Consider the following 144,179-nt stretch of genomic DNA (forward strand, 5'->3'; position numbering starts at 1 on the left):
GAGGTGAAGTTTTTGAAGTAAAAAGATCAAATACGAGTAAAAGCTTGGAAAACAGAGAGTGAGTGGTTGGTGATTATAACCACAATGGGTTATAATTTTTAACCAGAAAGTGACAAATTGTGCGTATAAATGTGTTGGTAATATAAGAAGAATAGTCTCGTAGTAGATAATTTGTGAGGCGGAGACATGCCGTTAAAATGCCCAGCAGTGTCATTGAGGGCAGGCGTGCGCTTGTCAGAATTACGCCGTGGTGAGAAAGCCGAGAATGATAACTTCCCAAGGTCCCTATCTAATTCCTTTGGGTGCCCTTGTTGTTTTTTCACATTGAATAAGAAGCAAGCAAAGGAGATTGACAAGAAAGCCAATGAATTGAATTGTATTGCATTGTAATTGCATTGATATGGTGCTTACTACAATTGACGAGGAGTCAAAGCGCTTTTTCGGCGAGTAGAACGCTACTCCGGAACCCATAAAGAATTAGTGGTGAATTAGTATAGTGATAAATGAAAGTAATTTGAGCGGTGGATTAGTTAGCCTGTTATTTGGATTGAGAAGGATAGAGGAGGGATAGAAGAGGGAAAAGGTTTGCATTTATATAGCACTTGCTACCCCTGATGAGGTGTTGAAGTGTTTTTCGGTGAGTAGCACGCTAGTCTGTACCCAGGATTAGTGGGGCGTTAGTATAGGGAAATTTGAAATTAATTTGAGTAGTGGACATGTTAGTCCTTTTTTAAGCAGCTATCTTCCCATTTTACCTGCCCAAGATCTCATCGCAAGAAGACACCAGCCAACTCGCAGCACTCCTGGTTCAATCAAAAATGCAAGGAAGCATGGTCATATCTGGGAGCTGAGATTAAAGCCAAGAACACGACTAACATAAGATTAGCTAGGAGATTGTACAAAAATGCTCAGAGTGAAGCAAAAAAGGAGTGGGTCGAGGATCGATGGGTGCAGATCAATGACGCCTGTAAACGGAAAGACTCAAAGCAATTCTGGTTGCTTGTAAAAGGGGAGATGCTGAAAGACCTAGATCACCCACCAACAATATCACAGAGACTGCCTGGTTTGATAATTTCTCCGACATTTATTCAGGACCAGGTGTGACATACATTGAAGGCCCTTTCCAAGAGTACATCAATAAGCAGCCAAATAATTACCTATTCTCCTCAACCAATATCATCGAAAGTATCAACTCTATACTTAAAAACAAAGCTTCAGGTCCAGCTGGCAAACCCGGAGATGTCTTTCTAGCTGACATTCCCAATTGGTCCATTTACATGTGGTCTTTAGCAAATGGTATAGCTGTCAGGGCCCCCATACCTCCTTCATGGCAAGGAGCAGAGGTCATTCCAGTTCATAAGAAGGGGGACCGCTCGCTGCCTTCAAATTACAGGCCGATCAGCTTATTAGATGGAGCGCAGAAGGTTTTCTCCCGTGCCCTGCTTACCAAAATTACTGATTGGATGGAGGAGAACAACATACTATCCCCCTTCCAAGCAGGGTTCAGGAGAAAATCAGTACCATCGACCAAGTCTTCCGCTTCACTCTATTGACCTGGAAGACTGTGACACTAGAGCAGGGCAGTCTTTATACTGCTTTCATTGATCTGAAGTCAGCTTTCGATCTTATTCCTAGGGCCACACTTTGGCAAGTCCTACAAGATCTGGGGCTCCCACTGGACATTCTGGCACTCCTAGTACGATTGCATGAGGGAAACTATGCAAAAGTACGATGGGACGATCAAGGGCAATTGAAGGACCCAATAAAGGTTGCAAGAGGAGTGAGGCAGGGCTACAGTGTAGCACCCACTTTATTCTCACTTTTCATGAATGGGGTGGTGAAACATCTAGCGGAAGTCCACACAGATGCTCCCTCATTGGGGAGTGTTATAATAACAACTTTGTTGTTTGCGGATGATATGCTATTAGTCTCTAAAACCCCCAGTGGCCTTCAATTGTTACTTGATCGCTTCATGTCTTTCTGTGAGATGAGAGGATTGGAATTCAACACCTCAAAGACAAAACTCTTGCTAATGAATTCTCACAAATCATTCAGAGGGAAACTATTATTGGGTGGGATTCCATTGGAAAGAGTGGATTCTATAGTTTATCTTGGTGTAACCCTCACAGAGAAAATAGCAAGGAAACAGCATATCTCTAAGCAAATCCTCTAGCAGAGGAAGACTACCGGGGCATTAATTTTAGAACACAGGGCATCACAAACTAGACCGATCGCAGCCCCACTCCAGATATACCATCAAAAGGTGGTAGGTCCGGCCCTGTACGGGGCTGAAATCTGGGGTGTTGACTACCTGGAGGGCCTGCTTCTCACTGAAAACAAATTCCTAAGATCACTCTGCTCCCTTCCCCAGAGTACCCCGCTCACTCCACTAAGGTTAGATTTGGGCAGAACTACAAAAGTGGATATGGCGAGGCTGCGCCCACTTCTTTCTGGCTCCGCCTATAAACAACGCCTAAGCTTATCCACCTTACAACTGCCCTTGAAGAAGTCCTTAAGCTTGATCACTTCAAAAAAATTGGCTGGTTCAGTAACATTCAGACATCGCTCTCTGCAATAGGTCTGGGGAACTCGTGGGAAGTGACAGATACCAGCTTACTGCCTAGTAGAGAGTGGGTTAAGTCTTATTACTGGAATTGGGTGGTGGAGAGAGCCATCACACACGCAATAGGAGGCCGCCTCACGATAGCATTTATGGAGTTCAAGCTACATGGTGTGTTTGAACCTTACATGGAGTTCATCACTATCCCTCAAGAGAGAAAATTATATATCCAATTCAGGTTTGGATGCCTCCCCCTTTAATTGTTCACAGCGTCCTGAAACAGGGGATCTGCAGCCACACTACGTCACTGTCTATGCTGCTCTGAGATTGAGGAGACGACCAAGCATATTCTCTTTACATGTCCATTATACAAAAACCCAAGATCTAAATGGCTAGCCCCAGCCTCTAGACAACCCAATGTCATTTAGAAGCATTGCGTATCCTCAGAACAGACACAAGGCCATTAGTAGTTTGTGCAGTGGCTACATTTCTGAGGAGGTTTATTAGGAGACAGGTGCAAAAAAAAACGATCTAAGTACACCCTCAGATTAAATTCTAATCTAAACTCCAATAACCAATAGTCTAAATTTGACATCTTCGGTATAAATAAATATAGGACTTATGCCTAAATTACTGAGCACTTGTGAAATATTGTATTTTTGTACGTTATGCATTAGTACTTTATGTACATTTTTATGGCTCTAGTTCTCCTCTTTGCACTAAAACTGAGTCCCCCTTTGATGCTATTTTCTCACCAAGGTCCCATTCCTATATGTCTCATGACTTCAGTAAAGTAGTACTTAAATATGAATTGTTGCTCTAGATCCGAGATTTTATTTGATAAATGCATCTCAAAGATAAAGCAGTTTTGTACCTTTATCCTTTAAAACATTTTTACATGTATTTTTAGATTTTTAAACTATAGGCATGGACGTTTGTATGTATTGCCTTTCCGATGCTACCTTGTGAGAAAACTTTTATCAACCCGTTTTCTGTTTTTTACTCAGGTTTTATCAAGTAAGCTGTTGCTATTTATTGTCATCTATTTTGGCTTAAAATACGTAACATGACAATTTTGTATTACTGAACATACTGTATTATACGCCTATACACTTTAATGGTTGTACCGACCGAATAAAGTTTGATGATGATGTTAGTCTGTTATTTGGATTGAAAAGGAATAGTGGAGGGATAGAAGAAGGAAGGGTCTTAAATGTTATATATATCTGGACGGTGCGTAACTCCAGAGCACGAGCTTGCCTCTGATTGGCTGCTAACACTTCAAACCAGGAAGTGTTAGCAGCCATCTTGTGCCTCGCATCGAGTGAAAATATAAAAGAAAGGTCTCTGGGGCAATCTAATATACCAGAGCTCTGTCTGTGCGAGATACCTCTTTCACGCTGCGTCTCCCTACATCAGCAGGCAATGCACCCTTTTCCCCCATCAACAGCATACCTCTAACAACATTCTTGGGCCCACAAGTCTCCCTCTGCGAACCACTTGTCGGCTCACAGCTCTTTGGGTGCGAATTCTCGGGCCCACAGTTGGATCTGTGAAGCCAAGACTGGAAATATACCGCAGGTCTCTCTCTGCGAGATACCCCACTCACGCTCCCTCTCCCTTCATCACTGTTCCTCATCTATCCCTTTGGAAGCCGACAGCCTGCACCTTTCCCTATACCAGTCGGCCCTCAGGTGTTCCTCTGCGAGCTGGCCCGCAGCTCTCCCTCTGCGAACTGACGGGCCACGGTTCTCCCTCTACGAGCCTGCCAGTCGGCTCGCAGCTCTTCAATCTACGAGCCAGCCCACCGGCTCGTAAGTCTCTGAGAACAGATGCAATGGAGGCAACGATCATGCAGGTGTAAAGGGCTTACTTCATTGTATTAGTCTGTTTTCACTGTTGTTCATTTTTTAACATTCTGTATTCTGTATCTATGACCATGTGTTCTTTGTCACTAGCGTGCGCACCTCCAAACATGTTTATGTTTGAAGGTGCATCGCTCGTGGTACTGCCTTCGTTGAAGCACCCAGCAGTTGAATTCACCATTCAACTGTTATGCTTCTTTGAAGAAGGACGTACTCCCGGCACACTTTACAGCAGGTCGGACACCCAACACTGCTCCGACATCCCCTAGCAGGAACTCCTTGTCCGCCTTCCCCCCTCACCCTCACCCCCCACAAACAAATGTGACAGTATTGTTAGGTTGGACAAATAAGAATCTTAGTCATGTATGGATTTACATATACAACTTTTTATTAAAACAAAACAACAACAAATAAAACTATGTACAGCCATGTCGTGTAATCGCTGGACCATTTGTGAATCACAGCCTGCAAGACAAAAAGAAAGATAAGATGATGCGTCATGCGTCCAGCAAAGGAGAAAGAGAAAGAGAGAAAGAGTGAGGGAGAGAGAGAGAGAAACAAAGAAAGAGTGAGAGGAAGACAAAGAAAGAGAGAAAGAGTGAGAGAGAGAGAGAAAGAGTGAGATACAAGGAAGAGAGAAAGAGAGAAACATTGTGAGAGAGAGGAAGAGAGAGCGAGAAATGAGAGAGAGGAAGAGAGACAGAAAGAGTGAGAGAGAGGAGAGAAAGAGTGAGAGAGAGGAAGACAGAGAACGAGTGAGAGAGAGAGGAAGACAGAGAAAGAGTGAGAGAGAGAAAGAGTAAGATACAAGGAAAAGAGAGAGAGAGAAACAGTGTGAGAGAGAGGAAGAGAGAGAGAGAAAGAGTGAGAGAGAGGAAGAGAGAGAAAGAAAGAATGAGAGAGAGGAAGAGACAGAGAAAGAGAGAAAGGAAGAGATGGAGAGAGAGAAGGAGTGTTGACACTGGAGAAAATCTTCGCAGATCACCTTTGTGCCACCGGTGTGTCTCCAACCACGTCCTTGGACATAGTGCACCCTCAAGTTTAGTCATCTGAAAGATAGTAAAGAATTAGTAATTGCAGAGTACATACAACTGCATACGCCTAATTCTCTATTTCAGCAATGTGCACTCAGGCTGCTGCAGCCCATCCACTCCCACTGCTCGGAGGTGTCTGTGCGCTCTTGTGCGCCCGGGCTGCTGCACACTATCCACTCCCACCGCCCAGAGGTGACTGCCCGCTGCTGCGGAAAGAAGCCTCTCTGCTCACCTTCCGCCACCGGCATGTGTGTAAGAGGGTGCACCACGTGTCGGAGCAACTTTCTGAGGCGTTGTCAGGATGGCCACGCATCATCGCAAGTTGTACACGCGTTCAGCTGTGGTGGTGTTGGGGTGGGGAACGTCGGTTCGTGAATCATAGCCTGTTAGATAAAAAGCAAGATATGATTGTGCGTCATCCATCCAGCAAAGGAGAGAGAGAGAGAGAGAAAGAAATAGTGAGAGGAAGACAGAGAGAAAAAGAAAGAAAGAGTGAGAAGAAGACAGAGAAAGAGAGAAACAGTGGGAGTGAGAGGAAGAGAGAGAGAAAAAGAAAGAAAGAGTGAGAGGAAGACAGAGTAAGAGTGAGAGAGACAAAGAGAGAGAAAGCGTGAGAGAGAGGAAGAGAGAGAGAGAAAGAGTGAGAGAGAGGAAGAGAGAGAGAGAAAGAGCAACAGCAAGGAAGAGAGAAAGAGAAAGAGTGAGAGTGAGGAAGAGAGAGAGAAAGAGTGAGAGAGGAAGACAGAGAAAGAGAGAAAGAGTGAGATACAAGGAAGAGAGAGAGAGAAAGAGCAACAGAAAGGAAGAGAGAAAGAGAAAGAGTGAGAGTGAGGAAGAGAGAGAGAAAGAGTGAGAGAGGAAGACAGAGAAAGAAAGAAAGAGTGAGATACAAGGAAGAGAGAAACAGTGTAATAGAGGAAGAGAGAGAGAAACAGTGTGAGAGAGCGGAATAGAGGGAAAGAGTGAGAGAGAGGAAGAGAGAGAAAGAAAGAATGAGAGAGAGAGCAAGAGACAGAGAAAGAGAGAAAGAGTGTGAGAGAGAGAAAGGAAGAGATAGAGAGTGAGAGAGAGAGAAAGAGTGTGAGTGACAGAAAGGAAGAGATGGAGAGGGAGAGTGAGTGTTGACACTGTGGAGAAAATCCTCACAGCTCACCTTTCTGCCACCGGTGTGTGTCGAAGAGAGTCCACCATGTGCTGAAGAAACCTCCTCACCCAATGTGTACCCGCAGCGGAGCTCACAATTCAGTTTGAGTGTTGATTGCAGGTTGGCCACGCATCATCTCAGGCCTGCTAGAAAAAAAGCAAGATAAGATTGTGCGTCATGCGTTCATCAAAGGAGAGAGAAAGGGAGATAGAGAGAGAGAGAAAGAGTGAGAGGAAGACAGAGAGAAAAAGAAAGAAAGAGTGAGAGGAATACAGAGAGAAACAGTGAGAGTGAGAGGAAGAGAGAGAGAAAAAGAAAGAAAGAGTGAGAGGAGGACAGGGAGAAAGAGAGGAAAAGTGAGAGAGACGAAGAGAGAGAAAAACAGTGTAAGAGGAAGAGAGAAAGAGTGTGAAGGAGCGAAGGGAAGAGATGAAGAGGGACAGTGAGTGCCCATACTGTGGACAAAACCCTCACAGCTCACCTTTACACCACCGCTGTGTCTCCAACCACATGCCGGGACCTAGTGGATCCCTCAAGCTCCCACATCTGAAACATAGTACAGAATTAGTAATGGCAGAGTATATACGACTGCGTATGTCTAAATTGATGTGCCACCGCTGCGCACCCAGGCTGCTGCACCCCATCCACTCCCGCTGCCCAGATGTATTTGCCCACCGCTGCGCACCCAGGCCTCACTGCTCACCTTTTCGCGGACAGGGCACCCTCCACATCATGCAGCCACACTCTGCACACCTACAAGACTTACATTTGGAGCTGTGTCTTGATTTTTCCATGGTAGAGGACATACTAGTGCACCTATCATCATCGCTGGTTGCACACCCGCTCAGTCCTTGTGGTGCCACTAACTCAGTGACCAGTGAGGCCACGCACGTGGCGGTAGGCCCCCCTGTTCGATGGCTCAGACCTACATGAGGTGTCCGAACCACCGGGACGGGCCATCACAGTGCATGCTGTGGGAGCAACTCTAAAATGGCGTAGAGCATGTGCGCTCGCTCTTATTTATTGGTAGGGTCACGTGTCCTCTGACGCCTATGCTGGATAGGGGTGGTGTGGGTGTATACCAGCCGTGAGGGAGTGGCTGTGGCATAATGACAACTAGACCTGTGACCAGAAGATCACTACAATGAAAATCTGTAGCGTTGTTGTCCTTTCCTGAAAGCGTAAGCAGAGTGGGCTGGCCTGGCATATGCCAGTCCTGCGTGAGGCTGTGAAGAATGACTCCGGAGTTATGGGCGTGGCTCCATCGTGAGCTGTATGAGGAATCAACTGATGCAGCACTGTTGCCAGATTGGGCTAGATCACGCACAATTGGGCTATATTTTTCCTGGTTGTGCGGTAACATTTTGGTTTGTGCCAGTTGCCAGATTATAAACATACATACAGCGCTCCTGCAAACTAGTATGTTAATGCGCTTTATTAGACAAACATTTACTTGGCGGCCTGCTGCAAAATCAATTCCAATGCATTCACCACCTGCTTGACGATGTCCCTGCCCCTCCTTCCTTAAAGTAGCAATATTGGGCTACTTTGGGCAACTTTTTGGTTGGCTTTGGGCTAGAGAATGCTGAACAAATCTGGCAACACTGCCACGCGGGTGTTCTTGTTTTAGTGCTGCTGTCACCCGGGTCGCAAGCGCCAATGTGTCACTCTGTGAGCCAAGTCCCACAACATGGCCAACATGGAAGGTACGGGGAATCACTGACCCTACATTGATCCATAGTTCCACACAAGAAAGATGGTGGACATGACACATCTGTGTGGATGTGAATGTTTATTGCACATTCAGTGGAGTATTGCAGCTGTAGCAATACAGGGCCATGCAAAGTCCAAATTTCAGTTTTTGGGACATGGAGGGCAGCCAATTAGAGACAAGCTCGTTGTCGGAGTTAGGCTGCGCCAACATATGTACTTATACCCCCACGCACTTATAAATTCACTATACACTCTCCTTGCAGTACTCTAATCAGCCAGTCTCTATGTACATACTTGTACAATGACCGAGACAAAGTTACATAACCAAAGTTTTCTCCCACTGTCAAATGTAAGTTGGTTGCATACGCTGTCCAGAGCACAATGTAATGTGGTAGGGCCCAGGGGCAACATGTTGCATACATAATGAACACACGTACACAGATAGATAGTAGAACTGGGTATGTGCACATGCGCTCGTCTCCTTTTTATTACCAGGGTCACATGTCCAGTGATGTCTGTGCTGGATACGTGTGGTGTGAGTGTAAGCCAACCAAACCAAGAATGATTGGTGCTGGCCACAAGTACAACAGTAATCATTGGATCAGACACATAGATTCAATCATAAAGGGTCAATGATTTGTGCTGCACTAAGGTAGGGGCACCAGATGTGAAATAATACACAAAAGATTCTATCGTAAAGGGTCCATGACTTGTGGTACACTGAGGTAGGGGCACCAGATGTGAAATTATACACAAAATATTGTATCATAAAGGGTCCATGAGTTGTGCTGCATTGAGATAGGGGCATTAGAAGCATTCAGCGTGTGCGCAGCCAGCGATGATGCATGGTCCGGGCGGGCCGCACTGGGAGCAATGTCTCTTACCTACTAGACTGCATCATCTGCAATTGCGACTCGATCTGAATTGTGATCCCTGCAGTCCGCAATGTAGATGGAAGGCAGTAATCAGCACAGACATCGAGGAATGCTTTTTGTCACTTCCTCTTGACAAAATCCGAGGACATAGAGTACAATTCTGTCTGCAATTAATAAATCATGTCTCAATTTAAATTGTGAGCTCGGCTGACCGCAGTGTAGGTAACAAAAGATGAAATATGTATGGAATACATTGTCGAAATGTGTAGGTTTCGGGGACGTTATAGTTAGTTGCCTACTGGACTCTGAAATTAATGAATCAAGACTGAATTGGAACTGTGAGCTCTGCTGGCCGCAGTGTAGACTGCCATTCAGTGTTCCTTTGGACTTGCAAGATGAATTTGATGATTGTACTAAAGCTATAATTGATATCAAAAAAGTTCTTGAAGCAAGGATACTAAAAGGATATTATTTAGGTTTCGAAGACGTTGTAGTTAGTTGTCTACTGGACTCTGTAATTAATGAATATAGACTCAATTTTAATTGTGAGCCCTGCTGACCACAGTGTAGGCCAGAGGCAGGGGTCAGCAAGGGCCCACAGCCACGTGGTGTTCAGTTGAGCTGCACAGTTATTGGCAATTCAGCGTGTGTGCAGCCAGCGATGATAAGTGGTCCACTGAGTTAGTGGCACTTGAAGCAACCAGCATGTGCGGAGCCTGCGATGATGCGTGGTCCGGACAGGCCGCACTGGTAGCAATGTCTTTTGTCCAATGAATTCTGCCTTAATAAGGCTATGTGGCGATGACTTGTGGTGCAGAGAGTTAGTGGCACCTGAAGCACTCAGCGTATGCGCACCCTGTGATGATGCGTGGTCCGGGCGGGCTGCACTGGTAGCAATGTCTTTTGTCTAATGAATTCTACCTCAGTAAGGCCACGTGGCGATGACTTGTGGTGTACTGAGTTAGTGGTACCTCTGGCGCTCAGCGTGTACGCAGCCTGTGATGATGCGTGGTCTGGGCGGCTGCTCTGGGAGCAATGTGTCTTGCCTACTGGACTGCGTCATCTGCAATCGCGACTCCATCTGAATTGTGAGTCCTGGTGTCCGCCATGTAGATCGAAGGCAGTAGTGTGTACAGACGTAAGTCTGCGGTGCTGTGCCGCTGTGTTCGCAGGGGACTTGTGTCGAGGAGGCCTGCGGTCATGGCGGCAGCCACCTGGCAGGGTGAGGGCCGCCGCTCTGGCAGACGCGTTGGCCTGTCATTTGAGATATCATCAGTGATGTCATCAGTGATGTCACTGACCATGTCATGAATGATGTAATATGTGACGTCATCAGCAGTGCATTACGGGGGCGTGAGTTATAGTTAGCTCAACTAACTATAACAGCCGAATTTCTATGGTTTTGTACGAGTAAAATGTGCAACTAACTATAACGTCCCTGAAACCTATTGTTTTTTCTGTGAATTTATAAGGTTTTTCAAATGCTAATTTGTAACTATAACGTCCCTGAAACCTATGTTTTTTTCAGTGAATATATATATATATATATATATATATACACTACAAATCCCATGATGCCGCAAAGACTCTGCACCAAGCTAAGCCCACTGGGGGCGTTTCACCAATTTGGAAATTACCAAAGGAATTGAACAAATCAATGCAAATCTTGACTCAACAGCCCATGAAGAAGAGGCGTGTCAGCCTCGAAATGCGTCGGCATTAAACCAATGCTGGCAACACAAGGCAAGCTGCAGCGAGGCGTACAGATCAGATGGTCGGGAGCACCGTCAAGTGCCCTCTCATTGCTTTCGGGCTATTGGTTAAAAAAAAAAAACATATATATATATATATTCACTGAAAAAACCATAGGTTTCACACACGTTATAGTTAGGAATTAGCATTTAAAAAACCTTGCAAATTCAGTGAAAAAACCATAGGTTTCACACATGTTATGGTTAGCTGGACATTTTACTGATAAAAAACCAATGAAATTCCCCCGTTATAGTTAGTGCAGGCAACTATAACTCACGCGACCGCAATCCTCTGCTGATGCTAATACTGTATTTAGACACTTATTTGCCCATGTCTTCTTCCATTAAATTTTAGCTATACATATATTACAATTATTTTTTTTTCATAAAGACACATATGTCATCAGCAGAGGATTGCGGTCGCGTGAGTTATAGTTTTTTTTTTTTTTTTTAAATATTTTTATTGTGCAGATAAAAAGGGTACAAGCACGGGCCTACAACCACCTAGGCCGGCCGCTAGTATGCAGAAATGATCAAGCAGTTCAAAAACAATGACTGGCCCGCGGGGGCTCCGCTAAATAACAGGAGATCAGGCTGCACATAAGGAAAGTCAGGATACACCCTTTTTACATAAATATCAACGAAAGTAAAGAAAAACAAAAAGCAAGGCGAGAAACATTGAAAGGGCGTCTAACCACAGCGGAGGAACTCCACACAGGACCACCCTAGGGTGGTCGATAAAAAGGGGGGTCTGAGAGGGAGGGGGGGGCCACGGGCAAACCAACTCTATACTCAGATGAACTAATTAAGCAAGGAACCGTCAAGGATCAGGGGGACAAGGCAACATCAGACGTATCCACCAGGGGGGAGAACAGATAGTCCCTCGATACACATTCCACTGACCCCAGATTCTACCCCACGCCCCGGGTTTACCACGGGCCACATACACCGTCTTCTCCCTGAACATGCACCAGTCCATGTTCTCCTTCCATACGGGCGTGAGTTATAGTTGCCTGCACTAACTATAACGGGGGAATTTCATTGGTTTTTTTATCAGTAAAATGTCCAGCTAACTATAACATGTGTGAAACCTATGGTTTTTTCACTGAATTTGCAAGGTTTTTTAAATGCTAATTCCTAACTATTAGGTGTGTGAAACCTATGGTTTTTTCAGTGAATTTGTACGGTTTTTTAAATGCTAAGTTACTTTACGCCATTCGTGGCGTGCGCGCCCACTTAACGCAGTTCGTTCCATGCGCGCACGGTGCGCTTCGCGCACCGTGCGCGCACAGGGAGCACGCGGTGCGCTTCGCGCACCGCGCGCCCACTTTACGCAGTTAGTGCCGTGCACGCACGGTGGGCACGCGGTGCGCTATGCGCACCGCGTGCCCACGTTACGCTAGATGGGCCATGTACGCACGATGCGCTTCGCGCACCGTGCGCACATGGAGGACATATGATGCGCTTCGTTGGGAAAGGTAATATTTTATTTTTTTAACATAACTGATAATCCATGCACGAATGGTGCCCTTCGGGCACAATTTGCACATGGGGTGGGGAGAGTATGGATATTTTTTTTTTTGTTATAATTTGTACCGTACGCGTACGGTAAGCGTAATCGCCGAAATTATCGAAAAATTAAAAATTCCGTTTTTTGCCTTAGGGGATCTTTGGGGACTCCCTGAACATGGTTAGGTGCTTAGGAACTGTCTAAACAGCCCCTTTACATGTTTATGCCCTTTGTTTTTAAACCCCCTCTCAGAGTGCGAGAGAGAAAATCGCGGCCGCCACTTCCTGGTTTCGACCGATTCAAATGTTTACTAAGATCTAACAGCCAATCAGATTCGCGCTCGCGCACGTCACCGTACGCGTACGGTAAGCGCACCGTAAGCGCACCGTAAGCTGGCTCAGATATATATATTGATTTAAAGGCTATTTTCTCAGGAACTACTGAACAGATTTACACCAGTAACTCTGTTCAGCCGTTCGGGCTGTAGCTGTGTCTAAAGGTCCTATGGAAAAATGCATGGGAAAAACGCGTTTTGGGACCCCCCTTTTATCTCAGCCCCCGCTTGACGAATCCCCCCGTGACTTTCAGGGTAGGAGCGGAGCGGAGCGTAGCGCCCCACCTATTTTGAAAATTTCGCGAGGATTCGTCGACCGGCGCCAAAGTTATTCAAAATAGAATGTTGCGGTTTTCCTATGGAAACAGGGTCCTAACTATAACTACCTACTGGCGACCGCCAGTAGGTAATATATATATATATATATACAGTTTCATGGCCCGGTTTGACTTTGATGTTGGGGCTGGAACGTTGGGGACCCGAAAGAATGCTTGTCTGTTATTTACGGGATTTCTTCACATCTACAATATCCCCAGGATTTACAGCTCTCAATTTGAGATCAAACACTATGGCTCCACATACGGTACTCACCAGAACACTGCATCATGGGAACTGTAGTTCTCCAACATCGAACTGCAGCTGAGAATGATCAGTAGGAGGAGCCAGCTGACCTCCCCTGATTGGGAGGGCCTGAGAATATCAAGGGTGTGAGGAGGAGTGTTCCCGGTCAAGCTAGCGGCATCTGAAGAAGGCAAACGCCGAAATGCATCATGACATACCAAGCTGTCATTAAAGCATTCTCGAAAGCTCCCCACTGTGTCCTCTGGCTTTCTTCACGAAGGGCTCTTTTGTTGGATACATATATATATATACATATAGGACGCCTTTTCTGGTGCACTCACGGATGGGTGCTTTGATAGCGGCGGTGCCCCACAAAATATCAGCACTTCCTTTTCCCCTTTCTCCTATTCCAAAGGAAAGAGCACTCATGGGGGTGATGTCAAATCTGTTTATTCGGAGCAAAACAGATGCGTTTTGGCTGGTGCCTTTTTTCGATGTTTTGTTTACGGATGCCAAACGAAAATGCTTTTTTATAAAATAAACATTATCACGTGGTATAGTCAAACATAGACGATGGACTTGTCACTACAACAATTGCAGTCGCCATATTGGAACAGTGTTGAATTAACATTTCTATGCGGTGTTTATTTTATAAAAAAGCATTTGACATCACCCCGTGAGTGCTCTTTCCTTTGGAATAGGAGAAAGGGGAAAAGAAAGCGCTGATATTATATATATGTGATCAAGGTCGCGGATGCGAGCGAAACTCGTCATGGCGGACACTATGTCCGATGAATATTTTGGATATATTTCATGCCGAATAAACTAATTTTTGCACTGAATCCGGATTCCTGTTGGTTCCTGATAGCCTGAGCGTATTGAAGAGGTCGTTGCCAGTTTTTCCCCGCCTGTGCTTGCTAGTGGCAAATGAAGAAAATATCATCGATATACCTTAACCAAAGTGTAACCTTGGTCAAGGTATCTCGAAGATTAGAACTCTTGTGGATGTCCTCCTCCCATGCTCCCATGAAAAGGTTGGCCAATATCGATGATATTTTCTTCATTTGGCAGGGAGATGTCAATGAATTAAGTCTCTTCATTGAGACTTTAAATCAAAACAACAATCATCTCACGTTCACGAGCACTATTAGCCATGAAGAAGTTAACTACCTGGACACTAAGGTAAGAGTGGTGAATAATAAGTTACAGACCACACTATACCGAAAAAGCACAGCAGGGAACACTTTGCTCCATGCAATGAGTAGTCACCCAGACAATTTGAAATGGAGCATAACGTATGGGGAACTACTCAGGGCAAAAAGAAATTGTAGCAATCTGAACGATTACCAAAAGGAAGAAAAAACAATGATTAAAAGATTCAGAGAAAGGGGATACCCACAGTGGGTACTCAAAAGGGCTATGAATAAAATATCTAACATTGAGAGGAGCACACTTTTAGAGGACAAATTCAAAGACCATAGGAGTGATGACGATGATACCTGTATTACACACATGATTCTAACATTCAATGGCAACTCCGATCCTATAAAGAAAATCTTGGCACAGAATTGGAAAATTCTAAAAAGCGACCCCATTATAGGAGTTAGTATACCAGACAGACCCAAGATAACTTATAGGAGGGGCCGTACACTCCGAGATTTGCTGATACACAGTGACTTAAAAACGAACACAGATGTGAGAAGCATTAGTCTACAAGGCTTCTTTCCTTGTGGCCACTGTAAGGCCTGTGCTAACAGTCGCATGGTTAAAGAATTCTGGAACACCAGTACCAACACAATGGTTAGCATCAAACAGTTCCTTACATGTAATAGCACATTCATCATATATGTGTTGGAATGCCCATGCAAATTGAGATATGTGGGCAGTACAACTCACATGGCGAAAAAACGGATTTTGGAACATATGAGGGCGATCACAAATAAAGATAAACAATACCCTATAGCACGCCACTTTGAAAGGTTCCATTTCTCAGACAGCAAGAAATTGTCCTACTATGGGATAGAACAAATCCTACCGAGTACACGAGGTGGTAATCGCACTTTGAGACTGAGACAGAGAGAATCGAGGCACATCATTGGGATGTGTACTAAGTTCCCTAATGGGCATAACATGGATGAAGAAATGTCGATTCATCTACAGTCTGAATGATTTGATAAGAAGTTTTTATTGATAATCATATGACAAAGTTTGTGAATTTTGTGTCTTTCCTAACTTGATTTTTTGACAAATTTCTGTTAAGGCTCCTTTTTTATCAAATCTTTTATATGAGCAAACAACTTTATTGCAATTCTGAGTAACATTTATTTGCAGATCTAGATATTGATGTGCAGAAAATTGTAGATTAAATGTACATAAGTCATTTTTTATAACATTCCAACCTTATCAACTGTTTAGCAAGTGAGAATTGATATCTTTCTTCCTTTGTCTCATGTTATTCTCTCTGATCTTTTCTTTTGCAGGAGGAAAGGAAGGGACCAAGTATTACACAATATAAAGGGTCATGGGGGTCCCTACCCTTTTCTTCATCATATCCAGCAGTTATTTGATCTTGACAACTATCAAGCAATCCATTTCAAGTTTGTTTTTGTCATAGACTATATATTTGTAACCTTGGGCAACATACTAGATGATAGTCAGTCAGTTATGATAATTGACTTCTAAGATTACAGCAGCTAACTTGGTTGTATTTGATCCTCTCTTTCCGTCTATGATAAGAGTTCCTTTTAAAAAAAAATTATTGTCACTATTGGGTGCTATATAGGGAGCTATATTTAATAGGGTAAGCACAATAGGCCACCTAACAAGTTTCGATTGGGACTTTGAACATCAACTGAGTAACTCAGCAATTTGGAAAATAACCTTTTAACATTTTCGAGTTCTCGTTTGAAGCTCCTCACACAATGTGTTGTATTGTCATTATTTTCATTGACATAGTGCTGTCTGCCACTATTAGGCAAGATCCTGTTTTTTGCAATTTGTCACTTGTTCTGTATATGTTTTTGCAATCTTACTTAATATTGTATGGCAAGGAGCTTTTCATGGTTCTAAAGCAGAATCGAACACGCTATATTGTGGTCTGACGAGACACTGTTCTAATGTTTTGACAAATGCAGAATCTTCTGTTCATCGCCACTATGAGGCGCAGGCAGTCTAGCTTCGTGTGTTTAAATCCTGCACGGTCGCATAAAGTTTTTATTCAAAAGGTATATCTTAATAATAAATAGACCGAACAAACAGTGGCAATTCTGCGTACACAGGCTATGCTTAACGTGTGCTAACGATTTTGTTAGAAGGAATGCCATATATTTGTTACGATTTCTGGCACAGTGATGCTTGAATCATGGTTAAATGCAATTTGTCCTCTGAATTTCAAAGTGAGGACGTAATTCTCACAAACCAATGGGTAAATTATTGGGACTATTATTGGGTTACTACGGTTTAAGACAATGTACAAATCACAAGAACTACAGAATGTAACCATACAATTCTGTATTAGCAAAGCTTATTACAAAATGGCACCCGTTTTAACGTAGCGATCTAGAGCCATGCTAGTAAGTCCTATGTTGATGTCATTTTCTCCGTTATCGAAATGTATGTAATGTGGCAAGTTTGTCAGATACGCTGTGTGACCAAGCCCGTCCGCGGGTGAAACGCGTTACAGCTGGTTTATGAAGCTAATAAACCTACTTTTGCCGCTTTGACCCCTGTTTCCCTGGTATTTGTGAACTGCTCCACGAGCGCATATGGGACTCCGTTCGCGATTATATTGTTGCCGGTTTTCTCCGCCGGTCCACGCCACCCCTCCTTGTGGGCTTGAACTTCAGAAGGAGTAACTTCGTTGAAAATATATATATATATATATATATATATATATATATATATATATATTCACTTAAAAAACCATAGGTTTCACACATGTTATAGTTAGGTGGATATTTCACTCGTAAAAAACCAATGAAATTCCCCCGTTATAGTTAGTTCAGAGAACTATAACTCGCGCGCCCGCAATCCTGCTCATGACGTCACATATTACATCACTCATGACATGGTCAGTGGCATCACTCATGACATCACTGATGACATCATCCTTGTGATAGAGTGGCGGTCGCGCGAGTTATAGTTATCTGAACTAACTATAACGGGAGAATTTCATTGGTTTTTTACGAGTGAAATATCCACCTAACTATAACATGTGTGAAACCTATGGTGTTTTAAGTGAATTTGCAAGGTTTTTTAAATGCTAATTCCTAACTATAACGTGTGTGAAACCTATGGTTTTTTCAGTGAATTTGTACGTTTTTTTAAATGCTAAGTTATGTATGTATTATAATTTTTTTTATATATTTATTTTACAATAATTTTTGGTTTTTCACCGTGCGCGCACGGTGCGCGCACCCCCGCGGTTTTTTTTGAAAAAAATGTAAATGTTTTTTCTGCCTTCGGGGTCCTTCAGGGACCCCCTGACAAAGGCTAGGGGGTCAGGAACTCTCTACCCTGCCCCCTTTTCATGTTCGCCACCTTCCTTTTTCACTCTCGCACTGAAAACAAACAAAATGGCAGCCGACACTTCCTGATTTCGACCGATTCGAATGTTGACTAACATGTAACCACCAATCAGAATTACGCTCGTGCACGTTAGGGTGCTCGCACGGTGCGCGCACGGTGCGTGGCTATAGATATGTATTTTCTCAGAAACTACTGAACAGATTCACTCCATATATGCAAAAGGCGCATCCCTGACCTGAGGACTACTTCTCTGCCAAATTTCAAGTAATTCTGTTCAGCCGTTCGGGCTGTACCTTCGACTAAAGGTCCTATGGGAAAATGCATATGAAAATCGCGTTTTGGGACCCCCCTTTTTTCTCAGCCCCCGCTTGACGAATACCCCCGAGACGTTCAGGGTAGGAGCTGAGCGGAGCGCCCCATTAGTTTTGAAAATTTCGCGAAGAGTCGTCAACCGGCGCCAAAGTTATTCAAAATAGAATTTTCAGATTTCCTATGGAAACACGGTCCTAACTATAACTATCTACTGGCGACCGCCAGTAGATAATATATATATATATATATATATATATATATATATATATATATATATATATATATATATATATATATATATATATATGTATGTATGTATATATATATATCAATCCAAATCCTTGTGATTCTTTTTATCAAAGAAACCGAGCCCAAATCCATAAGCGTGGTTCAAAAAAGAATTTATTTGTTACATGGCAAAACCCCCGACGTGTTTCGGAGCAGCCGCTCCTTTGTCACGGGTCATTGAACGTTTGTTTCCTCAAAGTATAAATAAAGTGTTTCACATCACATAATAGAAAACATAAGAGTAGGACTACTACACCACATCAGGGTCCCAGCGAAAATAGTAGCCATTTTGGAGTGGTACTATAACTCATCATATACGTTAAGTCGCGCTGTTTTACTTTTGAACATCACACAATACTACACCAAAACATTTCGTTTGGACAATAAAGTTCACATAATTTAACATTATTCTCAACATTATTCGTGAGACATTTTCAAAAATTAACGCCCCAGTGGGCTGACATTCAATATCCCAGCGCTTATATCATTTCAACATACTAGTTATGTAATTTTCTTTTACTCCATATAAAAGATAAACCATTGTAAATTCTGCCCCAGTGGGCCTATATGTCATAGATATCTTTGGCTTTTTTGCTTTCCTCCTCATCTTGTGATGATGGTGTCTTCGTCTCCTACAATATAAAAACACAAATATATGATCAATGATCACTTACACACATTAAAATACAAACTTATTCAGGGTTACACGGATCATTTAACAGTATCAACACATTGCATTTAAAATTTCCATTTTATGTTAAGTTTTTATCCTAGGTGGACAGACAACTCCTCATCCTTGTTCAATCCTAACGGGTGCATAGTTTCGTATCTAATGATCATTTTTTATTCTAACCGTCTAAGTTCTTTAAGTCTATTTCCCCGTCTTTCTGAGATTGGAATTCTCTCTAATGCACAATATTTCAATAGATTCACATTTTTATTGTGTTTCTCTTTAAAGTGTCGTTCTACCGGGTATTGCTTGTCCTCATTAATAATAGCCCTTCTATGCTCCAGAATACGCTTTTTAACTTGGTGAATAGTACTCCCAATATAAATTAATGGGCATGGACACATGAGGGCATATACACAGTAATCCGATTTGCAGGTTAAATGTTTATTTATGATAAACGGTTTTAGATTTTTGGATGACTCAATTTGTTTGACATTAGTGCTGTATTTACATGCTTTGCATGATCTGCAGGTAAAAAATCCCTTTATCTGTTGGCCCTTAGTCATTGTTTGTGTGGAACTGCTACATAGCATATCACCTAACGATGTGCATTTCCTAAATGTAATTTTAGGACAGTCTCCCACATGTTTTTTCAAAGTTTTATCTGTGCTGAGAACATTCCAAAATTTCTTAAGGCATCGTTTAACTTCCCAATGTTGATTATTGTATGTGGTTATAAACCGTATAGGTAAATCTTTATCATCATCTTTACTTTTATTTTTCAATAGATCCGTTCTGTTTATCAACTGGATTCTGTTGCATGCTTGATTTATTATCTTATTCGAGGCTCCTCTTTCTCTAAACCGAGATATCATGTTTTCTTTCTCTTCCTTAAAATCAATATCCAAACTACAATTTCTTCTGGCTCTCAATAGTTCACCGTACGGGATACTATTGATCACATTTTTTGGGTGGCAACTACCTGCATGTAGTAGACTGTTACCAGAGGTTCTCTTTCTAAACAGTCTACTCTCTAATTTGTTGTCCTCGACTCTTAATTCAACATCTAGAAATTCAATCTTCCTATCATTGATTATACTTGTGAACTTCAGATTAAAGTCATTATCATTTAAAGATTCTACAAACTTTACAGCTTCCGTTTCCGAACCCCTCCAGATACAAAAAACATCATCGATGTCTCTTGCCCAGAGAATGACGTGTTGGGTAAAGGCGTTAATCTTACTCGCCACCTGCTCCTCCCACCAGCCAAGGTACAAACCCGCATAGCTCGGGGCGAAGCAGGTTCCCATCGCCATTCCCTGGGTTTGGCGGAAGATAACATGATTAAATAGAAAAAAATTATTCATTAAACATGCTTTCATCATACAAAGCAACATTTCAGTATGTTTATAGTATAGTAACTCGCGTGATTTCAAGAAATGCCGACTAGCCTCTAAACCCAATTCATGCGGGATGCACGTATAGAGGCTGTTCACATCCAATGTCATTAATAGCATGTCCTGTTCCCATACAATATTCTCAATCAGCCTGAGAAAATCACCTGTATCACGTACATATGCAGGTAAAGATTGAACATAAGATCTTAAAAAGAAATCTATGTATTTGGAAGTGTTTTCATATAAACTTCCCATAGAGGAAACAATAGGTCTTCCAGGAGGTTTTTTATCATCCTTATGAAGCTTAGGTAAAAGATACATTACTGGCAGTTTCGGATGTTCACAGTATAGAAATCTAAATTCATCCTTGGTTAAAAGTTGTTCTTCCTTCCACTTAACCAAATTATTTCTATATTGTTCATTGCTCTCTTCATAGCACATCCTATTAGATCTTACATAATTATTCACATCATTCAACTGCCTATTCCCCTCATCTAAATACATTTGTAAGGGCCACACCACAATATTTCCGCCTTTGTCTGATTTCTTTATTACAATCGATTTATTCTCTTGTAATTCTTGTAGTGCCACATACTGTTCAGGGGTAAGATTACATCTTATATTGTTTTTACTTTTGCCCAGCGTTTTCAATCCATCCTTCACTCCCTTCTCAAATATTTCAATGGCATCACAGTGTATTTGCGGTAAAAAAATAGATTTAGGTTTAAAGCCGCTATCACTGCTGCGATCCAAGGTTAATTGTTCGGTAATCATAATGTTCTGTACATTCACATTACATTCATCACTGCCCCCTAGTTCTTGCAAGGTTTGTAAAGTTTCCCAATCAGCAATTGTTAAGTTAGAAACTTCATTTGTTGCTGCACATTGTAAACTTTTTTTATGTTCATACCATTTTTTAAGTCTCAACTTTCTAGTAAAATGGAACAGATCTATTCTTCCTTGTGTGTAGTCAAATCTCTTAGTGGGACAGAATGTTAAGCCAAGGGATAAAACATTAATTTGATCAATAGTAAGTGAATAATCTCATCAATTTACCACAGTCAATTGATCCGCTACTTGCCGGTTGATTTTCCTCGTGTTGTCATCCCTTCGGAAATATCCACTTTCCCTGGCTTTCTTGCGCCTTGCCTTCTTCCTCCTCTGGCGCCTCGACCACGACCTTTGTTCTCTTGTGGTCCCGGACTTCCTAGTCCTTGACGCGCAATGGCCTTTAGGTCGAATTCCTTTAAAATTTTGGATTTTACTCCACTCTGTTCTTCATGTTCCACTTGAGCATTCTCAGATGCTACAACCACAATTTCACTGTCTGGGGTTCCATTTATTTCATTAGTTGATTCTATTGGGTCCACTATTATGACTGGTTTAAATGTTGCCGCAATCTGAACTTCCTTATGACTATTTTCCCTTAGGTAATCAAATCGCCCCCCAAAAGTGAAGATTTGTCCTAAGTCATAGTCTTGTTGGTCTCTATGGAATTTCCGTTGTTTTTTAAGTTTAATCTCTTCTTCAGCTTTCTCCAATCTGTGATTAAGCTTTTTCATTTCCGTTTCAAATTTGTTTTCAGTGCATTTTTGTTTGAGTAGAGACGTTATTTTATCAATTTCTATTGCCAGTCTCTGTGTTTCCTTATTGGCATATTTAATTAACAACCTTAGCATCACTGTAGAGCAAGTGTGATTATTCAGGGCTCATTCCTCTATTAACTCAGGGTCAGGATCATTAAAAGTCGGCGTTATAAAGATTCTTAAGCCTCTTGGGACCATTTCCACATCTACATATTTCTGGAGTGCAGTTGCCTCCCACCATTTTACTTGCTCGAGTTTTGCCGATTTCCATAGCTTGTCCCAAAGAACTTTCTTACTTTGGGATTCATTTGCAATGTTATTGCTTTTTCCATCTTCCGCTACTGCATTAATAGCTTTGGGGATGAATAGCAGCTCCGCTGCTTGCCTCCATGTAGCTTCCCTGTTTGCCGATAACATTATGCAAATTTCAGAAGTCTCCCGATTACCGGTCAAACTTTGTGCGCCAATACTATATTAGCGCTAACCACGATTTCCTCGGCTATGACTCCAACTTGAGTCACACCCGGTTCCGCCTACACACCGCTATCCGTGTTACTCACAATTCCGACTTGGGACTTCAAACAGGCTCCCGGAGCGGCGGTTACTCGTTGCAGGTCCTCCGACTGCACCAGCTTTCACCTCCCCGTACGGCGCCGCTTGATTCCCGAGTAGTGTCACCGCTGTTAGTTATCGGATCTCGGTTGCGGGCAGAGCTTTTTAAATAATATCCAAAGTTCACTCGCGATTTCTCTGCCTCTTTTGCTGGCGGCGGGCTCCGGTGAGGTAGCGAACCTCGTTATATCAATCAAGAAAATTGACAATGGTTTATCTTTTATATGGAGTAAAAGAAAATTACATAACTAGTATGTTGAAATGATATAAGCGCTGGGATATTGAATGTCAGCCCACTGGGGCGTTAATTTTTGAAAATGTCTCACGAATAATGTTGAGAATAATGTTAAATTATGTGAACTTTATTGTCCAACGAAATGTTTTGGTGTAGTATTGTGTGATGTTCAAAAGTAAAACAGCGCGACTTGACTTAATGTATATGATGAGTTATAGTACCACTCCAAAATGGCTGCTATTTTCGCTGGGACCCTGATGTGGTGTAGTAGTCCTACTCTTATGTTTTCTATTATGTGATGTGAAACACTTTATTTATACTTTGAGGAAACAAACGTTCAATGACCCATGACAAAGGAGCGGCTGCTCCGAAACGCGCCGGGCGTTTTGCCATGTAACAAATAAATTCTTTTTTAAACCACGCTTATGGATTTGGGCTCGGTTTCTTTGATAAAAAGAATCACAAGGATTTGGATTGATATAACGAGGTTCGCTACCTCACCGGAGCCCGCCGCCAGCAAAAGAGGCAGAGAAATCGCGAGTGAACTTTGGATATATATATATATATATGTATGTATGTATGTATGTATGTGTATATATATATTACCTACTGGCGGTCGCCAGTAGTTAGTTAAAGTTAGGACCCTGTTTCCATAGGAAATCCGCAACATTCTATTTGGAATAACTTTGGCGCCGGTTGACGAATCCTCGCGAAATTTTCAAAACTAATGGGGCGCTACGCTCCGCTCCTACCCTGAAAGTCTCGGGGGGATTCGTCAAGCGGGGGCTGAGATAAAAGGGGGGTCCCAAAACGCATTTTTCCCATGCATTTTTCCATAGGACCTTTAGACACAGCTACAGACCGAACGGCTGAACAGAGTTACTTGAAATTTGGCAGAGAGGTAGTCTACAGGTCATGGAAGTGCCTTTTGTAGGTTTTGTGTAAATCTGTTCAGTAGATCCTGAGAAAATAGCCTTTAAACCAATATATATATCTGTGGCAGCTTACAGTGCGCTTACCGTGCGCTTACCGTACGCGTACGGTGACGTGCGCGAGCACGATTCTGATTGGCTGTTAGATCTTAGTAAACATTCGAATCGGTCGAAACCAGGAAGCGGCGGCCGCCATTTTCTATCTCGCACTCTGAGGGGGTGGAAGAAAAACAAAGGCAAAAAACATATAAAGTGGCTGTTTAGACTGCTCCCAACCACCTAGCCTTGAAGAAGGTGTCCTCAAAGAACCCCCAAGGGCAAAAAAGCATTTTTAATTTTTTTCGTAAAATCGCGGATTACGCTTACCGTACGCGTACGGTAAAAAAACTGCAAAAAAAAAAAATATCCATATTCTCCACACCCCGTGTGCAAAAGGTGCCCGAAGGGCCACCATTTGTGCATGGCAAATATATTGTCCATTGCACAACAAAAAAGCAAACATTACCTTTCACAACGAAGCGCATAATATGTCCTCCATGTGCGCACGGTGCGTGAAGCGCACCGTGCGTACATGGCCCATCCAGCGTAACGTGGGCACGCGGTGCGCGTAGCGCACCGCGTGCCCACCCTGCGTGCACGGCACTAACTGCGTAAAGTGGGCGCGCGGTGCGCGAAGCGCACCGCGTGCTCACTGTGCGCGCACGGAACGAACTGCGTTAAGTGGGCGCGCACGCCACGAATGGCGTAAAGTAACTTAGCATTTAAAAAACCGTACAAATTCACTGAAAAAACCATAGGTTTCACACACGTTATAGTTAGGAATTAGCATTTAAAAAACCTTGCAAATTCACTGAAAAAACCATAGGTTTCACACATGTTATAGTTAGCTGGACATTTTACTGATAAAAAACCAATGAAATTCCCCCGTTATAGTTAGTGCAGGCAACTATAACTCACGCGACCGCAATCCTCTGCTGATGACATATGTGTCTTTATGAAAAAAAAATATTTGTAATATATGTATAGCTAAAATTTAATGGAAGAAGACATGGGCAAATAATTGTCTAAATACAGTATTAGCATCAGCAGAGGATTGCGGTCGCGTGAGTTATAGTTGCCTGCACTAACTATAACGGGGGAATTTCATTGGTTTTTTATCAGTAAAATGTCCAGCTAACTATAACATGTGTGAAACCTATGGTTTTTTCAGTGAATTTGCAAGGTTTTTTAAATGCTAATTCCTAACTATAACGTGTGTGAAACCTATGGTTTTTTCAGTGAATATATATATGTATGTATGTATGTATGTATGGATGTGTATATATATATATATATATGTATGTATGTATGTATGTATGCATGTATGTATGTGTGTATATATATATATATATACCAGGAAAGACCACTCAGGAAAAGTGACCCAAGGACACAGCGAGGATTATTGAAGAAGCCCTTTATTCACCATATGTTGTGCAGCATAATGCATTTCGGCTATGACAGCCTTCCTCAGACGCTGCTTGAACTGGGTGATGCTGTTTTCCTCCTTGATATTCCTACGGTGTTCAGCTGCTCCTGCTTGATTGGCAGCAGCTGCAGTCATATCTGAGAATACAGCTCCCAAGGTGCAACATCCAGGTAAGTGCCGAAGCAGGATGAATCCAACTCGAATGAGTGCTGGAAATACCGTGTCCAGGGGGGGCCTTGTAGTGGCAGGCATCATCCACACAATGTCCGTGTTCAGGGATCCATCAAGTCCCCTACGCCCATGCCAAAAGAACAGAACATCTTGGGCTGTGGAAAACGCTACAATGAGCCCTCTCCCCTGTATATATACTTACACGTTGGAGGCCGATGAAGCACCTTTGTAACGTCAACCATGTTGACTATCACTGTTTATTAATCCATTTCCTTTGCCCTCGACCATAGCAATCAGACATAATGTCAAGAAGTAATTTGCTTTAGGGGTCAGAAATATCATCAAGGTGAAGTTTCAGGTCACTGAGGACTGTAAAGTTAGAGAATTTCAGGACGCCTGAATCCTCAATGTCTTTGTAACATGGCGTTCAGGAATTAGACGGTCCCGGTGGGGCCAGGCCCTGAAGCAGTAGGGTAGAGGAGACTTTCCTAGACCGGCAAGACTGTAGCGATCACTCGGAGGGCCACAGTTAGACAGGCACTAGTTATACACCCTTCAGGCAGCCGGTGGAGAAAGAGTCCGGGACACTACATGTCCCAGCATGCCTGGGACCGCCTCCAAGGGAAGCAGGGAACACCTATATAAGCACCTCCTCCTCCTGAGGAAAGTGCTTGACAATCGAGAACCGAGAGGAGTTGGCGGAAGGTATTCCCCGCCGGATTCCAGCGAGAAGAATTGCTGCGTCGTTCCTGTCGTCGAAGCCAGCCAAGTCCGAGGAACCGCGAAGCTGCCCGAAGCGAAGCCAAGACCGAGGTATTTGAGGGACGGGCTGAGAGCGCGCTGCTTGCTCTGTTTCCCGGCTAAACGTTCCGATAGCCGTGCCTGCCGTCTCTCTCCAGAACGCTCCAAATAGGCGTCCTCACGTTGTGTTCCGCTCTAGAAACCCTCCGATACCCTTGCCATTACCGGGACTGTATTCACGGGCGAAATTAGCTGAAGCGGTGACTGTAACTGCTTCGTTGATTCCTGACGCCTGGTTCCTTCCTATGCCTAGCGGGTCTTAAAGGGACCATTACCCGTTGTATAGGAAACTTTACTTGGTGTAATTACGAGACTTTCTGTAGGAGCTTTTCGACCCTGAGGAGGGCTACTGCAGACATCGTCCATTTTCATTTGTTACGAGACACTCACAGGTGCTATCAGACCCCGGCCTCCTAGGCGCTTGTCGTAGAACCTAGACCTTGTGTCCTGGGTGCAGGGGAATTCCGGTGAGTAGGGTGAACCACTTAGGGTGAGAGCACAAGGGGGCATTAGCGTTCCGAACAGTAGGAGAATTAGTAATCCTTGTTGTTTTGTTCCCACTCCAGAGAACTCCATTCACAGGACATCAGGTCCTTGCGACAGCTCAGGGGGACGCTTCACCTGTCAGACCTACCCTTGTTTTTCCTTATTTTCCCCGTTTCCCCTGGGGGTCTCCTCATGCAGTCGAGTGTAATGTCGCTGTGAGAGGGGGCGCCTTTTGGGAGACGGGGAGCACACGACTGCCTTCGTTCCTGCTGAGTTCCGCAATCAAGGTTAGTGACTGTACTTCCTTCAGGTCACTGACCTTGTACCTGACAGACTGTTGGAGCGGATTCACCAGAAGTGACCTAAACTACTGCAGGACCAACATAAATCACGAGCAGTGGCACTGGTGAGACCAGAATGTGGTTAGGGGGTGGGAGGGCAAGAGCAAAGAAAGCAAAGGTGAAGTACCTGACTCTGGCGTATAACTTCTCCCACCCGGAAGCAATCACCGCCCTGGGCAAAGAAGGAGGGCCTTCAGTCAGTTTGCGGCCCAGACTGGGGTGCGGTGGAGGGGTGGGGCCACACAAACAGGCCTGTTCCCCAAAGCCCATTTCTCACACTTCCTGGTTTCCTGAAAAGATCAGCACGGCAAAGGGGGACCCTGTCCAGGAGCAAGACAAGAGCAACAGACTGGAGACGCACAGAGCTTATTCCATAGTGGCTGAGGAAAGACCCTGCCAAAGATGCCAAGATGGAGCTGTAAAAATACTGGAAGAAAGGTCTCCCAACATAGAGACGTTTCTCTGTACCCAGACCCCCAAGATGTTCCAGGAGAAGGAAGGCAAAATAGCACAGTCACACTAGCTAGAAAAATATCCTTTGTGGTGGGATGAGGCTGGCAAAAGGTAGACCATGCTCACCTTCAGAACATGATCATAGAGGCGGGCAAGATCAAGTAGAAACAGAGCCATCTATGGGGGAAGTACTCATGGTGGTCAAAGAGTCCAGAAATGTCCTGGAGCAGAAAACTGACACAATCGCATTGAGCGCCAATTTCAGACAATGGACTTCAGAAAATCGACAATAGACAAATACATAGTGGAGGACCACTCTGGATCAATCAAAGAACTAAAGTCTGAAGTTAACTACCTTGGACAAGCCAACCAACTAACAACTGCACATTAGGGCTGAAGTGGGGAGGTCCGGGGTAAAAAAATTTTGTCTGGAGGGAATCCATAAACAAGAAGAGGGCCTCGTGGCAGAACGGTTCTCATAAGGAACATGGTAAAGCCGGAAGACATCCCCCCGGCTTTCCATCGAATGTGTCAATTATAAACCGGAGATGCTGCCGAAGCCCGGAGTGAGGTCACAGCCCATAGTTACCAGAGTCCTTAAGGGATCACTATATGATCTTAATAGTAGCCATACAAGGTGGACCTATCCTGTTTGAGAAAACAAAACAATCATGATATTCCCAAACTACACCCAAGAAGTGCAAGCAAAACAGCAGTCCTTTGACACGGTGAAAGCAAAACTACGCCTGTTTGATATAATATATATGATACTCTTTCCTACTAAGTTTGGAATCCTGGGGAGTGGTAATCCTGGTATTTTTAAAGACCAGAGGATATGAGCCCAAGAAAACAAGGTGAGCTAGACAGTGTGCCCACATAAGGAATGGCGGAAGGCTGGTAACAAGAATCAGTGTACACTACAAGAGTCAGAATGAGAGGGCACCTAGAATGAAACCTGGAACAGCATGATGCCGGCTGACAGAGAGGACACTGTTGAAGCGAAGCCAAACCAGTGTAAAGAACTCAGATGCATCAAGAATAGAAGTAGTCCTGCATGATGCTAAGTTGATGCTGTGGGAGGCTGGAGACTTCAGGACACCACTATGCCACATCCAAGGGTGGTTTCCTTCTCCAGCGATAAGAGATGAGAAGGCTGTAGACAATTCTGTTGTAGACGTATAAAGGTTTGAGTTAGTCATAGGGGGCAACAGGCCCCTCAGGCATTGGGGAAGTGGATAGAATTAGATTTGCAGTAGGAGTCAGTGGAATATGGAGTGGGTTGGGTTTAAGTAGACAAGATTGAAGTTCTAGGTACACAGGGGAGGAGAGGCAAGTGATCTACACTGTCTGAAGGAGTACAAAGACGCTACAAACAGTGGCCATACCACTAGGGTCAGAGGCCCAAACAGGAGACATTAAATTAGATCATGGAATGTAAATGGGATCGGTCACAAGGTGAAGACAATGGTAGTGATTACATTCTTGAACATGGTAAGCAACGGGCTGACCAAAGCCAACTGTAAGTACTGTTGTTGTCCACAATGGTTCTTCAACAATAGACTGCTAAGAGAGTTCTAAAAATCACTGTTAACATTTACACAAACAAGGTTTCCAAGAGGTTTGTTCACACATTGGATAGAGAGGAACTTCACTGGAAGCATAATTGTTTCGAATATGTGTGAGTTGTGGTCCCTAGGCCCAGTGGTTCAACATCATTTGTTATGCTTCATGGAAATCAGTGTCATGCAATGCATCATGAGTCTTTCAACATCAGCGTTTGTGCGATGGACCAGTGTGGTCATAGTCAGGTGATCAAAACATAGAAGCAAGCAATACCAGTACTTGTTGTTCTGTATTGCTCTGGCCCTTAAATGCTTTTTGTATGCTTGGAAAATTGAGGAGTCATCATTTAAGTTTCAATGCGGACTGCAAGATCCCCTTCAGGGATATCTGCTCATGGCTGAACTTGTGAGGCTACCAATAACTTTTCTAAATAATTCAGTGCACTAGAAATATTGCTTCTGAGCTTTCTACCAAAGAACCAGATTACAGGATTCCTAGATCCACCTGCTATACTCACTATGGAATTGAGCTTAAAAGGTTAAAAAGGCCATTGGGTGAATGAAGTCACTATTTTTTTTTATTTTTTTTTGAAGAAACCTTTATTACACATTAAAAAGATATAAACAAGGGCCTACAACCACACGGGCCGGCCGCTAGAAAGCTCGGGAGCCAGCAAGGCAACTCCATACATTCAAATAAGTCAGAAGCAAGAGCTCCCGAAAGTTCAAAAGCACATATAACAGACCGCGGCCATAGTCCAAAGGCAATCGAAAAGAACGGTTTCATATTTTCTAAAAAAGAAAAAGAAAAGGAAGACCCACAATAACACACAAACAAGGCAATGAGAGTCCGAAATAGCATCGTGCGCTCCCCAGGACGGGGGAAGATCCATATTATCTAGAATAACTCTTGACAGGAGGTGGTAGTGGGGGGCGGCGGGAAAGGGGACAAAGCATGCACAATTACGTAGAATGTGCGGCTAGGGGGGGACAAAGCGACGTCGACCTCTCGCGGCAGAGGCGGAGCACAGATATTCCCACGATAGGAATTCCATGGACCCCACACCTTAGTCCACCTCCCAGGCTTGCCTCTCGCCACATACACCGTCTTCTCCCTGAACATACACCAATCCATATTCTCCTTCCATACCGAAATCGTAGGCGGCCTCGGGGAACCCCACAACTGTGCGATATTGCGCTTAGCCACCATGTACCCCAGAGTCACCCACTGTGTCTGCGCCGCGTTATAGTCATTTGGTTCCCAGACATTCAGCAAACACCTCCTGGCCTCTGGTAACAAAGCGACATGCGTGACTTCCTCCATTACAGTATGCACCCCGTTCCAAAATCGTACAACCTCCGAACATTCCCATAGGATATGAAGAAAGGTACCCAACAAGCCACAGCCACGCTTACAGAGTCCATCCCTCGAATAACCCATACGTATCAAACCCGGCCCTGTGACATACACTCTATGGAGTATCTTCAACTGCACAAATCTAAGGCGGGCCGGGATCGCCACCTCTTTCGGAGAGGCCACCGCCGATACCCAATCCTCATCATCCAGTTCCAATCCGTCGGCCGTCCACGCCTCCCGCAGATGGGTCAGCAAGTCCGTACGATCATTAATACGTTTTTTGTAAATCAGGGAAATAGTGCTGTCGGGCACATAGCCGTCTAACACCCTATCTTCCAACGGGGAATATTCTGGGATAGCAGCGACATCCGGAAAAACCGAACACAGCGCATGGTGGACCTGTGCATATCGAAAGTACTCCCTATCATTTAATTTGTATTCAGTTTTGAGCATGTCAAACGTTTTAAAGGACCCTTTCGCCCAGAGGTCACCCACCTTACTTATACCAATCATGTCCCATTTCTCAAAGCCTTTCGTTTTCCACAGACAACCCAAACGCTGGGAGGCATACAACGGCGTCGCTCGAGTCAAGCGATCCCTCCACCCCATCGCGGCATTCGCCGCATGCCACACGCGTACCGCAACTTGCGTTGGTCCTGTCAACCGTGCATCCGGAGTCGCCGAATACAGTGCCCTGTTGTAATCCCCGCCCGGAAGTAATAACTTATCCATCTCGAAGGCCGGATTCAAAGCAGGACCGTATATCCCGTGGTTCACCGCCGCCAATTGAGACGCCCAATAGTATCTTTTAATATCGGGGAGGGCGACACCCCCATCGTACCAAGGGAGTGTCAACTTGGCGAGAGCGATCCTCGGTCGCCCGTCCCAAAACAGTTGGTGCTGAAGACCCTCCACCTCACGGAAGTAACGGGCCAGCACGACATCCAGTGTATTTTGTAAAGCGTACAAAAAACGAGGCAGCGACATCATTTTAAAGAATGCCGCCTGTCCGAGCGGCGACAGCGGAAGCCGTCGCCACCTCGCGACGTCGGCCTTCAATCGCTGGAGTGGAGGGAGAAGGTTCCGCTCGTAGCGGATCGCAGGGTCCAGTGATATGAAGATACCCAAATATTTGAACCCCAATGCAGCAATCTGAATAGGGCACCCCCGCGGCAAGAGGGGGGCCCCGCCCGAGAGGACGTAAACACATGACTTGGCCCAGTTAATAACCAGGCCAGAATTACGACCGAAGGAATTCAATACGTCCACCAATACAATTAGCGACTGTCGAGGAGAGGTGAGATACAGAAGGATGTCATCAGCATAAAGGGAGACACGGTCCTCGAATTCCGGCGTCCATCTAATGCCCCGCAGCGACGGCTCCCAACGCAACCAGGCAGCGAGAGGCTCTAAAGAAAGTGCGAAGAGGAGGGGCGACAACGTACATCCCTGCCGCGTACCTCTCCCCAGCGCGAAGGGAGCCGACGCCCTACCATTCACCACAACCTGCGCCAATGGGTCAGCGTATAGCAATTTTACCCACCCAATGAATTCAGGGCCAAACCCGAATTTCGCTAACGCAGCCCTGATATACGGCCACTCTAAAGTGTTGAACGCCATGGTAGCGTCCAAAGACGCCAAGATGGCCGGCTCACACATATACGCCGCTCTAGCAAGCACGCCATGCAACCACCTCAGGTTCAGGGTGGTATTACGATGAGGTATAAAACCGGACTGGTCCTGATGAATCAAGTCGCCCACGACCCGAACCAGACGGTTGGCCAATACCTTAGCCAGAATTTTGGGTTCCGCGTTCAACAACGAGATAGGCCTGTAGTAGGCACAGCAGTCTCGCGGCTTCGCCTCTTTATGTATCACAACTATGGTGGCGAGACGTTGGTCAAGGGGGAGGGAGCCCGCCGCCCGTGCAGCAAGGAACATGTCACGGAGATATGGTGCTATATTATCTGGACGCAACTTATATAGTTCAATGGGGAGACCATTGGGACCCATGGCCTTACCAGAAGCGATCGAGCGAATGGCCAGAGCAATCTCATCCGGCGACAACTTCGCCTCCATCAGTATGCTATCGGCCTCCGAGAGGGACGGCAATGCAATATCTCTAAGTAACAGATGAGAGTCCTCCTCTGAGCACCCAGAGACCGGAGAGTATACCCCACGGAAGTAATCCGCGAAGCAGTCAACAATTTCCACCGGGTCAGTCACACACACGCCATCCACTTTCTCCACAACCGGCACCACTCTACTCACTCTCTCCTTCCTGTCCAACCAAGCAATCAACTTCCCGGCCTTATCTCCCACATCATACAGTCGTCCTTGTTGCTCTCTACTCATCTTTTTAGCAGCATCCGTGACCAGCGCTCTATAATCTGACTGTTTAAGGTTGAGAACGTGCAATTTCTCGTCCGTGACACCCCGCTCCAGATCCCCCTCCATCTCAGCTATGTCAGTTTCCAGGCGGACCACTTCTTCCCTCCCGCACCTCCTAGCATGGGAAATAAGAGACAAGGCTTGCCCCCGGATCACCGTTTTATAACCTTCCCAAAGGGAGATAGCAGACGACACTGACCCCACATTATCTTTGAAGTAGTGATCAATGGACTTAACCAGTTCAGCGCGAACATTAGGGTTACGTAAATACCAGGGGTTAATTGGCGCTACTCTTCCCTCCGCCCCAGGAACAACCTCCATCTGCAACAATAGAGGGGAATGGTCAGAAATACCTCGGGTCAAATGACGCACCTCCCCGATCATTCCAGCCTGGAACGCTGGCATAAGTATATAATCAAGTCTCGAGAGACTCCCGTGGGCCCCCGAGTGGAAGGTGTATTGTGCCTGTCCCGGGTGCATCAGTCTCCAGCAATCTATAAGTCCTAAATTATCTAGAAAGCCACCCAACCAGGCCTGGGCTCTAGGGAGATCCCTGGGGGGGTGACGATCCTCCATACCGGATACAACAGCGTTAAAATCACCCCCTAGCACCAGAACCCCCCCAGGGAGTCCCAGGACCAAACGCCCCAAATCCGCAAATGTAGCCGCCTGCAATCCAGGCGGCACATAAACAGCAACAAGCGAAACATTTCTACCCTCCCATCTCCCCACCAATGCCGCATATCGCCCTCTATCATCGTGGAGCACCTCGTCCACCTCCAACGGGAGAGAGGCCCTGACCAAGATACCCACTCCCCTAGAGCCAGAAGTGAAACCAGAGTGAACAGCTAGGCGATAGCCCCGCCTATTCAGGGCATGGAAGGAGTTCCCAATCAGATGTGTCTCCTGCAGGAAAACAATGTCGGGCGAGATCCGTTTCAAAAACTGCAACACCACCCCGCGCTTGATCCTATCCCCCAGTCCGTTCACATTCCACGAGAGTATTCTCAATCCCTTACCCCCCACCCCGCTCCCGTGCATAATGCCCACATCCCGGAGAACACAACCAGAACAAATCAGCAGCTAACCTCACATTGCCTTGTGAAACAAATAAACACTCCCCAACTCCCCCCTCCCCACCAACCTTCCCGTTACAACTCCCCCCACCCTGCACCCCTGCGTGAGCCCATATAGCCCCCCCAACTTGCAGTGTGCCTGTCGCCCTAACATTAACTATTGCTACAAAAAGAAAACCCCTGAGGAGGAAAGAGCCTCACTGAGCACCCCACAACCCCCGGGCATTGAAGGATAAGGTGCTGAATAGAAACACCAAACCAAAATATGGAAGTGCCATCACAATAGTCAGTCACCGGGAACCAAAAGTCTACTCCTGTCCAGCCGCGCCCGCTCCGTTCCCCTCGATCTGTCCCTCTCGACGTCGTTGCTGAGGCAGGGTATCAAGCCAATCTCCAACCTCCTCCGGCCGGTCAAAGAAGTGCGTCCGATCCTCAAACTCAACCCGCAACCTGGCCGGAAAGAGCATCGCATATTTCAGGTCCATGTCTCTCAATCGCCGTTTGACACCCATGAACTCCTGTCGCTGCTTTTGGACCAATTGTGTGAAGTCCGGGTATAAACTTATATGAGTGTTCTCGAACTTCATCGGCCCACTCACCCTCGAGGCCTGCAGTATAGCGTCCCTGTCTCTGAAATGAAAAATTCTGGCGATGATGGGCCGTGGGGGAGCGCCCGGTTTGGGCTTACCACCCGGAACTCTATGGGCCCGCTCAACCGCAAAGAATTTACTCAAGCCTTTGGGTGCGAGATGGTTGATCACAAGGTCTTCCACAAAGAGGTCAGCAGCAGGAACCTCCGATTTCTCCGGCACCCCGATTATGCGCACATTATTCCGCCGAGCCCTACTTTCAAAATCCTCCAATCGACGGGCAGACAAAGCAGTGGACGTCCGCAGATTACGGACCTCGGTTTGCAGGTCAGACACATCCGTTACCAGACTCGACATCGTCAGACCCAAGGATTTGACCTTTTCATTCGTTTGTGAAAGGTCCGCTCTGACTAGGTTAACGTCGATCAAAACTGTGTCCAATTTATGGGCCAATGTATCGAATCGCTGGCCGACCGCCGCTTTCATCTCTTCAATGGCACCCATGACGTCCTGCAGTGTTAACTCCGTTGACGATCCCGGGCCATCCTTGGATCTTTCCGGCGACTTATGCGGGCCACCAGGGGAACCTCTCGACTGGGTATAGCGGTCCATGCTGTTAGCTTGGGTATGAGCTCCCTGCTTATCTCCGTCCAATCTAGCCGCCATTGTCTGATGGGCGTCAAGGGTGTCGGCCACCAACATGATGAGCGAGCACCGGAGAACCAATCTAGAATGCCTCGGAGACCCCAAAGGGTAGTCCCAACTAGTGGCCAAGAGCAGGCAGGGTAGCCAATCGTCCCTCTGTAAATGTGTAATGACAATCCAAGGCCCCTCAGGTTCAGCGAGGAGACCCGAAACCGAAAGTGAAAGTAGGGGGTGCGCACCGGCCCAAGTCCTGCATGCCGTTGTTGTTCACTTTCTGCCCGGGCACCATGCCAACTTGAGTCCGGGGCAAGGTCTGGAGTAGGCCGCCAACTTGGAGTCGATACTATTCCGGCTCCCGATGTCCGATTTGAATTTGGACAGCAGGTATCACCTCCACGTAGGTTCGCCCGTGGAAGCCCGTCGATAAAATCAGGATCAATTCAGGATAGACGTGGGAGGTTGTGGAGGCCCTCGGGAGCCCTGTGCCTACGCGGCCATCTTGGTTGCGCGCTAGGCTCCTCCCCCATGAAGTCACTATTGATTTCAAAATCCCAGCTGACATCATCAAACGAACATTAGAATACTTACTGTTGCTGACGGCTAGAGATGCAGGACTGGACAAAAAGAACTACGTTTTTGTCTGTACTGGATTGCCCCTCTAAAGATTTATGTTGAAAATTGCCAGAGGATGCTATGAGCATGCCAGTCAGAAATGTTCGAGGTCTCCTTGTGGTTTGTAATCCAAATGGCACCTGATAAATAGGAAAAAACAATGGGGCATATTTACAAGCACCCTTCGCCACTGGAGAGTCACTTTTTTAGATGCTCCAGTGGCGTACCGCCATTTCCCATATTTATAAGGTGGCACTAAGCCACTTAACGTGGCTTAGCGCCACCTTGTAAATATTCCCCTTTCTGACGCAGTCCTCTGCTGCAAAGGGGCGTTCAATGAGTGTTGCGGTGGAAGTTCAACCGCAACACCCATTGCTTTTTGACGCTGCCCCAGATTGACAAGGCTGAGGCAGCACCAAAAAATAACACTGGGGAATGCCTAGTCTTAGCATGGCGATACAAGGAGAAATTATTAATTCCTTCTCGTTTTTTGCTCTTTCTATTTGTGCTGATTTATGCAACACACAGAGAAAGAGCAAATCGTCATTATTGATTGTTTATGTGCAGTGCAGGTGCAGTGCAGGCACCCTTGCCACATGGTGGCAGGGTGCCTGCGCTGGCGCTAGGCAGCTTTTTTTGCACCAACGCTATGGGAAACACAGGGGTGTGCCGTATTCTTGTAAATAGGGCACATCCATGCATTTAAAAAATGTCGGAGCACAGGATTGCCAAATTTGGCACAGCCCCGCGATCCAAATTTTTTTTGTAAATATGCCACAATGTTTGCTGGAATAAGAGACAACGCAGTATTAGGGCCAATTTGTAATGTGACTACATTTGCTATGTCATGAAAGAGCAGGATAACCCTGCTCTATTTTAGCATATTTGCAACAGAAGTGCAGAGACCCAAAACGCCCAGGGTTTAGGGCACAAAGCCACAGCTACCCTACCCTGTTGATGGCCCATGCTATGGGACATGTTCTATGCCACAAAGGACTTGGTCAGTTCCAATAACAAAGGCATCATTTGAAGAAACATAGGACAATAACATATGTGAAAATGACTTGGTATTTTAATAAGAGAATTTTACTTTGTTTGAAAATATACTTTCTACCCATCATCAAAATTATTCATAACTATGGTCTACTACTGTGGTCTAATATTTAAATGCTACCTGCCGGTCATGCTGAGGTGAAAGGGCTGAGAGGGGATACCTTAGACACATTTTACAGAAGCCTTCAGGGCACAGATGACTGGAAGAATCTTAATAAAGTTAAACTGAATCCCAGTAAAAGCGACGGTCTTTGGTCCCCTTTTGTATCTGTCGAAAACCAATTTTTTGCCCACCTCTGTGCATTCCGGTCTACCCACTGAACTTCTACAGGAAACCTTGTAGTCACTTTGTACACCCTTTCCCTTCCCATGTTTACCTCATATTACATATTAAATTAGTGGTACAGGGCTTACGGGCTTCCTATGAGAGCTCCTCATTGTTTATTAAAATACAATGACTTTTCACAGTCGGTAAAGTCCATATTGGTTCTTACCACCTCGAGACCGGGCTATGCTTATGGTGTGTTTCATAATTTGGAAAAGAAACACACCGGGTACAATTCTGTATTGCAATAGAAGGGCATGTGTACTCTAGATATCCAATTACTTGAACTTTCTGTCAGTATCATTAAAAAAAAGACAATGTGATCATTACATTTATATTTATTCTTTTTTTATATAAAAGTTATTTATCATATCAAATAGAAAAAACTTTCACTTATGAAAATTACATGAACAAAATTGATGAATACATGTTCCCAATGATAGTAGTTAGAACACATGTGTAGTTACCTCCAATCAGAGAAGAGATAATAGACAATCAATTCATTAAGCAACCTGATTCAATCAATTGGCAAAATGTAGTGATAAGACATTCATGATAAATCTATTGCCAACATTTCAATAACTTGCTTGCATAGTCATATCTACTAAAATACAATGTGCAGAGATTGGTGACACATGTTGAAAACCAACGCGTTTCGGCTATGCCTTCATCAGGAATCCGTCACTGTGGTTAACTACACAGGGAATGAACATTTTTTTTTTAACGTTTTTAATCTAGAGTACAAATAAGGCCTTTCGCATGTTAACATTATACATATCTCTGATGAAAATTAACCTATATAATACGCAAATAGCTGACCATGGATTTCAATTATATGAGCCAGTAGTAAGAAAAAGGAGAAGCTAATATGTGATTAGTGATAATATTCATCCAAAAAAAAAGGTGTATGTGATTATTAAAACTAAAATTATCAATCTAAAATTATCAATTTAGGCATATTTACAAGATGTTACCTCTGCTTATCACGTCTGTAGCGAAGATAGAATCATATACAGTTGTCAACATTGATAAGAGCTCATGTCCCTTCAGTTCAGGGAGCTATGTAGAGGGGAAATGAAAAGTGGATACAATTATGATTCTGTGTTAAGGAATGGCCATTACTTGTCACAATTTCCCCATTTTTCAATACGCGATTGGTCAGTTTGCGTATTTTGCTCACTATGTGTGTGGTGGGGTCCCTGTTGATCGATGAATAGAAATGTGTGTCACTCAACATGCTTTCCATCTTTGCCACGTATGCTTGGGTATCATAAATGACAATACCACCCCCTTTGTCACATGCCTTAATAGTTTTGTTAGGTGTTCGTTTGAGTTCCTGTAAGGCTTTATATTCTTCATTATTTAAATTAAAGGGGGTTTTCTGCACATATTTAGTGTTGTTAACAATCTTATTATACACTACTTTTTCAAAAATTGCCACTTCTTGCGGAAGCTGGTCAATAGTTGGGGTGAAGATGGACTTGGGAGCAAGTCCAGAGAGATTGTCACTTTCTGGTGGTTGGTCCCTATTGCCAAAGAATACCCTTAATCTTATTTTTCTGAAAAAAGCCATTAGGTCTCTGAATAACTCAAATTTGTTAAGTACTGAATGGGGTGCAAAAGTGAGCCCTTTAGATAACACTGTCATGACAGGAACTGAGAGGGAGGAACCACTAAGGTAGAATATAGGTATGGTTTCTACTCCTTCCAGTACTAAGATATTGATTGAAGTCCATCTGTGGACTGGCCTGGAACCTCGGCTGGTATTGAGGTCTCCAATTGCTGCGTCTGGTAAAACGCCTCCCTAAAAATGGTTGTACATTACGTTGTCTTCTATTATATGCCCCACCCCGGAATTCATGGTTAGCTGGTTGTCCGTCACTATCTGAGTCCGAGGTGTCAGAGAACGTAGTTACTTTCCTACCATATCCATATTGTCTGTTCGCAAATTGGTCATACTGGCCTGTCTCAGATTGGCTATAGAGTTGATCTGACAAATATGGATACGTAGTTTCCTTACTGAAAAATCTGACATCCTTTTTCAATTTTCTATTTTGCGTTTAGTTAGGTATTCTGTGTATGAGTGTAGATCTTTCTCTATGTCCTCCAACTTTCTCTTGGAGTCTTCCACTATGCCTGAGGCTTTGATTTTATTTTCCAGGTCTAAAATCTCTGCTGTCAGTTGTTCTAAGACCTCTTTAGCTGTTTCTACAATTAACATCATGTAGCCACGGGAGCAACGATTAGATATCATGGCCCATCGTTCTAGGAACTGTTTGATTTGGATGAAGAGCCCCGGTATGTTCCTTACCCGAAGACCTTGGGGAATGACACCTGCTTTAAGATATTCAAGCATATATTGCCCATGCACCTTTATGCGTTTCATTTTCTTTTTAAGTGCTAGCAGGGCTTTGTGATCTTCATTCGTATCTGTAGAACTAGTCATTTGATGGCAAAGTTACCAGAACTACATATCATATTAGTAAATTGTTCATCTGTGAACCCAAATGTTGGTAAATTAGACATGTCTAGTAGGGATTGCACCGTGTGAAAAAAAATTTAATGAGAAAAAAGATATTATACTAAAAAAGAAAAAATGTGGTTTTGTGTATAATTGATAAAACCACCCGTCACCAAAAGTGTGAAATTCTCCTTCTAAACACAACGGCCCAGAAACCGAAACCCAGACCAACGTACTTGCGGTTTGCTGATGTAACAGTCAACACAATGGATATAACAAAAAAACCCTCACAGTCATGCTGCGAGATACTCTTACTGGAAAACGAACGGGCCCCTGGAATTAGGATACAACCCTACCTAGGAAAATACTAATTTGGAAAAGAAACACACCGGGTACAATTCTGTATTGCAATAGAAGGGCATGTGTACTCTAGATATCCAATTACTTGAACTTTATGTCAGTATCATTAAAAAAAAAGACAATTTGATCATTATATTTATATTTAATCTTTTTTTATATAAAAATGATTTATCATATCAAATAGAAAAAACTTTCACTTATGAAAATTACATGAACAAAATTGATGAATACATGTTCCCAATGATAGTAGTTAGAACCACATTTGTAGTTACATCCAACCAGAGAAGAGATAATAGACAATCAATTCATTAAGCAACCTGATTCAATCAATTGGCAAAATGTAGTGATAAGACATTCATGATAAATCTATTGCCAACATTTCAATAACTTGCTTGCATAGTCATATCTACTAAAATACAATGTGCAGAGATTGGTGACACATGTTGAAAACCAACGCGTTTCGACTATGCCTTCATCAGGACTCCGTCACTGTGGTTAACTACACAGGGAAATATATATATATATTTTTGTAATCTAGAGTACAAATAAGCCCTTTTGCGTGTTAACATTATACATATCTTTGATGAAAATTAACCTATATAATACGCAAATAGCTGACCATGGATTTCAATGATATGAGCCAGTAGTAAGAAAAAGGAGAACCTAATATGTGATTAGTGATAATATTCATGCAAAAAAAATGTGTATGTGATTATTAAAACTAAAATCATGTTCTCGAGATGTCCTTGGACGGTTATTGAGACAATAAGATATTGTTTATTGTAATCATTTTTAGAAACTAAAAAGGTATATACTTTAGTTTTAAAAAAAATGTATAAGGTGATATCTCTATACGTTTCATATTAAATTATCACTGTCGCACAATGGTGACCTGCAGAGTGATATGTTATAATAGAGTCGTGAATATATAGTGGAGATCCAAAGATAATAACTCCTACTATATTAAAATGGTATAAATGGTATTAAATGTTATGGTGTGTTTCGTTCCACAAGAATAACCCTAGTAAGTCTTCAGAGGTTATGAACTAACGCCTCATGGATCTGATTCATATGCCCAGTGAGTGCTGGAGAAGGTATGCTATGGTGGGTGTTGAATTTAATGCCACAATGACACTGAAAGGATTCTTGGATCTGTGTCTGCTTTTCTGCGATATCGCAGTATGTGTTTTCATAGAAGAAAAGAAAATTGAATACTTTTACTAAGAAATCATATCCCCTAATCAGTTTATTGGAAATTTGCAGGATGAATGGCATTTACCATTTCATAAAAAAATCATTTGTATAATGCCATTTTGCTGAAACTGCCATTTGTTTGTTTATTTTATAAGGTGTAAATGCAATGCTTGCAGTTTTTACTTTCAGACATATTTTTGTCAGAGGTATTTATTTCAATGCTTTCCTTCAGTCGGTATTACTTCGCATTTATATCTTTTACATTGTCAGATAATTACTTTGGGTGTTTTTGCTGACCCCTCACCAACCCTAAACACCATTCACCCTTGATCCCTCATCACCCCAATCATCATCTGTCCATGCCCACTAAAACTTCCTCAACTGCACCCATCCCTCACCCCTAAAAGCCCTTTCGATGCCTAAACTTCACCTGCCTCTGAACTCTAAAAACCCCTCAAGCCTCTAAACTCAACCCACTCCTGAACCCTAAAAAATACTTTTTATGGTTAAATTCCAAGCATTCCTGAATCCTTAAAACCCATTGCCCTCCCTAAATTCTACCCATCTCCGAACTCTAAAAAAGATCATCACCCCTAAACTCCATCATCCCTGAACCCTAAAATCTCTTTCTACCCCTATTTGACCCTGAATCCTAAAACCCTCCTCACCCCTAAACTCCATCCATCCCTCAACCTAACCCCCCCTTCTACATCAAAATAAACTCCACTCATCCATGAACCCTAAAAAACCTCACTGGCCCAAACTCAATGCATCCTTAAACCCTAAGAGCCCCTCAACACCCATGCAATCTACCCATCCCTTAAACCTAAAAAACCCACACCACCCCTAAACTCAATTCATTCCTGATCGATAAAAAAATATCACTACGCGTAAACTCTACCAATCCCTGAACCCTAAAAAACCCTTTCAACGCCTGAACTTCACCCATCCCTGACCCCTAAAAACCTCTTGCTGTCCCTGAACTGCACCCAGTTTTAATGTAATTTTGGATTTTGTTCTTTAAATAATCATTGCTTTAAAATGTTTCCTTAAATTCCTATTCTTTGCATTTTCTTAAAATAGTCTTTCCTTAAAATTGGTTTTCCAAGATTTGGTTTCCTCCAACGTGGTTTCTCAGTTTTCCTTCTTCTGTTAATGCACATACAACACTGCAATACCAATGACAGCAGGAGCACTAGAACATAGTATCAAGACATGTTGTATAATCACAGGCATCTCTACAGAGTCTCATTTAAATTTCGTTTGTAAATCTCTCAATTGTTCCCAAATATCTTGTAGCCCAGAGATCATTAATGCCTCACAAAGGTGTATCTGTCCCTATAAAATGATGGGGGGGTTGAGGAAACTGCTAACCTTATCTTGGTTACCTGAGCAGCAGGTTTATTTACATCTACAACTATCTTGAGCAGCCAATGAATAGGATGGTTTTGGTTATCCTTAACTGTCCTGAGCTACACCTTTATTTATTGTGCTAAGTAATGTATATTTTTGAAGTTCCGGGACACCTCTTTGGTGTGCCACAGCTCATAATAAACTCATCGACTGGATTAGTCCCTCGCTTTTGAGTAGATTTATAGATCCCTGGAACATTATAGCACTAGAGAACATATGATCTCTTCTATGTTCTTATGAGCCTAGAAGCTCATAATGGTTTGGACTAACTTGATCGCTAGCTTTATGTGGGGAAGCCAAGAGTGTTCTATGCTAGCTAGGATGTCGCGCAGAAAGCACCTGTGAAACCAACCATGACAGTGGATTACAGTGCATTCTGGGCTCATAACCTCTGCAAGCCTCCTCTAGTACCTGTGAGATAGCCAGGACTGCAGCCTGGAGCACAGCATTGACTGTGAGCAGAGCCTAAATGGTGTGAAGAGTGAAATGGCACCTTTTGGTTAACTGTTGTTGGAATAAGGCAGTCTTATTTTTCAGGAGAGGTGGCAACCATACAGTTTTGGTCATGCATTATGCGGCCTACACTGTCTTTCAAAGGCCACCGTAGTCGGGTGACCAACCGTCCGTTAATTTCAAGGACCATCCGTTATTTTCGTATGCCTTCTGTTGTCTGTCATCATTTCTTTTACAGACGCCTTTTGTCCGTAATTTGGGGGATTTCAGGAAGCTATGCTGTTTTCCTGCAAGAGGCTCCATGAGTTTAAAAGTTTTCACTCGGGGCCAGCTCGCACTTATCTTTTAAACTGTGAAGGCTGCCAACCCCACCCGGACCTCGCCCAACCTGAGGACTGGCCCATTCTGAAACTGCAGCTGATTATCCCTTATAGAATGACAATAGGCACTTTTGTAGTGACAGCATGTGGTGTGCCTTCTCCTGCATCAGGTTAGGGCAAGGCATTCTGCTTTTGTCTTGGAGCCATCCTGGAGAAACTTTAAAAAATAAAAATAAAATAACTGTTGGCGGCAGAGCAATCATTTGTGCAAGACATCCATCTAGATAGGTCATTTACCACATTGTCAAGGTGGATATTTGTAAAGGGTAGAAGTGATAACCACTTTTAAAATAGTTTTCAGCTGAGTTTCTGATGTCCCTGAAAATATATTCCCTTTTATAAATATAAGGCGCAAGGTAAGAATTCTGAGTAAACATGAATACAATGGGCTTTTCAGCAAATTGCTTCTTAATGTCATGGGACTGGAACAGCCTTTTCACTGTATATTTAAAAGTAAGATTTAAACATCAAAATAAAAAAATGCTATATAATGTTGATTGTTACGTTAGCACAAATCTTGATTGCAGAAAGGGCCTGATGTCGCTTTGCAAGTGACCACAAAATACATGTTTCCATTGCTGGATTGATTCCACCTCCTACTCTTCTAAAATAGGAATTCATATTGGTGCATATTTGTTAACTCATGGCACACAATTATTTTCAACTAATGAGATATTATATTTATCAAACAGTGGCAACATTTTTATTCTAATTTCATTTTTCATCGATTTAACGGAAAACTACAGTAAGAAAAAAAGACACATTACATAATTAAAACAAATATAATGTATTTGTGTTTTATTTATTTATATCATGGCGTTTCAACGACAGAGGAAATGTGAATGCCATCACCATCCAGCGGCCATACTCTTAATCAGTGCTTAGCTCACCAGCATGAGTTCATTTCAACGTCTGCTATGGGTCTTATCCATCACTCAGTACTGTACCAAGCCCTAAACCAGACATCACCCGCTGAACAGACATGGAATACCTGAAGCGATCTGACACATAAAGATGGCCACTCGGAGGACTGAACTCTAGTCCAGCACTGCAGGCCCCAATTAGCTGCATTCTATGGGTCCCGCTTTACATCTCACAATAGGAAACAAAACACCTTGTCCTAACTGGATTTAGTTTAAACAACAGAATATTTTCATACACTTTCGTGAATTGAAACACCAAAAATGGGGCTTTACGAATTGCCTGTTCTTCAAAAAACCTTTTGTTTATTTCACATTCTTATTTTGTGTGATAAAGACAGAACAACTGTACATAATGAAAGCATATATATACAACATAAATGACAATATATTAAACAACACCCTAGCAGATTTAAACATTCAATCATCTAACACACTTGGCCAATCCATTCATACCAAAAGCTGACTCATACTAGACTAAACTGAATGGTCCTTTAACCACTACTCCCTTTTGGGCACAGATTGTTGTCCGTATTTCAGACGTATTAAGACATTTACTTTCTTAATAAACACTTCAAAACCCACATGAACATTAAGGGCAAGACTTTTGTATGGAGCTCCATACAAAAGTCTTGCCCTTAATGTTCATGTGGGTTTTGAAGTGTTTATTAAGAAAGTAAATGTCTTAATACGTCTGAAATACGGACAACAATCTGTGCCCAAAAGGGAGTAGTGGTTAAAGGACCATTCAGTTTAGTCTAGTATGAGTCAGCTTTTGGTATGAATGGATTGGCCAAGTGTGTTAGATGATTGAATGTTTAAATCTGCTAGGGTGTTGTTTAATATATTGTCATTTATGTTGTATATATATGCTTTCATTATGTACAGTTGTTCTGTCTTTATTACACAAAATAAGAATGTGAAATAAACAAAAGGTTTTTTGAAGAACAGGCAATTCGTAAAGCCCCATTTTTGGTGTTTCAATTCACGAAAGTGTATGAAAATATTCTGTTGTTTAAACTAAATCCAGTTAGGACAAGGTGTTTTGTTTCCTAGTGTATTCGGCTCAGTTCTGCTGGCCATTTGAGCCAAAGCCCAGTTTTGGTTTTTACATCTCACAATGGCATTCAGATATGAGATGCCAGTAAAAAAAGTCCATCCGAGCAGATCTTCCCGACCACCTCTCTCAGCAAACATGCCTGCTCAGGACCATGAACTGTAAACAAAGTACCCAGTGCAGTAACCATATAAATAGATCATAATCATATTAAATACCACACAAATACCTGCACGGTTGCTCAAAGCTGTGCACATACTGAAAAACTGTAAAGTGCATGATTGTCTCAACCTAATATAAACTTATTTTGACTTGTCCTTATTTTGGTTGTCTATTTATTTACTTATGTACTATTGTGCAACCTCCTCTGATATGTCTGTATGTTTTGTCCAAAATTGTTGTCCTGAATTTTGACCCTTTGACCTGAATGTTTACTCTCGCCGTCCTGAATCTGCAAGCATGCCAGTTGCTCGCCCTGCTCCGTAGCCGATCAGGCGATGGCTTGCAAGCTGTCAGGCTACTTTTCCATCATATAGATAACATAGAAGCGCCACCCACCGTGCATACATGCTCGCAAAATGTGTTCGGTCACGTACGTGTGAGTCATTCCTACTGTTTTTGCGCAGCAAGTGACCCGTGCATATTTATACCCAGTCTATTTTCATATACCCCTGAACGCCCAAACAATGCACCGACAGGAAGGAAACCCTTTCCGCTCATAGTACAGATAATGTATTGAGTTCGAAGTAAAGGCATTTCTTTCTGACGCAAATACTGCTCGACGAGAACATGCACACAGCGCATGTGAGGCTTTGAGGGGCCTGCTCGGATATTTTCCACAACTCCGTTCTTAATTGCTTGCCTACCGGTCTCAAGTACAGAACCTTATCTTTTATTTACAAACTTAAAGTGACGTTTGTTTTGAAGAGTTTGGACAATTATCAGAAACAGGAGCGCGATGGAAAGTGAGCACAGTGGGGCGAGCAGACTTTCACCGCAGCTATTTTCAGATGTTTCAGCTATGTACTTATAAGGTCAAACGCCTCTTCCGTGCCCCTCACATTTTAGACCATTGTACGCCGGGGAAAGTCGGAGGTGATTCGCGTTCCTGGATAATCCGACGCTTTACCGAGACCGCTGAAGTAAAACTGTTCACTGCTCTAAGTCTAAGAGCAGTTTAGAGTCGCTTCCGAGCCTCCCCCCGTCCCCCCCACAGACTGTCAACTTTTAAATGGTCCTCATTGCCAGGTGTGGAACCAAGACGCCCCACTGGTTAGCTAAGAGTACCAAGGTTCTGGGAGCAATGGATGCATCCTCCAGGCGACACTACAACACACTTAGCCAATATGTCACCATCTAAGTTACATTGCTTCGCAAACACCGGGATTTCTCCAACGAGTATTTAACAATTATGCTGGTTTTCCATGAAAAAGAAACTCTCATTTATAGCAGTCTCACATTTGTTTAGGTAGGAAAGCTATCTCTTCACTCATATATATATATTTTTTTAAATCAAAGAATAATATAAACATACACATAGAGGGGCTTTCAGTCACTCAATCAACCATTAGATTTGCATAGCGCAACTAATCACCCGAGAGGGTACCAGTCAGCCCTCTTCATCCATTGGTCTGTTCGAGTCTGATTTATATTTGCTTCCACTCACCACAGCATACAGAAAGGGGTAATGGGTAAGCCCACTTCAGCCACTGGAGTCTCCATGGTCATTTAGGGCATTGTGCTTGTGTACATGTGTGCATCCTCCTAAAACCACATGTGCGCATCCTCCTGAAACCACATGTGCGCATACTCCTAAAACCACATGTGCGCATCCTCCTAAAACCACATGTGCGCATCCTCCTGAAACCACATGTGCACATCCTCCTAAAACCATATGTGCATGACAGGGCTGACACACCACTCTCTTCGGTGTGGGAGGCACTTAAGCTAGTAGCACGAGGTGCCCTCATTGCTAAGGCCGCCTATGAGAATAAGACCAGACGGGCGAAACATGTGGAGCTTGAGGCCGCCGTTAAAGAATTAGAGACAATACATAAACGCACGGGTGCTCACCGCATATGGCGGCAGCTAGAAAAGGCACGCCTTCAGCTCCGCCGTTTGGATCTCGACCGGGCTGAACATGCTGTGATCCGCCTGAAACACAAGTATTTTGTTGGCTCCAATAAAGGGGGTCGCATGTTGGCGCACTGCTTGCGTAGCCAGCAAGAGGCGCACTTGGTTAAATCGCTGCGTGATGGGTCCGGCCGACTCCTAACTGGCGATGCCCAAATAGTCTCATCCTTTCGTTCATTTTACCACTCATTTTACGGGGCTGATCCCTCCTTGCTGCCCGATCCTACCGAATACCTGAGAGGCGCAGCGGTGACACCTCTGCTCGAGGGCGAAGCTGCCACCCTGGAGGCGCCTATTTGCATTGAGGAAGATTTCTCTGCGATCATCTGGTTGAAGTTACAGAAGGCCCCAGGGCCGGATGGCTTCAGTGCCCTTTTTTACAAAATCTACTGTACTAACCTCGCTCCTCTACTCACCTGCCTGTTTAATTCTTTTGCGGACTCGGGATCCCTCACCCCCTCTATGCTACAGGCGTCTATTTCGGTTATCCTCAAGCTGGGTAAGGACCCTGACTTCTGCAGTTCCTACCAGCCGATCTCCTTGTTGAACATAGACGCAAAGCTGTTTTCCAGTATTTTAGCGCATAGGTTGAACCCCCACATGCCGGGCCTAGTTGATCCGGATCAATCCGGTTTCATTCTGGGGCGGCAATGTGGAGACAATACCAAACACCTTTGTCATCTAATCGATAAGGTACAGCGGTCCAAAGAGGAAGCCCTTCTTCTGGCGATCGACATGGGAAAGGCTTTCGACCGTGTGCACTGCCCGTACCTATTCGCCACCCTAGAGCGCTTCGGGTTGGAACCCCGGTTCCGACGCTGGATCGCAAACATTTACAGCGCCCCCCAGGCAGCTGTTCGAGTCAATGGCTTAATTTCGGAGCACTTTGAAGAGGGACGGGGAACACGGCAAGGGTGCCCCCTTTCCCCCCTGCTTTTTCGCTCTATATATGGAGTCCTTGGCTCAGCAACTTCGAGATAACCCTCTAGCGCAGGGCATCCCCTTTGGTTTAGACCATCACCTCATTAGCTTATATGCGGATGACATTATCTTTTCAATTGCAAACCCCCTGTCCTCTCTACCAGCCATCATGCAGGACCTTCAGACATTCAGTCAGTTTTCTGGCTTTAAAATCAACGCGCAGAAATCCCAAGTACTCAATCTTACCACTAGCCAACACACGGAAGAGGCTCTCCGGCTTCGCTTCCCTTTTGACTGGGTGTCCGGGGGACTTACGTACCTTGGCCTGACCCTCCACAAGAGCCTGACGAAAACAGCGGAGGCAAACTACTCTGCTCTACTATCCTGGATCCCCGCAGACCTCCACCGTTGGCGTCGCCTACCCCTGACGTGGTTTGGGAGATTATCCGCGATTAAAATGAATGCCCTACCATGAGCCCTATACTTGTTCCAAACCCTGCCGCTAGAACCCCCGCCTCACGTCCTACGACAAATCCAGGTGGCGATCGAGGGCTTTGTTTGGGGCCTGATCTCACCGCGATTACAAAAAACTCAGCACCAACGATCCAAAAAGGACGGGTGACTAGCCTTCCCTAACATCACTCGACATTTCCATGCCTCACTCTTACGTTATTTAGTGGAATGGAACAGGCCCATGACAGAGAAATATTGGGTCTTCATGGATCAGACGGTCGCAGGCCATCACATCTGGGGGGACGCCTGGTTGCCTAGGTCGGCCTGCGCTTGGGGACTCTACTCCTCACCAGTCACACGACCCACAATGCTTGCATGGGACAGAGTCTCTCAGACCAACCTGACCTCATTCCCTTCTCCCCTGACCCCACTTTTCTCAAATCCCGCCTTCCCGCCGGGAATGACCACCAAGGCTGCAGCACGATGGGTTACGGAGGGTTGTAAACGTTTAGGGCACTTATTTGAATTTCAGGGTCTTCTCCCCTTTAAAGAACTACAATCGGACTATAACTTGCCTGCCACTGATATTTATTTACACTCCCAGATGATACATTGGATCTCAGAACCTGGAACACGTCACCTGGCTTTCCGGCCAATGAAGCCATTTGAGAAATGGATACTTAACAAAAAAGAGGATAAAAGCCTTATCCCCGAAATCTACTCCTTCCTTACCTCAGCCCTCCCAAGGACCCGCCCTGCCGGGCAGAGGCGCTGGTAGACAGAACTAGGACACACGTTGTCTGATAAGGAGTGGGAAGACGTTTTCTATCGGGCACACCACACTACGTACTACTGGAGCCACACTGAAACAGTTTTTAAAATTGCTACCTATTGGTACTATACCCCCGAAAGGCTATCCAAATGGCAATCCCAATGCAACGGCCTCTGCTGGAGGGGTGCGGTAATCCTGGGACACTTCTACACTTACTTTGGCATTGCCCCAAACGAACCCACTACTGGGAACAGATCCTAGATGACATCGACTTGGCCTTCAACCCTTCCATACCCCGGCTCCCTGCCTACACACTTCTAGGCCTTCCCAATGCATTAGCCTTTCCATTGCGATCGACTAGGGGGCGACAGATGGCACTTGCACTGAACGCTGCGCATAGGGTTATACTGACAAGATGGAAATCTGACAAAGTACCCGATCACACACACTGGTTACACCAATTATGGAAACTTCTAGCGATGGAGAGGCTGTCCATGGTAGCGGCAGGGAAGGGTAAAGATTATGCCAAAATTTGGGACCCCCTTTTTAACTATTCTTTCCACTGAATTCCGTGAATTAACTTGCCCGCAATACGTCCGTATCCTGAAATTAGTTCCGGATGCCTCTGCAACCACCCCATAAGAGTGTGTATGGTCGGCTTTTTCCTTCCCCTGGACGTGATGACACCATAGTAGCACCCAAGGTCCACAGGATGATGCACGTGCCTCTATTTTCCTTTAAGCTCACTGAGGAGAGGGGGTGGGGGTGGGATGGGTGTTAGGGGATTCTTACTGTTTTCATATTATTTTTCGGTTATGTTTATTGTTCAAATATGGAACACCTTCTAGAACCTACGGACTTCAGCGGGTTGCTTTCCCGAGGACATGGACTCATTGCTTCTTGATTGAATTGCCTGCTTGTCCATGTCATTATCTATCAGTTAATATCACCCCCTTTTTCAGACGCGCTGGCGGGATGGGTGGGGTGTAGACAGCTTGCTGTGTTTAATTTCAAGAAGTTTTGCTTTGATCCATGCCTTGCTGATATAGCCAAATCGCAGCTAGCCAGCCCACTGGGTTGTAGGCGTCCTGCTTATGTTCCTCTGATTGTGTTCTATCAATAAATACTGTTTTAATACTAAAACCACATGTACGCATCCTCCTAAAGCCACATGTGCGCATCCTCCTAAAACCTAGTCCAATACAGTCTCTGGATTAGAAGGCCAAGGTCAGGGATGGGTGGATTTTAGGTGTAGAAATGGCTTCAGGGGTCTGGGATGGATAATGTTTAGCGGTGGTGATGGATTTGTTTAGGTGCCAGAGATGGGTGATATTTAGGACTGATGAAGAACTTTTTAGGGTTCAAGCATGGGTGGAATTTAGGGGTGGTGAGGGGTTTTAAGGATTCAGGGATAGTTAGGATGAGGTTGCAGCAGTCCGGCGGGCTGGCTAATTTTGCTTTGGCACAAATAAAGCACTGCTGTACAAAGTTATTTAAAGAAATTGTCATGTCCCCATAACAAGTTTTGTATCTTTCCATAGCCTGGGTGATCAGGCACAAAAAGATCATGACCCAATGGCCGGCTAGGCATAAAACAACTACCAAATCCATAGACCTCGCTTTAATTCTGGCTAAGCGCCCAAATTACACTGAATTAAAAACCTCAAAAGGACCTCAAATAGCGAGGTGGCGAATGGAATTGACTTGTTGGGTGGAATATGAGAATATCAATCTCCTTAGGGATGCCAAGAGAGGGGGGAGCATGCTAGACGTGAGGTGGGCCTGGGAGGGCATATTGGAGGAGCTGCGATCAGAAATAGATAGCTCAATAGATGAATCCCCCCCAATACAGCGAGTACAGTGAGGATCTGACTAGGTAATTGAGGCTCTAGATAGCAGACCGGTATGCACCTTACCTGCACCGACCACTAGGAAACCAGGGATATAACTACTTTCCAACCAACCCACTTACTGCCTCTGCAGCACTCTATGGTGGGAGACCAACATAATACTGTTAGATTTGAAATTCCCCCTTCCCATCATGCACTCGTTATGCTATATTAGGTTAGGAATGTGTGGCTAAATAGACGCCATTTATATTCACGTTATGTAACCCACTGAGTTATCCATGCCGTATGTAAGCTTTAGTTAGCCAGTGTGATTCCATTTTGTATTTCGCAATCACTGGAAGACTGCTTAGGCTGTGTTTGTATATGGCCTTATTTTCTAACTCCCTTGCGTCAGCAGAACACTGTACTTCGTTATTATTTTTCCCCTGTTCAAGGCTGTAACTCAACTGGCTAATGAACTGTTTTTCTGTTTGCACATTCCGATCTCTACATGTAGCTCTGCTCCCACGTTAGGAGACGCTGAGACTCGACACAGTGGCCTTGAGTACTGATAGTGCACCCCTCTGGCAGGTGCTGGCTCATCTTTCTGTACCTCCATTGTTCATGCCCGGTTCAAGCCGGAAACTTTCCATTAGAGGCGTGGCCAAAGTCTCCAGAGGGGCTTATTATGTATTAGCGTACCCTGGGGCGCCAGTCCCCTCGGCAGACATCTTAGAGTGAAGGTCTGACTGGGCTCCTCTGTAGTGTAAATATCAAATAAAGTAAGTTCATATTCTCTACTGTCTCACCAACTCTTCATTTTGGGAAGGCATAGCAGGTGGTTGTATATAACCCGCGTGGCCCTAGAGAGCCCTGTCCCTCAGTTGGCACCTGAACAGGGACCCCACGAAGTGTGGCCCCCCTCACCCATAATCGGGTCGCAGGGGCTGGGGTGGTGTCTGGTCGATCGGGCGGATCGGGTCCCCACATCCATAAGACCGAGCTTGGTTCTCGCAGCTGCCCCACCCTTCCGATCGGGCAGATCCTCGACTAGTGGTCATGGCTGGGGTCCTGAGAAGGTGAAACCTTGGAGCTGACCGTTTGGTCTGAAGAGTCGGCAGTGGAGAATACCTTGACTCAACCTGAGTGCACCAGGTGAGTAACTTAGTTCTTGGGAAGATGGCGCCATTCTTGGTCGGCACAAGCCTTTGGGCTGAGTCTTGATACAGTCTCCGGACTGTCTTGTCTGCAGTTTCTGAACTGCCTTGCTTGAACGGCACGAGTCGACGGGCCGTGTCTCGGTACAGTTTTAATACTGTCTTGGTTTGTACTTGGTGGGGTTACGGACCATTGTAAAGGATACAGAGTGTTTGCGAGCAGTCTTACGGACCAATTGGTAATCGGTTTGTGTTTTGAAAAAGGTCTGGGCTAAGGCCTGTCCTCTTGAACTTGGTACTGTTGTTCTGAATGTGAGGCAGCCTCTGAGCTGTTGTGTGATTCGTTTGCGTGTCCGGGTGCTGTGAGGGCTGTGGACTGGAGCCGGTGACGGTACTGGTGAAATGCGTGGTTCAGTGAGTGGCAACTGTGTACTCCGGACAGTTGGTTTTGAGTTGTGAGTGATTTTATTTTTTCCGTTAGTGCAGTTGTTGGTGTTGTTGTCCATTAGGGACAGTGCATGTGTCTTACATTAAGATGCCTTGTCTAAGTAAGTTAGGATATTATGGATGTCGATGTTGTTCTACTGATGCCCGGTTGGAGGAGAGCCAGCTCACACCTCCTGAGGGTACCCCAAATTTTGACAAATATGTCAAGCATGGTATTGGCCCTATTAAGTTTAGCACATTGTGGAATAAATATACGAGGTACAGTGCTGAGCTGCAATGGCCACTAACTGGTTTGTGTGATGAGTAAAAAATAAATTTCCTGCAGGACAAATTGTTTGCTAAGAGGAGTAGGCAGTCCATGTTTGATTCTTTGAGAGTATGGCAGAAAGAAGCAAAGCAGCGACGCATGCGAGCAGAGAAAGAGGTTCGAAGAAAGCAGACGCAAACTATTACCCAGATGCAGTAGCCTACAAAAGGGAAAAGACCGAGAAAGGTTTAGAACTTGCAGACTGACAAAAGTTATGTTGCTAGGGAGGAAGGAGATGAGCTGGTCGAGGAGCTCTTGGACTCTCATCCCCCCACCACCCAATCCCCCACATTGGATATATTCTATGGTCCCCATAACTTCGTCTTCGACCTCGGGCCTGCTCCCTCTGATGCTTTTGGTACTGCTGCCTCGGCCCCAGCCCCATTTGCTTCTGCGGCCTCAGTCCCAGCCCCACTTGCCTCCCTCGGATCCCCGCCGGCCACAGGAGCAGACAATGCCACTTCCCCAGTCCTGTCTTTTCCCTCTCCTGCCCCGTCCCTTGGCTCTGCCTCGTCCACTACCCTCTTTTACACCTACAATTCTGTCCCCCTACATGATGGTGCCTGTCTCTGCATCTGCCCTTTCTCCTATGAGTGTGACGCCACAGACACCTGCACGTGGAACTCCTGGAGCCAATAAGCTGCAGCGCGAGACCGCATGGAGAAAGTGTTGGTGCGCTCTGCTGTAGGTACTGAGGAGAAACAGATGGAGGCAAGTCAGGCAGCTCAATGGGCCTGGCCTCCGATTTACAGTGTGGAGGATGTGTGGAGTGTTACTAAAGATTATGAGCCCTTTATACAGCAGCACGTTGGCCACACTGTTAGGATTGTGGGAACAGTGTTTCCAGGGTATCACACCGCAGATTATCTTTGACATACGAGACCGGGTATATGTTACAGACATGGCCCCCAATTAGGTTTTTAGCAATGTGACTACGTTGGTGGGTTACCGAGGCAGGTTACTTCAGAAGGTTCTGATGCTAGGAACGCAGCACCCCATGAGGGAAGTCCATCCCATTTATCATCCTGAAATACCAGAACTGCGCGACTCTACGGATACAGTAATAAGACCGCGAGTCTATGCTCGGTTCCAGGAGCAATCTGTCTATACTCCTTGGAAAAGGAGTGAGGTCCTTTCCCTAAAGAGCCAGTTACCGGACCCAAGGAAAAACCCTACTGCATATTATAAAGAATTGACAGAGGCGGCCTCCTCCGCACTGATGACGTTAGCTAATATAGAGTTATTTTTCGGCCTGTTGGTATCAGTAGATATATGAAGACAGGTCCACACACAGGACCATGCCCTGGAGTTGGGTGGCACATGGGACGAGATGAGAGCATGGGATAAGGAGCGCAAGCCCGGTGAGAAGCCAAAGGCAGAGTTATTGTCTTTACCGGGGCGTATTATCGCCTACATGCACTCCCTTATCCCACTGAAGAGAGTGGATTGGGATAAGTTGACTGCGTGTCATCAGAAGAAGGACGAGAGTGTGTCGGATTTCTTTACCAGATTGGAGGGGGTGTTCCTAGATTTTAGAGGCCAGGATTTGTTACAGGAGGGTGGTGTCTGTTTGTGAACAGATTTGTCACTAACTTTCTCCCTGAGGTTGCCACAAGGTTGCAGGCTCCGGAAAGTACTTGGATGACCTCCTCTACATCAGCGATATTGAGTATGGCACAGTATTATGAGCATAGAGAGAATGTGGACAAGGAAAAGGGAGAGAAGAAGTCGAAGGATTTGAAGAGGAGGGTGTTGATGCAGCAAGTTGCGAGAGGAAGAGGTAGAGGACGAGGTTCGGGTTTGGGTCCACGGCCACCTCGATCTAACAGGGGTGGTGCTTCAGGTGTTCCTGAGGGACCCAACCAATGTGTGTACTGTAAAAAGGAGGGACATTGGCTGAACGAGTGTCCGGAATTGTTGCAGAGAGGTGGGGCTTGAGAGATCAGGGTTTTGGAGGCAGAGAACATGGAGGAGGAGGCCGAGGGAGGATGCAGTCAGAGGATGCGTCTTACAATAGGCAGAGCGGGAACTATCATGACGACTTGATATGGATGAAGTGACGGGGTTGTCTAACAGCTAGGACAGCCACGGGCAGGACAAGGGACCAGTTCCGGTGCCTGTAGATCAGCGAGGACCGTACGTGACTGCAGATTTACAAGGTAACTACGAGAAATTTCTAGTTGATACAGGGGCTATGAATAGCTCTGTTTCCCGTTCACTGGTCCCGGGGGCAGCTTTGTCTGGCCAAAATAATGTTTTGGTGGGTTTCTCAGGCATACCGGTTGTTAGCCCCATCTCCAAGCCTCTTGCTTTGACTAGCGTCACCTTTACAGTTGACTCACCATTTCTACTAACGTCCGATTGTGGGGAGAACCTATTAGGACTGGATCTGTTAAAAAGATTGCATGCGACAATTTATTGTTCACCATACGGCGTTTACATGACTGTTGGTCCGCGAGTTGCCTATGCCAAACAATGCTTCGCAAAGGATGATCCCCTCCCTCTCGAGTTCCGAGATGTGCCATACACATTATGGGCTACAGGTGATACAGATGTGGGGTTGCTTCAGATCCCGCCAGTCTCTATACAGATAAAGGGTAATGCCAGACTGCTCCAAATTCCCCAATACAAGATATCCCAGGCAGGAGAAAAGGCCTTATTGCAAATAATACAGGAATTGATTATGTATGGGCTGGATGAAAAGACAGCAGCGAATGTGTGCAATAGCTTTGACACCCATACCGATGTGTACCGTTTTGTTATTGATCTCAGAGAGGTCAATAAGATAGTGGTTCCCCAGTATCCTGTGGTACCTGACATCACCACAATCCTAACCATGATTCCCCCGACCGCTAAATTCTTCTCAGTGATCGATTTGAAGAATGCTTTCTTTAGCATACCAATCCATCCAGATAGCGGCTATCTGTTTGGATTTGCAATAGCCGGTCGGAGCTTCAGTTTCTGTCGTGCTCCACAAGGCTATACAGAAAGCCCCAGTATTTATAGTCAGGCTTTGAAAACACAATTGGGTTCTTTGGAGCTTCCCTCTGGTAATGTGTTGCTGCAATATGTTGATGATCTCCTCATGGCCTCAGACACTGAAAAAGGCTGTAAAGACGCAACAGTTAAATTACTGCTACATTTGGCACACCACGGACACAGGGTGTCCCTTTCGAAATTTCAATATTGTCGATAGGAGGTCACCTACTTAGGTCACCGACTGTCAAAGGAGGGTCGCAGACTGACGCCTGAACGCATAGCTGCTATCACTAGCATGCCTGTTCCTAAGACCCAACGCGAGGTACGCACGTTCCTGGGGATAACTTTGTATTGTGACCACTGGATCCTGAATTTTCCTTACTAACGAAACCCCTTCTTTACCTCACCACCAAAGACGTGCATGAGCCTTTGCCTTGTACACCTGCATGCCAGCAAGCTTTTGAACAATTAAAGACTGCGCTTTGCTCTGCTCCTGTGCTTGGTACTCCTGACTACCAGAAGCCTTTTGTGCTCTATGTACATGAGGCGGACGGTTGCGCGCTCTCTGTACTAACACAGGGTTTCGGTGGTAAGCAGAGACCCTGCGCTTACTTCTCTGCCATTTTGGATAATGTCACCAGAGCGCTCCCGAGCTGTCTAAGAGCTGCCGCAGCAGCCGCAGCAGCGGCAGTATCTATCAGACAATCGGCAGGGCTCGTTCTGGATACTGACCTCACAGTTATGGTGCCTCATGCTGTGGACACGCTTTTGAACAAGACAAAGACGCAGCACCTCACCAGTGCGCGTCTCACTGGATACGAGCTAACATTATTTTCTGCGCACATTACCATTAAAAGATGCGCTACTTTATAATTGTTCATATAAATGATTACAGCATGATTGTATTAATCTATCACAAGAACTCCGGTTCCACAGTATGTGTTTATTCATAGCAGTGTATCTCATATGCTATAAGAAATTAGTAAACTCAATAAAATTGTGTTTAAAAAAAAATAAAAGATGCGCTCCTTTGAACCCAGCCATGTTACTACCCCTCCCTTCGGAAGAAAAGGACAATGATGTCCATGATTGTTTATTTCGGACTGAGGAGGAAACGAAGGGACGGGTAGGCTTGACTGATGTTCCCTCATCTGACTCCCAAGGGGACTATATGTCGTTGGCTCTTGTTTCAAATTGCCGGATGGCACTACCGCTGCAGCCTACGCGATCACCACGTTACACACTGTCGCTGAGACATCTCGCATTCCATATCAGTCGGCCCAAGTAGCAGAGTTAGTTGCCCTCCTGAGGGCTTGCGAGTTGAGTGAGGGACTGGCTGTTAATATCTATACTGACAGCCAGTATGCCTCCGGGGTGGCCCATAATTCTGGGCACCTCTGGGCAGAGAGAGGGTTCCTAACATCGCATGGGCAAAGAATACAGCATGGTCCATTAATACTTAGATTGTTATCAGCATTGACACTTCCTGATAAGTTGGCTATAATAAAATCCAGCGCCCATAGAGCTATTACAGATAATGTTGGGAGAGGTAATGCCTTTGCAGACCAAACAGCTAAGGAGACAGCTAGATCAAAGATGAATAAGATGTTTGTGGCAGGTCCTGCTAGATGGGTTCCAGACAACGGGATGTTTGAGAATGCAGTGGTAATGTGGGAGGAGAGGACAGGATGCTTGAATGAGGATGGGTTTTGAACTGACCTGTCAGGAAAGCAGAGATGGCTGTTGCCTAATGCTTTTGTTCTCCCTGTAGTCACCATGGCCCCTGGCCCAGCGCACATTAGTGCTAAAGGTATATGCAAACTCCTAGACCCAGTATGGCAGAATGACAATATCCCTAAGGTTACCGCACATTTGGTGAAACACTGTATTATTTACCTAAAACACAATCCTGGGAAGGGCACTCCTACACCTGCTGGTAATTTTGCACCGACTTCCTTCCTTTCTAGGTTCTCCAGATGGATTTTATCGAAATGGAATCAGTGAATAACTTGAAATATGTACTAGTGGTAGTTTGTGCATTCAGTAAATGGGTGAAGGCCTACCCCACTAAGGAGAATACGGCCATGGCGAAGGCACTTTTAAAAGAGTACTTCTCACGCTACGGATTGTCACGCGTGATCTGGAGTGACAATCGCATCCACTTCAATGCCAAAGTCATTGATCAGGTGTGTAAGGGCTTACAAATTACACAGAAATTTCATGCACGAACAACCCTCAATCAGCAGGCCTTGTCGAAAAGTATAATGGTACCCTCAAGCTCAAGCTAGCAAAAAATCATGAAAGCACAGGATTGCAATGGCCAGATGCGTTGCCTTTAGCATTACTGTCCACGAGAAAGACAACACATTCTAGGACAGGGCTGTCATCCTATGAAGCCGTCTTCGGAAGCCCTGCTAATGTCTGGGGCGTCCCCAGACCCAAGCATTTCTCCGAGATAGAGTACCCTCTTTTGATAGACTACTTGTACCAATTGTCTAAAGATCTTAGTTTTGTCCACCAACAGATACACACCACTCTGCAACCAGTACCAGAGGGGCCTGGACATCGGATACAGCCTGGAGATTATGTTCTGACTCGCCATTTCCATCGCAAAACTTGTCTGGAGCCGAGGTGGAGGGGACCTTCGCTGGTGCTCCTGACCACCTGTACGGTTGTCAAGCTCGGAGGCCGAAAGCACTGGGTGTATGCCTCCCACGTAAAACGGGTGCCCCTCCCGCTCACCTACGATGCCTGAATTCGAGACAGAATCGCCGACCAGGAAGGTGAGCTGGTTCCGCACTTGGTTCCTTTTTCTGACGCCCGGTTGAGAGAGGTGCAGACAGACAAGGAGATTGACGAGGCCTTATTCGAGGCGATTCCCCCTGAGGTAAGGGCCGCTCTGGATGCTCCCGCTCCTGGAGTACAACAACATGAGTCCCAATCCCCAGCTAAATGTGAGTTCTTGCCTCTGTTTGTGAATGTAGAGGAGCCTGGGTGTACCAGGTACAATCTGCGGCCCGACGGAAGGACAGTGCACCAGCAGGGCAATCCAGGAGTTAGGGAAGGACTTTAGTTTAGGGTGTAGGTGCTGTGTCTCTGGTGCCTGTTTTAGATTAGAGTGAAGAACATTGGTGCACTGCTCTGGACACTGGACAGGATTGCTGAGGGTATTTGCCCTGGAAGGAGGTTGCCCTATCCTGAAAGAAGAAGGATTCGTTTTTCATTAAGGGCCGCAATTGTTGTCCAGCAAGGGCTGCGTTCATGCAGCTCTTCCGTAGGAGTGTTTGATGAACGATAGGAGCCTGCCTGTGAAGCTCATAACGGACACAGGAAAGAAGAATACCCCTCTGGTCGGTTGTATGGTGGTTCCAATTCTTAAAAACATTTCCTAAAATGTATCCCTTTGGTCGGCCCTTTGGGGCTCCGCTCCCCACCCCACATGGTCCTGTTTAGTCCTCCTGGTCCCCCAAGACTTAAATAGTGTTTGTGAAAATAATGTTGCTTTCTCTGATATTTACATTTGGGGTGCTGTTCTTCCAGGAGGAGAAATATATTGTGCACGCTTGGATAAGTACTACACCGACACCTCCTGAGCATATTATTGGTACCTTAGCACCACACAAACAAGAACAACAGAAATCATATAATGAGAATGTTTTTATTCAGACGCTGCATCAAACACATGCTGTTTATAACACAACAAAATGTTGGGTGTGTGGGTTGTTACCTTCTGTCACACATCGAAGTGAGAACTTGCTGTCTATGCCTCTGTCCTATGTTAATAGCTGTGAGGGTTGGTTCACCTTACTTAGTTTGGTCCGCTCATTCTCCCAGCCTGACTCTTTGGAACACAGGAGCACCAGTTCCCGTTCTCTGACAATGAATGTGTATTCTCAGCATAGATCCCCACCTGGTCTTTCCCCTGGAGATGGGTGATTTGATAGAGTATTCTTGAGTTCTTGCCTTAGAGCGGCAATTAGAGGTAGGGAGGCAAACAGAACAGGGGTGGATAGAGATAGGTTCTTGCAGTTCAATATATCCGAATATTAGCAATCCTTCCAAGCCTGCAATGTCACTGAAGATAAGCCCATACCCCTGGCAGTGGTAGATGTACCGGCTCCCTTTTGTGTTCAAGGGACGGGGGACATAGAGGTGGGGGACAGTAGATACAACACCACTTCCATATTGAAAATGACCAAAAGTCCGCCATTGATCCCACCATCCAATGTTTATTTGGTTTGTGGTGCTCGTGGCTATGTGTGGCTCCCTGAAGAATGGTCTGGGCGATGCTACCTTTCTTACTTCCTTCCCCCAATTTATATAGCTCCTTCCAACTACCACAAAACTCATCGTTTGCAGCGTAGGGATGTCCTGGTTCTCCGTGTTAAGAGAGTAGTCGATCCAGACGATATTGACCAGACAGATACTTCCATGCAGCAGTTTACTGACATAATGAAGGGCTTTATACCGTTCTGGGGTCCCAAGTTTAATAGCAGTAATTTCGACATCTGGCCAGAGTAGTTGAGGGAGTCATTAAGACTACTGCAGGTATACTGACCAATATTACAGTCGAGCTCCAGGCTACGAGGTTCGTCTCACTTCAGAACTGGATGGTTTTAGATGTTATCTTAGCTGACAGGGTTTGAGCCTGTTGCGTCATCGGCAGCAGCTGCTGTGTCTATATCCCAGACAGTGCTCCCACTGTCTACTCCGCAACACAGAAATTAAACAGACTTGCCTCAGAAATTCATGAAGACAATGGTTCATGGTCCCTCACAGAATGGCTTTGGGGTCTATTGACATCATGGGGTTGGAAGATACTACTCGTCTTAATAGGTATTGCAGGTGTCATCTTTACCTGTTGCCTCTGTATTCACTGCCTCCTGGTGTGCTGTACTTACTGTGTGACTAAGCTTACCCCTACTCCTAGATTCTCAGGACGTGATCACAAAGTCTCCCCATGATGATGCAAGAGATTCAGTCAATTATGCAGATAGACGAGGGAATATTTGAATATTGAACAGAATTTCTTTGATGTTTGCATTTGCTTTGTTTCGCCTTGACCAATGAATGACTATGCAATTCCCTCTGCCCACTTAGAATTGTAAAGACCTTGCCTGATAGCAATAAAGCTTTTTAGCCACACACGCTAAAAGGAGGGTCTGTTAGATTTGAAATTCCCCCTTCCCATCATGCACTTGTTATGCTATATTAGATTAGCAATGTGTGGCTAAATAGATGCCATTTCTATTCATGTTATGTAACCCACTGAGTTATCCATGCCGTATGTAAGCTTTAGTTAGCCAGTGTGACTCCATTTTGTATTTCACAATCACTGGAAGACTGCTTAGGCTGTGTTCATCATAGGCCTTATTTTCTAACTCGCTTGCCTCAGCAGAACACTGTACTTCGTTATTATTTTTCCCCTATTCAAGGCTGTAACTCGACTTGCTAATGAACTGATATTCTGTTTGCACATTCTGATCTCTACATGTAGCTCTGCTCCCACATTAGGAGACGCTGAGACTCGATGCTGTGGCCTTGAGTACTGATAGTGCACCCCGCTGGCAGGTGCTGGCTCATCTTTCTGTACCTCCATTGTTCATGTCCGGCTCAAGCCGGTAACTTTCTATTAGAGGCGTGGCCAAAGTCTCCAGAGGGGCTTATTATGTATAAGCGTACCCTGGGGCGCCAGTCCCCTCGGCAGACATCTTAGGGTGAAGGTCTGACTGGGCTCCTCTGCAGAATCCATATCGAATAAAGTAAGTGGCCCTAGAGGTCCTCGTCCTTCAATACCATGCTACATAACTAACATGACCTTTGAGCACGAGGGTGGATGCTGGAGCGATGTTATGCTAGTGAGTTAATTAGTGTTATTGAGTTTAATGAATACACTGATATTATTAGCTACTAAAGGGGAATGCTATGCTGTAAACGCTAACACTTGAGTCAAGAATATGTACTGTGCAACAGGAACTCGCTATGCCAAATGCCTGGCCTTCTACATGTAGGAAACGTCCTCCATGTACACAAAAACTATGATCCATAATAGTCATGTGTTGTTTATTGGGAAATGCAAATAAACTATGTCTGCAAAAAGAAAACGGAAGATCATGACCCCATTTCTTAGCTTTAGGTTGGCAATTCTTCTGAGGAAGTATAAATCTAGGTTTCTGTGTAGCAAAGAGCCTTGTTTCTTTCTCTCTTGGCGCTTCTTTCTCCTGAATCCATTACTCTTCATCGATCTGTTGTTAACTGAAAATAACATTATCAAGAAAGTTCCCCATAAAATAATCTGAATTTGTGACTACGGGCAGAATTATGGGGCTACAGAAGCTTCTTCTTCTTACCGCTTCAAAAAGACATCAGCCTTGTTGTGTCTATTCCCATGTCTATATGTCATTGGATATTGAAAATGGGAGAAGAAAAGACACCATTGGGCGTGTCAAGTATTGAGGCATTTCATAGAATGAAGATGTAGTAAATTCTTGTGATCGGTTCAGACTGTAATCTCAATACTCACATCTGCCAGGTAGCGTTGTGATATGTAATGGTCCCCGTGATGGCTAGTAATTCATGATCATAAAAGGTGTATTTATATTCAGATGAAGTCAAAGTGTGACAGTATTTGCTATTGGATGTGCTGCCTCGGAATCTAGATCCCTCTGTGGTGGAACCAGTGGTGTAACACAAAATGATGGTGCCGCCCTGCAGCATGTGATGAGGGGCGCCGTCATCTCCCAGATTGCACAGGTATTCATTGGTCTTGGGCTCAATGGGACCCCCTGGAAAACCAAAGAACCCTGCCCCCCTCACTCCCCCATCGTCACCCCCCCCCTCACCCCCCCCCCCCCCCCTCGTATGCTGGGGCTGCAGGAGGCTCAGTTTTGTCCCTGGGCAGAACAGCTCCTGCTGCAAAAGCTGAAGCATTTGTTTACACAGTGAAAAGTAGCTGTGATCAGATGTCTCAGAAAAGGTGTAGAAGTGAGTTTTATCTTGAGAATCTGAAAGGCTTTGTCCTGCTTCTCTCCCCAGATGCATGGTTGACCTTACTGAGTTAACAGCGTGAATGAATGAATGATGCAAGAAAAGTCTCAAACACACATCTTTCTGCCTTTAACATACAGGAAATATTTTAGATATCTGGTTAAGTACCTCTAGCACATACATTTGGTATTCTTCTAAATTGTTATAAAATATCAGAATGTCATCGAGATGCACAATCAATCAGAATGTCATCGAGATACACAATCAATCAATCATTCATTCATTCATTCATTCATTCATTCAATAAAATCGTTATTCTGTTTTTCAACCATAAAACATAATAGCGCATCAATAAAACAGTTCATGAATGGAAGATCAACACGAATCTATTCGTTCAATCCTGCGTAGCAACATAAGAACAGAAAGAGATAAATATTATCATTCAATAAAGCTTAACCACCTCCTGAAGTTTAGTGTCTGCTGCATGAACGAAATGACGGCATAACAAACATCAATCGATTGCAATTGTTGCAGAAACAACAAAGCAGGTATACATCGTCGGAAGGGAAACTTCTTAAGCCTTGCCCCCAAATAACGCAGTCTTGCCTCCTTATACAATTTACAAAAAAAGACAAAATGGCGGGTACACTGGGTTGAACGACCACAAAAGGGACAGCAAAAACGGTCTCTTGACCATCCACCCATCTTGGGAAAGTCAACCAGATGATGAACTGAATTTAAAGGAAAACACGTTTGCCTGAAGCTATGGTGAAGGTTGATAACTGGCCCTAAATAAAATTGCATGACTCAGAGGTCAACAACGAGCGAGCAAAATGAGTTACTTAATTCGCCTCCCTCTATACGCTCTTCAACTCACAAATGTTTCTGAAGAGAGCTTTAATATAATCTTTAGAGAGGGTGTGGAGGGAGTCGGGATTATCACATAAATCAGATTTGCCCGCCTCCCACAATGTTTTTCTACGTGGCCTAGTCAGGGAACCCGAGCTGCAGGGTCTGAGGATAAACAATGCCGCAAAACGAACCTGTTAAAGGTATTCTGGGGATTGGACCATACCACATGCCACAATCGGAGGGGCCAGAGTCTGATCGAATCCTCTAAAAAGCTCAAACCAATTTCCTTAATGAATATATAATTGGATCAGATTAACCAGACTGCCCCTAATCCCGTCGGAAATGCATTTTGTTATGTTTGCAGGTTCCTGCTCTGAATATAATCTCAAAAATTCGATCCATAGCACACCATAGAAGCACATTTAGATTTATGAACCGTACACATCTCCTTTAAAGGCTTCTGACCAAACTTAGTTGCACATCTTAAAACAGCCTCAACAACACTATCAAATTATTGTTTTCTAGGGTATTTCAGATGGTCCCAGTTCCTATCTGAGTTGAATTGAATTCCCAAATAGGAAAAATTCGTTCTTTTCCGATTTTAGCACAATAGACAGCATAAGGACGAGTTTTCGCAATTCTAGGGCCACAGGTCAAAGTGAAGCTTATAATTAAATTAGTTTTGAGGTCAATCTGAACCATGAAGGATGCATAAGAGTCCTACAATTTTTTAAGGCCTTTTGCAGTCCTCGACATAAATACTGTGCCATCTGCATAAAGCAAAACTGGAATTGTCTACACTCCTAATTGAGGTATATCCTGGCCTTTATCAAACAAATACTTTTCTAAATCGTTAAGATACAAATAATACAGAAAAGGTACTAAAAAGCACCCATGTCTCACCCTCCTCCCTATCCCGAACAATTTGGTACTCTCATCTTTTGGACCAAAGCATACCCTTGTCAATGCATTTCTATAACGTTGCCTCAAAAACCGTACTATAGATTGATCCACTTCTTTATTTAGCATAATTGGCCATAGCTTAGTATGGTTCATACAATCGAAGGAACCGGTGACATCCATAATAGATAGGTGCATCATCCCTTGTTTGCCCATAGTGTGTTTGCCCATGAACAGGTTCTGATTTAGGGCCTTATTCGCAGAGGTAAACGTACACGTTTCGTGTAAGTTTAAGTTTTTTCAGTATTCACAGAACTGCATTTTAATAGTAAGTTTATGAGTGTGGAGACTCCAGAGTCGGGGCTGAGAACTCTGCACATAAAAAGATAGATCAGGCCTTTATTTTTATGTGCAGAGTTCTCCGCCCCAGACTGTGGAATCTCCAAACTCGTAAACTTACTATTAAAATGCAGTTTTGTGAATACTGAAAAAAACGTAAACTTGCACAAAAAATGTATGTTTACCTTTGTGGATCAGGCCCTCAAGGACTGTTTTCCTTTACCCATACCTTTTCTAAACAATATTGAACAGCCATTAAAATGTGGTTCTCATCCATGCAGTTTTCAGTCTTGAAAAAATATGCGCCCACAACCTTGACCAGAGAGTTCATAATTGATTCTGGATGGTAACAATTTGTATCTTCTCTAATGCTGTAGCCTCTCTGTGGAGATTGAATATGCCTACCACATGCCCACTGCTTTCCGATGGTTGCTTGGACTGCCTTTACAAATTCCATAGTTTTTGTTGGGGAATAGTGTACATTTGCCCTGCCTTGTGGCTGTTTTGTTCTCACCCTGGATACCGGCGCTGCTACGTGGATCCTTTCACTATAGGCCATATGTTTTGTTTGAGTGCACTACTTTTTCCTTTCATTTCTCTCCTGCCAGCGACTCATTGGCACACAGCGCTGCTTTCAGTTCAGTTAATCTCCTCGTGTTGTCCCCCAACAACACCTCCCCCCTCGCAGCTTGTTATTGCCAGTGTCATTGCTCGTGATTGTGTCACTTCACTCCCGTCGCTGCTTTAAGGTCATCCACTCTAAGTCTTGTGTTTTTGGTGTAAACAAACACCCTCAGTCTATCGTGTCTGCCGACTGCTCTCTGTGCTGGCTCATACCATAATTTGTAACAGTCTGCCTCAGCTCGCATACACCAGGTGCTGCTGCTACTGTCCAGGTACATCATCATCGCAAAGGGTAGAAAACGCATAAAAACTGAAATAAATTTTCATTGTATTTTTTAATTCCCGCTGCCTACCGATAGCACCTTTGTGAATTTCAGAGATCTTGTTTCAAGGAGCATGACTCCCGCAACCGAACAGCTTTTTTACCCAAAAACAGTATCCACACTCTAGTTCATTCACACTATTCTGTGACGCAAATTTGTTTTTGACTGACTTCAACATGGCTGACTTTGAGGGACTTACACATGCGCAGTCCTGTATTTTATTTGTTCTGTACATTCATTGGTTCAAGGTACTCGTTAGAATATTTGACGCCCTGGTCCTGCCGCTGTCGAGGCGAGCGGACTCTGTCAGAGATCAACGATGATGATGCCCTCATTTGTTCCCTGACGCCCCGTTAGGCACTATGAGTGAAATAACTTCCTTTTTGGAGAAGTGCGCATGTTTGCGTGCTCCAACAACACTGAAAAAATTACAATCTTTACTGGGCTTTCTGAATTTCGGTCGTACATACATTCCCGATTATGCCCAGCGTTTTAAGCCTCTATATGCCTTGGTACAACCAACTTTTTCCAAATCAAGCTGGCTGCCAGAACATTCAACTATTTAGCAGTCATTGCACGCTGATCTTCTTGCTTCAAAATACTTACTGACACATGATAACCACACAAACCTGGTAATAAGAATTGTGCCAGGCACAGTGGGTTTCACATACTTAACGTTCAATGAGGGCGACACCGTCCCCATTGCATACAAATCACACCTGTACACTTCGACTGAACTGCGCTTTTCCTCTGTCGAAAAAGTTTTGACTGCGGTGCAGATGGCGATTCTTAAAGAACGAGCGCTGTCGCAAGGAAAACGCATGTTGGTGGTCACACCATATCCTGCCCTAGAGGCAGTGACGAAAGCCAGTGTACCCAATTCAAAAGCTTTGCATCCACGTTGGATACAATGGGCCACTTCTCTGACATCGCCAGATGTCACTTATATCTTTGATGCCTCATTACAGACGCAGGAGTACTTGCAATATGAATTCGTTCATCCGGCTCCTCTGTCTTTGCGCCCGCTCGAAGATTACCATTGTGTCATTTATACTGACGGTTCGGCGCAACCGGTGGCGGGATCGAAGCACGCCTATTCAGCTGCTTGCGCAATCATGGCAGGTACTTTCGTAAATGGTGAATTCCAATCTGATGTCGTGCATATGCAGTCATTAGGTGATTGTACTGCACAGTTAGCGGCGCTCCGTGCTCTGGTGCTTGCACTGGAGTTTACTGATCCTCGAGTCACTGCTCTTATAGTAAGTGACTCGTTTTACTGTGTTCAGTCCTTCAACGAATATCTATTCTTTTGGTCTCAAAATGAATATTGTGATTCCAAAGGTAGCACAATTAAGCATAAAATGCTTTGGGTTCGAGTGGCAGAACTTAAAGACCATCTGCCTCTTGTGAATGTAATTCACACTCTTGGGCACCAGCGAGTTGGTGTCCACACTGTCGGTAACAGCTTAGCTGACGAAGCAGCGAAAACAGCAGTGGCGACATATCTTGTAGCAGCAGTTACAAGATCCAAAAGTAAGATCGATGATGACATTTTGGCAGCTATCACTGCAACAGAGAAGGGAAGTAATTACCCGAGAGGTTTCCCTTCTCGTTACCATTATCACTTAATTCCTGATAACGTCCCATTAGTGAGAATTAACGACGTTGGTGACAGATTGATTCCCAACGCGGACTGCAGACCATCATTGATATCAGCGGCTCACGAGGGTATGGCGTCTGCCCATGCCGGCGTTGCAGCAACTGTTTCTCTGTTACAACAACGTTACTGGTGGCGCGGGTTATATAAACAGGCTCGCACTTATGTTCTTGATTGTGACATTTGCCAGCAGATTAAACCTTCAACTGCTGCGCGTCCACTACAAACTCAGTTGTACATATCCAATAAACCACTTGGGTGTGTTTATCTGGATCACTGCGGTCCATTCTCCTCTGATACTGCGTACAAGTATATCTTAGTTGCAGTGGATTTGTGCACACGTTTTCTGTGGGTAAGGCCACAAAGGAGTGCTGATGCCCGTACTGTCATAAGGGATTTGCGTGTCTTTGTGGGAAGTTTTGCGTGTGGTACCTTTCATTCTGATCATGGCCCTGCGTTCGCCTCTAAGGCGTACAAAGAAGCCATGAAAAATGTGGGGGTCCAAGTCAAATTTTCGTCTCCATACCGACCTGAGGGTAATAGTGTAGTGGACCGGATGAACCGTGACTTAAAGCAATCCTTGACAGCTAGGGTTTTAGGCACTGGCCGGAACTGGTTAGCCCATCTGTATAATGTTCAACGTGCACTTAATAATCTCCCTAGAAGGTCTCTGGGTGGGCGGACACCATACATGATGCTCTTTGGCATAAAAATGTTTGTCCCTGACCTTGATGGTCTAGACATGGCGGCGTCTGCCGCACCCTTTGACGTAGATGATCACTGTGCTGTGTTACAGAGTCTACAAGAGGCCAGATATAGTCTCGCGAAAGGAACACATGCCCTCCACATCTGATGCTGCACTTCAGATTCCGGTAGTCGGCTGGCTACGTGGAGTTGGTGACCTGGTCCGTGAGAAGGTGGTGAACAAGAAGGAGTTCAGCCCCTCTTATCGTGCCCCGGTTCCAGTGCTTGGCGTGCAGGGTACAAGAACAGTCATTTTACCTCCACTTCCTGGTCGCAAGGATAACAGGTACATCTCCATTGACAATGTCAAACTTTAGCGAGTGGCCGATTCTTCTTAGTATGACTCCAGCGGTCTCTTGCCCTGCGATGCTGAGAAATTCTGTTTTGGCTCCGGCTCCTACCACCATGCCTGATGTTGCCATCGAGATGCATACAGTTACTGATCCTTTGTTGCTACCACCGGCTGGTGGTCTACCTGAAGATACTGAGTATGCTTATCCTGCAGTTGTAACATTACCTGTTTTACAATCAACCGCAGTTACACAGTCACGTTTCTCCTTTGATACTAACTCTATGACTTCCAGGGCCCCATCAAAAGTTTCTATTTTTGCTGTTTAGTTTCACAGACAGTTTTTGATTCCCCCTTGGACTTACATTTGGCTAATGCTCATATGTATTTTTTTATTTATGTCCATCGGATTTGTGGTGGTATTTTTTCGTCTAGTGAACGGACACTACCTAAAAGAAAGCTCTACAATTAGACTAATTGATGGAACTTTGGCCCCCCACTCCTCATCACACATCATGAAGAGGGACCAGACTTTTGTGAATATTACTGCCTGGCCTGTGTTAGATGGGATTGTGTGGGATGCTGTTAAACTTCAGATTCATGGTCCGACTGAGGTTATCAATGTCCCAAATGTATTTCGTGTTTCTATGGGTGATGTGTTTAAACAAAACATCCGCTCTGATGATTGGGACGTTCAGGCCATAGAAGCATTGTTTTCTGATTTGAAATATTATGCCGCTTTTGATGCTGAAGATCTGTATTTAGACACTGCAAATTACGGAGAATTGTTTTGCTATCAACATTATGGCAATCATTTCCTACATAAAGCGAATACGTTTCGTAATTTCGTAAATTATACACAATGGGAACATTGTCCAACGCCAATGTAAGGCAGCTCAAGAACATTGGTGAACAAATTTGCCTATTTTTCAGATTTTAGTGTTTCAAAACCTGCCGCTTTTTATTTTAAAATGGCAGCGGAGTCTGCCTCGAAGGTTAGGCTGACACACACTAAATTACTGTACTCCAAATCCTTTATGAATGAGTTGGCAGTCAGGGGTTATGATCTGTGGAAAGATACTATTGATCTTAAATCTGTTTGGGGTTCTAAACCATGGCAGGTACAAGGAACAGAAGCTTTGCATCGTGCCTGCCTCATCCCGAACCACAAACTATTTTTAAATTCGACTATTTTTCAGACCACCTGTTTTGGATTGGCTACTTCTAAAAAGCTGAATTCCCCCTCTATTCCAGATCTGGCTGCTTATCCAAATTGGGATAATCATACAGATCTGTCCCTTGATGAGTTGCAGTCATACATTACTAATTCATCCTTCAATATTTCCAGATTCCACTCCGAAGGATGGTTGACTTGGCAGATGAGTTCAGATTCCTGTCAACATCGTTTTTTGGGTCTGCAGCCTGGGTATACGCAGGATTGTGTAGACCCCCGCTTTGAATCTTCTCATTCTGTTACTACCTGCTCTGTTGGGAAGTTACGCCAGTCTTGGCTGCAACACTCCACCTTGGCATCTGTTAAAGTTCATTTATCAAAATTACATGACAAAATGGATTTGAATGATTTTGTTAAGGGTCCTGTGGGTGGCAGGTCCAAAAGATGGGTGTATGCTATTTATAACGAGGTTTGGAAGTTATCACAAATTGAAGCTGCATCCAGATTGAGAGCAATTGATCAAGCCAATATGGAAAAGTGCTAGCTGTTATAGATAATAGCATTAACACCCTTTCTTCCAGAATTTACACATTAGATAATATTGTTTCATCTGTTGTTGATATCATGCAGGATGATGTGTCTGTTTTATATCATGGTCAGAATCAATTGCGTTCAATAATGCAGTTTGCATGGACATTGCAAATGTTAAAAGCTGGGAAAGTCCCCTGGGACTACATGAATACTTCTTCGTTATTCCTTCCTTTTAATCTAACTGCGAAACAACAATTCATGTCCATGAAAGATGCAACATACTCATTACTGCATATTGAAAAGTTAGAACCTTTTCCTTTCTCAGTGGCCGAATTGAATTCAGCTGTGTGGCTTATCCACGGATTAATAACATTGCCGTTTCCTTTATTTAAATTCAGTTCGTGCATGAAACATTATGCCCTAGGCAGATATGAACCACTGGGTACTGCTTTCCTGCATGAAGTATGGTCACCCCCATTACATATAGGTGCATGAGAGAAGGTAAAGAAGTTTATTTGAAGGGTGAGGAATGTTCTTCCACACCCGATCACTCTGTAGTCTGTAGGCACATCCAATTGAATGGCGCGTGCAATGTGCAAGCGCTTAATTTATCATGCGCCCTGAAAGCGATTCCAGTGCCAGCTATTACACCCTCTTTCATGTTGCTAGCTAATGGTAGTTATTTGCTTTTGAATAACGAGGCTTGCTGCGGAATGCTAGTGGGAATTCCCTACATTGTGACTGTATCACAGAGAGTAGTCTGCTGTAAAAATTGTCCTTTTCCCACCCCCGCATGGGCAGCTGGATGTATCCATCTGGCCTTCCATTCCAACCTTGAAAGCAGAGTTCAACAAGAGGAGCAGAATAAGGGCTCTATTATCTCAAAAAGAAGTCGCGCTGACTTCGTCCCGTGAAACATTTGTCCTTCACGTAGCCAACACCCGTACCGAGGTGCAGGCTCTTTTAAATACTGATCTCCCACTTCATTTTGGTGCCCTGATTCAAACTATATTTAACGCCTCGTCAACAACTGGCTTGGCGCATTTTTTCAAAATTGTGGGCTCCGGCCTCGTGACCTCCTTCCAAACTATTTTTGGTGTGATACCGGCATTTTTTCATTCTATTTTTTCCAGCGTCTTTGGAGGGCTCCCGTTGATTCTCGCCATCGCGGCTGGCATGCTGCTGTTGGTCTGCGTACTACGCAATGGCTGCACACTTTGTGTCATGCAACAGCCTGTCCCGGCTGCTCCATCTTCGTAACCGGATGCTTGAATACTATGGAACTTTACCACTGGCAACCCTGAGCATAGCCTATGGATTATCCTTCCGGTTTGCCTACTTTACATGCGTACAACCTGTTTTTCATCGCCTAGATTGTCCTTTCGAATGGGCTCTGGATTGTCAAACTCGGTGTCTTCTGCCCCGGATTATGATCGACTAATGAGTCCATTAGTGGCTCATGAGTTGGACTGTTCTGGTGTTAGGATTATGGCCTTTGGAGCGGCACATTGAGTCCTTGGAAATTGGGACATCGGAATGGCAGCGTATGACTTCTTGGCACGCAGTTATTTAGAAGAACCCGCCAGTTGTCCTCTGAACGTGCTAGAGGCTTCAGTGGTCGAAGAACATGTATGTTCGTTTACCTTGTTAGACTGGATGGCAGACATTTTTGCAACTCGTTCCAATGACTTCCTTTTGGAAGCTGTTGCTACGTACTGTGCTTACATGTTTATGGATTAACTTTTTTTTAACGTTTTTTTCGAACTTTCACTGCTCTTTTTGGATTTCCAATACATGCACTTGGTTCTGCTCTGTCGAACTTGAACTCTGCGTTCCTTTTTGTATCCCTATTTGTTCGTGGTCCGATCAAGGGGGGGTGTAGTGAAGGCAGCGATTTAGATGCATACATTGCTATGTTAGCATAGGACCGTCAGATGTTAGAAAGCCATCTTGCCACTTTTGCTGCTTTTGCACACGACACTGCAGAGACATTTTATTATTTGAGAACTGCTTGCTTGCCTTTTCTTCACATGAGAACTGTCTGTTGTTCTCATCCCTAGACGTGCACTGCGGCCTTGCTCTGAACATTGTGTGCAAAACACTATGAGCCGCCAGACAATGTATGTTTTTGAGTTCAGGTCGATCGGCCCACTCTCTAGTCATAATATGCACACAGCTGCAAATACCTGAATGTCGAGAGCCTTTAATATTACAGTTTGCATGCGTTACAAACACATTCTGGAGAAGAACATTTCCAGGCGCAGAGCAAAGCTGATCCTGTGATGTGATTCACCTAAGCTGATCTTTACGGTATGGGGTTCCCCATTCAAGCCTGGAGACCTCCTATTAGCCTAATAATATTAGTTTACTAGCGAAAGGAAGGTGGCTGCATTCCACTGTTATTTATACTATGATTTCTCCTTTCATTTTCTATGGTATTGTAACAATGCTGATGGTTTTAATTATAATCATTTGTCTGCATATGTTAGCCAAAGTACTGCATCTTAGGACACGTAGTTTAGAAAATAAACCTTTTAAACTTTACCGTGTCTCTGATTACTCTTGTTGAGAACTGATATGAGAATAATAGCGAACAGGTATTTCTGATTCCCACCATTCCTGAGAGTACTCTAAGTCGCTTGTTCTGGGTTGTCTATACATTGGGACCTCCGAGAGAATACGGATAATGAATGGGACACTGATGCTGGTCGGATAGGGGTTCTGGGTACTGAGGTGAGTTTTTTGGTACACCACAATTCACTGAGGTCCTGGTTTCCTGCGCATAGTTCTGCGCATGAGCAGAATCCCTGCAACAGTATCACTGACTGATGAAATCCACTAGCTATTGTTCGTTGTTCATGTTGCCCATCTTGTCATGGATCCATTAGTTCAAACAACCTCAATCACCACCGACAAAACAAATAAATTATCTGCTCAGGAGTTCATCATAAACATGACTACTACAGGGTTATGATGACTACTGCAATTGGGAGAGATATTAAAATCGAAGGCATTAAATGCATTATGCAGATTATGAGAAAATAGAAATAAACCTTTTGTACTAGACAACCCCTACCAAAAAACTACAGTACAGAAGGGCAGAGCCAGGCATCGGGCAAACATCATGCATGAATATATTGGATTTAACAACCACATTTTCCAGGTTTTCTTAAGATATTGTTTTAACACCTCTTTTACCTTGAATTTCAGTGGCTATATCCTTCCATGTAGAATAGGAACATCCGGCATCAAATCAATAACACAATCATGCTCTCTATGGGGCAGAGGAGTGTCTGTTCCCTTGGGGCTGAAACATCTTGAATATCTTGGCAGGAGGCAGGTGGAATCTTTTCCACTTGAAATTGCTCCTTCATCAACTTTTCACATTTTCATGCTCTAAAAGTCACAAATATAATAAGATTCTGGTATCTGTCCATTACTCAGAACATCCACTATTCTCCACTTAGCCATTGGGGCTGCCAGATTAGCTTGCTGGAATCAGCACCACTCTCTTCTATCACTGCCCTGCTACCTATAGTGTCTCTCTCTTTCTCCATCCCTGTTTTCCATCACTTTCTCTAGTCTGGTGTGTTAGTATTTGGCCATCTCCAGAGTGACCTGGGGAAGACTGCGATTCGCAGTAAGTCCACGCCGTCACATAGCAGTAGATTGAACAGAGGCTCATGGAAGGCATCTCCCAATCAATGTGAGGGTTTTTGTTTTCACAGCCAGGTAGTTCCTAGAATGATTATAAAAGATGGAACATCAAAAATGTCAAATTTTGTGGACTCTATGGGGCATTTGTACAAGGAAGTGGGGGAGTGAAGCGTTAGCCGTCATGGCTTAACGTCTCACTCCACCACTTCAGAAACGCAAGGCTGCACCATATTTACAAGGATATGGTGCAGCCTTGTGTTTCCCCCTGCGCTAGTGCTACACTTAGCACTGTAGCACCAACGCAGGCACCCTTGCACCATAGTGCAAGGGTGTCTGTGTGCAGGGAGGATTGTTTATGTGTAGGAAAATGTCCCTTCCTGCACGTAAACAATCCTGAAATCATGGAAGTTACAAAATGTATTTTTTTTTAAAGGATTGTTTATGTACAGGAAGGGTCACCTTCCTACACATAAACAATCCAAGGCGTTTTGCTTTTTCCATGTGTGCTGCCTGGTGCACAAAGCAGCACACATAGATAAAGCACAAACGAGGAGAAATAATGCATTTCTCCTTGTTTCGCCAACTTAACACCAGGTTTTCCCTAGTCTTGATTTTGGCAATGCCTCCTATTTACGTTGCCCTTGTAAATAGGGGGCAGCGTCGAAAACAATAGGTCTTACGGTGAAATGCCCACCGCAACACCTACTGCCTACCCCTTTCACGCTAAGCATAGCGTGAAAGGGGGCCTCATTTACAAGGCAGCATTAAGCCATGTTAAGTGGCTTAACCCTCTCTGGTAAATAAGGCGAGTTCCCTATCTTCACCACAACATCTCTGAAAGGAACGTTGTGAGGGCGATAGGGGCTTGCACATATGCCTCTATGTGTCCTGATTGAGTAGTCATAAGTATAGTTTTGTATTCTTTCATTACAAACTGATGCTAGTGTTAGTGATGTTCCATCAATTCCCTCCTATATCTAAAGGCCTTTCTTTATCTTGAGTTCAAATGACTACCATTCACTGAAAAATAGTTGGGACGAAGCAACCTGTTGCCCCGGGATCAATTAAAGCATACATTTCGATGGCTCCATGGATTGTTGCTAACATCATTCTCATATAAAATTGAGGTGCAGATTTACAAGCCCCATGCGCCACATTTACGCCGCAGTTGCGTCACTTCTGTGACGCAGCAGCGGCGTAAACCATTCACCACGTTGTGCCTTATTTACAACGTGACGCACCTGCGTTAGGTTTCATGTGGGCGTTCGGGTGCAGGGTGGGCGTTCCGTTGCAGGAACGCCTCGTAAAAGTGACGTAGTGAAATCTACAAGATTTCACTGCGTCACTTTTACGTCCATGCTACGTCAAAACCTTGCGCCTGCTTGAAGCAGGCGTCAGGATTGACGCAGTATGTTAGGGATAGGGCGCTCCTGAGCATTGCTGGAGCCACGTCGCGCTTGCGACACGACTCCAGCAATGCGCCACCCTTACGCCACAGGATGCGACATGCATCGCCCTATCCTTGCGCCACAGTGCGCGGCATTGTAAATGCGACGCATTTGTGGTGGCGCAGGGAGGGAATTGCATGTCGCATCTTTACTGGCGCATCCTTGCTGATTTGCAGAGATGCCCCGGAACTCGTAAATCTGCCCCTGAGACTTCATGCTGACAGATGAATTTGATGCACTCAAACTCAACTTCTCTCTGTCCTTAACCCCCAAGTGCTGACACTCATCTCCCCCGGTGCGGAATCTTTTTTTTGGTACAGTTCACACTTAAGCCTTCATAACTTTTTTTCAGAGATGGTATTCAGGCCAAATGTCTGTCCCTTTTTACCACATATTGAGGATTTTAAAGGGCTGTTAGCTGGATTTCTACACGCCTGATCCCTGCCGCCAACCTGCCGCCTACCTGCTTGGCTAGTGTTCCGTGGGGCGTCCTGGTCCTCTGCCGTGTTCCGCGTCTCCCTCCCGCCGTCGCACGCCATCGCGACCGCTGTGTGGGGGGAGCGCTTGACGGGACCACAACACCCAGGGTCCCCAGCGAAACGGAAGCGGAACCGGAGCTGTTTGCGCGCCCGGAGGCGCTACTTAATTGACCCTGCCCTCGGCAAAGCGGGGGCTGTTAGCTGGATTTCTACACGCCTGATCCCTGCCGCCAACCTGCCGACTACCTGCTTGGCTAGTGTTCCGTGGGGCGTCCTGGTCCTCTGCTGTGTTCCGCGTCTCCCTCCCGCCGTCGCACGCCATCGCGACCGCTGTGTGGGGGGAGCGCTTGACGGGACCACAACACCCAGGGTCCCCAGCGAAACGGAAGCGGAACCGGAGCTGTTTGCGCGCCCGGAGGCGCTACTTAATTGACCCTGCCCACCACGTCGCGGGACCGCGCGCGGGCTAAGCCCGGGCAAAGGGCGGGCCCTCTGAGGCCCTCAGAGGTCATCAGTGGTTGGGCGGGCCACCCCACCGAGCCGAGAAGTCAGGTGAGAGAGGCGATATGTCTATTAGAGGGAAACGCCCCGCCAGTGTAACTGGTAAACAGACAGCGACCCACCCTACTCCATCGATATCGCTAGAAAGTATGTTGGACAATGCTTTTAATATGGTTGCCAATGAGATCGCGAGCACAGAGAGACGGATGTCACTGGAGCTCCTAAGGGCACACTCTGAACCCCAGGACTCAAGTACTGAATATATTGTACCTTTATCCCCAATTTTTACAATTACTAAACCCAATGTGTCTCATTTACCACCAACAACCCTTGGGGGGGATAGTGACACTATTATCCTGGACTCCCAGCTTGATGCTACTGAATATATCCCCATTCCTCTTGTATCCCCGAAAAGCAAACCCGCCGGAGGAAAAAGAAAAAGAGGCCCTCCTAAAACATTAACCAACAAAAGGAAACAAGCTATATGCAACAAGGGCCAACCCACACCACAGAGCATGTGGACCAGAGGAAAGCAAAAAACAACAGGGGGTAGCAGTGTTACGCCCGAACAACCGCAACTTGTTGAAGGACCCTTGGACATCACCCCTCCAAGTAGTGGTCATAATTGCATATGCACACAGACCGACTTTGTCAGTGAAAGCACTACACTAAAGAAGTCCAATCTGAATTTCATGGAAACCATTGTGGACACCATTTTTAAACAGTTAGAATGTCAAATGACCAAACAGTTTAATAATATTTTTAAAAGATTAGACCGAATTGAAACTCTGATAAAAAATGAAGATGTCAAAAGGAAGGGGGCTATTAGCCTTGACTTAATAAGGGGAGAGCGTCTTTTGAAAGAGCTAGAAGTCGCTAACAGGGGCATTGTGAGTGAAGGGCCTAATGCTTCCAGCGGCGCAACTACCTCGACTACCTCGAATACCGTATCTAAAGGTGTGAATGAAGGGAGAAACTGTATTGTAAAAACTACCCAGCATACCTTGACAGGAACAACGGAACCAGCACGCTCTATTAGAACAGTTACTAATATGTTAAATGATGCCCCAATACCGATTGTTAGAAGAGGGGTGGCACCTACTAGTACTGGATCAGATAAGGGCCAAATTAGTGATACACGTCAAATAATACATCCAGGGTCTGCTCTCCACTTGCCCCCTGACGCCTGCCCTTATGTAATAATTTTGGCAGGCGTACCTCAGCTAAGGGAGGGACAGAGTGAGTCATGGATGCAGCTAAACAACAAGTGTATAGATTGGCTATCCAAACACAAAGGGGTCGGCCCTAACATCACGAGAGAAATTTTGACTGTTCGACGGGTGAGTTGGGTTGGACCACTATCTAAGAATATAGAAGGGGACTGTATTGTTATTAATTTTAGAAATCCCTCTACAGTCAAATTTATTCTTGGTAGTATTAACACGCGTTTTTCCCCCCCCACTGCCATAACCTCTCTGCCATTGGGCTATTTTTATAGACCCCATTTCAGCCCATCTAGCCCTGTTTTATCACATCTTCCTCTGCACAATAGGTTCGGTACACTGTCTGACCTGGGTACTCTGGACTGACCACCAACTACCTTCCCTGACTCTGTTAGTAGGAATCATTTTAATACATCTGGCCCTCTGGGGATCTAATTATAGATCCAATCACAGTGACTGATAATGATGCTAAGACGACCAAGGGCAAGAATTATATTTCTACCATGGTAACATCGACCGATAATTTGACCATCCTAAGCTGGAACATAGCAGGCCTTAATACCAAAGTAACGAACGGGGATTGGGTAGACTGGGTTTCCAAATTTGACATCTTGATGTTTCAAGAAACTTGGTGTACTACTTCCCTACTCTTTGATGGATATAGTTGTTTTAACCAAATTGCACCAATACCAGCCCTGGGTAGACCCAGTGGGGGATTATCCATCTGGGTCAAAATTAGTGCAGACGTTAAAGTTGAACAACTGGATACATATGACAGGAGCTTTCAGGCATTGCTTTACATTGGTAGAGTAAGAATATGTTTAATACATTTTTATAATAATGATTTTAAAACACATCCTAACATGAATTTTATCAAATTGTTTAATTTTATTGATGACATTACAGAAGGACAAAAGTGTGGTAGACTTGATGGGATATGTTTAGGAGGAGATTTTAATGCACACATTCATCGTCAAACCCCTCCTTGTAAAAGAGGTGAAGAACTGTCTAACCACCTGGCTACAAGGGACCTAATTAATGTCATGGAAAAGGCAAATACTATTGAAAATAAATGCCCCGAGGTGACCTATGTTGGACATGGGAGTGCATCTACAATTGATTATGTATTCATAACCTCCCCACTGGTGGATCTTTTATCAGAAGCCACAGTCGCCAGGATTGCATATAGCGACCACTACCCGATTATATCTAGTTTTAATTCTCTTAATAAAAAAGGGAAACGGACAGAAATAGGGGCTAAAAACCTAGTCATGTCGACAGACAAACTCCGGGTGGTCTGGAAGGGAATTGACAATAAGGGGGTGTTAGCCCGTGTTATAAAGTCCAACCCCCAATCAGTATTTATCTGTCTATCCTCCGACTGCCCTGGACACGCAATCGTGGAAGCATTTTCGGAGCTGTGTAAGACCATAAAAAAGGAGATATCTAAGCCAGCTCTAACTAATATTAATTCTAAGTCTAGATGGTTTGACAACTCCTGCTCTAAAGCAAATAGAGAATTAAGAACTGCTCTAAAAGCTGACCCACCTGATCAGTTATTGGTCAGGTCTTTGAGGTCTAGTTATAAACGCACACTAAAAATACGATCCGATGAGCTTTTAAAAACCCATTGGGAATCCCTTGTACGTACAGCAGCAACGAAAGATGCTGCCAGGTTTTGGAGCGAGGTGAAGAACCTGAAATCGTTTGGCTCCAATATTACCCCTATAAACTGTAGTATACTAGGGGATGTATGGGTGGAGCATTTTACAAACACTTACATGGCACCGTCCCCTTCCGTGGTAAATTCCCTAACTTTTAAGTTTCCGAATATTTCTATAACGGAGGTGGAGGACACAATTTCTCAAAGCGCAGGCAACAAAGCACCAGGGCCCGATGGATTATCCATTGATTTAATAAAATCGGAGCCTGACTTTTGGTCCCCATTATTATGTAATGTTTTTAATAATTTATCCATTACTTCATTGCCCGATTCCTGGTCCAACAGCATTATTGTACCTATCTTCAAAAAAGGCAATAGACTTGACCCAGGCAGTTATCGCCCAATATCATTAATTGATAACACATTGAAGATTTTGGGCAGGGTCATTTTTAATAAGATTAGCACTTGGGCCGAAGAAAACAAAATTCTACACCCATGTCAGTTAGGTTTTAGAAGCAACGTAGGGACGGTGGAGCAGTGCCTAAACTTAAATCTAGTTTTAGATAAATACACCATCGCTAAAAAATCCCCACTTTATTTGGGTTTTATGGATTTAAGTTCTGCTTTTGATTTTGTTAACCGTTCCCGATTATGGACAGCCTTACTGAGATATGGCTTGGAGGAACCATTGGTTCATTTTTTGGGCCACTTACACAGTGACTTAAAAGCCTGTGTTCGTATTAACAACGATGGAGAGGTTTCGGACCAGATTTTAATTGGCAGGGGAGTAAGACAAGGCTGTGTCCTGGCTCCCCTGCTTTTTATTTTATACATAAATGAACTAAGCACATCTTTGGGTAAACTAACTACCGATGTTCCGCTCGTCAATGGCAACCCCCTACCTGCACTTCTTTATGCCGACGATGCGGTACTTATAGGTTGTACACCCAATGCACTGCGCACTTTAATCTCAGGTTTTGTCTCTTATATGGCTGATCTCGACTTATGTACAAATTTTAAAAAATCTTACATAATGTCCTGCGGGCCAAAGAAACATAAAATTCGCCATATTATGTGAGGGAATAACATTTTAAATAGTACTTGTACTTTCCCTTATTTAGGTTTGTTATTTTCTGACTTTGGATCCTGGCAACCTCATGTTGCCAGAGGGAGGAATAAACTGGGAAAAGCCATAAATTCTATAATTACTTTACGCCAACCAAAGCATGCTGAGGTCATTCTACCCCTTCTACAAATTTACAAGACCCAGTGTGTTCCTACAGGAACCTACGGTGCCGAGGTATGGGGATACTCGAATTGCACCAATATTCAGATAGAAGAAAACAAATTCTGTAGGAAGGTCTTGGGGGGGGTTATCTCGGCACCCTCTTATGTGTGCCATAGAGAACTGAATCTCCCCTATATAGAGGATTTTATAAAATCAAGACCCGCTTTGTTCTGGTTAAAAATTTGGCGTAACCCCGCTGCCTCGCTGACCCGTGATATTATTTTAGACTGCCTAAAAAGTGAGCGGGCTAACCATATTCCCTGGCTTAATGCGGAACAAAAGAGTTTAGCTAGCGTAGAAATGGGGCACCTTTTTCTAGCACCTGAAACAATTGACCCTTCGCATAAGAACATAGTAAGAAGGGCCTTATTTGACTCGTACTGAGCGAACCGAGAAAATATTGAACTACTAAAGCCAGCAATCCGCAGGTATATCCCCATTCAAGAACCCTGTGCTAGGTCACATAATATGCCCCAAAGTTACTTGCGCAAGAATTTGGGCAGATGGAATAGGAGCCTGCTATTTAGGTTTAGGGACGGAAGTGTGGTAAATTTACTTTGTTTCCCCTTGGGTTATATCCACAATTTGGGAAATTTAGATTGTCCATGTAACAAAGGGGGAAAACAAAGCCTACTGCATTTTACACTGTTCTGTGGCTTTTACGCAAAATACACTAAACATTTCCTAATTCCCTATTTTAAAGATAGCGCTCTGACGGATTTTAACGAGGCTTTTAGAGCCTTACTGATGCTAAGCACAGATGATGTAATTTTTAGAGTTAGCCATTTCCTACAAATTGCCATTCGTTCTCGCGCATCTATGAACACGGCTTGATAGGCTGCTTACCATCCTACACCTTTTGCATATTGCACTTTTTACACAAAAGGAGCGTACAAACTATAATGAACCTGGCCCGATAGTTTGCACCACTATTTGCACGTTGCATCTTTGCACAACGGGGGTTATCTTAGATGTGCTTTGATTAATTGGATCAGTTTTTATCTTTCATTGGGATGATTTTTATGCCTTATATATATTTATATGGATGTATTTTATGGAGTTATTGATTTTATTCTTTTTATCTCTTGATGTTGAACAAAATGGCCCGTCAGCTCTTGATGTATCTGCACATTTGTCATTTGCACTCATTTGGCCGCTTCATATATACTTCAGATATTTTTGATGTAATTTGTATGTACTTTTATGGATGTTTTCAATATATCCGAATAAAGATCATTTGACTTGACTTGAAAGGTACCCAGTGACCCATGGGTTGTGGATTCCCCTGGAGGAACCCAAGAAGATAGCTAAACTGCATCCATTTTTTGGGGGGGGAAATGTGCTGTGCAAGAAAGTTTGTTGTTTTTTTCTCTAAGAATGTTATCAACAAAAGGTTTGCTGTGCTAAGAGCAGTTAATTTCAATTGTTGAGGAACACACAGAGGTGTACAAATCATTTTTACTCCAGTTTTTGCAATTTTAAAACTAGAAGTACATTTTTCCTGTTTTGGGGTTTCAACCAATTTGCAATTTGTGGTGGAACCTGATGTGAAACCCTTAGATGAACCCAGAACGCTATACATTTCTGAAAACTAGACAAAATTCAGAATTCAGAAAGAGGTCATTTGTGTAGGCTCTCATTGTTTTGCATAATCTAATCATTGAAATAAAAAATTGATGAACAGTAGGAAAAAATAGCAACTGGTGATAATGTTTTTATCTGTAATTTTATTTGACCTGATGGCCTAATTATAAAAGTAACAGCGTCCATCAGACCCATCTGTTCATCGGGATAAATAGTGTTTGCTAGTTGACTAAAAATACTTGTGTTTAGGAAAAGTGGGCATTTGTACACCTCTAAATTTGGAGTCATAAAATTCAGAGGACATTTTATTTAAAATGTGTTCTTTATTGCATACTGGCTTACATTTGGAGAGAAATCAAATTGGTAATAACATAAGTTCTACTATATTGTGTTCCACACTTGTCCTAATAGAAACAGTACCCCACTTGTGGGGCTAGATCGAGAGGCCACAACAGAAAATTCCCTAAAGAGCGACGTGGAGACATCAAGGTTCTGGTATGAATAGCAACCCTTTTTTGGGGAAGTGAGTAGCTGCAGACTGCTGGTTTGGGCTTGCCTGTCACCCAGCTTAACCTACCAAATCCAGACATTTCTGAAATCTATGGGGTCCCAAGGCGGTGTGATCTGCATGGGTCCCACTACGTTTTCTTACCCACCATGCTTTGCAAACCTCACATTTTAGCCAAAATCACATGTGAGCAAATCACTGGAGTGAACATGCTGGGGCAGACTCTTATAAGTTTCCTAAATACTTTCAGAAAGACTTAGGGCATGATTTAGAGTTTGGTGGATGGGTTACTCCCTCACAAACGTGATGGATATCCTGTCCACTGTATTACAATTCCATTATATCCTATGGCACTTGTAATACGGCAGATGGGAAATCAGCAGTAACCCGTCCGCCAAACTCTAAATTGGGCCCTTAGGAATCGGCAAACGAGGTACTCAATTAAAATGTGTCCCATCCACCATTATTTGCAAAGCACTGACTGTAATTCAACTGTAATACAGAACATTCACCACGGTTTGACAGAGAATGAAGGTGGTAAGCAATAAAAAGCAAGACCAATGTGTACCTATTAACTGTATCCGTGATTAATCGACTGCTGCGGGCCCAGGACGCTGTGGCCCGTGCTATCTTTGCCCTCCCCAAACACTGTCATGTTTCCAACCTCCTCCATCACCTACATTGGCAACCCCTTGGACAAAGAGTTAGTTTCAAAGCGCTATGTGTCACCCATAAGATTCTTACAGGCATGAGCCCAGGAATCCTGAGTGATCTATGTGCCCATTACGTACCCACACGAGCGCTGCGCTCCGTGGATTTGCTCACTGCCAGAGTTCCACGAATACGAAGGATTCAATCGGGTGGTCAATCTTTTAAGCGGCTGGCTCCCGCTTTATGGAACTTCCTCTCTCTACATATCCGTAGCAATCCTGATCACCTAACCTTCAGAAGGCTGGTGAAGACCTGGCTTTTCTCCCACTGCTAATTTTCCGCCTTGCCTCCTCACTCTGTGTTCTGCTTCAGCGCTGGGATGCCTCGATGCTGGGGTATTTGTGATAGACCTGAAGCACACCTTTCCTTTAAATTCAGTCCTTTTAATCCATGTTTATCACTTTTAGCGTGCATGCACTCTGAATGCGCTCCGTCCCAAGTGCGCATTGGAAAAAAATCAACATGAAAATATGACAAGCGGTTTGCGAGTCAAAGAGTTGCACAGCTTTATACACGTTTGTGTTCAAGTAATCCACGTAATCAGTAGTAGTTTGCAGTTTATCCATTTTATTCCCAAAGTATGCCAATTCTTTTTCATCACATCAAAGGTACATAGTTCCATTCTTTTATGCATTTTGCTGCTCCAGAATTGCCCATCCGGGCCTATTCATACAGAAACGTAGATGCTGGGGCAGCCATGCGCTATACAAGTATTTTAACCTAACCTAACCTAAATGCTCTCCTGTAGCTTGTGGGAACTGGGTTCATCAGAATTAGGGAAAGAAACTCAGTTTCTGCTTTTTAAAGAAAATAGATTTTGAGAAATTTGCTGTCTTCTTCGTAATTAAAAGAAGAAAGTTCCACTGTGTATATTAGAGTCGGTTATTACTGTTTTAAGCAAAAAAATGTTCCTTTCATCTTGTTCCTTGTCTATGGTCCTCATTCAGCTATGGCATCTGCTCCTCCCCTACAGCTCCCAGCTTCGGCTATAGGTCCATCAGTGCAAAGGGAAAGGTAAATACATTTTAAAACCTGTAAGAAATTGGGTTACTGGATGAGGGGGGTGAAACCCTACTCAAGCAGCAATTGTTGTCGGGCGAAGCCACAAGAAAACCCCAATTTAACCTGAGCTCAACCCTCTGCCATCAGGCTTAACAGAGGCAACGTGAAAACACAACACAAGAAAAACGCCACACCAAATTAGAAAAGTAGAGTATCTTTTAATTAATAAAGCAAGATCAAAACAATAAAAATACAATCAGTAGAACATGAGATTTGCAAGTTTAAAGATATAAGTGAAAATAGCACCAAAAAGCACAAAGCACCGACGGTGGTTAGCTGGTTGCGACTGACTGGGACAAGGTCACAAGTTCAGTCTGACCACAGTGGAGCGCGGGCAGGATAAAAGGACCTAGTTAGGCCCACTGAAGAAGAGCACCTTAAGGAATTGCGCTAGGCAGGGGCTGGTGAAGCCACTGGGGCACATAGGGAATTGCATCTGGATGGGTTGCACTGCATCGAGCTGGGCCGGTTTTTGGTGTTGAGATGCATCCCACTGTGTCAGGCTGGTGAAGCCGGCGAGGCGATACGTGGTCCTAAGTGGCAGCTATGGGGTGCTGGGCGGGTACTCGTTGTTGAGATGTGTTATGCTGGAACAGACTTGCAGAGCTGTTGAGGTGATGCTTGGTCCTGCATCAAAGTAGTGTGGCACATAGCAAAAGACTCCTGGTGCAGCAACAGAGCAGTCTTTGGGGAGCAAGGCAGGGCAGACTTCACAGTTGGGCAGTCCATCTTCCCGGCAGAGTCCACAGGTCCAAAAGTGATCTGAACAGTTGGTGTCTGAGGTTCAATATTTATACCTGGTGCCTCCTTGGAAGACGGAGAAGATTTTGGAGGATTCCCTTTGAAGTGCATAAGTTTCCTGCCTCCCCTACCCGGGCTCTAAACTAACTACAGGGGGAATGCAGCCCTTTGTGTGAAGGCAGGACACAGTCTACACAGCTGCAAGTGGAGCTATTCGCAGCTCCGCCCGCCCATCCTGTCAGTGATGGCCATACAGGCACACCTAAGCTCTCTAATGTGTGTGGCTGTTTGGGAGTAATAAACAAAGACCAACTGGCAACTACACCTGGTCATGTGAACCAGAGACAGGCTGCAGGAACTAAATAGTTAAGGCAGGAAAATGCCAACTTTCTAAGAGTAGCAGTTTCAAAATTGTAATTTAAAATCCGACTTTGCAATAGGAGAGATTTTTTTTTCGTTACAATTCCAAAACACCAAACATGAACTGGTTACCTGTTCCCATTTGGAAGTTATCACTTATTAAATGTAATGAGGTAACCCCAAGGTTATCCTATGGGAGAGGTAGACCATACAATAGTAAAAAACAAATGTAGGAGTTTTTCACTACCAGGACATGCAAAATTTAAAAGTGCATGTCCTACCTTTCAATTGCATTGCACCCTGTCCTCCGGCCTGTGTAGGGCCTGCCTTAGGGGTGCCCTACTGCTTTTAAAATGAAGGGTTTAGGCCTGGCACAAGGTTTATTTTGCCAGGCCTAATAACAGTGTAGTTGCACACAGGTACCAATGGCAGGCCTGACACAGATTTTTAAGGTTACTTAAGTGAGTGACACAATAAGTGCTGTAGGTCTACTAGTACCAAATAATTTACAGGCACTGAGTACTTGTAGTAACACTTTACTAAGAACTTATTAGCAAGTTAAATATACCAATTGGGGATAAGCCAATGGTAACATGTTTTAAGGAGTGAGCACATGCACCCTAGCACTGGTTAGGAGTGATAAAATGCTCAGTGTCCTAATGCCAACATAAACAAGCTTGGAAAAATATGGAAGAGTAAGGCAAAAACATTAGGGGAAGACCACCATAGGTCTGATAGGTTCAATGAAATGCAGTTGACATTTCCTTCTTTTTCCCCCTCTTTCTCTCCTTCTATGTCTGTCTTTTCTCCTTATCTAAAGGCTATGGAACCCGCACTCCAGTTTAATCTGGAAATTTGATGCCACTTTGTATAGCAAGAGTCTGATTTTTGTGGGCGTGCAGAGAGGTATCGCCCTCTGAACCAGGGGTGTGAGAATAAGATAAACACTGTTGCACTTCCCCACTGGGAAGTGTCCCTCGAAAGCACTGCCTGTGCTTAATTGAACTGTTGAATCAAATTTAATCAAGCTTCAAGTATATGAGTTTCAATAAATGCTTTCTATTTTCATTGGTTATGATTCCTTTTTGTTTCATGAATTAATCACGTAATTCATATGGAAACATTAAATTTGTTGCTGATGAAGCGTATGACATAGGGTGCAAATCGACCCCAATGCATTTCGGGCATGTTTAGATGCCCTTCGTCAGGGGATAACTTCCTTAATCCTTCACCCGGCTGCGTGTCAAGCTCAGATCAGGAGACGCCGATATGGTGTTGTCGGCGTCTCCTGATCGGAGCTTGACACGCAGACGAATTTAATGGTTCTATATGAATGATGTGATTAATTCATGAAACATGAAGGAATCACAACCAATAAAACTAAAAAACATTTATTGAAACTCATATACTTGAAGCTTGATTAAATTTGATTCAAGAGTTCAATTAAGCACAAGCAGTGCATTCAAGGGACACTTCCCAGTGGGGAAGTGCAACAGTGTTTATCTTTTCTCCTTATCTGACATAAAGGCAATCCTTGTTTGTCTTGTTTTCCTCCTCTGTCCCAGCTACATTGTTGGTTTTGTTTTCATCACCCTACTGTATAATCAGAGCGCCCTTTTCTCAATTTTCACTCCTTATAGCTAAAGCTCTCTGTTTCTTGTCTCTAGTTGTAAGAGGTATATACCCTGTCCAAGTATGGGCCCACACTCTAGTTAGGATAAGTGTAGTACACACTAAAAGTTTAATTGTGCTCACCCTTTGGTAGCTTGGTACAGAGCAGTCAGGCTAAACTCAAGAGGCCATGTGTAAAGTATTTGTGCTCACACACACAGTAACATAGTGAAAACGCCACAAAAGTACTCCACAGCAGTTTAGAAAAATTGCCAAGATATATATCTGAGTAAAACAAGACCAAAATGAAAAAAGTCCAACATACACAAGTCAAGATATGAATTTTTAAGGATGAAATCAAAATGCAGTGATTAGAAGTCCATAGCTTCAACTGGTACTATATGGTCGTGCTTGACCTGGACAGATTTGAAAGTTCAGTCTGACCGCAATGGAGCGTGGGCCAAATATATGAGTATCGCAGACCCCCTTACAGTACCTTGGATGCATCGGCACACAAGGTAGATGGGTCAAACAGAGGAGGTGAGGCGTCACGGATGCAGGTGAGGCGTCAGTTCCTGAAGGCAGTGCAAGGTTGTTGAAGCTTTTGACTCTCTGGAGCGATGCGTCGCGCAGAGGAGGTGATGCATCGTCTGCAGGTGCGAGACATCGGTTTCTGAAGGCGACAGTGTCAAGAATGCATCGATGTCAAAAGAGTGAAGCACCGATTCCTCAGCGTCGACGTCAAACTGCTGGGCCAAAGGCGATGCGTCGGTTAAAAGCCATACAGAGCAGAGAATGTATTGGGGTGTAGACGGTGTACCACGGATATTGGTGGTGCGGTGTTCGAGACTCATGCAGCAGTGGGTCTTGGAGGTGCTGTGGAAAAGTCGGAGTTGTGTTGAAAGTTGAGGTAGCTGGATTGCTCGGTGAGCAGTGTCCACTGCTTCGGAGCTGGCACAGGCAATGTGTCGATTTTGCAGGTATGCACCAGTTCAGAAATGACGCTTTGGGTCGATGCAAGGATTTCTTGGTTGCAGCACAAAATTCACCTCCAAGGGCTGAGGATTGGTTTTCGCACCACTTGGCAGGTCAGAACTCATACCAAAGGAGCTGATTAAATCAAATTGCAGAGCTTAGAGGTTTATAGCTCCAAATGCGGCTATCTGGATACAGGAGTCATGCAGACCCCCTTATAGTACCTTGGATGTGTTGAAAACCAAAGACGATGCATCCCGCTTAGGAGGTCTCGCGGATGCAGGTGATGTGTCGGTTCCTTAAGGCGGTGTCAGGTCGTTCGTCGTGCAAGGTCGTTGAAGCTTTTGATGCTCCGGGAAAATGCGTTGCACAGAGGAGGTTATGCTTCGGTTGCGGATGCAAGACCTCAGTTCCTGAAGGCGACGTGGTGTCGAGGATAGGTGGCTGTCAAGAGTGCAGAGCATCAATTACTCTGTGTCGATGTTGCACTGCTGGGCCGAAGGCGATACATCGGTCAAAATCAACCCAGGGCAGGGAATGCATCAGAGTCGGGACAGTGCACCATGGATGTCAGTGGCACTGCACGCGAGACTCATACAGCAGCGGTTCTTTGGAGGCTTCGTTAAAAGTCAAGGTCGTTACGTTGCACACTCGGTGAGCAGTGCCATTGGCTACGGGCCAGGCAACTGCGATGAGTCAATCCGAAATGACGCTTTGGGTTGATGTGTTTGATTTCTTGGTTGCAGCACAAAATCCACCTCAAAGGGTCCAGGACTGGTTTTGGCATCACTTGGCAGGTCAGGACTCAGAGCAGAAGAGTCCAGCTGCTGGTTGCAAGATGCAGGTGAAGTCCTTGATGTCCCTGAGACTTCAGCAACAAGAGGAAAGCTCAGTCAGGCCCTTGGACAACCTTCGAAACCAGAATGTAGAGAGTAAATTCCAGTCCTACCACTCCAAGGCAAGAAGTAGTAGGCAGCAGGCCAACACAGCAAAGCAAATAGCAAAGTGACAGTCCCTCTTGGCAGAATGTCCTCTGTCCTGAAGTCCTCTGAGTATATGGCGTCAGAGGTCCAGTACTTGTACCCATTGTAGCCTTTGAAGTAGGGAGACTTCACAGAAAGGTCTTTGTAGTTCACAAGACCCTGCCCATCCTGGCCCTGACTCCATGCACACTACGGGGGTGTATGTAGCTCTTTGTGTGGGGACAGGCACAGCCCTATTCAGGTGCAAGTTTTAACTCCTCCCACCACTCTAGCTCAGAAAGACCCATCAGCCTGGTAGGGACCTGAGGTGTGCCTTGCATATCCTAATGGGCCATCACCAGGCTGATGGGCCTTCCTGGACTAGAGTGACACCTGAACAGAGCTGTGCTTGTCCTCACACAAAGCTGTAGTGTGTCTGGAGCCAGGTCAGGAAAAGGCAGGGCGTTGTGCACTACAAATATTTTTTTGAAGTTTGACTACTTCAAAGGCAGGAAGGGGTATAAGTATTGGGCCTTTGACACTCTCAAATGGGGTGGCGAAGTGAGCTAAAGAAAGATGATGGATTAAACCCAGATGTGTGACTGAGGGTGAGTGTCTGAAAAGTTTCAGCCCTCCGTCCATCATCTTCTTGTGTTTGCTTTGTTCACCTTATGTTGGCAGGGTATGCCCAGACGTGGGTCCCTAGCTCACTTTGCGACTGGATTCAAGCTAGCCTGGCTGATGAGGTGTGTTACCTCGAAACTGGTCCCAGGATGCTTGTTTCCAGTCCAGGGAAGACCTGCCTTCGCAGTTCTGGCTGGACTGTTGCCATGAGGAACAGGGTCAAGACTGGTTTGCGTGTGGCTGGGTCTGAACTGTGATGGCGACGTGAGCTAAAGAACGATTATGGATTCAACCCAGATCTGTGACTGGGGGTGAGTGTCTGAAAAGTTTCGGCGCTCTGTCCATCATCTCCTTGTGTTTGCTTTGTTCACCCTAATTTGGCAGGTTATGCCCTGACATGGGTCCCTTGCTCACTTTGTCACTGGATTCAAGCTAGCCTGGCTGATGAGGGGTATTACCCCGGAAATGGACCCAGGATGCTTGTTTCCTTTCCAGGGAAGACCTGGCTTGGTAGTTCGGGCTAGACTGTTCTCATGAGGAAGAGGGTCAATACTGATTTGCATATGGCTGGGTTTGAACTGGAGTGGCGAAGTGAGCCAAAGAACGATGATGGAGTCAACCCAGATCTGTGACTGGGGGTGAGTGTCTGAAAAGTTTAGCGCTCCATCCATCTCCTTATGTTTGCTTTGTTCGCCCTAAGTTGGCAGGGTATGCTTAGATGTGGGTCCCTTGTTCACTTTACCACTGGATTCAAGCTAGTCTGGCTGAGGATGGGTGTTACCCCGAAACTGGTATCAGGATGCTTGTTTCCGGTCAAGGGAAGACCTGTCTTGGTAGTTCAGGCTGAACTGTTTATACACACCAAAAGGAGTAGGGAGTAAAGATCGTGGTGTAGTGGTCTAGTGGTGGCACGTGCTGTGTGTCCCAATACTGCCCTCACTCACACAGGTAATTGTAATTCGCATTTGTTGAGCGCGTTATCACCTTCAGGTCTCTAAGCGCTATGAGAGAGATCCTTACCCCTGCACGTGAGGTGATGTAATTGATTAGATTGCACACCAGGCTTCTGAAAAAAGTACTGTTTTTAATTTCTTCCTGAACGGGAGAAGGGTATGTTCCTTACGTACATTCTCCGGCAACAAGTTCCTAGACCCAGAGGGTAGATACGTTATAATGTTGGGCCGTCTAGACGGCCGTCCCATTCTCTTGGGTTATTTATACGCGCCGAACTCAGAACAGACCACCTTCTTTTATACGCTTTCTCATACACTATCGCAATGGAGCAACATTCCGTGGCTCATTGAGGAAGACTTTAACAGTGTTTTAGATACTGCCCTTGACTGCTCCTCCACTCACTAACCCCGCATGGTCTTCCAACACACAAATGCTCACAGATTGGCTCCTCCAATGGTGAATATTTGACCTATGGTGGTTTCGGAACCCGGATACAAGAGTGTATTCCTTTTACTCAGCACCTCACCAATTACATGTTTGCTTTGACAGGCTGATTGGGGGATCATCCTTACTTCCCTCCATTGAACGGATAGAAAACAAGGGCCATACCCATTCTGATCACAACCCCCAGATTTTGCGGCTGCGGTGGGCAGCCTACTTGGTGGCTCCAGCTGGCATTGCTGGAGGACACCCTGTTCCGCGCCTCAGTGGGATCAGCGATTGAGGACTATTTTGAACACAATGCTGGTACTGCCTCCTCTAAATAATGTGAGACGCCTTCAAGTTGATGTACCGGGTCACTGTTTGGGTGTACAGGGCAACATGAGGCAAACCAGAGGCAAATCATTACCAAAGACATTACCAAGTTAGGCCGTACCCTCCTAGACCTAAAGACTCGGGCTGCTGGTGACCCTTGTGTCACTAGAGAGCTGATAGAAGCGCAAAGTGAACATGTTGCACTGATAGAAAGATACTTGCCAATGACATGGCACCTTTGGTCCCATCTTTGGTTCACCCTGGCCAAAACAGGTTTGTCCCCGCTCGCAATACCTCCCTGAATCTGCGCCGCTCCTTTAGAGTAATGACTTATATGTGACATGCATGCCTCCGAACAGGATGCCTGGTCTTAGGCCTTGACAAGGCTTCTGACTCATTAGAGTGGTGGTATCTCTTCACCATAATGGCCTGATATGGTATTAGTCACCATTTTATCCACTTAGTGAAATTGTTATATACCAATACCCCGATTACGGTCAAGACAGGGCTACTCATATCAAATATCATTATCATACATAGGGGGACCAGACAGGGCTGCCTGTTGTCACCACTGTTGTTTTCATTGGTAATTGAATCCCTGGCACTGGTGCTGTGCTACTAGGGAACACAATGGGGCAGCCCTTTGGTGGACGGGGTTCATGTAATTTTTTTTTTTTTTTAAAAACCTTTATTAACCGCAGTTGCATCAATTGGCAATGTACAGTCCTGCGCCAAAGCATCAGTTCGGCAATACTAGATTACACACGTTCAGATGGTTAGACACAGCCATTTAGCCGACAACCCGGAGGTCCGGCGGCGTGGTTCAGTTGAACATATGCAGAAGAAATGGGTACGTACATTGCGTATAAGCGACTCAGTGGTGCTTTTCTGTTTTTTTTTCGTGTCTCTTCTAAAGCGCATAGCCTGCAAGTGAGGGGGGCGCTGTGTACCAGCCCGCAGCGCAGCGCCGTCAACCAGCCCCTAGGCTCATAGGAGGAAGTGCGCTGGGCGCCGGGTTTTCCGCCAAATGCCCTGGTCTGCGGGCGTCGGAGTCCCGGTGGCCCGCTCGTGGCGTAGGCTGGAACGCGACAAGGAGGTTGCAGCATAGCTCGCAAGGATGCTCATAGCAACCGTTGCTGTGGTGGAACGCGGGTTCTGCCAGGGAGCGTAACCAGTCGCCAAACTGCTCCCCGTGCGTGCAACATGAACGTAGGGGTCAGGGCCAGGGTCAAAAACTCGGGTGGGGACTAGAGTAAGAGGGGTGGGGGGGGGGAAGCGGAGATCGTTCTGCGGCAGTGTGAGAGGAGATAGGAGCTGCCCAGCGGGGCGGAGCCGGGCCATGCGGGAGGCGCGTCGAGTGGCTGGTCGCGAGGGGGAGGGAGAAGAGGGGGGGGGGGGAGGGAGAGGGAGAGGGCCAGAGGGTCATCGGAGGGGGGGGCCAAGGGTCCGCAGCGCTTGTGTTCGCAGTCTAGGGTTGTCCGCTCGTGTGAGGGAGGTTTCCCTCCACGTCTAGTAAGAGGCATCTGCGCGGGGCGGAATGATTCTGGCTCCCTGGGTGTGCCCATGTCCCAGTAGTGCGCACGCTCTCTCGAGCAGCAGCGGCAGCAAGCCCCGCGCGCGCGCCGTAGCACACTACAGGGGATATCCAACAGTAGTATCCTGCCGCACAGTAGGCGTGACGCGCCAGGGGAATAAGCAGGCAGAGGGGGCCGGGGGCTATCCCCGCCAGGGTCTCAGGGATGTCGCCACCTAGCCAGTAGTGTATCGGTGCCCACCCAAGGTTCAGGTTATCCCTCGGGTTCGGCAGGCCGTCTGAAAGGTGGTAAGGAGGCCATCCCAAAGTTGGGCGATGGGGAACTTCCTGAGCCCCGCAGTTTCCTCACGTAGGAGCACTGCACTTTCCGCTTGCGCCCAGTTTACGAAGGAGGCCCTCCAGTGTCTGATGTGCGGGGGGGTTGTCGCCTTCCAATGCTTGGTGAGCAAGCGTTTGGCCGTTACAAGCCCCATGTCCCAGAAGCGCGCCTGCACCTTATTCGCTTTTGTGCGCTTGTATAGGCCCAAGATGCATGCCTCCCACGTGCGCGGCAGCCGTCCATCCGCGCCACGCTCTATCAGTGACAGCACGTCGCCCCAGTATGCCTGTACGCTAGCGCAATGCCAGAGCATATGCAAAAGGTCCGCTCCTGGTGACGAGCACCGTGGGCAGGCGGCGTCCGTCCGCGAGAAATATCTATTAATCTTCTCAGGAGTGAGATACGCTCGCTGTAGTATGTAATATTGTATGAGCCTGAAGCGGGGGTTGCGTGGAACATTGGTCGGGCTGGCCAGTATCATCGCCCATTCTTTGTCTGTCCAGTCTCTGCCCCTGTCTGTCGCCCAGCGCTCCCTCAGTACCAAAGTGGACAGTCGCGAATGCGCCAGCAGCGCCTGCGCTAGCCAGCGTATGACATGTGTGCCATTTCCCATGATATGCAGATATTGGATGAAGGTATGTGCCGGCGGCTCCACCGCCATGTCACCCCAAGAAGCCGAGAGCGACTGCATGAGGGAGGCATGCAGGAGGAACTGTCCTGCCGGGAGCGCCGTGCCCTCAGCCAGGGCGGCGAACGTCAGCAAGTCGCCATCCTCATACAGGTCACCTAGCGTATCTACTCCTGCCTGCTCCCATCCTGCCAGGTGGGCCTCCGTGAGCGGTCCCGTCGGGCCAGGCATGCCCAATAGTGGTAACTCTGGGGCGTACGGTATGGTCGCGCGCGTGAGGCGAAGGCACCGCTGGAAACACCTGCGTGCCACCGCCAGGTGAACCTGGGAGGGGCAGGGCGCACGAGTCAGCGGGTGGAACAGTGTGTGGACTTGCGTCCGCATCCAGGCAGCCGCATGTGAGGCAGTGTCCTCTAGTTGCTTGCCGCTCAGCCACCCCGCCACCCATTGCATCTGTGCCGCTAGATAATATAACTCCATATTGGGGACCGCTAAGCCCCCAGAGTCTGTGGGCATGTACAGTTTGGCCAGCGCTACACGCGGCCTCCCCTTGTTCCAGATGAGGTTGCGCAGCAGTGCCTCCAGGTCGCGGAATAATTTGGCGGGTACATACAAGGGCAGGTTTGCAAAATAGTACAATAGGCGGGGGCAGCACTATCATTTTAGTCAGTGCCACCCGACTAGGTACGTTGAGGGGCAGGGTGTTCCAGTAGCCAACCTGCGTGCGCACAGATGCGATCGCTCTGAGAAGATTCCCGTCTAAGACGTCCGCCGGGGCTCTGTAGATCCTAATCCCCAGGTAGCGGAAAGTGGTGGGGTGCCACTGCAGTTTGTCCCCTCCCAGTCGGACGTCGCACTCAGGTGTCTCCGGGCCAAAGGGGTAGGCTCCCGACTTGGCCCAGTTAACCCTCAGGCCCGATACTGCCTCGAAGGTGCGGAATACGTCAGCGAGGGAGGCAGGGATGGCGGCCATGTCTCTGACGTACAACAGCAGGTCATCGGCATATAGTGATACCGTGTGCAAGCCATCCGGCAATGGGATTCCCCATTCCAGTCCGTGTGTCCTAAGTGTCGCAGCCAGGGGCTCCATTGCCAGTGCAAACAGCAACGGCGACAACGGGCAGCCTTGTCGGGTGCCCCTGCGGACCCGGATGGCGTCCGAGAGGATGCGGCCCGTGCGGACCCGGACGGTCGGCTCGTTGTAGAGCAGGGCGATCATGGCGTTATAGCCCCCCCCCAGCCGGTATTTCTCTGTTACTGCTCTCAGGTACGGCCACTCAACGGAGTCGAAGGCTTTCTCCAAGTCCAGTATCAGGCATCCCGCCCTTGGCCACTGTTGCGTGGCGTATTCCTGTACCCGGAAGAGCCTGCGGATGTTGTAGGAGGTATGGCGTGTGGGGACAAATCCATTTTGGTCCCGGTGTACAAGAGCGGGCACGTGAGGGGCCAACCTCCTAGCCAGCGCAGAAGCAAGGATTTTATAGTCTGTGTTGAGCAAAGCCAATGGGCGGTAAGAGCCCACTCGCGTGCCGTCCCTGCCTGGCTTGAGTATAGAAACCAGCGTGGCCTCATTCAGCGTCGGGGGCAAAGCAGCTCCCTCCGCCGCCGCTGCATACATTCGCAGGAGCTCCGGGATGAGGATGTCCGAGCCAGCCTTGTAGAATTCAGCCGGTAGCCCGTCCGGGCCCGGAGTTTTCCCGTTGGAGAGCTGAAAGATGGCCTCTCTAAGCTCGTCCGCCTCCAGCGGAGCGCCGAGTTCGTCTTGTTGTGCAATAGTCAATTGCGGCATCGGCAGAGGGGTGATATCAGTGTAAGGGACCGCGAGTCGGGAGCAGTACAATGTGGTATAGTGGACAGTGAAAGTGTCATGGATGCCAGTTTGCGTGTACACCAGTTCCCCCCCCTCGCCCTGTATAGCCGTCACTGGTGCGGAGCGGGCGTCCCGCGAAATCAGCCACGCTAATAGTTTGCCTGGTCTGTCACCAAGGCGGTGGGTTCTCGCCGAGTGCGCAGCGTAGTTGACATTACGAAGTCGCTCCAAAAGGCGCGCATGTTCCGTGTGGGCATCGTGCAGTGGGCCCCCGTCTCCCTCCGCAGCCTCCCCCTCCCGCGCAAGCAAGTTCGACTCTAGCCTGGTAAGGTCTCTCTCCAGTTGATGTCGTATCTGCCCCTGAGTGCGCAGGCAGTGGCCCCGTATCACGGCCTTGAAGGCGTCCCACTCCACCCTCGAGTCAGTTGCTGTGCCGGTGTTGTCCTCGAAGTATTGCGCGGTGCGCTTGAGTAGGGCAGCGCGGAAAACCGCATCTAGCAGCAGCGCTGGCTGCAGGCGCCATGTGGGGACAGGGGGGTGTGGGCGGGCCCAGGCTATGGACATGAAGTGTGGATTGTGGTCCGAGTGTGTGCGGGCCATGTATTGTGCGTCCGTCACATGAGGTAGGAGGTCTGCGGACGCCATGAAGCGGTCGAGGCGGACATGTAAGTCGTGAGCGCCAGAGTAATAGGAGTACGTCCGCGTCCCTGGGTTACGCTGCCGCCAGACGTCTTGTAAGTCCCATTGCGCGGCCCATTCCAGCAGCGCCCTCGTGGCTCCCCTGGTAGGGGCGTTAGCTGGGGGCGGGAAGGAGCGATCCAGCGTGGTGTCTAAGGTGCAGTTATAGTCGCCCCCTATGATCCATGAAGTGTCATGCCAAGTTGCCATAGTCGATGATAGCCGCGCCAGGAAGCCAGCCTGTTCAACGTTGGGGGAGTAGAGGGACATCAGTGTGATAAAGTGGCCATCTAGCCTGCCTTGCGCAGCCGTGTATCTGCCCTCGCTGTCTATCGCAGTGTCTGTGGCCTCCCACGGGGTCCCTGGGCGAATCCATATCAGTGTTCCGCGAGCAAATGAGGAGTATTCTGTAGCGTACAGCTGCCCTCGCCATCTACGATGGAGCGCCCTCACCTCGGCCCCGTTCAGATGGGTCTCCTGGAGCAGCGCTACGTTAACCTTGTGCCGCTTTAGGTACGAATAGATATGATAGCGCCTAGCCGGTGTATGCATCCCCCTGACATTCCAGGTGCATATTTGTGTGCTAGCCATAGTAGTCCTGTGTGTGGGGGTCTCCCCCAGCCCCCAAGAGCGCATCCCCCATCTCAAGGGTCCCCCAGGGCCAGCAGTCCGCTCCCACCGTGCAGCTAAAACGGGTGATGTGCGTGCAGTGTCGTGATCTCCAGCAGGGTAAGGGGAGAGGGAAGAAAGAGTGCATAAAAGGCCTGAACATGGCAACTAAAAGAAAATTCGTAGAATACCAAAAGGTCGGCTGTACAACAGGTCGCCGTCCAAACACTCAAGCGAGCTTACAAACTATACAGTCTCGGGGGGTGGGTAATGTATCTTCTGAGCAGCAATGGAAACAGTGCAGTTTTGGAAGCGCCCTGCATGCTGCCCGGGTGTTGCATATATGCCGCTGTCGGCCGGCAGGCGTCTGAGGGCTATAGTTCAAGGCCGTAGCAGCTGTGTGCCCGGCCATCAGGCCAGCGGGGGCCGGAGCGCCCGCGGGGGGGGGGCCCAGGCATGTCCCTTCTCAGGTCACGCCAGTAGCAACAAGCCGACCATGTGGCACCAAAAGGCGTCTCTACATGCCTGTGAATCGGGTGTGCAGGCCGAGTGGTCATAAGTAGAAAATGTACTCACAGTGTCCAACTCCGTGGGTGGATCCCTCGTAGTGCCAGCGGCGGAGGCGCCAGGGCCCTCCAGCAAGTTCCGTCTCACGAGGGGCCACCCAGCAGGGATTTCGGCAGGTCAGCGGCTCGCGTCAAGCGGCAGCCCAACGCCAGGGCGCCTCAGCCGAAGAGGTCCGCCGTTTGCGGTGTGACCTCCGGGGGCCCCCCAGAGTCTTGCGTGTCCGGGATGCCATAGATCGCCTCGTCGTCCGTTGAGTGTACTGTCGGGCTGGCGTCCGGCCGAGCCGACGACGCCGGGGAGTTGCTGATCTCTGCCACCCTGCGCAGGGCATCCCGCTGCTCCTGCTGAACGAGGTCTACTGGCGGGGAGCGGCTCGCCGTCCCTCCGGCCGGCGGCGATGTGGGTGTCCCGTGGCGGCGCCGCCGTCTTGATCCCCTCGTTCTCTCCATCGCGCCTGCTCCCGTCGTCCGCCGCGGCGCGTCCGGCATTGCGCCATCAAGCCAGGCCTCTGCTTCCTCGGGGCTCGTAAAGAAGTGGGTTTTGTCGTGCGCCACCACCCGTAGTTTGGCCGGGAAGAGTAGCGAATATTGGAGGGCCGCTTCGCGCAGTCTTCGTTTGATCGTTAGAAAAGAGTGTCTCTGCCTCTGTACTCGCGCCGTGTAGTCGGGGAAGAACATCACTTTTGCATTGTCAATGGTAATTTCCCCTAAGGTTCTGGCTCCTCGCAGTATGGCATCGCGGTCTCTGTAATTGAGTACTCGGAGGAGAAATGGCCTAGGGTTAGAGCCCGGAGGAGGTGGTTTCGCGGGCACACGGTGGGCCCTTTCCACCACGAAGTGCGGGGAGAGTGTGTTATCTGGTAGTAGGCCTCGTAGCCAGTCCTCCACTTTGCGGACAGGATTCGCCCCTTCCCATCTCTCCGGAATGCCTACCAGGCGGACATTGTTCCTCCGTGCCCGGCCTTCCGCATCCTCAGCCCTTCCTTCTAACAGTTCCACTCGATGCAGAAGGTCTTGCACCCTCGTTTCTGTCCGTTTCGTCGCCGGCTCGACCTCTGCCATGGCGCCTTCCAGCGCGGTGGTGCGCGTTTGCAGCTTTTTATGGTCGGCTCTGAGGTGCGTTAGGTCGATTGACACACTGTCTATTCGGGTCTCCAGGGAGGTGCGTGTCTGCTGCAGCGATTCCTCCATCCTCTCCATGGCCGCCAGGACGCTGTCCAATTTCGCCGTTACGTGGTCAGCATCCATCGCGGGTGTCGTTTTCTCGTGCCGTCCCCTCACCGCCGCAGCTCCCGGTCCGGAGCGGGTTCGCGCCCCTCTAGGCATGGAGCCGGCGGCGTGTGCAAGATGTCCCCCCCGTCGTCAAGGGGCAGGGGGGCCGTTGCCGCGCAGCAGGGCGGCTCCGCCCCGTCGATGCCCCACTCCAATGAAGGGGAGCGGCGCGCTGCGCCCTGTCTCACTGCCTCAGCCAGCCAGGCCGTGCCGCCATCGCCACGTGTCCCAACTAGTGAGGGGGTCCGGTCGCGGCTGGAGCAGCGCTCAGGGTCTCCCTCCAGTCCGCAGGGCACTCCTGCGCCTCTCCTCCCGCGTCGCCCCTCACCCCAGCCCGCGGCGTAGGGAGCACACCATGCGTGTGTCCAGAAGGCCCAAGTCGGCACTCCCACAGCGGCTCCAGGGTCCACGGGTGGCAGCAACGTGCGTCAGCGCGTCGTGCTGTAGAATCGCTGACTCCAAAGGTGAAGGCCGCCTCAGCACGTCCACTGCCCTGGCAGAGTGCGGGGGGGGGGAGAAGCCAGTGTCGTGCGCGCTTTCGCAGGTCCAGGGGCCTCCTCCGCTGCTCCTCCAGTGCACCCCCAGTCCACGTGGGACGCGACGGTTACCTTGGGCGCGCAGCCGGCTGTCGCTGGGGTCCAGGCACACGACTCACCCCGAGTCCGGGCGTCGCCAGCAGCGCAGTCTCGCGTTCACGGGGGTGCCCCCAGTTCGTCGCTGCCCCCCCCTTGGCTCCGCAGGGGGGTCCCCAGACAAGTCTAGTCGCGGCGTTCGCCTCACCAGGCCACTCCCACCGCGGCCGCCGGCCGCCGCCCAGTGCCGCAGCAGCTCCCGCTCAGGTTGCAGTGTTGGGCCCAGGGGATAAGGCAGCGCCTCGGGCTTGCGTAGCCGCGAGCCGCGGCCGCGCGTCCAGTAGAGCGGCCGCAGTCCCGCCTGCAGGGTCGGCGCGGCGCTCCACCGCCGATTCTCTTCAGAGTTGGCCAGGTGACGGAGAAGGCTCCGTAGAGGATCCGCCGGCCAGAACGAGCAGCGCTCAGGAGCGTTGTAGCGGAGAAACGACCCGGGGCAGGAGGGCTCAAGCGGGAGCTCTACCCGGGCACGTCCGCTTCCATCGCGTGCTTAGCCACGCCCCCGTGGACGGGGTTCATGTAATATCGTTATACGCGGATTACATTTTGCTGTTCATTCAGGACTCCCACAATATCCATGACACGATTGCTTTGACCCTGGCCCAGTGCACCACCATTTCCGGTTTGCGAGCCAACTGGGTGAAATCTTGACTATTTCGCTCTAACTCAGCTATGCCCAGCCAATGCTTTTTCCTTGGTGAGACACGGAGTGCCAACAACACACATTAAAAAAATACTTGGGGGTGATGGTTTACCACTCCCTGACAGATGTTTTTGAGGGTAATGTTGTTCGGGCAGCAACATTGTTGTAAGGCCCAGATGGCCTTCTGGCGCAAACTGCCACTGGCGGTAACAGGCAGGGTGGCATTGCTGAAGACAGTGGCTTTGCCCCGCTTTTTGTACTTCTTTACGAACTTCCCTATTGACATCCCTCACATTTTCTTCCATATGTTGGAGCAACAGATTCACAAATTCATTTGGAACTGGTTGAGATGCAGGGTGGCCCTGGCGAAACTTTACTCACAGACAAGGGAAAACTAGCTGCCCTGCATTTCGAGAAATATTACCTCCCTGCCCAAGTCCAATGGATAGCGAAGTGGCTAGCGGGTTTACATCTATAGTACACAGCCACGGTCTCCCCCGGTTGGGTTTGCAGCTTGGGAGCTCAACTGGGCGCAAGCCAAGTTTGGCCCTGCACAGGGAGGACACCCTTGAACTGCGTAAATACCTTATTGCTACTTATTGGGATACCATTTTAACTGATTTGCAGACTAATCACCCTTCCGTGATGGGCAGTGGCCGGGGTACAGTGGAAGAGGTATGGGTTGATTAAAATATATGACTATGTTTTTGCTGTCTAGTATGACTCCACCGGTGCCCCACCGGTCCTGTAGTTTATAGCAGGGGGCGCCATGACAGAGTCCCTTTGCTTGTGCAAGTACATACAGCTAGATTGCATGTCTTGTGAAACTCGGCACCACATTTCTCACTCCACATGGACATTCTAGTGCAACTCGTAGATATGACACAACTGTATAATTGGCAATCCGACCATATCACACGTTGATGTTATTATATGTAATGCTGACTGCTATTGCTGTGCTATTGTATTGTATGGAAATGTTTAAGATAAAAAGAAAATTGCAATAAACAGATTCAAACAAAAAAAAGAGAGAATATCTACCATTCTGAGAATGAACCATCCCACATTACAAAGAGAAGTCATAGTATTTCTGGGAATTGGGGGCTACTGTTGTCAGAGGATTCCCACAGTTTACTAGAGACAAACGGTCCATGCATCAAAATCAGATTTAGCGATTCCTAAATAGCGATTAATAAGGAATCGCTATTTAGAAATCGCTATCCTCAATGCATGAACCCGTTTGCAAAAATTAACAGAATCAGAAATAATCGCAAATGTGAATAGCGATTTCAAAAAAGAGACGCGCAAATTCCGAAAAACACCTTTGAGCGAAATTGCAATTAGCGAAATCGCTAATTGCGAAATCGCAAATAGCGTATCGCATCGGTAGCATGCTGATGATATCACAACCAGGAAGTCATCCAGCCCATGCTTCATTCAGTGCCCAGAGGAAGTGAGAGGAGGAAGCAGAGTGCTGGAGCTGAGCTGTTTCATCATCCAACTTTGTTTGCAGTAACTTACTGTGCACCAGAATGGATCAAATAACATCAGGGGAGAGTGCCACGCCCAGAAAGAGAAAATTCAAATTCAGTGAAAGAGAACTGGAAAACCTCATTGAGGAGGTGTCCAAGAGCCATGACAAGTTCTTTGGGAAACTTTCACCCAAAGTGCCAGAGGCAGAAAAACGGGAGTTGTAGGCATGTCAGTCAAGTGGGCAGTGAAACACAACAATGGCAAGTAAAACACACCAACACTGCATGGAAGTCAGTGATGTAATGTGAGCCAGGTATGCTTAATGTCACACAACAGAAACCTTAACACAAATTAACATTGCACTGTTTCACATCACAGATGCAGCTGAAGGAGACTCTGAAGACAGTGAATGTCTACACATCCCGGAGACTCCTGCAGAGACTGATGGTGAGACACCAGTTGCCCCAGCAAGCACACCTCCCGCACCCACAAAAGGCAGGGCCCAAGTTCCATCACTGCAGTCCATGGAATCTGAGCTGGCTCCTGCACCCACTCCTGTGACGAGCCAGCCTCTTGTGAACACAACACCTACACCCCAGGTACAGGTCCAACGTGGACGGAGGTGCAGTTCAAGGGCCCGCATTGCTGCTCAGGATGACCCTGCTCCAAATTTGTGGGGTGGCGTGGAGTCCCAGATGTTGCAGGCGCAGGACCGCAAGCAAGACACATGGGGTCAATCCAGCTGCAAATATCAAAATTGGCCAAGAACATCACCCTCATGGCAGATAGTGTGCGGGAACTAACCCCAGCGGTTGTGGAGGGAAATAGGCAGACCAACGCAAGCATGCAGGAGCTCACCAGGGTGATGCTTGAAGGCCACCCAATACAGAGGAGAAGGCATCTGCAGTGCATGATACGAATGGCAGCCTATACCAAGTCCAACAACAACCTCTGCAACACCACAGCGCTGCTGTCACGTCGCTCCGTGGCCATGCAAATTGATATGGGCCATTGTTGTGGGAATGTGGCCAGGGCCCTTGGACAAGTGACCACTGCCGTGGATCAGATCCAGGCTGCTACTGTTGGTGGCAGCAACTTAACGGGGGAGGAGGGGAGTGAGCAGGCATCCAGCCTCAGCAGCCTGTCGGTGCCAGTGACCACTGCCAGGAGGCGCAGTACCCGCAGCACAACACCTTCTGGTGCACATCAGGGGGATGTAGCCGAAGCAGGCGAAAGGCGTTTGGGGGTGCGTGGCCGGAAGCGCTAGACAGACATGTCCTCCTTCATTTGCCCATGGTGACATAACCATGGTCAAAACCATGATAATGACTGAGTTCCAGGTCCTGGAATTGTTTATTTCCCTGTTTTTTTATATGCAATCACTGTTCTATTTAGCATAATTCTCTGTGTGGCTACACAATACTACATGGGCACATGTTAGTAAATACTTTTCTGTTCGACATTCAAGTGTCTTGTCTCATCATTACATACCTCAGAAATAATGTTGTGTGATGTCTGCACATCTCCTTAGCCCTTCAACTGAGCTTGCCCCATGCGCTTGTCAGAGTTGTGCAGGTGGTTGATTGTCCCCATCAGACTCACTGTTGGACACTTCGATGGATATACCTCTATTGGTGGCAATATTGTGCAACATGGCACATGCAGCCACGATCCGGCAGCAGGTCTCTGGACGGTACTGCAACGCTTCACCAGTTTTGTGTAGGATGTGAAAGCGACTTTTCAGTAGTCCAAACGTGCGTTCAATTACATTCTGTATGCTGCTGTGTGCTGCATTGTACCTCTGCTCATGTGGTGTTGCTGGGTTGAGGTATGGTATCAATATGTAGTTCTGCACGGCGTATGCGCTGTCACCTACAGGGTGGTAAGCAAAGGGTTAGCAACAGTTATGCATTGACATTCGTTTGATTTATGTAGAGGATAAGTATATGTGTGTACCAAGTAGATGTCTTTCGCCAAATTCACCCCTGAGCAGATGGGTGTGGATGCCACTGTGTCGAAATATATAGGAGTCATGGGTGCTTCCAGGGTATTGCGCCACAATGTCTGTTATGATGTGTTTGCATTGCACACTACTTGTACATTGATTGAGTGATAGGGTTTCCTGTTCCTGAAAATGTATTAATTCGCTGCTGGGGGACAAATGGGGACATGCGTACAATCTATGCAGCCGATCACATGAGGGAACTGTGCTACCTGGTAGAAGTCCAGTTTTGTCTTGTTCAAATCCTGTTGGATTGTGGGGAAGGTGATGTGGGTGTAGATCCTTGTCATCATGGCGTCAAGGATGGTTTTGAAGAAATGTGAAAGGGAGCTTTGTGATACCCCTCCAGCTACAGCTACTACCCCCTGGAAACTGCCTGAGGCAAGTAGGTGCAGGCAACATAGGACCTGTACATGTGCTAGGATAGCATGGGTCCTACGGGTCTGGCACTGCATTAGGGGTTCCCATTCTGCTAATAGGTGTAGGATCATTGCACCGTTCAGCCTGTACTTATCGTAGATTTAATCTTCTGTTTGTCCCAGCAATGTGATGCGCACTCTGAAAATCCGCTCCTGTATTCTCCTTCTGCACTGAGCTGCTGCATGAATCCTCATCCTCCTCGCTATCACGTAGAGCTTCAGGGGCCTTCTGAGTCAGTTTAAATAGGTTTCTAAGTGGTTGCACCTCTGCAAAAAAAATGTCTCCACTTTACCACCTGATTGTGATTCCCCTTATTCTGCACTTGCAAAGTAGCAATTTTCCAGCGATTCGCTAATTGCGAGTTTACATGCATTGGACTCTTTATTAGCTATTCGCTATTTGCGGACGCTGCTAAGGGACTCACTAATAAGGATTTGCATTATTGGTTCTCGCAAAATTTGCGAGTCCTTATTTTAGCGAATCAGTTTGTTTTTCGGTAATTGGGTTCCTGCATTGGGAAGGGCTGAATTGCGCTCGCAAACAGCCTTTTTTTGTGAATCGCAATTTTTGCGAGGCATTTTTTGCTTGATGCATGTGCCTGAAAGCCTCTACAGAGGTTTACACACGAAGTTGGCTCTCCTCGGCTACTCTGGGACTGCATGAGTGCCTTCCTCGAGCTGAGAGAAAGTCTCTGCTGGGCCCTGGCTCTAGGAATGCCGACTATGACAAAGAGTTCATAATATACTGTGAACGCAATGCGTGCTCGCTGTGTGCGTTGACAAAGACCAACAGAAATTTTAAATGCTCAGTGTAGGACTTGGCCTTTTTGACTAAAGTTCCCTAAACAATTTGCTTTACCCCTAGACCGTTTTCCTGACATAGAGTTGCCAATTTAGATTCTTTGGGTACTTTGCTACTGCTGATCAGTGTCAAAGTACAAGTGTTCCATGTGTAAAGTGTAATGGTAATTGGTTGGCCATGATTGGTATGTTTGCCTTACTAGTAAAGTCCCTAGTGATGTGCAGTGTGTGTGCCAGGGCTAGTAATGCAAAGGTGCGCGGAGAAGGTAACTCAGGCCTGCAGTGTAGGGCCTGCGCGCAGTTTGCTAAGTTAGCATGTTGTCGTGACAAGTGCAACCACTTGTCAGGCCTTACTTTCCCTTTTGCGTACAAAGTGGGCACCCCTGTGGTAGGTCCGGGGAACCTCTGGGCAGGGTGATGTGTAAGTAAAAGGCAGGACATATACTAAGGTGTGTGCTATGTCCTGACAGTGAAAAACACTCCATTTCGTTTTTCACTGGTGAAAGGCCATCCTGCTCATAGGATAGAATGGGGGAGGCTGGGTATTGGGTTTGTTAGCCTAGTTTGCCATAAGTTTAAAATGGATGCATGTATGAACTCACAGTGTCATAACACATCTTTCTATGAAAGTGTTTTTGTCACTGTGTGTTCAGAAACCACTCTTTTAGAAGGTGGCTGAGTGTTGTGCTTTAAGCATTTCTGTGTGTCTCTGCTGAATGTGGATTGACTGTCTGGATCTTGGAGGTGAGAGGAGCTGGGGGAGGTCTTGACCCAGGGAGGGGTTGAGATGGCACCAGGCTGACCGGCATCTGGAGAGTAGGGGGAGGAGAAGCCCGGGAGGTGAAGAGGCCTGGGTTGCTGCTATAAAACAATTGACCCGTCTTCTGCTGAGTGATTAAGGATACAGACCCCCCAGTATCAAAGGGAGAAAGGTGACACTGGGAGGGAGACAAGTAAAACAAATATTCCCTTGGGTTATAAAAGGAACAAGATACAAGGTTCAACTCACAGCTAGGTCGTAACTCACAAGGCGCACAATAATACAATTCGTCAAGGAAAATCCCACCTAATCTTTTAATCAATTGCTAAATAGCACTGAAGCTTTACAAAAATCTTTTATTATTAAAAAAATTGGTTACAATGTCAAAATTTCAATACACTTCCTATCTATTACAGTTTTATGCAAAACAATTGATAAAAACAATTAAAAAAACAATAAATGTAAAATCCCAATTGCAATCAGTTTAAGCAATATACTATGACATAAAAAGAGAATAATGGTTAGACAGTATACTTTGTCTTTCAAAGGAACATATCCTTTGGGACAGTTTAGAAACCTGGCCTGGATACACTCATTTTCGTATCTGCAGGTCCAAATTTTCCCTTGAATTATGTACAATGATGCGTCGACGCGTTTCGATGGGTTTGATTATTATTCCATCTTTATCAAGACAATGGTTAGTTTGTTTCTCTCTGTATTCCTTATTGTATAGCTTGGTTTATATGCCCTCTTGAGTAAAACTTTTTAAGTGTGTTCAGTTCTTCTACAGATTAGAACTGTTTTCTTTTCGATTTCTGTTCATGAATACGTAATTAAGGCATTGAAACGCAGTAGCCACTCGGCAGGAAATTGAAGCGACCTCTCGGGTCGGCCTAAGGTAAGTTAGAACGTAAGGGTACATCGAATGCACTAAGCAGAGTATCTGCATTAACTGAAGAGAAATCGAACAGAAAACAGTTCTAATCAGTAGACCCGGAGGGTGCTGTGGTGAACGTGCACCCAGAGTAATGTAATCACAGAGGCGTGGGGCATCCAGCCTCAGCAGCCTGTCGGTGCCAGTGACCACTGCCAGGAGGCGCAGTACCCGCAGCACAACACCTTCTGGTGCACATCAGGGGGATGTAGCCGAAGCAGGCGAAAGGCGTTTGGGGGTGCGTGGCCGGAAGCGCTAGACAGACATGTCCTCCTTCATTTGCCCATGGTGACATAACCATGGTCAAAACCATGATAATGACTGAGTTCCAGGTCCTGGAATTGTTTATTTCCCTGTTTTTTTATATGCAATCACTGTTCTATTTAGCATAATTCTCTGTGTGGCTACACAATACTACATGGGCACATGTTAGTAAATACTTTTCTGTTCGACATTCAAGTGTCTTGTCTCATCATTACATACCTCAGAAATAATGTTGTGTGATGTCTGCACATCTCCTTAGCCCTTCAACTGAGCTTGCCCCATGCGCTTGTCAGAGTTGTGCAGGTGGTTGATTGTCCCCATCAGACTCACTGTTGGACACTTCGATGGATATACCTCTATTGGTGGCAATATTGGGCAACATGGCACATGCAGCCACGATCCGGCAGCAGGTCTCTGGACGGTACTGCAACGCTTCACCAGTTTTGTGTAGGATGTGAAAGCGACTTTTCAGTAGTCCAAACGTGCGTTCAATTACATTCTGTATGCTGCTGTGTGCTGCATTGTACCTCTGCTCATGTGGTGTTGCTGGGTTGAGGTATGGCATCAATATGTAGTTCTGCACGGCGTATGCGCTGTCACCTACAGGGTGGTAAGCAAAGGGTTAGCAACAGTTATGCATTGACATTCGTTTGATTTATGTAGAGGATAAGTATATGTGTGTACCAAGTAGATGTCTTTCGCCAAATTCACCCCTGAGCAGATGGGTGTGGATGCCACTGTGTCGAAATATATAGGAGTCATGGGTGCTTCCAGGGTATTGCGCCACAATGTCTGTTATGATGTGTTTGCATTGCACACTACTTGTACATTGATTGAGTGATAGGGTTTCCTGTTCCTGAAAATGTATTAATTCGCTGCTGGGGGACAAATGGGGACATGCGTACAATCTATGCAGCCGATCACATGAGGGAACTGTGCTACCTGGTAGAAGTCCAGTTTTGTCTTGTTCAAATCCTGTTGGATTGTGGGGAAGGTGATGTGGGTGTAGATCCTTGTCATCATGGCGTCAAGGATGGTTTTGAAGAAATGTGAAAGGGAGCTTTGTGATACCCCTCCAGCTACAGCTACTACCCCCTGGAAACTGCCTGAGGCAAGTAGGTGCAGGCAACATAGGACCTGTACATGTGCTAGGATAGCATGGGTCCTACGGGTCTGGCACTGCATTAGGGGTTCCCATTCTGCTAATAGGTGTAGGATCATTGCACCGTTCAGCCTGTACTTATCGTAGATTTAATCTTCTGTTTGTCCCAGCAATGTGATGCGCACTCTGAAAATCCGCTCCTGTATTCTCCTTCTGCACTGAGCTGCTGCATGAATCCTCATCCTCCTCGCTATCACGTAGAGCTTCAGGGGCCTTCTGAGTCAGTTTAAATAGGTTTCTAAGTGGTTGCACCTCTGCAAAAAAAATGTCTCCACTTTACCACCTGATTGTGATTCCCCTTATTCTGCACTTGCAAAGTAGCAATTTTCCAGCGATTCGCTAATTGCGAGTTTACATGCATTGGACTCTTTATTAGCTATTCGCTATTTGCGGACGCTGCTAAGGGACTCACTAATAAGGATTTGCATTATTGGTTCTCGCAAAATTTGCGAGTCCTTATTTTAGCGAATCAGTTTGTTTTTCGGTAATTGGGTTCCTGCATTGGGAAGGGCTGAATTGCGCTCGCAAACAGCCTTTTTTTGTGAATCGCAATTTTTGCGAGGCATTTTTTGCTTGATGCATGTGCCTGAAAGCCTCTACAGAGGTTTACACACGAAGTTGGCTCTCCTCGGCTACTCTGGGACTGCATGAGTGCCTTCCTCGAGCTGAGAGAAAGTCTCTGCTGGGCCCTGGCTCTAGGAATGCCGACTATGACAAAGAGTTCATAATATACTGTGAACGCAATGCGTGCTCGCTGTGTGCGTTGACAAAGACCAACAGAAATTTTAAATGCTCAGTGTAGGACTTGGCCTTTTTGACTAAAGTTCCCTAAACAATTTGCTTTACCCCTAGACCGTTTTCCTGACATAGAGTTGCCAATTTAGATTCTTTGGGTACTTTGCTACTGCTGATCAGTGTCAAAGTACAAGTGTTCCATGTGTAAAGTGTAATGGTAATTGGTTGGCCATGATTGGTATGTTTGCCTTACTAGTAAAGTCCCTAGTGATGTGCAGTGTGTGTGCCAGGGCTAGTAATGCAAAGGTGCGCGGAGAAGGTAACTCAGGCCTGCAGTGTAGGGCCTGCGCGCAGTTTGCTAAGTTAGCATGTTGTCGTGACAAGTGCAACCACTTGTCAGGCCTTACTTTCCCTTTTGCGTACAAAGTGGGCACCCCTGTGGTAGGTCCGGGGAACCTCTGGGCAGGGTGACGTGTAAGTAAAAGGCAGGACATATACTAAGGTGTGTGCTATGTCCTGACAGTGAAAAACACTCCATTTCGTTTTTCACTGGTGAAAGGCCATCCTGCTCATAGGATAGAATGGGGGAGGCTGGGTATTGGGTTTGTTAGCCTAGTTTCCCATAAGTTTAAAATGGATGCATGTATGAACTCACAGTGTCATAACACATCTTTCTATGAAAGTGTTTTTGTCACTGTGTGTTCAGAAACCACTCTTTTAGAAGGTGGCTGAGTGTTGTGCTTTAAGCATTTCTGTGTGTCTCTGCTGAATGTGGATTGACTGTCTGGATCTTGGAGGTGAGAGGAGCTGGGGGAGGTCTTGACCCAGGGAGGGGTTGAGATGGCACCAGGCTGACCGGCATCTGGAGAGTAGGGGGAGGAGAAGCCCGGGAGGTGAAGAGGCCTGGGTTGCTGCTATAAAACAATTGACCCGTCTTCTGCTGAGTGATTAAGGATACAGACCCCCCAGTATCAAAGGGAGAAAGGTGACACTGGGAGGGAGACAAGTAAAACAAATATTCCCTTGGGTTATAAAAGGAACAAGATACAAGGTTCAACTCACAGCTAGGTCGTAACTCACAAGGCGCACAATAATACAATTCGTCAAGGAAAATCCCACCTAATCTTTTAATCAATTGCTAAATAGCACTGAAGCTTTACAAAAATCTTTTATTATTAAAAAAATTGGTTACAATGTCAAAATTTCAATACACTTCCTATCTATTACAGTTTTATGCAAAACAATTGATAAAAACAATTAAAAAAACAATAAATGTAAAATCCCAATTGCAATCAGTTTAAGCAATATACTATGACATAAAAAGAGAATAATGGTTAGACAGTATACTTTGTCTTTCAAAGGAACATATCCTTTGGGACAGTTTAGAAACCTGGCCTGGATACACTCATTTTCGTATCTGCAGGTCCAAATTTTCCCTTGAATTATGTACAATGATGCGTCGACGCGTTTCGATGGGTTTGATTATTATTCCATCTTTATCAAGACAATGGTTAGTTTGTTTCTCTCTGTATTCCTTATTGTATAGCTTGGTTTATATGCCCTCTTGAGTAAAACTTTTTAAGTGTGTTCAGTTCTTCTACAGATTAGAACTGTTTTCTTTTCGATTTCTGTTCATGAATACGTAATTAAGGCATTGAAACGCAGTAGCCACTCGGCAGGAAATTGAAGCGACCTCTCAGGTCGGCCTAAGGTAAGTTAGAACGTAAGGGTACATCGAATGCACTAAGCAGAGTATCTGCATTAACTGAAGAGAAATCGAACAGAAAACAGTTCTAATCAGTAGACCCGGAGGGTGCTGTGGTGAACGTGCACCCAGAGTAATGTAATCACAGAGGCGTGGGGTACGTGTGCCCTGCGGCCGCCTGAGACCTTCCTAACAGTCGCGGCCCCGACTGGCAGCCCCGGAGGAGCCGAGCTGCCAGGCCGAGCCGCTGCACGGAAGGCCCAGTTTGCTGAAGGAGAAGAGGAGAGTGGGGTCGCGCTCCAAGGTAACGTGGATCACTACCTGGGCGGGGTGCGGGCTCGAAGGGACACTCTCTCGGCCTCTCATTCCTTCTGGCAACGTGAGCCTTTGCTTCGGCTCAGATTGGGGCCCGTACTGTCCAAATGAGTGGCCTTACTGGGGGCAGAGTGAGAAGCTGTACTTTATGTCATCGTTGATACGTGTGGGGGCAACTGTTATCAAAGAGGCTGGTTGTCGTAATACACATTGACAATATTGCTGCTAAGGAACTGCCGGACTCACATTATTTCTGCATAACGAAGTACACAATTGTAGCGCTACGCATTGCATTATTTCTCCATTGCAAAGTACAGAATTGTAGCTCTGCATTACATTATTTCTTCAATGCAAAGTACATGATTGTATCTACGCATTGCATTATTCCTTAATTGCAAAGTACATGATTGTAGCTACACATTACATTATTCCTTCATTTCGCAGTACATGATTGTAGAGGTACGCTTTGCATTATTTCTCCCAATGCAAGGTACCGGGCTGTATCGTTACGCATTGTATTATTTCTCCTTTGACAAGCACAGGATTGTATCCTTACGTAAGCTACTAAGGGGGTGAGCAGGGCTATCTCAAACAGTGTCCTTACTTGACCTAACGTTGAGTGAGGAGTCCTGGGTCTCGCATTTGGTGACAGTGGTGCGGGACTGGGACTCCGGCTTCCAACATTTGGCGGCAGAGCAGTGGGATACGAGCCTAACGTAATTGAAACGCGTGTGTGCAAAACCACTCACAGTAATTGGAGTACATCATAACTAGATCGCAGACCACGACGCAACAACACATTGTTTTGAATTGTTGGTTCTATTGTTGAGTAACCTTTAAACCACACATCATGTCTCAGGAGGGGAGCCAGATAGCCAGTGAGGCTGCGGCTGCAGAATTAGAGTTTAACATTGAGGCATTGTTTACCTACAAGGTTGATCAGTTGAGGAAATTCTGCACAGCTTTGGGATGTCCCATGAAGGGTAGCGCCAAGTAGGAGGAGCTGCATGAGGCCTTGAGGGCCTGGTGGGAAGCCAAAGAGGGTGATGTTGAGGTGGATGAGGATGACCCAGAGAATGGATTTGGTCCACAGGATTTGCCAGTGGAGGGACCAGCTGCTGGGGCTGGTAATAGACATTCAGGGAGGAGTTTTTCACCAGAGGAGTTGGAGGAAAACCAAAGGGTCAGACTGCATGAGTTGGAAGTGTTAAAACTTAAAACTCAAGCAGATGAGAGCAGGAATGCTCTCGCGTTGGAAGAGAAATGGATTCTCTTTGCTCATGAGTTAAGCATGAGGGAACTGGACATTAAGGGTAGACAAACAGAGTCCAGTGTAATTGGTGGCAGCGCACAGCCAGTGCCAAGTGTGGATAAGTACAAGTGTGCACGGGAAGATTGGGTAGTGGTTAGCATGGGAATTGATTTTGAGGGGTTATCCAATTTGGCCCCAGGAGAGCCTAGACTCAGAAATTATTTTCCAGGATTGCGCTACCCCGGGTTAAGGTGCGGGCTCTTTGACTCCCGGGAGCCTGCACAAGAACTGGACCCCTGGTCATGGGTCCAGGGCCCTGAAAAGGCCCCAGAGAGGGAAGAAGGGCCAAGTGGCGCAGGGAGATCCCAAAGAAGTGAGGAGGGATGTTAAGTCCCATGGGAGGGACGTCAAGGGAACACTGACGAAATGCGCGAGATCGCGATAAGATGGCCAAAACTACAACCCCCATGAGCCCTTGCGGTCCCGACGGCCGTGACGTCATGACGCAAGGGCGCGGTGCGCTCAAAGAGGTTCCTGGACGCTTTCCTGGTGCCGCTTACTCTTTGCCGGGAGCTGCGCTGGACGCCGAGGAGGCTGGTAAGGGTGCTATTAGCACCACCCTTCTTTCTACCTACGGAGAGACTCGCAGCTCCTGTTGTGTGGCGGGGCGAGGTCAGTCTATTGACACTGCACCTTCGTGAGTTCTTGCTCTTAGTTTAACGACAGTGAGATTCATTAGCCCTCAACAAAACGGGGAGCTTGCTGCCAGACAATACCTACGCACATTTTGTTTAAAGATACTTGCTGTTCTACTTGATGCGATGTTATTGTGCTTTGCCACTGCCTCAAGAAGCATTGTGGATGTGTGCCACAGTTACGTGTGTAATACCAATGAGTGTGTGGTACCATGAAACCAATGGAGTTATATTTCTTTCTTTTGTGTATTCCTTAGCAGGGGTTCCGTGAGTGAGCAGGAGGACGGCTCTTTCGCACCCCTGTCTCGGCCATAAGTCACTAACTCCAGGGTAGGTTAGAACCCTACGATATTCTGCTCTGAGGTCGCTGATGGGATGGTCGCTCTTGTTAATTCTACATGTTTTTACTTTAGATATATTTGAGTGCTACCACAAGCCTTGTTGGTCACCCGCTACCGAAGTGTATTTTTTGTTCCTTTACAGGTATAGTTCCCTGAACTAGTACTGGGTGGAGTAGGGGTAGAGTAGGAAGGAAGACAGGGTGGTAGTTACTGATCTCTGTCTCGTTCTCTCTCCACAGGTCTCCCTCCCTGCTGTCCCCATCCGACCCTTCCCCCGCTTGATCACCTCATGGAGTCTGTATATATATAGTCAGACCGTGGGGGTGTCGAGAGGTGGACCCTTATAGAGCAACGTATGATCCTGAGGATTCCAGGCCACAACAGAGTAAGCGGCCCACGGATTACAATCCTCCCGGTCGTACGTTGCAAAGACAAATATGGCTACCTTAGAGGATGTCCTTGCCGCCTTACATATGGTACAGACAAAGTTAGTAGCCTCTAGAGCAGAGACGGCAGCGTTACAGGCCACTATTGATAGGATGCAGAGAAATCCTTTCAATGCAGGGATACCCGTAGCACCCCATTCCACGCCATTGGTAGTGGAGCTACCTACCCCCGTTCCCTTGGCCACTCCTGAAAGATTCCACGGGGAAAGTAACAAGGTCCAGGTCTTCCTCACGCAGGTCATGCTACACTATTCCTGCAAACCCAAGGCATTCATAAAAAATCATGCAAGAGTAGCCTTCTTGATTTCCTATCTGGCAGGGGATGCGGCCCAGTGGGCGGTTCCTCTGGTGAAGCGAGATGATCCCCTGCTGTATGATTGGGATTCGTTTATTAGGGACTTTGAGAAAACCTTCAACCGTCGAGCGGCCACGCTTACGGCCGACAAGGACCTGTTGGAGTTGCGTCAAGGGAACAGAGACCTTATAGTCTATCTTAACGATTTCCGTCGATTGATCACCGAAACCGAATGGCCAGAAGCCAAACAATCTGCCATCTTCCATAGAGGATTAAGGGAAGACATGAAGGATGTGTTGGCCCAAATAGAACCGCAACCCGCGACGTGCGAAGATTTAATAGCTTTGGTTCTCCGATTGGATCATCGCCTTAGTGAAAGGAAGGGGGAAAACAGACGGAGAGACAGAAGTTCTTGGCGCCTAGAATAACCACGGAATGTGGAGACTACGCATGCAGCCAGATCGGAGCCTATGGAGGTGGGAGCGGTCCGTTCCTCCCTCACGAGCGAAGAGAGGGATTACCGACGAAAGAAAGGCCTATGTATCTACTGTGGGAGGACACTTCATAAAGGAATGCACCTTGAGGACAAAGTATCCACGCATGGAACCCCGCAAACAGTTGGCTGCTACTTCAGAAAGTACTCTGGGAAACGATCGACCTTGAAGAAGGGATAAGGGGATTCTTCAAGCCAGAAGCACATCCCTTCCTTGAGTGGTGACCCTCAGAGCCTCAGACAACATTTGTTTATAGACCTCTCCCTGTTGGTGAAAGGAGAATGGCGGTCAGTGACAGCCATGTTGGACTCCGGAGCGACTGGTTGTTTTGTGGATCAGAAGCTGGCGTCACTGATGGGCTTGACTCTTTGTGAAAAAGAAACACCCGAAACAGTGTTTGCCGTGGATGGGAAACAGCTAGCTGCTGGTCCTATCCGTTTCCAGATGGAGGCCTTGGAAGTACGCCACGGTTTTGATCATGTAGAAAAGCTTGCTTTTAACGTTATACAAGCCCCTCAATATGGGATTATATTGGGGTTACCTTGGCTGAGGCAACACAATCCCCAAGTGGACTGGGTGGAGAAAACCGTGCGATTTACTTCGGTGTATTGTTTGACGCATTGTACTCCACCGAACCAGAGCTCGTCACGAATGTTGGCCGTCTTACACCACGTAGCAACCGCTGCAGAACACCCGGTTACGCTGCCCAGTGAATACCAGAATTATGCGGAGGTATTCAATGATAAAAAAGCCAAGACGCTACCCCCACATAGGCAATATGATTGCCAGATTGATTTAATTCCAGGGGCTATCGTGCCCACCGGAAGGGTATACGCTCTGACCGAGCCAGAGAACACCCACCTACGGGCGTATTTGGATAAATATCTCGCGCTTGGATTTATCCGCAACTCCATGTCTCCTGCGGCGTCTCCGCTGTTTTTTATCCCCAAAGCTAATGGTGAGTTGCGCGCGTGTATTGACTTCAGGGCGTTAAACGCCATCACGGTCAAGAATCGGTACCCTCTACCGTTAATCCCGGTACTACTGGAGCAAGTACAGAAGGCTGTTATATACACTTGGCTGGATCTCAAAGGGGAATACCACTTGGTACGGATGCGGAAGGGCGACGAGTGGAAAACAGCCTTTAAAACGCGCTACGGCTTGTATGAATACCTCGTCATGCCCTTCGGATTATGCAACGGGCCCACGGCTTTTCAGTTCTTCCTGAACGATGTTCTGCGCAAATACCTGGATCATTTTGTCGTTGTATACATCGACGACATCCTCATCTATTCACCCACAGTGGAGAGCCATGTCGCTCACATGCGCACCATACTACAGACCCTGCAAGAAAACCACCTCTACTGCAAGATCAGCAAGTGTGAGTTCGGAGTCTCCACAGTGGAGTTCTTGGGAGTAATGTTAACCCCTAAATGTCAGGAGATGTCTGAACGGAAAATATCAGTGGTGAAGGATTGGCCTACCCCCACGACCGTCAGAGACATCCAATGTTTCCTTGGGTTTGCCAATTTTTACCGCCGGTTTATAGGGCACTTCTCAGGCTTGGCTGCCCCACTAACTCGCTTATTACAGAAGAAGGTACCGTTCCAGTGGCCCTAAGAGACCCAAAAGGGGTTTGAAGCCTTGAAGGAAGCGTTTGTCTCTGCCACTTTATTAGTGCATGCTGACCCGGATCGACCCTACATCGTGGAGGCGGACGCCTCAGATCACGCGGTGGGAGCAGTTCTGTCACAACGCCATCCCACTACGGGTCAGTTACATCCGGTGGCGTTTCAATCCCGCAAACTTAACCCAGCGGAACGTAACTACACAATCGCGGAAAAAGAGCTCCTAGCGATCGAGGAGTGGTGCCATTACCTCATCGGAGCCAAACATGTGGTCACGGTATTTACGGATCACCGCAATCTGCAGTTCATGACGGCGGCCAGGCACCTTTCACCGCGACAGCTAAGATGGACTCTGTTCTTCTCTGAATACAACTTCCTGGTCACATATCGACCAGGAAAAGACAATAAAAAGGCAGATGCCTTAACTCGTCAATCCAGCTCGCAACCCGCAGCAGAACCGGTAGAACAGACTATTATTGACCCGAGCAAAGTCATTTGCACTACGGTAACCGAACCCTTCCTGAGAAGGATTGCACGTAACATGCACACCGAAAGATGGAAGACGTGGTTATCACAGCATCCGGAGTGGGGCTTGAAAGAAGGCCTGCCTGTTCGTGGGAAACAGCTGTTGATCCCGGTTCCTTCACTAGGGAAACGTGTCTGTGCCTGGTGTCACACCCTTCCCAGCGCCGGACATAACGGTGTAGAGAAGACCACCGAGAGAGTACTTCGCCAGTTCTGGTGGCCCAAGGTGCACACAGACATACGTCAATGGGTCAAGGAGTGTGTGGTGTGTGAGCAAATGAAGGCCTCACACACTCGTCCAGCAGGGCTTCTACAAATCATGCCAACCCCGGACTACCCCTGGCAAAACATATCGCTGGACTTCATAGTCGGCATGCCAGCAGACAAAGGGCACACGGTAATTCTAGTGGTAGTCGATTACCTAACGAAAATGTCCCACTTCATCGCTTGTAGAAAACTACCAACAGCAGGCCAGTTAGCCCAGTTATTGCTAATACATGTGGTACGATTACACAGGTTACCACAGAGGGTGGTTTCAGACCGTGATTCCCAATTCACCGCTAAATTTTGGAAGGAGTGGTGTGCAGCCCTGAAGATAACCCCTAACTTATCCACAAGCTTCCACCCCTAAACAGATGGGCAAACCGAGCGGGTGAATAAAACCCTAAAACAGTATTTGAGGTGTTATGTGGATAACACAACGGAAACTTGGGTTGACACCTTGCGGTTGGCAGAAATAGCCTATAATAGTGCTACACATAGCTCCACCAAACACTCTCCTTTCTTCTGTACTTACGGGTTTCATCCGAGGTTCATACCTTTCTTACATTCCAGGGGAACTGAACACATACCAGAGGTACAGGAGAGGGTCCATCATATACAGGAAATCTTATCCAACACGCAAAAGAAATTGAGGGAAGCAAAAGAGAGCTACAAGGCCTATGCTGACAAACACAGACACCTGGGGCCCGTGTATAAGATAGGGGATTACGTCTGGCTATCCACCAGGAACATCAGATTTAAAAGACATAGCATTTTCAACCCAAAGTATATTGGCCCTTATCGAATAGTGAAACTCATAAACCCCGTGGTGGTCAAACTAGCCTTGCCTTCCTTCCTACGAATCCATCTCGCCTTCCACACCTCTTTACTGAAACCCTCTAGTTCTGCTAAAAGAAGAGGCGCTCCCCCGGTGTTAGTAAATGAGGAGTCGGAGTATGAGGTAAGGGGCATCCTCGATTCCAAGATCTACCGTACAAAACTATGGTACCTCAGAGCCTGGAAGGGGTATGGGAATGAAGAGAACTCCTGGGAACCAGCGGAGGGGTTCCACGCGCCTCGATATGTCAGTCTATTCCACCAACGCTTCCCTAAGAAGCCTTGTCCCTGTCAGTGTTCTTCGGGAGGGGGATGTACTGTTAATGAAAGATAATGAAACCCATCAGTCTCATACTGTTTCCATATGTCATACTTACCTCTAGTAGGTTAACTGTTGAACTGTCCCCCATAATAGTCCCTTGAAACGTCTCCCGTATACCATCACTTTAATACCCCAGGAGTCTAACACAGACCATTAGTCCTCTTTTACATATAAATAAACTCTGAATGTGGACCTTCCACATACCAGATAAAATAGACATGTAACTTTACCATCTAATCGGCTCTGCCTATTTTTCATTACACAGCTAGGTCCATTATTATTAGGTTATTACATGCGTACCCGCGTTTTCCATTCGACCCCTTTCAATATTCAATATTTTATATATAATTTTTTACCTTTTTATTATTAGTTGCCTTTCTCATTATAGACCAATCATGGATATCTATACATACCATTACCCCACATTTCACCACTAACCAATAAGGTATACTTATACACTCTCTTTTGGTAATAATGTGTTATTGGTCTGGAACTCCAACGCAGACCAATTACATACAAGCTAGCTTTGGTCTTTGGCCCTCTCGACCAATTACACGCAACTATACACATCGTATTACGTACATTACGTAAAATAGTCACGTGACTTCACGATCCTATCAGCTTCCCCTATTTGATACCTCATAGCTTGCCCCACAGCCGACTGCATCACATCAACTCTTGCCAGCTCCAGGACTCTTTATAATCGAGATCTATCACGATCCGGTAAGTAAATTAACCACCCTCCGGCGTTCCCTAAATCACTTTAGATCCGCATAACTGTTAACCCCGTATATTTACCATTTCCCGTTTGTCCTTTTATTCCCGTTTTCATTATATTATCGAGACCATCTTAGGTAAGCATTTGCTCGTTTACCTGCATCTTTGGAAACTATTTTCCGCACTTACTTTATCCTAATTCTCATTTTATTTTCATGCACGTTCTCCAGTCTCGCTCACAACGGACTCGCAAGTTCATCACTAAATGCTTTTTTACTGCTAAGCGGATTTTAAAGTATCTTCTGGCATAAAACGTACTTGAAGGTAAAAACATATCAAAGTGTTACGATATAGGTTACATAAATAGTCACGCATTCAACCATATGTTTTTAAAAATAGTTTCGTTTAGCATTTTGCCATAGAAACAGTTTCAGAGCTAACTAAAACTAAAGCTTATTGCGCAGCTCTAAAGCATATCCCCATTCCAAATGTGTTAAGTGAAACCAATTTCACCAGAAAACTAGGTACCCTCTACTTAAATCGATAAGCTAATTGGGAATGTGCCATATACGGTCTATATTTAGACAGTACTACTGTTTATACCTTTATGTCACACTCCCAATCTGATTCCACAAAAGGAACTAAACTTATTAGTATACTAGGTATCTATTACTGGTTATGCACCCATTATAATAACAAAGTCTGTCGCCATTTAATATGCCTTTAAAACGTAAAGCTTGGAAGGAATGTATAAACTGTCCAAACCTAGACAGAATTACCGTCTACACTTTTAATAGAATGTCAATTTTCTCTTCTCTCATCTTTTCCTATCATATCCTTGGTTACAGATTTTATCATTTATATAAAAATATACCTACAGGAGAAGTTTCGTCCTCTCAAAAGGATATCAGATAATCAATTTGGTCTAAATAAAAGCAGATATTTCCTATAAAACAAGGAACTACATAATAGGCAAGTAAATGTCGATTTCTTAATTAACAATTAACATTTACGGTCAGCGATAATGACCGTATTAATTAGTCTGTAACATCATCATGTGTTTTTTCATTATAGAATAAGTCTCCCCATGGTTTTCCCATGCTCATATAAATCAGTGAACAACCACTTGCTAATAAAACACAAGTAAGCATTATACCACTAACACTCAGCAAGCATTTTTTTTTGTCTTATCTTTTCACGGGTGTTGCACACAATAATAATAATAATGAAAATTTAAACATTTTAGATTTTCTGGCATTTTCTTATCACACACACTATCATCTTCCCTCTCACATACATATTCTTTCCTTTTTCTTCTTCTTTCTCTTTTTTCTTTTCCCTTCCTTCTTTCCCGCTCCCTCCTTCTTGTCTCTCCAGTTAATGTTTCACTTAGCAGCAGAAAAGCAAAAATAGATTAAATCATTAAGCTGCTAGTTGAAACTAGTTGTATATATTTTTCTGGAGAAAAGAATTCTGTGCAGACAATAACTCAGCGCTTTTAATTGTAGTCTATAGTACAGAAATGAATGTATAATAATTATTGTTTTAATCAATTCTCTAGATTTGTTGTGGCTACTCCTGACGAAGGCACTCTGTGCCGAAACGCGCGTCGTGAAGAAATTCCACTTTGCCACTATTTGTATTATATTATGTTGATTTATATCATTGGAATATTCATTTTTTTTTTAAATTGTATATTTTATTATATGTGATTTTACATGTTTCTTATATTAAATTTGTGAATGTCATTATTTGTTTGCTTTACTAATTTCTGTGCTTTATCAATCTGAACTGATAGTCTCAAATATTGCCTGGGAACTATACTCTCCACTGTGGGGATGTACTGTTAAGTCCCATGGGAGGGACGTCAGGGGAACACTGACGAAACGCGCGAGATCGCGATAATATGGCCGAAACTACAACCCCCATGAGCCCTTGTGGTCCCGACGGCCGTGACGTCATGACGCAAGGGCGCGGTGCGCTCAAAGAGGTTCCAGGACGCTTTCCTGATGCCGCTTACTCTTTGCCGGGAGCTGCGCTGGACGCCGAGGAGGCTGGTAAGGGTGCTATTAGCACCACCCTTCTTTCTACCTACGGAGAGACTCGCAGCTCTTGTTGTGTGGTGGGGCGAGGTCAGCCATTCCGCTGCTTCGTTGGTGGGACCCGGATCAGTGGTTCCTTGCGAAGCAGCCGATTGAGTCCTCTCAAGGGAGGCTCCTCTCTTGCCCTATTCAGGTCGAGTACTAAAGTATTGGACACTCTGGATATCTTGGCAAAAAGGTCCAGAAGCATTCCTCGAGTGATTACTCCCAGGGGCGCTTTTCCCACGTTGGCGAACCCACAGGCAGAGGTTCATGCGGGGAAAGCGTGCGACCGCTTCCCTTACCTATGTTGTGACACATTTTAAGGCAGTAACTAAGTTGTACCTCTGGGAGACTTATCCCTATTGACACTGCACCTTCGTGAGTTCTTGCTCTTGGTTTAACGACAGTGAGATTCATTAGCCCTCGACAAAACGGGGGGCTTGCCGCCAGACAATACCTACGCACATTTTGTTTAAAGATACTTTCTGTTCTACTTGATGCAATGTTAATGTGCTTTGCCAATGCCTCAAGAAGCATTGCAGATGTGTGCCACAGTTACGTGTGTAATACCAATAAGTGTCTGGTACCATGAAACCAATCGAGTTATACTTCTTTCTTTTGTGTATTCCTTAGCAGGGGTTCCGTGAGTGAGCAGAAGGACGGCTCTTTCACACCCCTGTCTCGGCCATAAGTCACTAACTCCAGGGTAGGTTAGAACCCTACGATATTCTGCTCTGAGGTCGCTGATGAGATGGTCGCACTTGTTAATTCTACATGTTTTTACTTTAGATATATTTGAGTGCTACCACAAGCCTTCGTTGGTCACCCGCTACCGAAGTGTATTTTTTCTTCCTTTACAGGTATAGTTCCCTGAACTAGTACTGGGTGGAGTAGGGGTAGAGTAGGAAGGAAGACAGGGTGGTAGTTACTGATCTCTGTCTCGTTCTCTCTCCACAGGTCTCCCTCCCTGCTGTCCCCATCCTTCCCTTCCCCCGCCTGATCACCTCATGGAGTCTGTATATATATATAGTCAGACCAAGTGGGTGTCGAGAGGTGGACCCTTATAGAGCAACGTACGATCCTGAGGATTCCTGGCCACAAGGGGTTGCTGGCTGGCTCTTGTCTCAAAAGAGCGGGAATAAGAGTAAGCAGCTCCCCCAGGGATCAGCAGCACCACCCAGGAAACTGGGGGGGGGCGTAGGAGACTCCCTGGGTGGAGGCCTAGTGCCTACTTGCCAGAGGTGTGAGGAATAACACCTAGCGTCAGGAGGGCATGGGGAGTCTGTACTCAGAGCTCCTGCAGTCCTGAAATTTGTGGGTGCCATTCTTAAGTGGCAGGCCCAGAAGACTAAATGGTAGATTAAGAGAGGGTTGTGTTCCCCGGTGGGGACACCAATGGGACATTGTCCAGCCAGTAGGGATCGGTCCCCTAGGAGTAACCAAGGTAGCCCCACTCTTAACCTAGAGGGCAGGATAACGGGCGGTAGTGTCCTGACTGATGGGTCTCCCCAGGATACCACTCCAGGGTGGGGTTGGCGAGGGACCAGTACTCCTGGTGGGGTCCCCCTGGCCGGGAGGGATCCATGGTACAGCATTGTTGGCTCAGGGAGTAGTGATCAAGAAGACCCCCTGGGGTCAGGAAGGCGTGGAGCAGGAGGGTGTCCCTGCGGCAGAGGGCCTGCGTCCTGGTTCTATCGCTCAAAGCCGAGAAGTCCATCAAGGTAGTGATTGGTCTACCCTGGCTTTTGGCTCAGAGGGGGTTGTGTAGGACTTGGCCTTTTTGGCTAAAGTTCCCTAAACATTTTACTTTTCCCCTAGACCGTTTCCCTGACATAGAGTTGCCAATTTAGATGCTTTGGGTACTTTGCCACTGCTGATCAGTGTCAAAGTACAAGTGTTCCCTGTGTAAAGTGTAATGGTAATTGGTTGGCCATGATTGGTATGTTTGCCTTACTAGTAAAGTCCCTAGTAATGTGCACTGTGTGTGCCAGGGCTAGTAATGCAAAGGTGCGCGGAGAAGGGAACTCAGGCCTGCAGTGTAGGGCCTACGCGCAGTTTGCTAAGTTAGCATGTTGTCCTGACAAGTGCAACCACTTGTCAGGCCTTACTTTCCCTTTTGCGTACAAAGTGGGCACCCCTGTGGTAGGTCCGGGGAACCTCTGGGCAGGGTGATGTGTAAGTAAAAGGCAGGACATATACTAAGTTGTGTGCTATGTCCTGACCGTAAAAAACACTCCATTTCGTTTTTCACAGGTGAAAGGCCATCCTGACCATAGGACAGAATGGGGGAGGCTGGGTATTGGGTTTGTTAGCCTAGTTTCCCATAAGTTTAAAATGGAGAGGTGATGTTTAGTATGTATGAAAGTGGTTTTGTCACTGTGTGTTCAGAAACCACTCTATTAGAAAGTGGCTGAGTTTTGTGCTTTAAGCATTTCTGTGCGTCTCTGCTGAATGTGGATTGACCGTCTGGATCTGAGAGGTGAGAGGAGCTGGGGGAGGTCTTGACCCAGGGAGGGGTTGAGATGGCACCAGGCTGACTGACATCTGGAGAGTAGGGGGAGGAGAAGCTCGTGAGCAAAGAGGACTGGTTTGCTGCTATAAAACAATTGACCCGTTTCCTGCGGAGTGATTAAGGATCCAGACCCCCAGTTTCAAAGGGAGAAAGGTGACACTGGGAGGGAGACACTCAGAACTGATTCAGGCAGGGGTCAGGGACCCCTGAGCACAACGAACTTCAAAGACATTTAGGGGTATAACTATGAGAGCTGAGACCCCTGAACGTTAGAATAGAGATGGATTGAAACTGAAAAGGCTTAGACCCATTTCGTGGTCAAGAGGAACCTCTGCTAAGGAAGGAACAACTGAAGAGACTGCTGTGAAGGACCGACCCTTGCTTCATGATCTGGGGCTAGTCTGCAGTTTGCTGTTTTAACCAAGGAAGAGGCTGTTGGGAGTGTGCTTTGTGCGCTGGGTCCCCCTGCTTTAAGAAGTCTGTGCTTTGTGCTGTGTCTTGTTACCCCAAGGGCCCGAGGTGAGCTGGCTCCCTGTTTGGAAACACAGGAACATAAAAGTTTCCGGAGAAGTTTCAAGCGATGCGGTGGGCGTGTGTTGTGGAAGCTTGAGACCCTCGGAAGGTGTGCCCTGTGATCTTGGACACACGGAGAAGTGAGACTCGGACGCGCTGGGTGTGTGTCGGGGTGCACCGCAGGTGTTGGTGAAGAGCGCCTGGTCATCGTGTGCATTGGAGGTGAAGTGAGACTCGGACGCGAGGGTGCGAGTCGTGGTGCACAGTAGGTGTTGGTGAGGAGCGCCTGGTCAACGTGTGCATCGGAAGTGGAGTGAGTCTCGGACGCGCAGGGTGCGTGTCGGGGTGCACCAGAGGCGCTGGTGAAGAGCGCCTGGTCATTGAGTGCACCGGAGGGGAAGTGAGGCTCGGACACGGTGAGCGTGTCGTGGTGCGGCCTAAGGCGTTGGTGAAGAGCGCCTGGATATTGGGGCACCGGAGTTGGAGTAAGTCTCAGTGAAGCAGTGTGTGTGTTTTGGTGCAACCTGGGACTGTGGAGGTGATCGGCTGATCATTGTGTGCACTGGAAGAAAGTGAGTCTCTGCAGCACGGGGCGTGTCTTGGTGCCAACTGAGACCGCAGGAAGGAGTGCCTGGTGAACATGCACTCGGAGTCGATGTGAAGTCCCATCAGCGTTGTGTGTGTAGCTTCGTGCCAGAGGAGACCCGGAGGATGCTGTGGTGAGCATGCACCCAGAGTAACGTCATCTCAGAGGTGTGGGGTACGTGTGCCCTGCGGCCGCCTGAGACCTTCCTAACAGTCGCGGCCCTGACCGGCAGCCCCGGAGGAGCTGAGCTGCCAGGCCGAGCCGCTGAGGCCTGTTGAGAAAGTTCTGCACGGAAGGCCCAGTTCGCTGAAGGAGGAGAGGAGAGTGGGGTCGCGCCACCAGATAACGTGGTTCACTACCGAGGCAGGGTGCGGGCTCGGATGGACACTCTCTCGGCCTCTCATTCCTTCTGGCGACGTCAGTCTTTGCTTCGGCTCAGATTGGGCCCCATACTGACTAAAGGAGTGGCCGTACTGGGGCCAGAGTGAGAAGCTGTACTTTATGTCATCGTTGATACGTGTGGGGGGCAACTGTTATCGAAGAGGCTGATTGTCGTAATACACATTGCCAATATTGCTGCTAACTAACTGCCCGACTGTCTTATGACGCCTGACATTATTTCTGCATAACGAAGTACACGATTGTAGCGCTATGCATCGCATTATTTCTCCATTGCAAAGAACAGGATTGTAGAGTCCCGCATTACAATATTTCTTCATTGCAAAGTACATGATTGTAGCTACGCATTGCATTATTTCTTAATTGCAAAGTACATGATTGTAGCGGTGCGCATTGCATTATTTCTTCATTACAAAGTACGTGATTGCGGTATGACGCATTACATTATTCCTTCATTGCGCAATACATGATTGTAGCGGTACGCATTGCATTATTTCTCCCATTGCAAGGTACCGGGGTGTATCGTTACGCATTGTATTATTTATCCTTTGCCAAGCACAGGATTGTATTGTTACGGAGTGCACTATTGTTTGTCCATTGTTACGTGTGATTCTAACATTACGACCAGCATAACATTTGGAAAGCAGTGGTTGGGATTTGAACCTACCAGCCAGCCGGAACAAATATTACCCTTTATTATATTTTGGCTTTTGTATTGTGTGGTCTGATCGTATATCTTTTGATATAAAGTTTATACTCGTTTTATCAAACTCGTATGGAGTCCATTTGTGGTGTCACCAGTGGGTTGCTGGGAGTGTGGTTGCACATACTGTACACTCGTGCCTTGGAAATAGGCCTGGCTACTCGTGCCAAGCTACTAAGGGGGTGAGCAGGGCTATCTCAAACGGTGTCCTTACTTGGCCTAACATTGAGTGAGGAGTCCCGGGTCTCGCATTTGGTGACAGTGGTGCGGGACTGGGACTCCGGCTTCCAACACTCATTGATGTATTTTTCTACCCCTCTGGACCTGGCAGCCGCAGCGTTGCCAGGTTGCAAAAGGCGGTGGCTGCAGTTGGCGTTAGCATTCAGCAATCTGAGGGAATCGCCATGGGTCCCCCTTATGGTTATGGTTCCCCATTCTGTTGTGATCTTGCTTACCAGTGCATGAGCACCACACATGACATATAGCAAGTTGACTACATATGAACAATTGATTCTTGCCGCTGATATATCATTCTATGGAGGGGTGCCAGTTTGAACCTTGCCACACTGTTGCCTTTGCCTGTGATTGATTAAAATAATTATGGGGCTGACCATTACTGTCTGGATGTTACAGAGTTGTGTACCAAGCCAAGAGCCAGCATTCAAAACGTCCCTCTAGAAGAGCCTAATTGTATGTTGTTTGTGGATGACTTGTAATTAAGAGATGGGCGTAGTGGAAGCCTCCTATTTGTGAAAAGTGGCCTCCGCACATGTGGCTGAACAGATGGCACTTACTAGAGCCTGTTATGTCTCTAACAATATGATAGACAATACTGGATTGGTGTGGTCCATGACTTCAGTAGTTGTGGTCCCAAAGGGGTTTCATGACCTCCTTTATCTCCCCTATCCACAATATGAATTATGTTTTGGACCTGTTGGAGGCTTTCTAGTTGCCCACTGAAATGGGAAGTGCACATGAATCGATGTAGTTTTAGGACTGCTGGCAACTGTTACGCTATGCTGATGAGATGGCCAGATACTGCGAGCTTGGCTTTTGCACATCAAATAGTGACCATTCAAATGATTCTGAATATGATAATGCTACAAGCCTTTTGTTGACTTGAAATGTGGTAAGAGATCAAATGTTTGCAAGAGCAAGTCCCAGAAAGTAAACAGAAAAGGCGGATCAGAGCAGGGTGTGTGAAAAATGCTGATGAGATTTAGCTTTCAACAGAAGGGAGGCCCCACTTGCCAGACACTATCTTTTCCCCACTGGTTAGACATTTCCATAGCCTGACCCACATAGGGAGAGATGTAATGGTGCCTCTGTTCAAGGCATACTGGTTTAATCCCCATTTCTTTGTCATTGCCGCGAATCTGTGCCACCGATTTGTTACCTGCCAGCAGTTAAATGCAGGCAGGACAATAGTTACAATGAGCCATAAAGGAAGATTAGATGGTCCTTTAATTGCATGCAACTAGACTTTGTCCAAATGATCGTATGCAATGGGCTTAGTTACATTTTAGTGGTATTGTGTATCTTTTCTATTTGGTTATAGGCGTACCCAACTAAGAGGGATTACAGTCTAACTATGGCCACGATATTATTGAGAGAGTTGATACCTTGTTTCAGCTTACTGGTTTCTTTGGCGTAAGATCGTAGGACTCGCACTCACTTCGTAAACAAAGTGATGAGGATGCTGCGTGTAGCCCTACAGGTGGATCAAAGATTTTACTGTTGTTACTGGCCACAGTGCCTGCAGTTGTGCTTGTGAATAGTACAGAAGATATGGTTCTTGGCTACTGCAAAGGACTGGCTGAGTGATGCATCTGTCTCATCTGGTCATGGCAGCGATTCCCCTTCCAAGTCAAGAAGAGTGCCACAACTTAAGTTCAGGAGATTGGTTCCTGGAGAAACACTTCAGAAAGAGTCACATGGAGCCTTGCTTGCATGGCCCATTTCAAGTCATACTTATGATGAAAACTGTTGTGAAGTGTGGTAGCCTCAGTTCAAGAATTGGGTACATGCTTCTCACACCCAAAGAGTGAGACAAGCTGGTAAATAGGTGGTAACCACAACCACTGATTTGCAGAGTCAAACTCCAGAGCACCCCGAACGACCGAGGCGGAGAGTGTACACAAGTGTCTTAAAGCCAACCAGCGACAGGTGCTAAGCCTGTGATGAATGAGAAAAAAAGTAACAACAGTGAGCCAAGCTGAAGAAACCGTGAACGATAACTCTGAGACTGAAGAATGGCCAAGTAGTGCAGCCAGAGGGGGGTTGAGAACAGAAAGGTGGACAAGGAAGAGTGAGAGTTGTTGTATCAGAGGAAGGCATCCCAGAGACAGTCAACAAGGAAAGAGATAAGTGAGCAAAACGACAGTGATGGTGAACAGCTAGTAGTCAGGAGATCAAAGACAACACAGGTGACTAGTTGAAGGTTCTCAGCTCCTGAATGGACATACTTTGCTGAGACTGAACCCGACTCAAGAACAGAAGACTGAGGGTCAACTGAAAGTTTCTGAAAACCCCCTGTGATTAAGGGCTACCGCAGTGAAGATTGACTGCTGTTTGATTTTCACAATACAAATAAATGGTACAGATAAACTGAATTTTTGCTTAAATTTAGAAAACCCCTTAGGCTCCAGTACAAGAGTAGGGTTGTCCTTTTAAAAAAATGCTGATGGAGGGTTAGGGATAGCTTCTGAAAAAAATCAAACTCGTAAACTCATCTCTGAATTAATCAATGTTTTGCCGATTTGCATTAGTAGAAGATGACAAATAGATTTTGTTTTGCTTTTTGATTTTTTGTGTTCTTTGGAATCAACTCAAGAAAAATCATGGTGTCTAGCTCGCCAAACACATGTAGAGTGATATTAACAGTAGTGGCAGTTCTTAGTCATTTTAATGATTGATCTATTAGTGGGCTTGAATTCTTCTGTTGAGCATGCTTCCACTATAGACAAGCCTAATTTTACTCACCTAGAGGAACCGTGTAAATTTAATATGAAGACGGTTCTGAGGGAATCTTCTCAGACAATGTATTATTCAATCTTTTGCATGAGTATACAAAATTCATGCATGCGCATGACTGCCTCAAATGCAATTACCTGTATCTATGGCAGGGGAAGTGATATACCACCATTTGCCCCTCGCCTACTTTCTGTCTTGTTGTATCCTTCTTAGTCTTCTCTATCAGAAGGTTTGTTTTGAGTATTATTTTTCAAATGTTGACTTGCCTTTTGGTGAAGTACCTATGTATAAGAATTTTAATTCATGTTACAATGTTAGATGTACCAGAAAGGTGAAAAGCTGTTCTTTCTCAAACTTATGTTTATTAGCATTTTGGTATATACTGCGATACAATATGACAGAAGAGACATTGAGATAGACTTACAAAGCATAGCAGTAATAAAAGTCCAGGGTTGATTTGCCATACAAGGTCCAGGCCCTATCTTGTAGAAATCTAGAATAACAAGTACAGTGTTTGGTATTGTGAAGACACGGCATGTGTCTACCTTAAGAAGTATACGTTCAGCCCGTCTTTCTTTTGTGACTGGTTTTAACTCTAGACCTTCCAACTGGGAAGGTGCCCTTTAAGAGAGGAAAACATAAGAAACAAGAACCCAAGTAAAATAAATAGATAAATTCTCCCCCCCCCCCCCCTACTAACCTAATAATGGTGGCGGCAATACTATATTAGATTGTTTCAAGGTCTAGTCATATAGTCAGGTTAAAATTGAAAAAGGTGCATATCCCTGACGGAGGGGGGAAAGACTGCCAGCGGTAATCCCCGTATAAGAAAGGCAACCAATGGACCCCATTTGTATTCAAAACTTTTATAATCGTCTCGGAATCAACCTTGACTGATGCCCGGTGGAGCTGTTATATGCAACTATAGAGGAGTCTGGTCCTGGTTTCACCCCCTCGGCCGTCACCTACCCAGCCGGTCATCTGACATTTTTTTCCTCGTTTTCCCGTTGTGCTTCCTTCCCTCCCCTCCCCTCCTGCTCCCTCCATGATTCTTTGATTTAATTGATGTTACTATGTAACCTGTAACTCGCTGATTCTCATGTAAAGAGCTCTGATACCTCCGGGTCTAGCCAGCGCTGTATAAAACTTTTCAAATAAAAATGTCCGACATCCTTTTGAGACATAACAATTTCAAGAGCCGTGAATGCCACAGTGAGATAGTAGGAGCCGCCTTCTTCTTCCAGGCTGCTGCTATTGCTACTTTTGCAGGTCCTATGCATGTCCACATAATGGCCTTGTCTGCCTTAGCTTGATGTTCGAGAGATGAATCACGATGGCCTTCCCTCCTTGTCCGTCCGAGTGTCGACGGGTTGGTATTTTGTAGAGCTATGAAAAATGAGTGCAACCCCTCTGTGTTTAGTAAGCACGGAAGACCTATAAATCAGTGGATATTGTTTATGTCGAGGTCTGGATTCTTCTGCCCTTGAAAGGTGTTTCTCCTTGAGAGCCATTATATCAAAGTGATGGTCTGTAGGATATTTCCAAACTTTTGGGCGTTTTTGGGGTGAATTGAGTCCCTTCACATTCCAGGAGCCTATAGAGAGTACCATCTGTCTAATTTTATCTCCCCCCTCTTTCTCTCGCCTCTGTGTGGCAGACCCATGTGTAGGCGTGCCTGCCATAAGAAATGCATCCTGACCAAAACATATCTTCGAAAAGTACACAAAAAAATGCCGCCGCCATTCCCAAAACCCTCCCCTTCCCAACAAACTAAACAAAAGGAAACACAACTTTACAAATCCCAACAATACCAACATCAATGTAAATCAGAAAGGTGGTCTATTTCCGACTATAGATGTAGCTGGGCTCGTTGGTGAATGATGTAACTGAGTCCCCATCCACGCCTGTCTCGAGTGTTCAAAGAAATTTGCCATCTTCAGGTAGTCGACTGCAAATTAGCAGAGTTTCTCGCCAGCAGATGTAAGGGTAGCTAAGTTCAGTCCCTGATCGTTCGGAAAGGCTGTGCCTCTGTCCTCGTCATGTGGGCATACACTCCCTTGGTATCTGTTCAAACTTGGATCAAGGCCTCCCGTCCTTAGTGTCATTTGTGACCTTCCCCCTCGGGCTTGTTGTCCAGTGGGATTTCGTCACAGTGCCTCTGTCCTTTCCCTTCGTTGTCTCCTGCGAATGCTCAGCCTCAACTGGAGGGAGGCCCAGCAGACGGAGCCCTTCGTGGAGCTCAGTGATATGACAGAGTTTATTGTTATGCTCAAAGCTCAGTCCGAACAGGTAGGTCCATCTGTATTTCACATATTCCTCTCGGAGCTTCGCGGTAATAGGCCGAAACTGGTTTCGTCGTGCCAACGTTGCCGGTGCCAGGTCCTGATATATGATGCATTTGTATCCCTGAAACAAAATATCGCCTTTCTTCCTGGCCTCCTGTAGAACAGCTCCTTTCACATTGAAGGAGTGGAATTTAGCTAAGATAACGCGCGTCCGTCGACGTTCTCCGCTGGTTGGGTCCCCCACTCGGTGAGCGTGCTCCAGTTTGATCTTAAGTTGGCGCGGACTGACAATCTCAGCAAAGAGACCCTCGAGGAATGCCTCAAGGTCCGGCCCTTCTGCTACTTCTTCCAGGTCTCGAATCCTGGCGTTATCCCTTCTTGCCCCATTTTCTAGGTCTTCAGCTTTCAAATGGGGCAAATGTAATTGGTTTTGAAGATCTTGCAGCTTTCCATGTGCAGCCATTACATGTTTGTCTAATTCCTGGGTTTGGGTTTCCAAATCTACCCACTCTCGTGCCCACTGAGTCGACATTGTGCTGGAGCGTGGTCATGCGCGTGGTTAAGTCCGTCCAGTTGGTCAACGGAGGCCTTTGTGTCTTGGTTCAGTTCGGCGCACAATTCAGCCTTAAAGTCGTGCAGGGAAGCCATCAAGTCCTCTTTGGTGAGAGCCATAGTGGTTGATGAATAGCCCTGTTCAGACTGCGGGGAACACCTTATGCCAGGAGAGCCTTCGATCATAATCACGGCGGGATAAGGGCAGCCATCTTGGGGTCAGACAGAGTCAGGCGCAGAGTCACCAGGTATTAATTTCCCGCTCCAGCGGCTGCCGGATCGCACCCCTTGGGGCTCCGTTGCTCCAAATTCCCTCCCGATTGACCCGTTGATGTCTCTACCTGTCTGCTGCGCCGGCGGGCCTCATGCGCGCATCTCCCGGCTGGGATCACGCTCCTCGCTGCGTCGCTCCAAATTCCCGCACCATCTAGAGCGGTTCACTGCTTCACGAGTACCGCGCTGCGAGGATCTTAGCGGAGGGCGGCCGTGCCGGTAAGGTGATCGCCTTTTCAAGGGGGACAGCCCGCGCTCTGCAGCCTCTTCCCGTTCACCCTGGTCCCGCCTCTCGACCTCCAGCTTCGACAATGCTAGTTCCAGGGCATGGTCCTTTTCTCCTCCCAGCAAGCTCAGGGTTGGTGTTCTCCTGACAAGGGAACTCCTTCTTCCTGTGTGGAAAAGGTGAGGAATCTTTTGACTCTTTTGTCCCTCTTCTGTATTCGGGACACTCTCCAGGTCGTCAGTGGCAAAGCCCCCCCACAAGGCATGCCGTTAGCAATGGTGGGTTCCATCTCACATCCCCCTCCCCTTACTTTCTTGCTTGCAAAAAATTACTCCACTGGATACCTGGACAGATAGTCTGAGTTTGTCTGCTCTTTCCCTTTAATATGTTGGGTAGTGAAGTGAAAGGGCTGCAAGGCCAGAAACCAACGTAGCATTCTTTCATTATGTCCCTTGTTTTGGGCGAGCCATTCCAGGGGGCATGATTGGTGCATAAGGTGAATTCCCTGCCATCAAGGTAACACCTGAGGGAGTCAATAGCCCACTTAATGGCCAGGGCCTCCTTCTCCACTATGGCATATGTGTTTGTATATAGAATTGGTCTCTCTTGACCTGTGAGGTCTTTTTTGAGTTAGGAAGCCCCTAATCCGTGATCAGAGGCATTGGTTTGCAAAATAAAGGGTTTGTTGTAATTAGGACTAAGAAGTACAGGTTTGGTCGTTAGTGATTGCTTTAGCTAGTGGAAGGCTTATAAGGCCTCTGCTGAGCGATGCTTAAGCTTCCTTTCCGTATTTCTTTCTTCAACACATCTGTTAATGGAGCGGCTATCTAAGAAAACTATGGTATAAATCGCCTGTAATATCCTAAAATACCCAAAAAGGGCAGAGGTCGTTCTTTGTGCAAGGAAAAGGTAAGTTGGAGTTGGCTGGCACTTTCTTTTCTTGCGGTCTAATACACCCTGCACCTAAGAGATATCCAAGATATTTTACTGATTGGGCGGCAAGATGGCTTTTGGTTGGATTGATATTTAGACCCCCTTCCTTTAAAGCCTGTATCACTCTCTTGAGGTGAGATAGGTGTTGTTCCCAGGAGTCAATATATATCATCATATCATCTAAATAGGCTGCCGAAAAGGTGTATGGTTTGGAGATTAGATTCATTAGTCTCTGGAAGGTGGCAGGTGCTCCATGTAGCCCAAAAGGGATCATGCGGAATTGGTATTGACCTCCTGGGGTAGAAAAGGTGTTTCACTCCTTAACCGGTTCTCGTAAAGGTACCTGCCAGTATCCTTTACACAGGTCTAGGGTGCTGATATAGTGTGCTTTACCCAGTCTTTTCATCATTTCATCTACTCAGATAGGCGTCATACTGGGATATTTTATTAACCTCTCTAAAGTCAATACAAAATTGTATAGAGCCATCAGGTTTGGGTACTATGATGATAGGTGAACACCATTTCCCCATTTCCTGTTAGAGAGTTCAATTATCCCCATTTCTAACATTTGTTGTATTTCTTTTTCTATGGCTTCTCGCCTAGAGTCAGGGATGCGATAAGGTTGTAGACCTATTATCTTTCCTGGAGGTGTATGTATGGCATGGTTAATTAGAGATGTCTTGCCGGGAACCATGGAAAATATGTCTTGTAAGGCATGTAAGCATTCCCTTAGTTCCTGTTGACGGTGTCCGAGCAGATCAGAATCTATGCTTTGTTGGAACAGGGGGTTATGGTTTTCTGCTCCTCAACTAAGACTGGCTTAGCTCCTTCCCATTTTTTTTAGTAGATTGATATGATATATTTGGGTATTTTTTTTATTGTTGGGATCCAGTTCCAAACGCTATGTGATCGGGCTTATTCTTTCCAGGACTTTGAAGGGGCACTGCCACTGCCCTATTAGTTTATGGTCAGAGGTGGGCATCATCAAAAGTACTAGGTCACCCACGTCTAAGGTTCGTTCTTGGGTATTCCTATCATACTGTTCTTTATGTGCTGCCTAAGCCTGTTATAAATATGGTTTGACTATGCGCCGAATCAGGTGTAAGCGAGTTTTAGATTGTATACATACTCAGGGAGTGGTTTAGCATCGGGGTTTCCTTCTCCCATTCTTCTTTTACCATATCTAGTAATGCACAGGGTTGCCTGCCATATAGGAGCTCAAAGGGGGGATATCCAGTACTCTTTTGTTGTTTACAGACTCTCTTACTCGCTCTTCTCCCCTCCCCTTCCTTTAGCTCCAATTACACAATGTCCAAACACCCCCCAAAACATAGAAAAAGAAAACTCAACCCACATGGGCTAGCGAGATGCCCTAGGGCTCGATCCTCTGTGCTCCAGCTCAGTGGTTTTATTAAGTTACCCAACCTCTTTTGGCTTCCTCCCTCTCGTCCCCTCCCCTTTTCCTTTTCCCTGAACTGTGTATGGTCACTCACCGTCCGTGCCGCAACTCTCCAGAGTTGCGCGGCGACTGCGCTCCTCCTGGGGGGAACTCACCAGTCCTCACTCCACTCCTCCTCCGGTTCTTCGGCCAGCTCTTCTTTGGCGATGGGGTTTTCGTCCCGTTCCGCTCTTTCCTTCACGGCAGCCCTGCTGCAATCTTCCTTGGCGTTCTCCCGTGTACTCTGGTCCGGCCCCTTGACCTCAGGCTTGACGACACTAGGTCTGAGGGATGGTCCTTTTCTCCTCCCAGCAAGCTCGGGATTGGTGTTCCCCGGACAAAGGACCTCCTTCTTCCTGCGTGGAAAAGGTGAGGAATCTTTTAACTCTTTCGTCCCTCTTCTGTACTCGGGGCGCTCTAGGGGTCGTCAGTGGCAAAGCCGCCCTGCGAGCAATGGTGGATTCCATCTCACACCTTCTAATTCACATGCTAGTGTGGGTACCCATAAATTCACAGATGTGCAAATAGCCACTGCTTTGAAACTCCATATCTTGTGCCCTGTTAGACTTGGGGGTCTCTAGTTGGCACAGGTATGCACTTGTGACAAATAGGGACCCTCTCCTCTAGTCAGGGTAAGGGGGTACACTCCCAAAATAACCCCTGCTCACCCCCTTGGTAGCTTGGCACGAGCAGACAGGCTTATCTCAGAGGCAGTGTGTAAAGTATTTGCGAACACATACAGTAACCAAGTGACAACACTACAGATGGACACCACACAGGTTTTATATAAAAAATAAGTATTCTTTAATAGATTTACCACAAGACCATTAAACGACAAAAATACACAATACTGTTACTTTAGATGGTAGAATTTTGCTTAGTTCTCTTAAGTTCTTAGATGCGACACTTTAAGTCAATGTACCTTTTAGATGCGACACGCAGGGCAACGAAAGTGTTGCAACGATGTTGATGCAAAGAAATAAAGACGTGAAGATCTTCCAGATGTGGCACGCTTCTCCGATGTTGCGAGAAGACTCAACTCGATGCTTCAGCTGCGACACACTTTACGCAACGCGACGATAGCGGTCTTGGCAGTGACACTCTTCTCCGACGTTGGGAGACGCTTCCGCTCAATGCGATGTTGCAGCGGGGACACCCCTTTACCCGATGCGACGACAGCAGCTCCGACGGCGGCACGCTTCTCCGTGGATGTGAGGCGCTTTTCTTTTTTTTTTTTTTTTTTTTTTTTTTTTTAAAGTTTTTATTGAACAATAATTCGATTACAAGCACGGGCCTACAACCACCAGGGCCGGCCGCTAAGTACAGAATGAAATACACATTTATCAAAGCTGCAGTCGGTTCCCGGGGGTCGGCCCCGTAGTGAGTCCGGATAGTTCTAGAGGCACAGGAGACTTAGATCAAACAAACACAGAAAACTAAAAGAAAAACAAAAGGCGAGGCATAAAGACAAACGACGCAGGTCAGGCTTCCTCCGGGGAACTCCAGGTCAGACCATTGAGCAGCACACGAAAGGAAGGAGTACCGGGAGGCTGGGGACGGGGGGGGGGGCCAAGGGAACTGAACGTCCATATGTAGTCATTCCAAAAGGTGCCCGGAACCGTCAAGGGTCAGGGGGACATGGCGATATCGGTGTCCACCAGGGGGGGCGTACAGATACCCCCGCGATAAGCATTCCATTGCCCCCAGATTCTGCCCCATGCCCCCGGCTTACCACGGGCAACATACACAGTCTTCTCCCTGAACATACACCAGTCCATATTCTCCTTCCATACTGACACGGTGGGCGGCCGCTGGGCACCCCAAAGCTGCGCTATATCTCTCTTGGCAATCATGTTCCCCAGGGCCGCCCACCGAGTCTGAGCCGCGCTATAATCATTGGGCTCCCACACATTCAGGACACAGCGACGCACCTCCGGCAGCAGCACAACCCCAGTGACCTGTCCCATAACCGTATGTACCCGGCGCCAGTAGTCCGCCACCTCGCGGCACTCCCACAGGATATGGAGAAAGGTGGCACTGAGCCCACAACCCCGCTTACAGAGCCCATCGTCGGAATATCCCATCGAGACCAAGCGAGGACCCGTCACATACACCCGGTGAAGAATCTTAAGCTGTACCAACCGGAGACGGGCCGGAATGGCGACCTCTTTGGGGGACGACAGTGCAGACTGCCAGTCCTCGTCGTCCAATTCCACCCCATCCCCCGTCCAAGCCTCCCGAAGGCGCACCAAGAGGTCAGCCCGATGATTAATCAGTTTCTTATAAATTAAAGAAATAGTGCTGTCCGGGACATGTCCGTCAAGTATGCGGTCCTCGAGGGGCGAGGAAAACGGGATCGTGGTCCCCTCTCCAAAGACCGAGAGCAGGGCGTGTCGAACCTGGGCATAGCGGAAGAACTCCCTGTCCGTAAGCTCATATTCGGCCTGAAGAGCCGCGAAAGTCTTAACCGCGCCCTTATGCCACAGGTCTCCCACTTTGCTGATACCAATCGTGTCCCACTGGTCAAACCCCTTCGTAGTCCAGAGGCTCCCCAGGCGATCGGAGGCAAACAAAGGAGTAGCACATGTCAGTCGCTCACCCCAGCCCGTGGCCGCAGTGGCGGCCCTCCAGGTCCGCACAGCAATCTTAGTAGGACCCGTAAGGGTCCGGCCAGCCGAGCGGGAGTACAGCGCCCTGTTATAGTCCCCGCCGGGAAGCAGGAACTTGTCCATCTCATACGCCGGGTTCAGGCCAGGCGCATACGTGGCATGGTTGATGGCCGAAAGCTGCGCGGCCCAATAATACCTGCGAATGTCGGGAAGCGCGATGCCCCCGTCATACCAGGGGAGAGTAAGCTTAGCAAGAGCAATACGCGCCCGCCCGTCCCACACCAGTCTCCTCTGCAGGCTCTCTACCTCCCGAAAGTAGGCCACTGGGATGACGTCGAAGGAATTCTGGAGTGCATAGAGGAACCTGGGAAGGGACATCATTTTGAACAGCGCGGCCCGACCCAGCGGGGACAGGGGCAGCCTGCACCACCGGGCCGTATCCTCTCGCAATCGCCGAAGCGGACGCAGGAGATTCAGCTCATAGCGAGCCACCGGGTCCAGCGAAACGTATATCCCCAGGTACTTAAAGCCGCTCAGTGATACCTGGATCGGAAGCCGAGGCGGTAGGAGTGGAGGACCACCGGAGATCGGATAGACGCAGGATTTAGACCAATTGATCGTGAGACCCGAATTATTCCCAAAGGAAGTCAGAACGTCAAAGAGGACGTTGAGCGACTGCCGCGGTGAGGTGAGATATAGGAGAATATCGTCCGCATACAGCGAAACCCGATCTTCAAAGCCCGGGGCCCACCGGATCCCTCGAAGCGAGGGCTCCCAGCGGAGCCAAGCCGCGAGTGGCTCCAGGGCGAGAGCGAAGAGCAAAGGGGACAACGGGCATCCCTGCCTCGTGCCCCTGCCGAGGGCAAAGGGCCGAGAGACCCGCCCGTTCACCACCACCTGAGCCATGGGTCCCGTGTACAGAAGCTTCACCCAGCCAATAAATCCTTCCCCAAAGCCAAATTTAGCCAAGACAGCCCAGAGGAATGGCCACTCGATGGTGTCAAAAGCCATCGTGGCATCCAAAGAAACCAGCACGGCCGGTTCGGAGAGGAGCTCCGCCCTGGCAAGGGCGCCATGAAGACGCCGCAAGTTAAGAGCGGTGTTACGATGCGGGATGAATCCGCATTGTTATGTTATGTTATGTTATGTTAATTACATTTTAATGCGCACAGCTGCTCCAGCGAAGGAGCGTCCTGGCGCAGGGAAAGGAAAACACCACATAACACAGGATCCGTCGACACAGAATAAAAAATAAAGACAGGAAATAATTAAAACAGAAGGGTTTTCAAAGCTCTGCGGAAGGACAAAAGGTCGTTCGAGAGCCGAATTTCCAAGGGAAGAGCGTTCCAGAGGGTTGCGGCTTTCACACGGAAGGAGCGACCCCCCATCCGACTAAGTCTGAAACGGGGGACGACCACCAAGGACTGTCCAAGGGATCGTAGAGAACGAGTGGGAACGTAAGACGAAATCAATGAGTTAAGTATTCCAGGTGCCAACTCTCTCAGAATTTTAAAAACCAGGCAGAGAGCCTTAAATTGGATTCGCTTACATATCGGGAGCCAGTGCAGGGAACGCAGGGTGTTAGAAGTGGGGCAGGATCGAGGCAGACCAACCACCGCCCTAGCTGCCGCATTCTGGACTCGTTGTAGACGAAGAATCTCGGCTTGGTTTACTCCTAATAGGAGAGAGCTGGCATAATCCAGCCGCGAGATGATCATAGCTTGAATGACCAGCTGTCTTGTGGGGGCATCGAAGAAACGCAGCAGGGGTCTTAGCCCGCGTAGTACTCCAAAACAGCAGGCCGCCACTCTCTTTGTGTGAGTCACAAAGCTAAGCGTATGGTCAAGCCAGACTCCGAGATTCCTGAGTTCCAGGACAGGGACCGGCGCTGATCCCAGCTCTGGAGGCCACCATTCATCCCCCCAGTGGTCCGCATCCCTTCCAACGATCATCACCTCAGTTTTTGACGCGTTCAGTTGGAGACAGTTGTTATTCATCCAACTGGCCACCTCTCTCAGCCCACTTCGGAACCTAATGGCATCCCGCTTGGCATCCCCGCTGATCGTCACCGCCAGCTGAGTGTCGTCAGCGTAGGAGACCATTGGTCCGGATGAATCAGATCGCACACGACGCTCAACAGACGATTGGCAAGGACTTTCGCCAGGATCTTAGGCTCCGCATTTAGCAGTGAAATAGGCCGGTAAGAAGTACAGCGATCTCGCGGCTTGTCCTCCTTGGGGATAACGACTATCGTGGCCAAACGCTGATCGGCCGGGAGGGAACCCGCCGCCAGAGACTCACGGAACATGCGACTGAGGAAGGGCGCAAGCTTGTCAGGGCGCAATTTATATAGCTCAATGGGCAGACCGTTGGGACCCATAGCCTTGCCCGAGCGAAGGGAGCGGATCGCGGTCGCTATTTCATCCACCGACAAGGGGGCGTCCAGCCGCTCACGGTCCTCAACGGACAGGCAGGGCAAGGCGATATCCCTCAGTAGAAGGCGAGAGTCGCCCTCATCCCTGTCAGTCACTGGGGAGTACACAGCCCGGAGGTGGTCGGCAAAACATTCCACAATCTCGTCAGGCTCCGTCACACACACACCATCCGCAGCACGCAACTCCGGGACCACACGATTCACTCTCTCCTTCCTGTCCAGCCACGCGATCAACTTTCCCGCCTTGTCCCCGGCATCGTACAGTCGACCCTGCTGCTCCCTATACATAGTTTTGGCCGCGTCAGTGACCAGGGACCTATATTCAAACTGTTTCAGGCTGAGGGCATGGAGCCCGTCCGGAGTAACATTCGCCTCCAAGGCCGACTCCAGCCCCAAGATGTCAGTCTCCAGCCTCACCACTGCCTCACTCTTGACCCTCTTAGCCACCACTATCTGGGAAAGGGCGTGTCCGCGGATCACGGTTTTAAAGGCTTCCCACAGGGACATTGCAGAAGACACCGACCCCTCGTTATCCAGGAAGTATTGGTCCATAGCCTTAACCAGGCTGTCACGAGTCGTAGGGTCTCGCAGGTACCATGGGTTAATGGGAGCGATCCGCCCTGCAGACCGCGGCCCGGTGTCAAAAACAAGCCACAGCGGAGAATGGTCGGAGATACCCCGCGCCAGGTGCCTGACCTCTCGAATCCGACCAGTCTGCGCCGCGGGCATAAGGAAGTAGTCTAACCGAGAGAGACTCCCATGCGCCCCCGAGTGAAAGGTGAATTGACATTGGGTCGGATGCATTAATCTCCAACTATCCACCAGGCCGAAGGTCTCCAGCATCCCACCCAGCCATGCCTGGGCAGCGGGGAGGGTCCTTGGTGGGTGACGATCCAGTTCACCCGAAACCACAGAATTAAAGTCCCCGCCCATGAGCAGGAGGCTGTCCGGAAGGTCAAGCAGCATTCGACCCAAGTCAGTGAAGGTGGAGTTCTGGAGGCCCGGGGGGACGTAAACTGAAACCAGGGCAAGGGGCTGCCACTCCCACCTCCCAATCAAACACACATAGCGCCCTCTGTCATCCGAGACTATCTTAGTGATCTCCACCGGAAGTGAGGTTCGCAGCAGAATGCCCACCCCCCTGGAACCTGTTGTGAAACCAGAATGGGCCACGAGGCGGTATCCCCCCCTGTTCATTGCATGACAAACATTGCCAACCAGATGCGTCTCCTGGAGAAACACCACATCAGGAGTCAAACGACGCAAATATTGCAGTACTACACCCCGCTTGATACGGTCCCCCAACCCATTGACGTTCCATGACATAAGCCTCAACCCGTCCCCCCCCATCCCCCCCAATAGATCAAGGGTCCCCCAGCCTGCAGCACAGTTCCCAAATGTGGACAAAAATCAGTACCTCGCCCTGTAAACAAAAAACACACAGCAAAACAAACCCTCCTCCCCCCCAACCCCACCCCAGGACCAACTCCCCCCACCCTGCACCCCTGCGGGCCAAAAAACCCCCCCAACTTGCAGTGTGCCTGTCGCCCCACTAACCCCATTCTACGAAAAGAACCCAGAGGAGGTAAGGGACCCGTCCCCGCCCGCCCCCCTCACTGGTCCTGGTAAAACACAATATGCAAATGAAATAAGACCCGACTGTACTGTGCAAAAAGGCAAAATCAAGGACCAAAAGTCATTCTAAAGGGGACCCATCACCTGCGGTGCCCGCAGAGGGTCCGGGACGGCCACCTCCGTCCGGCAGAGAGTCCAGCCAGTCACTTGCAGCCACAGGAGAGTCAAAAAAGGCTGTCCGATCCCCATGTTCCACTCGGAGTTTTGCAGGGTAGAGCATCGAATACTTTAGGCCCAGCTCACGGAGACGACGCTTCACCCCTTGGAATCCCATCCGTTGTTTCTGGACCAGTTGCGTGAAGTCCGGGTAAAAATTGATGGTCGAGTTCTCATGACGAACCGGGCCGTGGGTCCGTGAGGCCTGCAGAATAGCGTCGCGGTCCCTGTAGTAGAACAGTTTGGCCACGATAGGCCTCGGGGGGGCCCCCGGCCGTGGCCGACCGCCCGGAACTCGATGGGCCCGCTCCACGGCAAAGAACTTACTTAGGCCAGCCGAGGACAACTGTTTCAGGATAAGTTCCTCGACCACGAGGTCAACCGGGCGGCCGTCAGAGGACTCCGGTACACCTATGACGCGGATGTTGTTGCGTCGGGCCCGTCCCTCGAAGTCCTCAAGCCGCCGGGCCATATGGTCGTTAACCACCCTGATGTCTCCAAGCGCGGCCCGCAGATCCGACACATCCGCACCGAGGGTGGAGGTCCGTGCGTCGAGAGCCTGGACCTTCTCGTTAGTTTTGGAGAGGTCGGCCCGGATCAGGGTGACATCGATCGCGACAGTGTCAATCTTACGGGCCAGGGCCTCATATTGCGTCGCGATGGTTTCCCTGATGCCATCAATGGCGCCCATAATGTCCTGCAAGGATAGTTCCGTAGTGGCGGTCGCGCCTCCTTCCGCAGTATCCGAGGGGAGGCCAGCAGCGCCAGAGGGCCCCCTGCCCTGGGTGTAGCGGTCCATGTTATTGCTCTGGACTGCCCCCCCGCGGAGGGAAGCCTTGGTCTTGCGGCCCTCGGGACCCCCTTTGCCCCCCATGTGAACACGGTCACCCGAGGGGACCTCCAATCAAGAGGTGTAAGGCACCAGCAAGAAGACCACAAAATGTCGGTATAGGGGGTCCGAGGCGATAGGCGCTCTAGTGGCAGATGAAAGAAAACCTCATGCAGAGGCCCAGGAAGCACCTCTCCACCCCGAGCGCACCTCCCTGCCGGTCTCCTGAAGTGCAAAACCGAAACCGAAAGTGGTGGATCGGCAGCTGGCACCGCGCTGAAGCCGCTGTTGTTCAATTGCAGCCCGGTCCCTCGGGTCACCTTCACCCCGGTCACCTCCGTCGGGTGGGTCCCAAAAGTTCCGACGACGACAACTCAGGATTCCCAGGTCCGATTTGAGTTTTGAAAAGAGATATACGCTCAGCTGGTCTTTATCTCCCAGATTCCATAAGCCACGTCAGGATATTCTCAGGATAAATTCCGAGGAGCAGAGAGGGTCCGGGGAGCCCTGTGCTCACGCGACCATCTTGGATGCGCGCTAGGCTCCTCCCTCTGAGGCGCTTTTCTTGATGCGGTGCAATGCGACAACTACGATGGCAGCGATGGCGACACGCTTCTTCCTCAAATGCGAGACTCTTCTCTTGATGCGGTGCAATGCGTCAGCTACGATGGCGACACGCTTCTTCGGCGTTGCGAGACACTTCCTGGATGATGCGAGACGCTTCCACTCGATGCGATGCTGCAGCGGTGATACACTTTACGAGTTGCGACAACAGCTCCGACGGCGGCACGCTTCTCCTTCTTGAGTCGCGCTCCCAGCTCCTTGCGACACGCAGTCCCTCAGAAGGCCCAACAACAGCAGCAGGCACTTCCAAAGAACTCTGGGGAGCTGGGGGGTGAAGTCTGTTGTTCCTGAGACTTCAGCAGGAGGCAAGCTCTTTTCCAAGCCCTTGGAGATCCTTCACAAGTTGAGCAAATGTACACACAAAGTTCCTTTCTCCACTCTTTGGCAGTAGGCAACCCCTGCAGGCCAATCCCCCAGTTTCAGTGATAGTCTCTCCTCAGTTTCTTCTTGGTTGCTCTCCTCAGCAGTGTTGATTCTTGTTTCCCAAAGTGATCTAAATTCTTGGGATCGGGGTCCCAATACTTATACCCCAAAATCCTTTGTCCTCTGAGGGCAGAGGGGCCTTTGTCCAGTCCAAACCAGTCCTGGAGCACTCTGTTTACATGACTCCTTCTTTCCTTTCACAGTGCAGGGCAGAAACATCAGACGCACCACAGGGGGGGGGAGCCAGCACTGTGGGGGGCAGGCACTGTCCTATTCAGGTCCCAGGTGCAACTCCTCCCTCCCATCTAGATGCAGATCTCTCTATTCACCACTGGGCGGACTCACCCTGTCTCCTGGAATTCCCCAGCCCTGTCACTCAAACTCCAGACAGGGAATACACAGCCTAGCAGAGGCAGGTTTAAATGGTTAGACAAGAAAATGCCTACTTTCTAAAAGTGGAATTTTCAAACACAGAATGTTAAAACCAACTTCACTAAAATATGTATTTTATCATCCTGAGTTCAGGCATACTAAATTCGAATTGCTACCATGTTCCCTGAGTCAGTTAGGATTATAAAATGTAATAACCAAACTGCCCATTCTGGCCTATGTAGAACAGGTAGCCTTGCAAAAGTGAAACACGAAAATGGCTGTAATTCACTATTAGAACATGCCACACACACCAGGGCATGTCCTACCTTATCCTTACAATGCGCCCTGCTCTTGGGCCTACCATAGGGGTGTCTAATATGAAGAAAGGGGAAGGTTTAGGGACTGGCAAGTGGGTGCACTTTCCCAGTCAGCATGACAGTACCAGACTGCACGCAGGCTCTGCAATGGCAGACCTTAGACACATTTTTACAGGCTGCTTCTGTGGGTGGCACAACCAGTGCTGCAAGCCCACCAGCAGTGTTTGGATTTACA

Source organism: Triturus cristatus, chromosome 2_1 (assembly GCF_964204655.1).
Source record: "Triturus cristatus chromosome 2_1, aTriCri1.1, whole genome shotgun sequence".
Lineage (NCBI taxonomy): Eukaryota > Metazoa > Chordata > Amphibia > Caudata > Salamandridae > Triturus > Triturus cristatus.